Below are 144179 nucleotides of genomic sequence, written 5' to 3'. Positions count from 1 at the left end.
AAACCGACACCCTCCCCCCCACCCTCTTCCCCCACTCCCCCAACCACAGCGCCACCACCTTCTGTTTACCCACATTTCTAATCAATCCGTGGCGTCATCAGGGGGGACCATCCTGAAGACTAGCCTGTTAGGAATGACAGCTCTGTAGAAGGGGAGAGAGAAAGAGAGAGAGAGGGTAAATGGTGATCCCTCCCAGAGCTCCGTCTCCACACTCTGCCGCGCTCTTCTCTGAGGGTCACACCGGATTGCGTCCCCTCTTTCCCAGCAGCCTTTCCAAAAACGCTTTCCAACCCCACCCCTCCCACCTCCGACGACTCCAAGCGGAGAACCTCCGGCTCACATTTCTGGCTGCTCGCGCTCTCCCGCGAAGTCGACGCTTTTCAGAACAGCGACGGGTGATGGACGGCAGAGAGGAGGTGGTGATGGTGAGATCGGCGGAGGGAGTCACTGGGATCCCAGCTCGAGAGCCGCAGGGGAAGCCGGGCCACAGGAGCTGCCTGAGTCCCGGCGCTGCGCCCTACTCGCGGGAGAGGACCACGGAGCTTGCGCCGGAAGAGAGCGCACGGAGGAGCATGTGCGCCGACACCAGGTCGGTCACCGTATCTTCCTCCGGGGTACGGCATCACAAAGATGGCAGCAGTTCGGACAACGAGTCGGACTTCTACGAGGAAATTGATGTGAGCTGCACCCCTGAGAGCATGGACTACCCAACGTCTAAAGGTAGGGCGACATCTTTTTTATTTTTGGACTCTGTCTGTGTTTACATGCAAACCAAAACGCTGAATTTTGCATCCTGTAAATGTCATACAAAGAAATCCGTGCATAAGTTACCAGGGCATTGTTGAACACTGCTTTAATGAAATCCTGAATGTTTCACAATTTCGGCTTAGTGGAGCCGGAGGAAATCAAGTACCAACTGCTGTCGGTGCATGCAGCTGTTCTGTCAAGTGGCTGAAAACGCTGCGGTGACACCCACAGTGTAATCAGACATTCTCATCACTGACTTTGGCAGCGAATGTGCCCGTGCGTCTAATTGAACTGCATGAGGCAGAAAATAGAATTTTAAGTAGCCGCCAAAAAAAAAAACACACACACACGAAATAAATGTGTGAAGGAAAGAACATCTGAATCTTTTTATTGCTTTTTCTTTTTTTGTTTGTTTATGCAAGATGCAAAAACCGAGAATCGTAAGTGTGAAATAGGCCTGCAAAAATGTTACACATATTTATCTGAACGTGTAACGTCTTCTTTACATGTTCGTATTTATTCATTGTTTGCGTAAACCGTGAAAGAGGAGAATACTCCACTAAATAAAGACTTTAGATGCATGTCAGGAAGGCCCGTTAAGAGTGGAGGAGAAGTCCACTCAAATATGGCTGTGCTCATCCTTTGCAGTCAGTGAGCGTTTGTTCTTCCTCGCTGAACTTGATGCATCATTCTGCATGTTGATTCAGGTCGAAACGGAGAATCTCCGGGTCATTCTCCGGGCGAGACCGGCGCCGACCCGGGTAAGATAATCCCTGGTCAGGGTTCTCTGTCCTACGGAGCGGACCAGATCCGCCGGTACCGAACGGCGTTCACCCGGGAGCAAATCGCCCGACTGGAGAAGGAGTTCTATAGGGAAAACTACGTGTCCAGGCCGAGAAGATGCGAGCTCGCAGCTGCTCTAAATCTACCTGAAACCACAATTAAAGTAAGATTGTTATATTTGGTGGCAATATTGTTTTTGAGAAGGCATCCATGCTCCAGATGCACAAAAGAGACTTATTCTACGCTAGTACAATGTGAATTAGCAAAAATAAAAATAAAATAAAAAATTTTAAAAATCACTTTGTCATTTTATCATATTTCCTTTAAGAAACAGCTACTTTGCTTTGGTAGATGTGAAATCTGTTGAAAGAAAACACTAAATTAGAAGTTGGGCCTGTTAGCGTAAAAGCGGAAGTTCTGGAGGGTTTAGTTTTTGTTGTTGTTGGTCAGTGGGAGGTCCGTGGTTAATCTTTGACCCAATGCGACTCTGTTCCAGGTGTGGTTCCAGAACCGCAGAATGAAAGACAAACGCCAGCGCTTGGCCATGACGTGGCCTCACCCCGCCGACCCGGCCTTCTACACCTACATGATGAGCCACGCCGCTGCCACTGGGAACCTGCCCTATCCCTTCCCGTCTCACCTGCCGTTACCCTACTATTCTCCCCTGAGTGTCGGTGTCGGTGGCGCCCCGGCCCCTGGTGCCACACCTTTTTCGACTCCGCTGCGCTCTCTGGACAGCTTCCGGGTGTTGTCTCACCCTTACCAGAGGCCAGAGCTACTGTGCGCCTTTAGGCACCCTTCCGTGTACCCGTCAGGCCCGGCCCATGGCCTCGGCCCGGGTGGGAGTCCCTGTTCCTGCCTGGCCTGTCACACTAGTCAGTCCAACGGGATCGCTAGCAGGCCGTCCGGTTCGGACTTTACCTGCTCCCCAACGAGCAGGACAGACTCTTTTGTCACTTTTACGCCTTCGGTGCTCAGTAAATCTTCATCTGTTACACTAGACCAGAGAGAAGAGGTGCCTCTGACCAGATGAAACCAAAAACAAAAACCAACTCTCCCCGTTTGTGTAAGCATAAACCTCTGCATTATTGGACCAGGACTAAAACAGCATGAATAAGTCGGAGAGGAAAACAACATTTCCGACGTTCAATAAAGCGCTCAAAGAATCTGCCCTGACTGTAACTTAACGCTACTTCAGAACCAGGACATCAAGACAGGGATACCAGATCTGATGTTTTTAGAAGACTTATTTAAGGGGTGTCAAATCCAGTTGAATGGATGTCATTAATGTTTTTTCTCATTGTTATTGCTTGTCACCTCTTTAGGCATCTAAATCGATCTACGTGTATAATTAGTTACGCGAGAATGATGCTTTCCATTTCTCTTTTTTTTTAACAAGGGGATTTTTCTTTTTTTTTTTCGTAAGGCAGACTATAACCGTCTCATTAGAAGCCACTCTCCACATCGGGGTCCTAGAAGAGGCGGAGGCAGCGGCACGGGCCGAATGTGCACATGCAAGTAAAATTAGTAAGTGATGTATATGTACGAGCCGGCACATTTTGAGCGCTGAATTAATGGTAATACCAGCAGGAAGGGATCGTTGCTGACAAAAGGTATAACAAGGCGCCGAGGGAACGGATTAGACTTAGCCTGCACATCCCGCGCGACTTGATGCTGGAGATGGATTGGGAAGGGTGGTTAAGGGAAGGAAGGGCGGGGGGGTGGGGGTGGGGGTGGGGGCCAGAGGAGAATGGAGAGGGGACAATCAAAAGGAGGAGAAAATGGAAGGACATCTTTTTTTTTTGCGCTCCTCTTTTGGTGTTTTTTTTATATATATACAGATTATATATACGATTAAACGAAATTAAGTTGTACGCTTTGTCAACACTTTCATTAGCACCTCTTGAAGGAAATCGGACTGCCTGACCAAACTGGAGCATTTTTGTTGAAAAATTAAAGGTGGAAGGACGTCCTCTGATGCTTCAACGTGACTGGGAAGAAGTGAGAGTGAAAAGACTTGGAAAGTGACCCTGACTTTGGAAGTTCTTATTTGGATTAAATTTGGACACGATCTGTGTTCTAAAACAAAAAACGTTAGATTTAAGATTTATCATTAATTGTTTTTATAAACGCAATGACTGACCAACCATAAATAGCCATACAAATCCATAGATCTCTATCGTTTTGTTTTTTGTTTTTTTATTTTTTTTTTGGGGGTGGGTGGGGGGGTGGGTGTTTTGTTCTGTTTTGCTCTATGTTTGCATCCTTCGTTTATGTGTTATTATTATTATTATTATTATTTGCTATTTTTTCAAACTGCTTTGCCTACAATGTCTTATTTGCAATAAATTAAGTCAATGAAATTCATTTTTTGTCAGTTAAACACATTTGTCTCTTAAAATTATTGAAATTCTTGTGATGCGTTACAGTAACAAAACCTTTGTTGTTTTTCATTTCAGTATATATATATATATTTTTTCTTTAATTTCGTTCAGAACAAATTCCCCAGTTTCCTTCTTTTGAAAATAACACAAATTTTGCTCTCAAGTGGCCGCTGTCAAAACACCCCAGCGTAGGCCCCCCAATCCTCTCCAATATATCTCCTGACGGGAGAAAGAGATTGACCGTGACAGCTAAGTGGTCCCCGGGCTCCGTTAACGCCACTCATATTTTCTCTGCAACCACTTAATAGACACGGAATTAGTTGTCTGGATACTGGAGATAGAGAGAGCGAGAGAAAAAAAATGAAGAAGCATCGATCTCTCAAGAAGGAGCGCAAACAATTAGCGGCATCTTAATTGACTGCGTTAGAACATGGGCCGCGCAAATTAAACGAGTTTTCAGAGCGTAAATGGGATTGAGGGGGGAAGCATGCGGCTCACGGAGATGCAGATTTGCTTTGATAGGCATTTCATATCGCAGATAAGACGTCATTGGGACATGATGCCTCGTATTTTTAAAGGCTGGACTTTGAGGCTTCTTCTTGGAATGTTGAGTGACGGTATATAACTGCACACAAAAAAACAGGGGCAAAAAAAAATCTTTCACAATAAATAATAAGATTTATTCCCAGTTTCCAATGTTCACTCAGTCACAATCCTTAAACCTATGCTTTTAAGGGGTACGGTGTCCCAGATGTTTCTGCGGAGTAGAGGTAGATTTCTAAGTAAAATGATTGTAGCCCTTAAAAATAGAAACTTTTCAGGGGCATCGAAATGAAGAGGTGACTCTGAAATATAGATTTTTTTTCTTCATTGTTAACTTATTTTAATAGCGCAAGCAGCACAGTGATGTATTCATTTTTTTATATACAATTAATGATCAGAGCTTGTCAAAATGTAAGTTTAGATGATGTGTGACAAGGAAAAAGAAAAATAATCACCAAGTTATTTATTGGATTTACTCGTTTGTCCTGATAAGCAGGTCTAGACTACAGTTACTATTTATTTATTTATTTATTTATTAGTCAGCAGTTACAATGTGCACAAAATGGAACTACAGCCCAGACACAAGCCGCAGTCACGATTAATCGAACATTAAATTATGACATGGACTCTGAATACATTCTTCTTTTAAGTACGTTTGTCAATTGTATAAAATCATAATAAAACTATTTTGAATTTGAAAACGTTTTGGATTTATTTCAACTTGCAATTCATAAAACTTTGAAGTAACATTTAAGAGTCATTATAGACACACTGAAACTTATTTATTCGTTGGGAGAAGTCAAGCTCTCTCTGGGGCCCCCCATCTGGTCTGGATGCCTCTGAGTAGCACTTGAGTCTGCGTTGGGCCCGCCCTCCAATTAATTATTTGCTCTAAAATACAAAGATCAAAGATACCTGTTTAAAATATTTTACCGTAACAGTAACCATAAAGATCTGTTGGGTTTTTTTTGTTTGTTTTTTTTTTCAGATTTTTTAACCAACAAAAATGGGGGCAAGACTGTAACGTTTTGTAACATTTTGCAATATATTGTTAAAAGAAAATCAAACAAAAAAAACCCGATGACGGGTAACTTGATGTAACCTGACCACAGTGTGATGAGAGTTTAAACAGGTTTAATTAAAACTATTCATTTATGCGCACTTGTCTAAAGTTTCCTAAATGAACATCTGCACATCATGTTATTTGGTTACATTTCAAATATTTTTTTCCAAACACATTAAATGTGCCCATTTATAGGGCACATTTTGCCCTACTTCTGTCGTTCGTCTACAAACATTAAAAATAACGGTCTACGGACATTTGTTGCAGAACTGACTGCTATTCATACAACACATCAGGCTCTGTTAAATCTCACAGCAGTTACACTTACATAGAAATTAGCGCGAACTGACGATGTCTTAGATTGTTTTAATGGAACATTAATAAACATACAACATATTAACTGTTTTTTCTTTTTCTTCAAACCCTCTTAAATGTAAACTGCCATAAAAAATTTCACCAAATATTCTAAAAAAAAAACAGAAAGAAAGAAAGAAAGAAAGAAAAAGCCACCAGACTGTTTATTTTCTGTCGCTTCTTTAGATAAAAACGTTGTGTCCTAAATAGCCACAAGCCCCCCCTGCAGCACCGATTCCCCCCACCTACTCCTTTGCATCCACCTCCCCCTCCGCCCCCCTCCACAACACGCGTTTGATTGATGGCCTTATTAACTGGAGTTCTTGTAAGTGTGACCGAGCTGATTAAAATGCATATGTTCGGAATAATACAGCGTTTAAGCCTCCCGGGTCGGGCAGATTTATGTAAACTATCAGGCTCAGTGTCTGATGCAGAAACAAGGGTCAAGCAGGGAAATTGCTTTCTTGCTATTTTAGCGCGTAATAAAACAAAGATGAGCAGGATCAGACCGATCTCTCAGAGATCGCTATGTTTTCAACGCTTTTCTTTCCTTTTTTCTTCTTTTTAAAAAAAAAAGCTTTGTAAAGCAGAGCTTGCCAAAGTGACACATTAAAGTGAGGCAAATTACAGCCACATTTACCCAGCCGCACTAGTGGCTTTGGATGCGACTGTATCCTCAGCGGCAGCATCAGCACCGTCAGTTAATTGCGGGAAGATGACTGAGCTGGAAGATGCGATGGGCTCTCATAGATTGCGCGTAAAACAGCAATTACATCCGACTTATAAGATCCTATTAGCGAGAATCGGCGGAGGGTTCCCCCAGCTCTCACAACGAACACAAAGCGTTTTGATATGGGCGGTTCAGTGCAGCTGTCCACCGAGCAAGGGGAGGTGGGGGAATGAAGGGGGGAATGGTTAGCGGATCTGTGGCTGCTGCTGGTTAAATTGGATTACATCCTAATTTACAGAGCCTCGTCGCAGCGCACAAAAAAAGAGACTGGCGGAGGCGTGGACTGACCGATCGCACAGTAATGATGATGAATGGGAGATTAATGCGCACACAAGCAAGACAATTTAAGCCTTCATCTGTTTAAACGGCCTTCCAATATCATTTGGAAACGAAGGTCACGTTAAATCAATCGGGAGAGGGAGGAGTGGGAGACGCGAAAGTCTTTTTTTTTTTTGCGGATGGTGTCTTTATCAACATTACTTACGGCGCACAGGAGACAGCCGAGCGTGGAAATAAAATGGGCCCCGGCTGCTGCTGCTGCTGCTGCGGGCTTCTGTCAGACAAGACAACAGAGCAGGAAGGATTCGGGCCATCAAAGAAACGACTTAATTACATCGTCATCTTTGGGTGTTCGAATTAAGTAGAGTCGAAAGTGCTTCGAATTGGATCATTTGCCGAGTACGTTAAATAAACTCGGACAACAATATGTCCTCAAGACATATTTTCATGCCGTGTTCTGCTTCGTATTATCTTTCCAAGTTGCATGTTTCACCCAGCAAATAAACCTACAAAAACTGTCATTTGGATCCATACGTTTGGATACATTTTTTTAAAAAGAGATTTATGTAAAACAATCATCACCTTTAAGACACGTGAAAACAGATTAAAATGGTAGTGGTAGCATCATGCTGCGGGGATTCTTCGTTTTAGATTTTAAATAAAAAATATAAAATTATTACCATCTACGTTAAGCTTTTCGTTGTTTTACAAAATCACAACAGAAAAGCGCAGCATGTTTAAAATATGTTGCTAAATGTCAAGCTGTTGTATTCATGCACTTAAAACGTTTTGTTTGTCTTAAAATGATCGATTCCTTGTGTGTTCTTGTCTATAGCAAAGGCTAAAGAAAGACATATAAAGTCTCTTAAAGGTAACCACCAGCTACATAACGGACGTGACAAATATGTGGAAGCCGCTAAGAGATGGATGGATGGATGGATGGATGGATGGATGGATGGATGGATGGATGGATGGATGGATGGATGGATGGATGGATGGATGGATGGATGGATGGATGGATGGATGGATGGATGGATGGATGGATGGATGGATGGATGGATGGATGGATGGATGGATGGATGGACGGGGAAGTTCCCCTTCCAGCAGGACAATACGCAATTAGAGCAACAATAAAATATATGGCGTACATTAAAGCATCATCTGTCATGCGTGAAAGTGAAGACCTAAATCCCAAATCAGTCAAAAGGAGAACAACAAACCACTCAATATATTATTACATAAATTCAGAGCATTTTCAAATATATTGCTGTTTGATACAACAGAAAAATAAATTCCACTGTAAAGTAACTGACACAAGACATCAGCTTGGTTGAACATGAATATGATATACACCAGTCTCAAGGAAATGCAACACCTTTGACATTCATCTGCCTTCAGAGTGATTCAAGATAACTTGTTGTGCAGTAAAACTTTTGGAAGTTTGACATATTGTTGCTTTGCGCCACCATTCTGTCTACTTTAGCTCTTCCTTAGAAGATATAATCCACAGATTACAAATTAGGAACAGGTAGGTCCTAAGGACCAACATGGCGATTACTGAAAACAGTTCTGTACCCTGGTGAGATCTAAACACCACGGTATTGTGCTTAGACCATTTACCAAAAGTTAAACGCAGTATTGAACTTCATGCTGCATCTGGATTTCTTGACAGAAATGTAAAAATGGTCGGTTAATGCATTGATAAACCTATCCATGAACAAACTAGCTGTTTCAGCATTTGATGAGAACTTTTTGACATGCAATGATACATCTTTAAATTATATAAACATCTGTTCAAATTGATGTATTATGGCAGTATACAGATTAAAACTGTTTTGATTTGATTGAGAAATAATAACAGGTGTTTCAAGTTCCTTGAGATGGCATTTGCTGTGAATTGGCATGACACAAATATACTGAATTCTGTTTAAATTAATTCGCCTTTTCATCAGAAATGTTAATTTCCACTGGCTTCACCAGTAACTGAAAAGGCTTTAATTTCAACTATCAACAGATTAAAAACAGAAGTTAGATCTCTAGGAGGTTTTGCAGTTTCATTTTGTTGAAATGAAGCTGAAAAACCTTCGATAGTTGTCAGTGCGATGGGACATTTATCAAGTATTAGGCCTTTTCACTGACATGTTGATTTCCAAAGACATTGATCTCTTTATCCTAACTAGAAAAAAAACTTTAACAATTATTTTTAACACAAAGAAACCCAGGTTTGAATCTTCATTCATATATTTTTAGCCTTTCAGAGAAGGAGCTGCTGGTCACTACCCTGCTACAAAATCATAATGTCCAAACTAATGGTCAGGCTTTTGTCCTCAGGATTTTCTGAGAGGGAGCAAAACACAAAGCTGACTCAGCAACCGCAAGTTGTCCAACTCCTGAAACACAGAAAAGCAGCTGCCGAACATTAAATTATCATCGTGTTTGATTTTCATTTTCATTTTTCCATTTTCTGAGTAACATTTTTGTTCATCTTTTGTCTTGTCCATTTCCGTCTTGTCTACAGAATATGTTCCCCCGTTACTGTGAACAGAAGTTACTGTAATATCCAGCACACAAGACAAAACTGCAGAAGTACTGCATTCAAGGGGGAAAAAAAACAACAAACCTGAAAAATGGCAAAATTTGTATTTCCAGAACTTTTCACCATGCAAATTTTAGGGATTTTGAAAATAATGACAATTCCACATTTCGCATGGTTATGTCCCATGCTGATGAAACACAAAGACATGGTTTTGTGCCACAAAAAAAATCAGAGTATTGTTCTTTGTATGACAATCTAGAAACAAATTTCTTTATTCCATTTAAGATTTGTACAAGTATGTTGTCTGTTTCTCCTTTTATTGTCTTGGAGTTAGGTAGCAAAGTAATATAACCAGCTTTCATCAATGAGGTTGTAGTTTCAAGTTGTTCTCCTTTTCACAAGATTCTTATTCAGGTTAAAACAGTTGCACTCTGAATAATTTTGTTATCCAAATTTGCAGCTGCTACAACAAGTACAGCCTGTAGTTTGTTTACATGTCGTGTGCTTGGTCATGTGCAAAAAGCGCTGGCGAGGCTCTACCTCTCAATGGAGATTCGGATGTTTTGCATGAATTGGTCTTTTCCTGCCAAAGTTTCAATACCCTCCCCCATAAAGCCTACACAAAAAGCCTCTCAAACACAGTGTGGAATTGAAGATGAGGCCATATTCAACTGCTACTGCGATGCACAATTTTCATTTAAAGTCCAAGTAATGGCCACATAACGGCAAAGTGGGATTTTATTGCTGGTGTTGGTAGGAGCTCTGCCACCACAGTCTGCCTAAAATCTTACTCAGTGTTGTGATAATGACCAACTTGTTAAACGCCATTTGATTGTTCTGCTGCTTTCCCCATGAGATCTTTCTGTTATGTGGAGGCGCTCACAAAGCATGCACCGTATTGTGTGATACAGTTTAAAAATAATTTAATAAGCACTTCATTTTACGACAGTGTTATTATTTTAAAGCCAGTTTGGCTGCCAAAAGCTTAGCCGATCAGTCCAACTCTCCCCACACCTCACTTCGTTTTACTGCTCGCTCGCTGCTTTACTGCTCGGTAATGGCGGTGGTCGAAGGCGACAGGAAAAGTTAGTCCCCCTTTTTCCCACACAATCAAACAAACTCCAGTGCGAGGGATGGCACCGTTCCCACAGCCACACATGGGCTTGCGTCATTCACAACATTAGATTTTGTTCTTCACAATGAGAATGCGCCCCTCTATGGGAATGCTTGATATCCTCCGTAGAACAGTAATAAAGGTGATGACAATGTGATTTCCGCTGTGGCCACTGGTTCTACCTGTGCACAGCGGGTATGCAGCCGCTTGTGTGAGCCTTCCTGTGACAGAGTACCTCATTGCTGCAGTGATGTATCCTCATTATGCCCCCATCGCATTACCGTCACACCCAGACTGTTTCTGTTCTCTTGGGGTCCAAAGGGGCCTGGGCTTCCCTTCTATCCACTCCTAAAGCTTCCACAATCCCCCCTGCCCTCATTTTGACTCGATGCACCAGCATTCTCCAGCCTGGACCTGCAGATGCAGACATTTGTTAGGATTTCTAGTAAAAAAAAAAAAATAAAAAAAAGATAGTGAAAAATCTAACGTTTGATTTTATGTTTAATGGAAAGTACACAATTAAGAATGATCTGTTTTTAGCAAAATCACCATGACCACTGAAGAATGTTGATTTTGTGTCCGGTGAAGAATATTTGCAATTATCTAGTGATATTTTCTGATTAATTTGGCTGTCTGACTTGTTCCATAAATGTGAAAAAATACACATGATACACTGATAACCTGACACCATTGAACATAGAGAATTCCACAATTTCAACCGGAAAATATGGTGTCTATTTCGGCTATTAAGGCATCAAAAAACATAACAGTTTCCACAACATCTATTCCATGTCCTCTCATTTAGACCCACATAACACCAGCTGCTTTGCAATTACATCTGGATACATGGCAGCAAACAATTGGACAACAGCTTTAGTCTCATCTGGCTGAACCTGTTTAAAATCTGATGTCACTGGATCCACATTGAAGTTCCCTTTCGCTGTGAACAGGGGCTGAATAAATAAACAGAACTGAACTCAACTAAATTTCATTACATAATTATAGTCATGAAAAAAAAATCATCACTGCTTTAAATATTGAGTTCTTTCCAAACAATTATTAACATACTGATGTATTTTTCTTCTTCTCTGGGTGAAAACTGATTTTATTACAAGTAAAATAGAAGAACTCACCTTGTTTTACTCATCTACAAAATCAACAAAAAGTTATATTCTAAGTCAGGAAAAAGTTAAGACATCCTCATTATTTCTCTATTTCTATCCCTTGGCTACAATACCTTTAGTAAGATATTTCTTGTTGCCCTCCTCAAGTCTCAGGAAAGTTTGCCCCGCTCCTCTTTTTCAGGTGTGAGACATTTGGAAAATTTCTTCCATGTGCATCCAATTAGGTTCCGGTTTGAACTCTGTGTTGGTCCTGCACTCTCCGTATCTTAGTTCTCAGCCAGTTCTTGGTGGATTTCTTTTGTGGATCATTGAAACACTGAACATTTGAGATCAGTCACAGCCTTATTTTTCTGTTTTTATAGATGGTTTCACATTTTCAATGTTAACTTAGCATAAAATACAGAATAAAAATGTTCTAATCATGGTCAGATGATGTGATATGTATGTAATTTCAGCCATGTTACGTGGGAATAAATGTGGGTTGTGTTACAATGTACAATTTTTTCCCAAAATTATTTTTTTCATTAAATTTTACATGAAAATTTGCCTCAAAACTCTCTGTTTTTCCCTGCTGCTTTCTATGATTGTTAACAAAACAATCTGATTATGTTGAGGTTTTCTGGCCTCATTTATTGACAGAGTTATGCATATTAGTAGTAATTTGCAGAATTCTTGTTGTAAAGTACAATGATTCATTCATATTAACATTAACTGGGGCAACATACATTTGTTTTACCTGATGTATCTAATGCTACCATATCTCTGGATTTTTCTCTTTTTTTGTTCCTGTTACCCTTTTTTATAGCAGAAAGGTTTTCAATCATTTATTCAGAAAAACAAATACACTTAGTATAGTTTCAAAGTATCTAAAGTTAACCACGAGGCGTCCAGCCATTCAGTAAGTTTTCTAATCTTTGATGTAACTTTTCTGCAACAGTACGACTGTTTCATCAGTCTACATCTGAATGCCAGTATCAGCAAACACATCTGCAAAACGGTGACGATCTGAACTGAAAATCGATGGGACCTAAAAAGTTATTTGTGGCATTTCTGTTTCACTCTGTGTGTACTAAATGAGTTAATTATACAGATTTTAGCTCTGTACAGCTAAGGCGCTAGGATACCATGTTAAAGTTTGTCTGTGTGTTCAGGCAGACTTAGTTTGGGAGGTAATGTTATACCATGGGAAAGGGCGCAGTGGAGATAATGGTACCACATAGTCAAACCAACAGACGAAAAGCTAAGAGCCTGTGCTTAGTGCCTTAATGGGTGATTTCAAAGAACACTCACACTGTTTAGCAGGGAGTGAACCTCCCCCAAACCTATAAAACTCTGGTAACTGTCAGTACAGAGGTTGGGTCGGCTACATGTCTGCATTCAGCATGATGCATGTTTGTGAAATCCAGCTTGCCGGGGATCTGTCTTCAGCAATAAAGAATCGATTCGAGATAGTATGAGTTCAAACAATAAGGGAAAGGGCAGTCACTTATTGCTTCCTCCATAAATTCTGATCAAATGCTAACCAAATCAAATATCAGAACAATATGTCATTTTGACTGTTACAAGCTTGAATACCTCTAAAGTGTATGTAATTACAGTGCCTGCAAAAGTATTCACCCTGCTTTGTGAGACCTCCAAATTTTATGTGGCTTTCAGGTGAGCTAAGGAACAAGGCATAAAGAGGTTCATGGAATGAGTTTCCGTGCCTGAGCAGTTGTATTCATACCTTATAGCACTAAGAGCAGCACAAAGTATCAGATATGGTACGGTAAAGCACACAAAAGCTCTCTATAGCAATGGAGTTGGTTTTTTTGGCAAATATGAATCAGATGAATCAGATGAATCTTTCTGGAATGCCAATGAATGAGTTTGAGTTTGGCTGTTGCCATAAAAGTGTCAACGTGTCAAATGTGAGGTTTGGTGGAGAGGGGGTTGTGTTGTAGGATTGCTTTTCTGGAGTTGGGTTCAGTCCTTTAGTTCAAATGAAAGCAGGTTTTTGGACAGATATTTTTAATATCTTTTGGACAGATATCTTTTTGGACAGATAAAAAGATATCTGTCCAAAAGATATTTGATATTTATGAGACAAAGATATTTGTCTTTTTGGACAAATATCTTTGTCCAAAAAGATATTTTTGGACAACTCCAAGCTCCCAAATTTGTGGGGACGGTTTGCGAATGCCCCTTTGGACTCTGTGTCAGTGCACAAAGAAAGGCCCACAAAGACATGACGAGTGAGCTAATATGAGGTGGAAGACTTTGACTTGTCTACATATGATTCCAAAATCAAGCCAAGAAAACACAGTTGGGATGAACTGAAGTAGAGACTGTGAGTCAGGCCATCACCTCCCACCATCAGTCATCCACATCTGACCTCACAAAGGTGCTTCTGGAAGAATGGGCAAAAACGTCTCGCAAACAAAGTCCTAAACTTTGTGGAAAGTCTTTTACTGAAGACCACCCTCTTTGGAGCTACAAAGGATGGGCCAGCGTCCTATTAAAGATAATCATTGGCAATAAAATATGTTTACTTTACCCACAAATGCACATGTTTAATGTAGCCTGCTGTCAGACACTGTCTAACCAGAGTCTTGCTATCAGAGATGCTATCAAAGATGATATAATACCCATAGTTCAGGTTGAGTGTTAAGACAGACCGTTTCGAGTGATTAAGTGTTTTTAGTTTCTCTACTGCAACCCCAAAATGAAGAGAAAGGCCAGTGTGAAGAATATGTTGGCTCACATAAGTTCTTGAGATAAGTAAAATGTACTTCAAAGCTTTCCTGTTGGGATAGGGGGGAGTGGGGGACACAATTAACAAATGTGCATGAATGAATGGCAAACAGGATTAATAAGACAGACAAAGTGACGCTGACAGAGAGACCTGTGGCGTCTTCACATTGTGACTCACAGAGTAAGAACCCTGTTTAAAGGGACGATAACAAGGAGTTTTTCTTTTTCTTTTTTCTTTTTTTTTTTTAGTCGACTGAGTGGGAGGAAGGGTGGCAGAAAGAATCCTCATGACGAAGATTTGCGCTTCCAGTGTGCGTTGTAAGAAAACCAAAATGTAAAATATTTAAATCACAGGGAGTGAAAAAATAAAAAATAAATGTTTTCACAGAGAATGATGCAAAGGCTGAGGAAGGAAAGGTTGCAGAGATCAAGAAGAAGATGGACCTGAAGCGGGAGGATCGGGTTTATAGTGATGCTCTGTTTGTGACGGCTGTCTGCTGGATGAAAACAGAGCCTCTTTAACTCCTCACGGGTTAATGGAACTTTTATGAGTTTGTTCTGCAATCATGTAACCCCTGGCGTCTCCTTTCCTCTGTTTCTTTCTCTATGTCCATGCCTTTCATTCTGTCTTTTTTTTTTCTTTTTTTTTTCCACCCTCTATCTCGGGGCAGATCAGAGGTGAGCCGCTCATGTGTTTCTGTAAACACACTTCTTTTCTCCCTCAGCACCAACTTTATGAGAACAGAACCAGTTTGAGTGGAACGCTCTCGTTTGGATGACTCACTGCTTTGCCAGAGTTTACATTAGGCTTGTTTAGGCAATGGTTAGAGGATGGACAGCAGCTTAATGACTACTAGTTAGGAGGACGCGTAGTTGTCCAGGCATTAACTTCTGCGGTGCGGGAAATTATTGACCACTTTTTCTCCTTAGGGTGGCAATGAGAATTTAATTGTACATAAAAACTGAAACACATTTGCTTTACAACAGGAACCACATTAAAAACCTCAGGCACCAGCCTCTCTATGAGTCATTCCAAGACAAAAAAAAAAAAAAAAAAAATGGAAGAACACCCCTCCACCCAAGATGCATGCAGCTGACAGCACAAGGTGCATTGGACATGGAGGAGGGGGGGTATCTGTAGGTGCAGATAGAGTGGATTGATGGAGATTGGTCCAGAGAGGCGATGCGAACCCGATCGGGTGTCCCGTCATAAAGCACGGCTGAGGAATGGACGATTGGCTGGCCAGACGCAACTTTTAATGCTTGGCCATGACTCAGTGGTGACCGTCAGTAATGAGTTTTATTCGCTTCCATCATTTGAGTGTCGATTGTGATCATGGGACCATCTGAGAGGAGTGATTGACGAGTTACAGCCAGTGATGTGGGGCGGGAATGGGGAGCGAAGGAGGGGTGGAAGGAAGTATTACGACCCCTTGACTGGAATCAGCCTTGTGTTTAGTGGCTCAAGCAGAACTTCAAGGGTGAAAGAAAGTTATGGACAAACTTCATGTAAAATATTCACTCACCTTCAACCTTTTCGCAACCTTCAATGTATTTTCTTGGATTTTACGTGAAAGACCAAAGCAAAATGGAGTATAATTGCAAAAGCAAGAGGGGTTTCCAAATATTTATGGAGGAAATATATGGAAAGTGTGACATGTATTTGTTTAAAGTTTCTTTACTCTAGCATTGCCCAAATAAAATCCAGAGCAAACTTAAAGTCAGCAAGTTAATTGTGTCAACTGGTGGTCAATTTAAGATTGATAAAATAATACTATCATTGTACATGATATTACCCAGAACACAACATGGTGAGACATGGTAGTGGTGGCATTGTGCTGGGTGAATGTTTTGCTTCAGAAGAAACATGGGAGCTAGTTATAACTGAGAGGATAAATAGAGCTAAATAATGTTGTAATATTACCTGCTTAGAGGCAATAAGTTGAAGTTCAGCATCCATCAGGACAGCTAACCTAAACACAAAGTCTGAGGTAGAATGGAACAACTTAGAACTCCAATCGTCAAGTGATAGAGACCTGCAAACTTTAGTTATGTATCTGCTCAACACATGTACATTTTTAAAAATTACTGCGTTATTAGTGGGACTCTGTAGAACTTGACTGCAAGTCGAAGAATCAATTCATCCACTTGATTCAGGTCTGTTGTTCCAGAAAAACATGTAAAAGTTTCAGCCAACTTTTGAGGACCGGAGTTTGACTCCTTGATTAACAACGAAGCATATTTGTTTTACATAATGAAGCACTCAACACCAAAACCCTAATCTTATTGAGAATGGTGAATAAACTGAATTTATTTGGCATTTATAGAAAATTTATAGAAAAATGCTAAGTAAATGCTAAATAAAATACTAAAACCCCATTGCTCCGACTGCTCACACTTTCATACACCAACACACATATCACTAGGTAACTTAAAGTTAAGCCTTTCCCAGAGGCATGCTGATGTGTTGCAGGAGTAAGTTGGAATTACACCCAGAACTTTCAGTTTGCAAGGCAACTTCTCTACTACGCAATGAGCTCCAGTTCATAGGACTTTAAAACTGACTGTCTCCATCCAGCCTGAATGAGTGTGAGCCATGTGGGAAGAAGAGTGGACAATAAAATTCAGTTTCTAGACATACGAAGCTGGTAGAGAAACACTCCAAAAGACTATCAGCTATAATTCTACAAAGCTTGGCTCAGGGAGGCTCAAGGCACAAGTGCACATCATGCATTTTCAAGTTTATATGTAAAAAAAAAAAAAAAAAAAAAAAAGCCGTATCTACTTTTCTTTCTGATTGATTTTTTTTTTGCAAAGCAGTCTCTGCTTCAATTAACATAAATCTTACAAAATCTTTTTTTTTCGCAGTTTATTTTTTGCTTCATTATGACTTTCAGTCACAAGCTTAAAAAAAAAAGCGACAACAAATAGAAAATAATCATATATATATTATTTTCTCCAACCTTTTTAGGTGTAGCAGCTCTTCAGAGATACATGGCCAAAAACAGGCAATTTTAAGATGATAATCAATATTGATCCCATTTATGGAGTGAGTGTGAGCCACCACGAAAGGGAAAAGGGGGGTGAGGGATCAATGAGATTTAGAGCTTCGACAGATGGATGTCTCCTAGTGGTAGGTTCTGTTAGAAATGACAAGGTCAGAAGGATTGCACGGTTCAGGCTTCAAATCTCTCTAAGCATCTCTTTATTTTTCAATTTTTCAACACACTGCAACACCGTAATGACCATGCATAGGGGGAAAAAAAACATGCATTTCTGTGGGTGCAGGGCGGATGCAGAGATGACACATTTTTCAACCCATGTTGGTATTGATTTGGAGGCAATGCGGTAATCTACAGGGCAATTACATTACAGACATGACATACACACTACGTCTAGCTTTTATGAACCAGGGACATATATTGCAAATTCTGGAAGAGTTTCCCTCCTCCCTCCAAGTAAAATTGCAAAGGTACAGTGCCTTCTAGCAATATTTTTAGCTCTTGAGCTTTTTGCACCTCTTGTCAGAACTCTCTGTGTTGTATCGTGATTTCATGTGATAGATCAACACAAAGTAGCTGGTAATTGGGAAATGTAAGGAGATGTGTCATTAAATAAAAATCCCGTCCGTCCCTTCCCCCGATGCCCTAAGTCAACATTTGATCAAATCAGTTTCGTTGCAGTTTGCAGCAGCGAACCTTTCTATTTAGCTTTCCACATCTAGAGAGACCAAAATATCTGATTAGTCAACTGAAATGAGGTCTGGATTTCGACTGGGCCATTCACATTTGTCCGTTGAAGTGGGCAAACATGAAAGCTAACTGGTTGCACTAGATCTTTAGAAGGTAAAATGGGCTAAAATCAACTGCATGCCACACTTTTCAGATACCTTTTCAGGGTTCTTTTCAAAGTACGTTTTAGGTTAACCATTTGAAAACTAGGTCTCTACACAATTTTCTTTGGTGCACAGCAAAATGTAAAAAAGTTCAAGGAGTGTAAGCACTTCACCGAGGATTATACATGCTCTTTTGGAAAACGTAAGAATCACTGTCCCAACCGGTCACGCTTTCCTCTGACAGCAGAAGGACATTTACTCCCATAATAAAGGCTGTCCTCGCTGTATTTACCTGCTTAGCACAGTCCACTGCTCTGGGACCGCAGTGACCTGTCTGCCCGAGTGCGTTTGTGAATGTTGTTGAAGGGGAAGTAATGGTGACTTAGTACCTGGACACGTCAAGGATATGTAGATATGTTGATACAGCATCTGAATCGGCAGTGAATGCAAATTTGTTTGGCTCTCTCAGACCAGTGGAGGAAGGGATGCGCTCTGTGTGTGTATTTGTGTCCAGCATGAGAGACGGAGAAAGATGAGGATTCAGCTGTGTGGGTGAGTGTGTTGGATTAGAGGTGACAGCTAAGACTGAAGAATCCCATCATTCCATGTCCAGGGAACTCACTACCCAGGCACTGACACGGTCCTCTGGGGCAGAGTCATAGGAGGGTGGCCAGTTACGCTCTGTCAGGGGGTCTTATGGTCTGATGGATGTGCTACTGGGGGGCACAGAGACTAGCCTGAGTATTTCTTTCTCTCTCACCCTCTCTCTCGCGCTCAAGCTGATGTCCAAGAAGAGAGAGGTGTCCTAACTTTCAGAGCTGGGAGGATGCAGAACTCCTGCAACTGTCTTCTTGTCGTACTGATTTTTGCTTTGCAACAACTGCACACAGTCCAAACTCCGGAAATCGCGAGAGAGCCCGCAGACATGGGTTTGCAGAATCCTGACATTGAGCCAAAAAAATCCCAGAAGTTGCAACTTTTGTTAGGATGACATAATAACTATCCATCAAGTCGGCCAGCTATCCATTCCTCTCCCTCCTGACACTCGCAGCCAATCAGCCTCTGCTAAATTTGAGAGCTAATTTGTCACAGTCTGCAGTGTCCCTCCCATTTCTGACTCTCCCTGAAGTGACTGTCATTGTCATTGAGATTCTCTAAGGATGGTTTTATCATTCCTTCTTAGTACTGCGCTGGGACTTCAAAGACACATTCACACACACACCCATACACATACAGGCCACACTGAAAGAGCATTTAATTTTGCTCCTTTTTTTTCCTCTGTGTCCCTAACAGACATAGTCAATGTCTGTGTTTGTGTTTATGTGCGCTGCTTCCCTCCATTCTCCTCTAAACGAACCAATTATGGGTGTTTATGTAGCTTTAATGCGTGTAAGTGTCAGGAGAGAAACATTGCACCGCTCCCCACCTAATCAATGAAGCCTTGCGCACTACGCAGCCTGTCGTTTTTCTCCCGTCTCCTCCATCCTCTGTTGCATCACCCCCCTTCTTCAGTACCCCTCAATTTCTTTCTATTTTGCCTGATCCAGACTTTTCACTCTGCCTCCTTCTCTGTTCAATTAGCAGAAGATGAGAATGAAGTATCAGGCCAATTGGCCGTGAAGAAAGCTTTAAATGGAGCAAGACGAGGCCATCAAAAAGTTGGAGTGCATCAAGCAAGTGTTGTAAGTCACACAATCTGTATTTGAATTTTTATTTTTTATGTTTTTAGCGACTTCCAATGTTTTTGATTGACTTTTAAGACATTGATGTAGATTTCCTGTTGTTAAAGGTTTGCATTTGATTTACTCAACCATTGGGAAAACCCGGTAACATGTGTCACATGAATCAGTCCTGCATTGATTTGATCAAATCTTCAGGAACATTGCTCTTCGGAAAGATCCACTGACGGGATCTTCAGTTTTCCACATATCCATTCTTTACTTCTCTTCAAACCCATCTGGGTTGTTTGTAGCTGAAAGCCTTACTTGCATCTTACTAAAGCAGGTTTCCATTTGGTATGATAGAAAATACTTTTTTTCCCCTCTGTCTTGGTTTATTAGCATTTACCAAAATGTTTTTTTTACTATAAATAATAAATTATTAATGTGGGGGAGGGGGTTACATTTAATTAGTAGATGAATAATTTATTCTAAGCCTTTATCAGGCGGTTGTGATAAGAGAGAAAGGCACGTCTGAGTTACTCTCTGGTTCACTGCTGAAACTATCCACACACTATCAGACTAGAATACGTTCCATCAGTAATAAGGTATTGCTTAAACAAAAAGAAAAATATTATCATTAGTATTTTTTACAGCTTAAAACATTGTTGGGAATCTATAGCTAACTGTTCTTCTCAACACTATTTAAGAACCTCGAAAAGGCTCCTTTTAGTATCCCCTCCCCTTTTTACTCATTTCTAAAGCTGCAACTGGATCAGGTATTAGCAACTAGCTTTTCTGTCACATGGCGACAGAGACGAATGAGGCATGAGGATCTGGGCCTCCCCCGGGTGCTCAGGGCCCACCATGGAGGGTCCGATGGTAATGGTGGGGCCTGAGCCCCGTTACCGACACTGGTGATCATTTACTGAGCCCGGGCCTCTGTGGGAACCATGGTGATGGATTCTGATGAGGATGATGATTATTCTTCCAATAAGATGAATTAATGTAACGAGGAGCAACTGAGCATGTGCGGTATGATGAATGGAGCAGGCAGTGCTGCAGTTAGTCACTGGCGATGGTAGGTGTGTGGGGGGTAATGTGAGAAAGGGAACATGTTGTAGATGGAACCAGAAATAAGAACAAGAAAATAACAGAAGACAAAGAAAATGGATGGACGGACGGATGGATGGATTGTAAATGATGTAGTATTTTTGTTTTCTCATGTTGCTGAAAGGCTAGCTATAAGCTAATACAGTGCCTTAACAAACTCATCATACCACTTTACCCTTTTTACAATAGGTTAGAATGGAAAATTTCAAAGTATTTCATTAGAATTTTGCATGATAGAGTGACACAAATCTGGGAGTAAATTTCACAAATAGAAGGGAAAAGACACATGGCTTTTTATATTTTATACTTCTTTCTTTTTTTAATTTTTGTTACCACACTGCAACCACAGATTCCACTTTTAATTAAAATATAACAGGAAAGGAGTCACGTTTGTTTATTTCAACATATACTTTATCTCCTGTGTAGTGGCACATGAAATCTTTGAGGCAGTTTGCCTCAATCCAGACATTTTGTGGGATGCCTTTGTCACACTCCACAACCTTGAGGTCTCATGATTTGTTTATAGGCTCATATCCAGCCTTACCTGCCTGCGTCATCGGCCCAGCATGCATTGCTCAGGTGTGAGATCATCTCAGGTGATTGGGGACCTTTTTTTTCTCAGAATGGGTGTCAATTGTGAAGAAAGTTAGTGGAAGTTAAAATGTACTGTTGCTCCAGCAGCTTCAGCAGGTAGTCGAAATCTATGTTGTCCATTAGAGCAATGGGTTGGTCTTCCAGGTAATACCTTCATCAGTGGTTCTGTAATCCTCGTTGCCTTATCTCTGTCTCTCGGAAACTTATCTCCTCTCTTTCACGAGTCCTTTGAAGTGCGTTGCTTCACCTTAGGTAACTTTCTGAGTTAGAAAGGTAAACTCGTATCCTAATTATATTGGTGGCAGTGACTGCAACTCTTTCATGACTTGTTCGAGTTAACCGAACTGCTTCAATTTTCTATTTTTCACCAACACAAATTAACTTGTTCTACCGCAGCAATTTTTCTGCAAGTGTGTTAGCTGTAGCTGACATTGAACCGTGTCCAGCAGACAACGTAGATCAGAATATTGCAGTGTGCTGCTGACACTTTCGTTCTGAGAGATGGGCTGAAAGTCGTGTAAAATTCAATAGTTTTATTATTAACTCAAGTCATGAAAGCCTTTTTAATCTGTTTAGTTCAGTCAACTAAAAAGACAAGAGAAAACAATGGTCAAGAACTGACCCAGAAGACTTCACCCTTCTTCCTTTTTACCAGAGCTAAACAAACCCGTCACCATCAGGAAGACAGAATTCACCTAGAAAGCAACTCATACCAAACACATGCAGTCCGCACATTTTCAAAAGGCCAACAAGGCAAAGACAGCAACTCATCTACCATTTTACTTTATGCTCTGCTAACTTACCTCTAGTAGCAATGTGAGATTTGACACCTAAACATCCGTATGTAACAACAATCTCTCAAAAGACTAATCGGATCACACGAATCAGCTTAGTATCTCCCTTAAAGGAAAAAGGGAGAAAAGAACGACTGAAAAGACTATTTTAGAACAAGCGAACAGCTTGTATTCGGACTGGGGAACTACTCATGAGCTCCTCATCCACTCATTTAGCTATCAATGAGTGAAACTGAGCACATAAATGTCGGTGAAGGATGATTTGTCAAATTTCCTGCAGCACTTTTATGAACACATCCTCCTGTACCAGTAGGCTTTAATATTTCCACATTCTCAGTCCTCCTCTCCTCAGTGGCAGTTTAGAGCTTAAGTCTGCCTCAAGTTTGAGAGCCGCCCCTGTGATAAATAGCCGAGTGAGCAGCGTTCATAATTCCCCCATTATAACTCCCGGTGTATTCCTTCGTCTGTTTAACGACTCGCTCTTAAAGGAAGTAAGAGCGGGGAGGTCATGGGGCCAGGGAGGGAAGCGAGGCTCTTCTAAGCACCCCGTGATTCATATCAAGCGCACGTTAAGTGTTGTGCGGCTAAATTAGTGGCTGCAATCTAGCAGGTATTATAGCTCACGCAGCGATGTGTAACGAGCCGCTGTCTCACTGGGTTGTAATGTGGCCTTGATGTCTTTAGCATGAGCCCACCAATAATATTCAGCCCATTTAGCCCTTTTGCTCGTATCCACACCCACAGCGTCGGCACATCAACGCAACACCCACACGTCTTCTTCCTGTTTTGTAGACATCATTCCCCTGTCCTGAGTCACTGACTCCGCCAAGGTTCATTAGTGAAGATAATTTCATTTTAGACAGGAGAGTCAGCACCAAACCTGTCATGTCGACAGTGAGGCAACAACAGCTAAATGTGTCTGTAAAGTCCTTATTAGTATTTAACTGTGGGGTGAGGGGTAGTAGTTGTGTAGCAGAGTTACAATTGTTCTATGAAAAACGACTTGCATCCCTTGAACATTTCCACATTTTCACACTTCAAAATTCGTAGTAGAACGTCAGTGACATATGTATTTCTGCTATATGTTGCTCTGATGCCTCCAAATAAAATCCAGTGCAAACAGTTGCCGAAAGAAGACGTAGAAGTGTCGGTCTATTTGTGTTTAATTTAATCTTAGGATAGATACTGTTCTGTGAAGACCCCGGAGGTTAGTTAATAAATAGTATCATGAAGATCCAACAAAGAGAAAAGAGAGTGAGATTAGATAGCAATATCCTTTGGACATCTCATAAAGCAACTGTTCAGTCTGCCGCCTGAAAATGGAAAAAGTATGACCCAAATGGAAATCTAGTGGCAGCTCCAAAGCTCTGCAAGTGAGTGGGACTACAACTCTGGAGGAGGTGCAGAGATTCACAGCTCAGTTTGGGTTGTCTGCTGACAGGAAATCGGTTCATTCTGCACTCTACATATCTGACTTTCACAGAGGAGAAGCAGTGAAAGAAGTTGCAAGATGTAGAGAAGGGCACTCTGATCAGATGAGATAAATACTTTTTTTTTCCAGTTGCAAATTGCAAATTGTAATCTTCTGTTTACTATATCAGCAGGAGCCGACACCACTAACAATCAACCAATCAGTCAGATATAATGCGTAGCACACTTCAGCAACACAGCAGCTCAAAGTGCTTTACATCATGAAAATATTCTAAACACATTTTCTTGTCAACAGGTGTAAAAATCAATAATAGACATTACATTTAGTCAAGTGTCATTGTTGAAATCATTAAAATATCAAAAACATTGATCAGTGTTTAATGTATTATGGTTCAAAAGCAACTCTAAGCAGGTGGGTTCTTAGGCCTGATTTAAAAGAGCTCAGTGTTTCAGCTGCTTTGCACTTTCCCGGAAGTTTGTTCCAGATCTAACAGGAGCTAATGCATGACAAAAACAAATCGGAAGACAATTAATGGATGCTAAAGGTGACAATGGAGCATCTTTAAGTCTTCGTAGCACACCATTCTGAGACACTTAAGAAAAGGTTTTAATTCTGATGCTTACTGTAAGCATTTTGAGTTGGACCCAGGAGCTTTTTGCAGCACACACTCTCCCTTCCGGTAGCATTTCCAAGCAGCAGCAGCACCAAAAACAAACAGCTTTGGTCCTCCAAATTTTTATTTCCTCTTGTCATTTCTGCATTGCCTTTTATTTTAACTGAATGTTGCTCGTTGTTCAAAAATTACTGTTGGGGCTGGATGCAGCTGGGACTGTATGTAGCACATAGCATGTGTCATGTAACTAGGACACATTGCAGCGTAAGCGACACGGTGACGTCTACGTTATATTTTATTTGAATTAAAACAAACTGAACAACCCAAAGTCGATTAGCTAAATGTTGTTTGGACAAACTAGGTGTTGATACAAACAACCATACAAAGTAGCCTAACTTGGATTTTACAAGCCGAACCTAAGAGTATAATTTTTCTCAAAGTTGATGAACAAAATGAAATGTAAGATCAGAGTTAATGCAATGACTAAAGGTGACAATGGAGCGTCATTGAAGGCCGTCCCTAAAAATCCCGTTTCATTTTGTAAGCTCCGAAGGAACAATGTTATGATAAATCACGGCTCTGGCATCGAGAATTACTAAAAGCATCGAAGAACACATTAAACCTGAAAAAGAATGGGTCAAAGGCTCCATTGGCACACCTTGGCATCATCGGACACTTGGGTTTGCCGCTTCTAAATTTGGGCTAATTTAGTATGCAAATCATTTTTGGTTATCGATATCTCCAATAGATATTAGACACACTTTTGATCCAAAAATAGACGAACAAGTCATCCCCTAAAATGACACATGAGATTGGTGTTGTGTCCTAGTGTCGACAGAGTCACTGTGGTGCGTCTGGTGTCCCACCGCTGGCTGCCAGGCTAAGAGGGTGAGGCTCGGCTGGCTTGGGACTCGGTCTGTCTCTAGTATCCCATTCAGACGTCAGCAGAGACCGGCTTCACCACTTCTCCTTTACAGTCTGCTTTCATGTGTCCTTTAATGAGGAAACCGCCGGCTCAGCAGCTTGCTATAAAACACAGGCAAATTAAAAGACCCAAATATGAATCAACTACACAACCTAATTCAGCAGGCCCAGCCAGAGGCGTAACTCCACTTTAGGAAAACCAAAGTCTATTGTTTGTGAAGGCCAAGACGGCAAAAAAAAAAAAAAAAAGCCCAAAAAGTGACATCAGGTAAAAGCGATCAGACAGGAAGACCGAGTCTACATGAGTTTACATGAGTAATTCCCCTTCATTAGAGACAGCAAAACCATAATTTTCAAAGAACACAGCAGAGGCAAGTGCATAACTTCCCAAAGAACAATAACAGAGTGAGTCATGAGCCCACAACACGACTCCTGCCACCAACGGCTCGCCACAGTCTGCTAACGCTGCGACTGCCACTTTAGACAACAGCAGCTCCATAAAATGTCGAAGACGCACTCGGCATCAGAAAAAAGTGTGTAAAATAAAACAAAACCACATTTGTTTTTTCCCCTCTCATTTCATTGTAATGATGGAAATAAGGGCATCATTCTGAGATTAGTGCTGCCATTTCTCCTTGGCTGACATTAAGCTTTATGTGCATGCCTGCTGAAGAGTTTTGGAGTAAAAATGAATAACAGAAACCCACTGAGGAGACAGATGTCAGTGCCATCAGCTGCAACTTTTAAGGTGTGTGACGCTGGGGTAAAATGCATACACTGATATACACACATCAAGTAATGCATAACATTATGACCAAATAAGTTGTTGGTCCTCGTTATCCAGACAGAGCAGCTCTGACCTACCAGGTTCTGGACTCCACAAGGCCTTAGAAAGTGTGATGCTACATGTGGCATGAATATGTTAGCTGTAAGTTTTGTAAATCTGACAATGTACAAGATATGGCCTCCATGGATCAGACTGTTTTTTTTTTGGCCAGTATGGCCTACAGATGATTGGGTCTCAGACCTGGGTAGTTTGGGAGTCAAATCAAAACCAGAAAGTCAATGTTGTGCTTCTCAGACTATTCTTGAGTCATGAACGTTTTGTTCCAAGGTGCATTGCTAAAAGTAGCACTAGTAGTTGCTTTTCTGTCTGAATGGACCACACCAGCCAGCCTCTGTGAACTATGAGCACTTGTCAAGCCATCGCAAAGCGGCCCTTATCAAATTCACTCAAATCCTAAAAATGCCAGCTTTTTTTTTTTTTTTTGCTGCTTCTAACGCATCTACTTCGGGATATTCGAAATAGATGCTCGAATATTGCCAAACAGTCATATTCAACGATTTAGAATACGTGTTCTGATGAGATTTGTTTGCTGGGTATTAAAAATGGCTCAGATTTCAGAATGAAAACTGTTTCATTTTGTTTGGTATGACGTAATATTCTAATCATAGATGTATATTCTTTAGCTATAAACTTTAGGAATGTAGAAAATAAACACTTTAAATAAATGCTCGCAGTTGGTAATTTTTAACTACTGTTTGTTTTGGTCTTCGTTGTTCTCCTTTTTGTATTTATTAAAATGGTTCAAAAGTAAAATATCTGATTATCATTCATTCCCAAAATACAATATTTTGTATGTCAAAATAATTTCTAACCTCCAAAGTAAGTCTTATAACGATATGTGATATGCTTAATAGAAGTCACAAAAATACTTTAAATACCCCCAAAAAACATGCTACAATGAAATCAAATACACAAAATATCTTTATTTTTCTGCTGACAGATTCTTTTTCACAGATTAATGACAAACCGTAGAAACTAGAATGACATTTTTTCTAAAAAAAAAAAAGAAAAAAGTAACAGTCTATACTTCAATGCTGCACAACAATATGCAATAAAAATTATGTACAAATTCTCACAGCACAAAGAAACCATTCCTCACGGACATTTTACACAGTTGAATCGGACAAAATGGGATAGGCAGGGTGAAGATACACTGGGCTTAAGAAAGTGCTAGGCAGTGAAGCAATGTTTAACATTTTGACATCATTGGTCACAAAATAATACTGTGATGGCTCAACGGGCTGCTGTAGACAGCGAAATAAAGAATATTTAAGTATCAAAAGGGCCCTGAAATATTGCACTGCAACAAACACAAGATTTCTCACAACATAATTGAAAATGAACTAAAACAACTCTAAATGTAGTGTATTCATAATTCAAAACATATATATAGAAATATAGGTAGGTATTACATTAAATTTCCTTTCATAATATGAGGAAATGTGATTGAACGTCAGTAAACTTTGAGCCTCAAGTTTGGGCAACTTTGGTACAATATGGGTAATAACAGAGTCACAACCTCTGCAGTCGATTGTAATTTCTTCAACTGCATTTGAATTTGTAGCAGTATGGTTATTTTTTTTCTTTTTCTGTCCACATTATTGCAGGGTTGGGGTTAGGTCATTACAGGTAACAGACATTTAGCACAACTCTGACAAAAACATGGTGGAGCTTCACTGCTGATTCAGTTCCACTCTTTGGAAATGGAAATGGTACACAAGTTGCATAGTTGCATGTAAATCTGCAGCTACTATACACTCCGTTTTAGTAAAGCTCAACCAAGATTTTGTATTTTATTTTATTTTTTTTGGGTAGACATTTTTAAATAAGTCTTAGCATCTCTTCAGGTACAGAAGAGGGAGTTGACAACAAGCGGAGAGGTGTCAAGACACAGCATTTTGGCCTCTTTTTAGTCTCTCCTGAGAATACTGGGATAAGGGACACTCGGGTGTGTGGTTCTGAGGTCTGAGTAACAGTCCATCATAGCTGTGTTGTCAGCTATGCTCTGCCTCCGTTCACTGTGCTTCCTCCTCGCGCAGAAACTGGAAGACGGATGAAAAGTCCTTGTTGGCGTAGCCGCGAGAGCACATGACTCTGTAGATCTGGTGGGCAAGGGAACCCAGGGGGACGGGAGTCCTTGTGTTGGTGGCAGTGTTCTGGGCTAAGCCAAGATCCTGTACATTTGAAAAGTAAAAACACAGAGTCAGAAAGATTACTGATGATGGCTGTAAATGAGATACAATATTTACATAATTATAAGAAGTGCCACAGCAAAACAATATCAGATTTGCCATTATTTAATTACTAGCCATCCAGAAAGTCACCTCTGACAATTTAGGATGGATCATCACGAGTAAAAGATTTAGAAAATCTTTGTATCATTTGCATAGTAGTTAGGTGTAGTAAAGTATTAATGTAAGAAATGACCCAAGGGAAGTTTGTAGTGTCAATTAAAGTGGCACCAACAGGTTTTGAGGAACCCCCCAAACTACCTTTGGCTACTGAAGAATAAAATTCTTCCATTTCAACAGAAAAAGGACCAAAACATATGAAGTAGACCACTGAAGGAAAACATAAAATATTAAGGGAGTTTACTATGTAAAAAAGAAGAAAAAAGAAAAGAGATAAAATGTGGAATAGTGATGTAAACTGGAGACCTAGAGAGTAAAAGGCCTGCTGCCATGAACAATTACAAGCCTGTTCAGCAACACCTTAGTTCAAGCTAAACTCAACAAGTCCAGTTCAACAAAAATGTTAAACTTTTTCAAAGCTGCTCAAACTTTTAATTTCCAACTTTTTCTTTTTAAAAACAATAAATCAATTTGTTCTTAAAGGCTAAAAAAAAAGTCCAAAAAGACAGATGATACAGACCTAGAAATAATAATTCGATGCTGTAACAAACAATCGGCAAACAAAATCTCCCACAATAAAGACAGGAAATACCTTGGCCATCAGAGTAGTCCCAAAACCACCTTGGTAGTTGTTGGCTGAGGGGACACCCTCCATAACTCCAGGGACGGGGTTGTATGTGTCACTGGACCAGCAGCGACCCGATGACATGTTAAGGATCTTTGCAAGCAGCTTGGGGTCCAAACCCAGTCTAAAACAGGACGGACCAAACAGCAGTCATTATCCTCTTTATAGTTTAAATTCATTGACTCATAAATTCATTTAAAAAGGAATGGTTTGGAAAAAATTTATAATTTTTTTATGACATATGAGTATATTATCACATATTTATTTTAATCTTTTACCAACTTGGCATGAGTTAAAATAGAAAAGCTAAAACAGAAAATTGGAGTAGTGATTACTTAGAGAAGACGACCTTGAGCCAAAGGGATCATTTTCAAGGCTGTGAGAAGCAAAGCGAGTAAAAATTTGTCTTCTGGTGATTCCAGTGACCTCAGTTGAACCTTAAGCCAGGCACTGACCATTCCTCAGTGTTAATAGCTGAAGCCTTTGTAATGCTGGCTAATGCAGTATTGATGTCCACCAACAGAACTATCCCTCATCAACGCTTTTTTTTTCCAAGAAAGAGGAGGAGAAGTGGTAAAGCAGCACAGGGGAGTTGTAAACCTTGCCGTCATATCTCAAGGCAAACCGTTAGCTCCGCTGTCCAAAATGCTACAATAGACTTCTTGGATGCACGACGGCAAATCTCTGGGCTGTGATAATGAGCGGTAAAAAAGCTACCAAGAAAAAGAAGAGACCAAACCTAGGAAAAGAAAGCACAGAGAAATGAAGTGCCAACCATTACAGCAGCAAGGGTGTAACCGTAGCGCCCGTTTCGGGCATTCAGTGTGCCAGTGGAGTGCAGCTTTTGCAAATTACTGATTTAAAGGCCACTGTAAAGTTGGCCACATCAAGTCCTAGCTGTTTTAGTTTATTGTTACTTACAGGCCTGTAACTCCATTCTGCTCTCAATATGACGATTAAACCATCATAGGTCCTTAAAGCCAGCAGCCCTCCCTCCCTTTTTCCACCTGGCTTTCATTCTGCCATTACAACCACAATTTTATTATCTGTCTAGTAACTAATTAAGAAAAGGGATTGGAGTGAGTCTCTCTGTCTCTCTCTTCCCCCTTCATTGCTTATGTTTTCTCCCAGACACTCTAATTTTTATTTTTATTAACCACTACTTTTGGAAATGTGGCATCAGTGACTGTGATGTAAAAAGCAATCTCACTCAGCCTTTTTACTACATGCCTTAACCAATGCCTCGCCGTTTCTGCTTCTCCTCTGCTCTTCCTTCCCCCCTCTCCATCCCAGTTGACACCTTCCTGTCTATGGACTCTTGGGGACATATGTTTGACATCCAAGTCACCCCCCGCCCCCTGTGTTCAGCTTATACACTCACACACACACGCACACACACACACACACACACACGCACACGCACTAACACACACAGACGAGCAAACAGGCAGCCCCTCCCTGCGTTCTGGGTCAGCAGCTGAAAAGGTTACTGGCTGAGCTACAATAAAGCGGGTCCGAGCGCACGGATCGTTTGTTACGGCGACCAGAGAAGCTGACGGGGAGCTGTTGTCCTCTGTTAACGATAAATCAATGATGTTCCCTCTTGTTCCCTTCACACACATACACATACACACACACGCACACCCACACACACTCAGCTGTGGTTATTAGCCAACGCTGTAGTGTTGCTCTTCGCCTGTGGTAATTTGCGTGGAGAAGAGGACATGTCACGCTTTAACAAGATCGACATGGATAAACAGACACGAACGCGTTGCCTTGTAATGTTGCTGCAGATTAAAAAAAAAAGGGAGATGGAGCTACAGATGGAAATAAGAGGGGAGGGTGTTTATGGGTTTCTGAGCTGGGAGCGCTGGCAGGTGGAGTTCATTTGCAGCAGCGATATTAAGTGTCTGTTTCATCATGATTAGCTTCTCGTCCTCGTTTGGTGCCACACGAGAGGAAGCCCGGCCCGTTCCCCATTTATTATTTCATTAAAGCACTAACGAGCACAAACGCACAGACAAACGTTTACTATCCCACTTATAGAGACAATAAGCGTGTTTATTGCTGATGTTTAATCTTTATCGCAACATATGCTCACCATCTCTCAGTAGCTCATCGGAGAAGAGATGTGAGATGCATTTGCACTTGTGTTCTCTCAAACAGAGATGTTTATGAGCTTTGGTTTCTTTTAGGTACAAATGAGGCCTTTGCATCAAACACTTTGCGGATGTATATCTCTATACTAAAACGACACCGTCGCTCTATTAGACGATCATTTGTAGCTTCTTAAAGTATCGTGAAAAAGTATTCACATCCTGTCAAGATCAAACCGTGCAGGATGCATTGTTTATTTTAATGATATTTTATAAGATAGACCATCACAATGTAAGTAAAAATTGCAGTCTGGTAGGAAAATGAAACAAAATTAAAACGTGTTTTTGCTTTACTGTAAGTAAATCAAATATGAATGGAGTGACAAGGTAGATGTGATAAAGAATAGGAATAAAAGAAGAAATGGATGCAAATCAACATGGTTGCTGTGTTGGTTTGGGAATGTGTGTGTTCATAACTGTCATGCGCTGCCACTCCTTGGACTATGTGCACATTATGCTCTGCTGGAGACAGCCAGAGCTTCCATTTGAGTTTAACAAATTAACTCCAGGAAAAGAACAGTATGTGTGTGAGTGTGTTTCATGTGCATTTTTTAGCATGAGTAAGTAAGAAGACACACACAAATGCCTATTAGGAAACGGCTGCTCCATCAGGCCTGAGTTCAGCATGATAAAATGTTATTGCCATTGTCCTGTAAATTAGCTGTGAGCGCTCGTTCTGCCTCACATTGGACCGAATCTGTTGTGTGCCTGAACACACATGCGCCTACGAGAGCTTCTTAACTGCGTAAGAGGCAGGGCTGCAATGCAGCTTGGGAGATTTACATAGCGAGTTCTCTCTAAATGATGACAGACTTTGTCAAGCCCTCTAATAAAAGCCCCGGAGAAGGTGGAGTGAGAAGAGAGAGAAACAGAGGAATAGACGGCCACACAATGTTTGTATGCTTAAACTATCAAGACCGCATATGAGTCACTCTTTCATAGAAATGAAAATAATTCATTTTGTGATGGGATGGAGCAGAAAGAAATTCTTTTTTTTATTTACAGTCGCACTAATGACATACACTGAGACAACTTGTACTACTAGAAAATGTGTTTTGGATATAAATCAGAATCTGTGTGAGAGTGCATGTTTCCAAGACAGTGAGGCAATGTGTAAATCTGTGTTGTTCGCTTAACGCCTCCATATTTCAGAAGCCTCGAGAAGGGATTTATGTGAGGCTGCTCATGCCAATTTTCTTCCTCTGTCTCAGTGCAAATAAATCAGGCGCACTAACACAGCTGCACAGTGCAAAGAGCAATTCATTTACACTCACACGTGCAAAACTGGATGCACACACACACAAATCATTTAAAAATAAATGATTTGAGATCTGTCTGACTGTCTGTCTGTCTATGTATCCTCAGAGTCAAGTGGAGAAAAGGCTTTCATTTTGAAGACTTCATATCCCATCATCCTTCAGCACCATCAGGATGAGGCATGAGTACTAATGGGATTTCTAGGTGCTGTTCAGTGGCGGGGGTTTTGCAGGATTCAAGCAAACGCTCCATCAGCAGATGTAAATCAGACTGCGGCTCCACCCCCTCATCCGTCTTGCTCTAACAGAGGCAGGCTGCTTGGACTTGGGGAGTGGTTGACCCCTTTGCACTTCCATAAACCACACCAACACAGAGAACATTTCCAAACCTGTATCGAAGTACATTGTATTTACACTAAATGTACATGAAATGTTTATAAGGGTAATTACTTTTGATTATTTGCTCATAATCCAGGATTTAGCTGAGGAAGGCCATCTGCATTTACCAATTGGTTTTTCTACGTACCTACTAGGCATGCTAACGCCATGATCCAAACTGTGGTATTTTTACTGCAGGTTATTATATTGCGAAACACTCATAACGACCAAAGCCAAGTCCTCACAAATGTGCCCATCTGCTTTCATCTGCATAAGCCTTTCTCTGTAAAGTGAGAGCCAACACTAAATGTAGCAGGTTAGCATTACATTTGCTTCAAGTACCTGATGCCTAGGTTCATGGTCTCTGCAGTCCCAATCATCCCGATGGATAGCAGCATATTGTTGCAGAGCTTTGCTGCCTGCAGGATTGAGAAAGACAAAGAACTGCTGATGCTTGCACACGGCTTGCACAACTTAAAGCACAGAATCCCTGTTTATTGAAAACATAATGATAAATGTGAGAATATTTTAAAGTAAATTGTACATGCAGACTAATAGTTTAGTCAGTAAGAAACTATTTTTAAGCTGAGACACATTCACATGTGGATAATGAATAATTCCTTTATCCAAAAAATATCCATACTATCAACTTCCAATACAAATCATGTCTTCAACCCAGTTTATGAGCAGTTGTCTTTACCTGTCCTGTGCCAACTTGTCCACAGTAGATGACATTAGCGCCCATGCAGGTGAATAATTCCTCTGCAGCCTTGAATTCTTCTTCCAGTCCACCAACCATGAAGGTCAGTTTAGCCATGCTGGCAGCCCCAACACCTAATCAAAGACACCACACACTTAGTTCAGTGGAGTTAAACAATTTCAAAATAATGCAAACAGTGAGCATGATGATTCAAGATAATCAAGCCAAACACGCATCATGTAGATTATTTCACACAGAGTTTATATGCATCCACCAATCTAGAGCTAGGTATGTTTAAAAAAAACAAAAAAACAAAAAACTTACTAATGGAAGACCTAAATTAACCAGATAACTTATTTTGCATATCAACTTTTTGCATGCAAATTTATGCATTTATGTAGAATAAAATACAATGTTATTTTTTACAATATTATTGAGAACAGAAAATACCTAAATCTAATTTCACACGTTTCAGTTTTACACCACATAGAAACTTGGCTCGAAAAACTCAACACGACTTTTTGATTTTTGTGAATTAAGATCTGGGCAGGAAGCAAATTTAAATCCTCGGAGCAAAAAAATGAAATGGTAACGCTTTACTTAATGCAACCTTTGTACTTTCCTGGATGCGCATGTGACACTCGCAATGAGACAGACATGTTAAGTAGCGGCGCACCAGAGGGACTGAGCTATCTTTTAAAGGCGACTGTTGCCATCATCCATTGCACAGCCCCCGTGGGAACCCTCGCCTTTTGTCTCGTCACCCCTCCACTCTCACATTCACACACACACTATTCACGTACACACAAACAGCTGGGCCTGAGGGCACCCCTCGTTCCTGGGTGTATCGGTGACAGGCGTGAGGGGTAATTAACTTTACACTTTATCATGTTCAATTAGGCGTCCCTCCCCGTGCCTGATGGCTTAAGGAGCTTGCCATGCTGTACCGAGGCGATCCCACCCCACCTCCATCCCCCCGTTTCCCTGAATGGGGTCCTTAATACAGAAAAAAAAAAAAACCTTTTCACAAGTTTACTGTTGAAACTGTAGACTATAAGCAATGCTGTGGTGGTACAGTTTATCCCAAAAATAGTATTAAAACAAACACATGCAAACAGAAACCATACAAAAGCCTTGAGTAGAAAAACTAGTCCAGGTTCCATGAAAACTTTTCATATGGATTATAAAGAACTCTTTCCCTAATTTTGTCTTGCTAAATTTTGGATGAAACCATTTTTAAATTTTTTACTCCTTTCATGTGGTTTATAGGCACACTGCTCGGATAACAGATGTTTTAATCAATATTTACACTCTGTGCACAACTATTATGCTTATTAAACCTTATTTTTGTGGATTACTTCTATCAATCATTAAATACAGTGCTCATTGTTAATCTAAAAATGTCAATAAACCTCAAACCTCAAATGTTTAAGAACGTAAAAGTGAAGATTTGGTTTTCTCAGGATAATATATATGCATGCAGAACTATTGGGCTACTATTAATGTGTATAAATATTATGCAACCAATCATTAACAACTCAAAACATCCCCCCAAAAACATCCATCCATCCGTTATCTTACAAGCTTATCCCAAGAGGGATTGCGAGGGGTGCTGGTGCCCATCTCTAGCGGTCCCCCTAAAATAGTTTAACATTAAAAAAAAATAAAAATAAAAATTTAAAGAAGCGAGGAGTACTTGGATGCATGTGATGGACCATTGCCCTGCATAAAAATCATAAACCTTTAAAAGATCAAGATTTCTTACTGAAGAAAGTGGCTAAAAAAACAGTAGAAAATGTGAGAGTTGATTTTGAGCTCATCTCCAGTCTGAAAAGGTCCAGCCAGCTTATCTTTAATAATACCAGCCCATATCAGAACTTCACCTCCAACTTCCTGGTGTCTGACTTGGAGGCCAGACCTTCCCTCCTTACACAAATATGAATCAGCTGTTGTACTTAAAACAATTAAGCATTTAAGTTTTTTCAGCTCAAAGATATGTCTAAAAGTGATAATATGGTCAACATACTCGGAAAAATTTCTGATAACAGATTGTATAGAAAGGACTGCAGCATGTCTTCAAATTAGTATTTGAAGGCAGTTCTTAAAAAAAACAGGCCATTTGACTAGCAGAGTACAGCAACGGGTGGGGAGAGGGCAGTGCTCAACTACTCTGTGCTTTATGTCACTTTGGCTGACATCTCATTAAACTTCAAAACACAAAGAAAATGCATAATGGAAACCAGCAAAGTTTTCATTTTGAAACTTTGCTAAAACATTGGCATACCTTGGTATTGTTATCCTGTCTATCCCTATCTATAGCCATGACCAATTTCCATTTTATTTCTTTGATTAATGTTTTATAAAACCCGTTTGGTTTGTTTCACACAGAGCAAAAATGATGCGGAGAGAAGATTGAGTCCAAATCTCTCTTTAGGGTGTCATGAAGCTCTAATGAAAGGCGTCCAAGTACTGAAAACCTAATAATGTGTGTGTTAATAATTAAAAAGGAATTACTAGAACAAAACAATGGACTTTAGTGCAGAGGAAACAAAGGAGGGGATTTATTACACATATTTTCACTGCCATCAACAAAAAACATACACCCCTCCCCCAATCCACCTCTCTAATTAGTTGTGCTGTTGTCAAGTGTATGACGACACCACTGTTAGTATCTGCATACTTGTCAGTGACGAGGCGTCAGCAGGTCATTAGGGCCATATAATGAAACCTAAAGCCCATGCTGCAGCAGCTGCCTGTAGGCCAAAGCTAACATGTGCTTAGCATAAGATCATCACAGAACCCAATAATACAAACACACATGTAATAGATTTTTTCCCCCATCCTTTACTGTTGTATGATAATGTGTATTACATTTATAACCAGTCTACAAAGTTCAGTTGAATTTAATACTTGCCCTTTAAGTTAACTTAATTGGTTTCATCAGACCAAGTTTGTGGTCTTATAAAACCACAAAATAATTTTTTCATTCCATGAATTGGCCAGCATTTAGATCAAATCGCTATGATCAGCTTCCCTGTTGCTGCTGAAAAGTATAGCTTTTCCCACACCATGATGCAGCCACCACCGTAGCTGCATCGTGGCTTCACAGTGGGGATGGTATGTGCAGGGTGATTTGTTCACCAAGTGTCAGTTTTCTGCCACGCGTAGTGTTTTGCACGGAGCCAAAAATAGCTCAATTCAGGTCTTCCTGAACCAGATGGCCTTCTGTCACATTATGCTTCCTATGTCCCTAGCAAACTTTAAAAGCAAATTTGTTACCGCTCTTTTTACAAACACCAGATCTTTGGAGTGCAGAACATTGTTTTGAGAATTTTACTTCTACCTATGTTGTAAACTTTTCATTATTTTATATCCATTTCACAATTTTACACTCCTGCCATGTACACATGCATTTTACTGTATCCCAGTAAAATACATTGATGATTGCGATAGTAACGTGACGAAATGAGTTTGAGTATTTTTCCAAGGCACTGCACTTCTATTTTGTTTCCGAGTCATTATTCTGCAGGGTGAGCCTCACAAATGCAAATGCATATACAAAAACACACACCCACACAGAGCTGTGTGACAACTGTGCAGGTTCATTAGTGCAGATCACTGTTTGCAGACGACTAAAGAGGAGATTATTGATAACACAGCCAACGCGCCGATCAATATATCTCACTAAGGAGAGTAAAGCAGAGAGTAAGAGAGTAGGGAAGGAGAACGATCTTTCTCTTTCTACCTCCCAGCATCCCTCCCTCAAATTAACTAATCACCCATAATAAGCTCTTATGATCTGTAGTGGATTTCTATAAGGAGTGACACTGGGATGATGGAAGATCCTTGTAGGTGGAAGAATAAGACATCATTAGCATAGCGGTATGTGTGTGTATGTGTCGGCATTTTTAAGCGTATGAGAGCTTGCTCGTTGTGCACGGACTCAAGCGCATTAGAGACGTGAGATGTTCAGGCATTGTCTATGTGCCGTGTGTGCTTCCACTGTACATTCATGAGGGGGCTTCCCGTTCTTGGGCCTGTCCTGTCAGAGACGGATTAAAGAGGAATCCTAATGAGGCTTCCTGAGTGCCGGGTCTGCTGGCTCATCCATCCCAGCAGGAGTGACAGTCCTGGATCGTTAGCACTGCACAATTGCACAACGCCCCCTAGGGGGAGGAGATGAGGACTGGTGGTTTGTGTGTGTGAGTATGTGTGTGTGTGTGTGTCCATGTATAAGAGAGAGAGAGTGTTTGAGCAGAGGAGATGTGGAGAAACTGGAGAGAAGAATAAAATACTAAGAATTTTAGTATAGGTCTTTAAAATGGCTAATGACTTGAAGCATACCAACAAATTAGTCACCAGTGGCTTAATGACAAAACAGTAAACATTTTCAAATGAACATCATGTAGTCCAGATCTCAGTCGCATAGAAAAGTAGTGGCAAGAGTTAAGAAGGCGTGTATGAGCGACGTGGCTTAAAAATCTGACTCTGTTACACCAGTCCTGTCAGGAGGAATGGGCCAAAATTTCCACAAATTGTTGGAAGCTTGTAGAAGGATAGCAAAGTCTTCCTCAAATAATTCAGTTCAAAAGAAATGCTACAAAATGTAAACCTCTGATTTTAAAAATAAACAAATCTCTAATTAAGGAATTTAAAAAACTTTTATTTTTTTCAGTATTCCCAAGTGACCTAAAACAGAAAAGGTTTAGTCTGAGTTAATATCAATGAAAACCAATGGTATATTTCATACAATATATGTAAACATATGGCTAGCAAAATGGAATTATGCTACAATTAAGAAAGTTCAAGCAGAGACATATAAAATTAAATCTGGGGGGGGGAGGGTGAATAAATCTCTTGGGAAAGGAGCCACTCTTTATTTTGTCACTTTTTCCACTTAACCCTGTCGCAGTGGGAAAAATTTAGTTGACTATTTAATGGGGTTTGATCACTGAAAAAAAAGCCATCTAACTCCAATATTTTCAAACCACGAAAAAGATTGCTGCTCTACCAATAAAGACCCACTGTAAAATTTCCCTTAGGAGAATTAAGTGGAAAAAATGGAAGTGGCAATAAAAAGTTCTTGTGTGTCAAGGATTGTGTGTGGCCCATGCAAGATAGCTTGAAGCTCTGAAGTCCTTTATTAAGGGAAATCAAGTTAACACTCCCAAAGTTAAACTCTAACAGGGCAGATGTTTAACAGCAGGCTTCAATGACAGCATTATGAGATTCAAACTGGTTGTGTGAAAGCAACAGAACATCACAGAAACAACTCTGGTTTGGTCTGATTGTAATGAATGCCAGGTTCATTAGCACTTCTTTGATTATTCGCAAAGGAATCAACCGAAGCAATTCACGCCAGCTGCATGACCTTTTAAAATTCTGCTCTCTCTGAAGTGGTGCACGTACAAAGAAAGTATATGTGTGTGCATGTGCGACACGAACAGGTGCATTTTCCACAGTTGGTAGCCAATAAGACGTCATCTGGAGCTTCTGAGGCTGTGTCTCAGAGTTATGAGGAGCATGTAAAACCAGTAGCCACTTTTTATTGGTGGTAGGTTTAAATTAAAGTAGATTTGTTGGATACAAGGCGGCACAAACTACACTACACTGAGAAGGATGCCACATGATGCAGCGTTCAAGAACTCTCCTTCCTGGAGCACCTGGTAAAAACCATGATAAAATCTTTAAAAGTAATTAATCTATTATTGCAGTTGCATCTCACACTGAAAATCTGAGGACAAACTAAAAGTTTTTAATTTGATAACATTAAGTCAAGTTAAAAAAAAATTGTGATGTATCATGATTTTGGGGGGAACAATTCCCTGAGCGACACCTATTGGAACCCTAAATGATTCCCAAAAAGCAACTCGAGCAAGAGCTGTTATAGAGAAACTGTACTTTTAATGGTTGATCAGGACTTCCTGTTTATCAAAGGTATACGAGTACACTGTGACCCAGAGGTACAATTTCTTTAAAAAGGGAGAAACAAGAAAACATATCATTCAAGTAAGGGATATTTGTATTGATGTTTTGATAAAAAAAACAAACAAAAAAAAACAAATGTTCTCCTAAACTTGCACGAGTCTATAATTAAAACAACAGTTTAAAGGGAACAGTGATAAACAAGACGGGATGTAAACCCAAATTTGTGCAGCGACCATACATTGTAATGGTCCATGGAAGTCAAAAAAAATATAAAAATCTTTCTAAACCTTATTGTTGGTGACTCCAACATGCAAAATAATCCTTATTATTTCTCCAAGTCTCCATAACAAGCATAAGATCTGCCTACCAGTTGCTTAGATAGTATTCCAGTAAAAATTATTTTCTGCCCTAATACTACAAATTTGCGTAGTTAATACAGTTCTAACTGGACTTTAATTACAATTCAGTGCTTTTGTCAGATAACCTTAAGACAGTCATTCATCGTGAGCTAAAGAATAGTAATGTGGTGGAGGATTTGTAATCCTGTGAGTCCAATTCTCTTCCTAAAATTGGGGACTTTATTAGACTTTATGACATCAACTCAACCAAAACCAAAACCCAATAGAAATGCGTGAACTGAAGAAAAGAGTGAATTCTTTTCAGAAACACAGTTCTTGGTTGAATGAAAATCATTTCATTGGACCTGGAGTATAGATAATTTTGGCCTTAACCATATTTAAATATATAGTCCAGTTTATACTCTGCTGTTTCCTGCTACATTTTTTAAACTATATGCATATGCAAGAATGCCTGCTTGCTGAAACATTCTCATATTTACACAGAAAGGGGCCTTGGCATTTTTCTGTGATGTACTCTGTGCTTGAGCGAATGGAGCTTGAATGCTTGTTTGAGCTGGTGGGGGTAGGATGTTTGCCGACCAACACTACAGCCTCATGTGGTCCGCCATTATAATTACACCGAAGCGCAGATTTTTTTTTCTCAAACAATTTAAAATCCCAAATAGGCCCTGTAAAACACGCAGCGGATATCGAATAAATATGTGGATCGAGGTTGCGCTGTAACCAAAAATTACTTGTGCACACACAAGCAAAAAAAAAGAAAGAAAAAAAAAAATCAGCACTTTCAACTGTTTTTCTGCCAACTTTACTAATGCTTCTCTGTTGTGTTAAAAACAAGCTCTTTATCGACTGCACTTAACGAGCACTGAGCCATGAGAACCGACTTCAGCACACAAATACTCCATGAGAACCTTTGAGCAACTGGCCCACAGAGGAAAGTTTGGGTTTAGGGGCAGGGAGGAGGAGAGGATAAGTGGGATAGGAGGAAAAGGCTGAGGAGAAATTAGAGCTTTTTGGATTAAAGCTCTTGCTACAACCATGTTTGCAGTTCCCCATGTATTGACTACTGGGTCAGCTCTCATGATCATCATTATTATTATCATTATCATCTTCAGTAACTGCTCTATTCCATAGGGGGGTGGATGGTCAATGCCAAGTGACAGGTAGTGGAGAGAGCGGGAGAAAGCTGCAATCAATCCTTTCCCTGGCCCAATGAGACTCATCTAGGATAAAGCAAGTTAATAATGATCCCAATTAGGCTGTTAGCAGGAGAGGACACACACAAACACGCATACACTCTTACTTTTACACACGCGCACCATGATTGGTCCTCTTTTTTTGATGAGTGACATAAAGTCTGAGGTTAATGCTATACTTGACAGTCAGTGACTCTTTAACTCATATGCCAGCTGACTTCTGGTTTATACACGCACACATACACACAGCAGGTGACATAGGGGCAAAGTTATAGGGCCCCCCAGCTGCTGTGGGTCTAACTCCATCTGGAGCATAGGCAAGAACCCCCACATTACTGCCCAGTTATCATTCCCATCCCTGGTCACTTCACCGCCCTACACCCTCCTCTCTTCCACAATCCATTCACTCAGACCTCTCTGTCAGAACTTGTCAGTAGGGGGCTTGTTATGCTAATCTCGCCTTTGAACAACTGACACTCACACAAACTGGTTGGCCAGGACAGATCGCAACTGTACCACCCCCTGCCTGTCTAAAATGATTGCTTCAGGCTAATTATAATCCAAATAAACAGCCGGCATGCATCCAGGTTCAGCTTTGTAAACAATTAGATCATCACCATAGATTAGGAAGGTTTAAGAGCAGTTATGATTGTGGTAAGTATCAAAAAGATTCATACAGGGCTAAAGAAAAAGTGAAGTTCTTATAAAGTAAAAGACATATGTTGGATTCTGACTGGCATTACTGTAAAAGTCATAACTTTGAGTCCAAGTTGGAATAGATTTAATTATATTTCGCCGTTTTGTCTAGGTGAACAAAACAATGAAACTGAGTGATAAGGCAAGTGTATTAAAAAATAAAATAAAATAAAACACTCTTGAAGTCAAGTGCTACGGTTCCATCAAACGTCTTGGGAAAATTCCACATTTAGTATTTACTCAGGAAACATAAGGAACAAGATGTCCTCAAAACAGTCATGATATTATACAATAAAAGTAATTGTTAGTTACTTATATTTTTCTTATGAGCTTTGAAATGCGTCACAGTTTTCATAGAAGTATTAAAAGAGAGTAAAAGTTAATTATTGCCTTCGCAAATGGTGGGACAAATGACTGCTGATTTAATATAGCTTAGAGATCAAGGAAAAAGTTTCATCATTCAGTCTGATACACATTAAAGATTTATATTTACTGAAATTGATCAAACTGATATTGTCTAAATAAACGTTTTCATTCCGTGACCGACATCTTTTCAGACGACACTTCAAGTCTGTGGGATTGGAGACAGGAACAGTGCAAGGAGAATATTGGCAGCTTTGACTGACAAACCAACTGGTGCCAGTCTCAGCCTGAACAAGCTCTTACAGGCTTGAGGATGACGTTCAGACTGTCAGCAAATGACATATTGGAAAACCTGGGTTGTCTTGATGTGGTATGGATATGATTAGAGTGGTGTTTGGGCTCAACCTAAAGAGGGAGTTTGCTAAAGACTGGGAGACCTCACAAACAACCTTTTTGCTTTCATTTGATATCTTACTTTCCTAGCGCTGGGAAAAAACGCAATGAAAAGGGTTTTTAAGGCTTTTTTAAAGTCTTCGAGCGTTAGCGGTGCGGCAGCCCACCATGGGCACAGACACAAACACAGGCATTTTGGGTAATTACCGCTAACGACCCTGCCACTTGTTAGACAGACCGTTTTTTTTTTTTTTTCTTGCCAATGCTGTGCCAACACCCTGAGCTTGTGACATCAGAGCTCGTTTTGTTGTGGGCAGCTTTGCATGCGGACGTTTTTAATGAGACCAGACAGTAGCAGACGTGTGTCCGCACAAACATTAGCAAGCCAAAAACAAAGTTAATCTGAAGGTCCCAATCTGAGCGTGAATGGTACTGTTGCAGTGTTGCAGTATGATGTTTTTATGAAGATAACCTCACCGCAAGGATGGAAACTGTTTAATTCGCGTAAAGAATATTAAGCGTTGTGCACATATGTACACAACACTCAATACTGAATTATGGAGAAACTTTCTCAGGACCGAAATCTTTACGTCTAACCATAAATGCCCAATTGGAAATAAGCCTAGACTCTGACTGGACCGTTCTAACATATGGATACGCTTTGATTTCAACCACTCCATATAAGCTGTATTTATGCACAGGGTAGCTTGCCTCCAGAAAGGTGCAATCTCAAGTGTTGTGAAGGTTTTTTTTGGAATGTGCTCCATCCATCTTTCCAATATACTATAACCAGCATGCTTCACCAAATGGACGGGGATATTCACTTTTTTCCACATCTTTATGGCTTGTGGTAAACCTGCAAACAGGACATTTTTCTGAACCTTTTCCATAGAGGCCATATCTTTGGAGTGCAAGACAATATGTCATTGACAAATTCTCACTCCTAAGCTTTAGATCTGTGCAGCTCCTCCAGAGTTACCATGGTTTTTTTTTGTCTGCTTCGCTTAATAATTTCTGTTTATGTGAGTTTGCAAGGTTTCCAATTGTACAATGTCCTTTCAGCGTTTTAAATGATGGATTGCATGTTTAAAATGTTTAAAGCTTGTGATATTGTTTTATAACATATTCCATTGTTTTCATGATGTTCATGATGCAGAGCTGATTAAACTAAAAGCATTTGAGCAGAGCTACACGCTACACTTTGGAACAATTGGATTATCACACTTTTTATTTTACGCTGCAGTTACGTGCTGCATTGTGTTGGTCTACTAAATAAAATGAAGCTTGTGTTTGCATCGTAGATAAATAGATGGCTGTGCATGAGTCTGGGCCATGAGGATGCAGCTGGCTCTTGTGTATCTGAAGCCAAGTCGCTGGTCACTGTGGACAAATGGAAAACCAGCATCATGAGAAAAAGAAGAAAGTGAGTTTCTTTGATTACCCTCATTTTAAAAAAAAGGGGTTATGACTCTGCAATTTAGATCCCACAGTTGAGAGCCAAACCCCTAGTGACGCACAAAACCTACAAAACAGACTTCAGCATAAAATATGCCACCTCACAGAAGACAAAGAGGAATTTATTTCATATCAAAATAAATTCTATAATAAAAATTAAAAAAAACAGAGAAACCACAAGACTACAGGGTGTGACTTAGACAACTGAAGAGCATAGAAAAATAATCCTGTTTCATGTTTTTTTTCTCTTGGAGGACTAAACCAGCTGTGATTGGACAACACACTCCTGAAGGAGGATTCAATCAAACTTTAATAACAGTATGTTGATCCGTAAAGAATGCATAAAAAAATCTTCCAAAACTAACAGTATTTTAGCTTAGAAATTGTTGATTTTCCATTTTTTTCTATTAGTTTCCAAACTAAATGCCTACACGTGACTTGAAGAGGTATTCATACCTGTTTTGACGCTTCCTCTTTCACAGACAAGGCAGGTCAATTATTTACACCCAAGTGATTTGACTACATTGGATTTCAATTAGACATGTTAGATAAAAATGCCCTAAATAAAAATGTAATTTGGACTTTACAGACTTTTATTCACAAATAATTTTTTAGGTCCATCACATGTCAATAAAAATATTTTTGAGTTTTGTGGTTGCCACATTTGAAAATGGAAAGTAGTTGTAGAGACAGGAATACTTTAGCACAGTGCTGTAAGTAGACACGAGTCAAACTGATCTGATAGTGCCCTGTTTGGGTAGGGTGCCATCTCCTGGTTGTAGTAAAGCATGTAACAACATATTCCATCCAGAAATAAGAAGCACAATAAAGAGGGAGAGGGCATGTATGGAGAGAGATTCTTCTCTGGGAAATTTTCCAGTGTTCATCCACAGAAAGGTACTTTAATTACAGGTCTGAGTGATCTTATTAATGTCACACCATCATATCTCTCTAGAGAGGGCTGAATGAATAAACTCTTATCTGTAACAAAATATCCACACAGTAAATCCGTATCCACCTCTGGTATTTCTGCTTTCAACAAGACGTGTATATAGGAAAAATAAAAAACAAAAATCACATATCCCAAAAGCAAAACTTACCTCTGAACATTTTCTTGCCGCTACAGGCTAAACATGAGCATGCTAACAAAGAGCGTCTGCAGTGCTGGCTGCAGAAACCAGAGAAGGCAGGTAAATCATTGGTCATCTCAGGCTAGTAAAAGAGGTTTAGTTAGGAGACTCGGGAGGAGGAACCCTCACAGAGAGCTGCACACACAGACCGTGGACTGGCTGTAGTATGTAAACAGTGCATGTGTAATGGGGAGCATAACAGGCTTAAGGCTCTGATCTCTCTAACTGCAGTCGGTGTGTTCTCCAGACGCCACCTGGTAAACAGACCAAAAAGGGGCTAGGTCTGTGTTTATGCGAATAGAGACATGCACTGTGCACGAGTTAAAAAGTGAGGGATAGACAATGAGAATAAATCATCAGTGCTACTAGTTTTGAAAGAGTTCCAGGGAGCAGAAACCTGTGTGTGAAAAAGAGAAAGAGAATAGGAGAAGAGGGGTGGATGGACAGTTTAACTGCGATGTATCTCCTTCATGTCTTATCTCCCTCCTCTCGTCTCCTGCTCTCCATGTGAGAGCAGTTTCTTTCTACTTTATGACTCTTTATCTGACATGAAAGGCACTAACATGGGATAGCCGCCATTACGGCTCCATCAACATGAAAAAGCCCTGACACGGGATTCTCCACAGCGGCTGTGCCCATTAAGGACGACTGGCGATTCTGTGCTCTGTCAAGGAGCCATCACGAGTAGACAGCGCCAACATAATGAGGACTTAAAACCTTAACCTTGCCTTTAAGACCCCTGGTCAAAAGAAGCAATAAAATCCTCATGAGGGCACATTGGCTGGCCTGCTTCATAATTACAACCCATGTCCAAGCACTAAGCCAGAAGGTAATATAGTTTAGATATACAAAAAGAGTATAAGGGAGTTCAGATCCAAGGCAGAGGGGTCATATACTTAACTTTTCACACAACCTGCTAGTTATCAAAATAGCTGTCAATTTTTGTATATATCACACAAATCGCTGCCTTCATGTTTTTAAAGCTCAATGTCTGACCATCCTGATGAAACTCAAACAATTAAAAAATACATGAACTTTTAAAAAAGATCCCAATATCGCTTAATGGCGTCATTGATATTTAAGTCAACACTACAACAGTTATGCTGCTTTCTAAAATAAGGGAAGTCAAAATTTCAACCCAGAGACATTTCTGCAATACATTTAACAGGTGAGAATTATTATGTTTTAGAGCCTGAGTACATATAAATATTGAAAAAAAAAAAAACACAATCAGCCTTTTCATTGCTCTCCTGAATAACAAGAGCTTTTGGTTTCATGCTCCTCTAACATGGAAAGGCGCTACCATTTATGGATGATGTGTTGCTGCTTAATGGCCGTGCAGAAAAGGACTGAGAGAGCACTCTTACTTTCCTGACAGATTCCTGATGCAAACAAAATCTGGAGGAACTTAGTAAAAATTAAGAAGACTGATTTGTTCTCCGCTCCTAAAAAAAACCAGTGTGTCTTTTTGAAGCACGTTTTGGCCCTTGGATTATTCAACAAATATAATCTTTGCTTCAAGTGAAGGAACAACCTAAAATTGACAGATGGGAGAGTAAGCACATAGTCAGTACAACGCATAACTTGAGCAGTGAATCAGCAGCCACACCAGTAAAGCGACCAGGGATGTTGATTTTGGGGATACATGAAGTTCCTCAATTAAGAAAAGGCATCGATTTCCATTTGTTTTGACATTTTGTCTGACTTGTATGGGTCCAAAGCTTCTGACGACACATCCCAATCACATTTTTAAAGAGCATCAATAAATGCTCTGTGCAAAAGGTCCCTCTGCATGTTTATTAGCAATTACACAGTCTTTTCTTCTGTGTCTGAGCTAAGTGGATGATGGACTGTGTTAGAACATTTTAAATTCCTTTCCAAACCAAGTGTGTGAATCATAGGATTGGCTAAACAACATACTTTTTACCTTCACCAAGAAAAAAAAATGACTGTGTGAAAAAATCATATATTTTCATGATAACAATAACTAAGAGAATATTGCTTTTTATTATGAAAAAAGTGACAAATGAGATTGTTACTTTTCCGGTTTGAATATTTTTTTTCTTTTACACGAGGGCATCAATGCATAAATAAAAAGTAAATAAAAAATAATGAGTGCAATTGCTGAATCCTGTTTATGGGTTGATGTAACTGATGTACTGGTGAATGATTACTGCAATAAATATAAAAACAAATTTTTAAGGCCATTTAGCCCATCCCGACTGTGCCTGAAGTTTAAAAAGATGTTTAGGGCCAGCTGCCAGCAAACAGGTTTGATCGCTTCATTACTGTTGTGTCGTTAAACCCTCATGAGTCAAACAATTACTGCTTATGTATAAAAAAGCCAACGGTCATGTCATTTCATTCACTGTTAATATATTTTACACCGTAACTTTACAGGTCTCTAAAATAAAGTATTATGATGGAAGTATTATGTTTTTTTGGAGGAAAGGGGGTGCTGATGGCTGTCCTCATCAGAGTTACAATGCTGGTCATACCCGGAGGGAAAAAAAATTACAACCTTAATGTTGGCAAACTTTTTGTTTCTTCTTGAATTACAAATTTTCTCATAAGGAGTCACGCACCACTGCTGTGGATAACAGGCAGACTGTGTTCACCACAGAGAACTTTTAAATCCTTGGGTGGGGTAGTGGTCTAGGTCTCCACATGCGTGCACTCAGAGTTCGACTGAATCATCGTCGTATGAACTCACTTTCAAGATAAATATTTTTGCTCCAACATTCATCTTATAGGTGGGCGGTTGTGCTGTGCATTTATGCCCACATTTGCTGTGGTACACAAAGGTTGTTAAAATCATCACCATCATCGAAGCTATTTAAAGAAAAGTATGTACACAAAACATTTGGTGTTATTGTTTTTTGTTTCTATTTTTCCAACATATTTGCACCTCTGTTGGGTTTAAAACAAGCATCTGGAAGAAACATAAAGCTTCTTCACATGACGCAAAACAAAATGTAGTCATTTAATCTTCTGCCTACATTCAAAAGTCATCACTTGAAACTACTATACAAAGAAAAACAATTCGTAGAATTGACCTTCTTTAAGTCTTCCCCCTTTGAATGAAACAAAAGTCAAATTAATGACAATTTGCAAATTTTTTAGGCAATCAGAATAGAGGCTCCTGACCAGGGAGAATTGGGAGCATATATTTTAAGAGGGCATTTTCAAGATTTAAATTTGACAAAGAAAAAAAAAAAAAAGGATTTTTGTTTTTAGATGTGGATCACTGGTTCAGATATCCCTTCCAAAGTAGCTGTAATTTCACCAAAAGACAAGAGACTGAATACAAAAACCATACTTATTAATTTGTTGAAAAAAAAAACAAAAACCCATCCCTCTCCTTTCAACATTATAATTACATGCCAAAACACATTGAAATTTGATGATGTAACGTAACTTTTACGGATCACAACAATGTGTTTAATTAGGCACTATGAACAAACCCTTACCTCCTGACACTGGAGCATCCATGAAGACGGCGCCCATCTTCTCTGCCGCTACTGCCATTTCTCTAGCAACAGCAGGATCAATTGTTGAGGAGTCGACCAGCAGCGTTCCCTTCTTCACCTTCCTGAGAAAAGTTACATAGGTCACACTTATATTACAGGTACAGCTTTTTCTATTATATTTATTGTTATTATCATCATCGAGCAAGAATCTGCCTACTTCAAGATGCCGTTAGAGCCCGTGTAGACTTCTATGACATTTGGACTAGACGGCAGCATTGTGATGATGCGGTCTGCTTTCTCTGCCACGTATGCAGGAGAGTCCACCACCTAAATGTCAGATTCATCATCATCATCATCATCATGAGGGCAAAATGAATACGGTTTGAAGTAAATGAGTTGTGCTGGTTTTCAAAGAATATGTTGCTACACGGACATTTCATAGTTACTTACAACATCTTACCTGGGCACCCAAGTCCTGCAGCTCTTTGCAACATTCTGGGAAGACATCAGTAGCAATGACAGGATAACCGTTTTTTATTAAGTTCTTGGCCATGGGACTTCCCATATTTCCCAGACCAATAAAGCCCACTGGTGTCTTTGAGGCCATGGATCTTGTTGATCCTAATAAAAAAAGAAAAAAAATAACAATGAAGTTAAGTGGACATTGGAGATGACTAACATCTCCAATGTCCAGAGGGATTTCTCTGATTAGCAAATAATTACAGAATAAGTACCACACAAAAGCTGAGGGTTTTCCCTCCCAGCTACATATTTAACAAGAAATATGTTCATTTTGCAGCGAGTCTTTGTCCTTTCATTTTCATCAAGTCTTTAGCAGTTCTGCCCAGATTAGCTCACAATATAGTCCAGTGAGACAAAATCCAACAGACAAGACTGGAAACCGGAGGTGAATCAGCCAGACAACAAAAAGGATTAGACCTGGATAAAGATACCCAAACAATGAGCTTAAAGTAAATTCAGCCAGCTTTACAACATGCTAAGTAAATACTGTCACGCTATAGTTTCAAAGCATTTCCAAACTAACGTATGTCCATCAAAATTTGCCAAGAAACTTTGTTTTCAAGTTTTAAACTTTGAGTGTTGCTTCAGTAACAGACTATGGAAATTTACTAAGGTCATGTTGTAAACAAAAATAGCTTAATAGAGTCTCCAGTCTAGTCGGTATGTTGTTTAAGCACATTGTGGACACCAAAAATAACTCAAAGTATGCATCTCATCACACTTACATTTCTCCTAATATTTTTTGGTCTGATTTTTTTTTTTGTCTTGTCCGACTGATACAGTGGTATATGACACTGAGCTGTATGTGAAAATGTCTAAGTTGTCATAAAAACATGTTTGATAGCTTGCAAGGCATTCGTTATCTTTAAATCAACCCAATAAATATTCAAAAGAATGTTGTGAATCACACAATTGTCGAGGGCCAGTTAATTAGAGTCTATGAGGTCTTCCAAAATTAGTTGCCAAACAGCTAATATACGATCATAACATTACATTAGCTTAAAATCCTTTCCTTGAGATTCAGAAAAAAAATTTGCTCTGAGTAAAAGCAGTGGTTTCCAAAACCTGTTGCTGCCGACCAGAAGGTTGACCACACTTTTCCTTTCCATGCCAGAAAAACAAATTTGTACGTCTTGAAATATTTCCGGTTGTGAAAAACACATAAGTCATGGTGTGAAAAGTCCCACATCTCTCTTGTTTTGACAATACCATTTTTAAACTGCAGTTGGCAAGTGATGAGCAGCGTGACTGCAGCACCCTGCTGCAGACTCTACCCAAACACACAGACAAACCAATGGACCAGCTACTATTAGTTTGTTCCCCTCACAGTTTCACTCTGAACAGAAGAACAACCAAACAGGAACAATTTACTGTGCAGTATACATTTGAAACATGGTACTTAATTTCGTGGCTGTTTATTCTAAACTTTAGCTTAAGCATACATATGAAAATCAAATAATCAATTTTAGTTAAGAATATTTTTATTTATACTTTGTTTATTCATATTGTAAATACTGCAATACTTTTACTTTAGGAAATACCCCTCAATAAATTATTGCAGTTATAATTTCAGATTTGGTTTAAGATAAACATTCATTACTCTTAAAAAGTCGTCTTATGCAGCCTATTGGGATATTAGTACAATACTGAAATATTACAGACAGGGACTTTTGCTTTATATACAGTATTTGCACATTGCCAAAACTCCGAGAAAAGTATTCTTAGTTTTACAAATGTGACATCTTAAATGTAAAAGATTTTGGTCATTTTTGCTTTTTACAATATAAAAAACCAAATTGTTTTTATCTATGTGATTAGTGATGAGTACTCGATGCTATTATAGTTAGAGTTAGAATTTCAAGCACTGAAACGCTCAGCAAAGATTCTTGCACACAGCCAGTAAAACTTAAGCATTTGTGACATTTAAAACCTAATAACGCTCAGCCTTAGAGAGTTTTAAAACAACTTGCTATTTAGCAGGTATGGACCCTGTATCTCTGTGCGCACACCTGGTATGCAAATACATAATGTACTCAGGGACATTGTGTCCGGGCTGCAACATTAACACGGACTCCAACTCTTCATACTTTCTTCTAAGGGCTAAAGCTAGCTAACAAATTGAAGTAAGGGGCATTCCATTTGTATTTATCACTGAAGCATATTCCCATGAAGGGGAAATTACGTCACAACGCAAACGAATACGTTACCGAAGACATGCTTGTTCCACCTGAAGCATATTCTCCGGGACCCTCTAAACAACGCAGCCATGCTTCTCTCCCCCTCGACCTCGGTATTTGGTGACAGCTGTCAAGCCAGGAAAGCCACAGTAAACGGTTATGATTCAGTGTCTTTTGGACCAATAGCAGCGCCGGATCAGTTATCCGGACCAATGGGAGAAGAGCGAAGGCGGGACATCCTGTGATTTTACTTGGAAGTGCCCTTTAGTATATAATTTTGCTACTTTATCCAGAATTAATTACAATTTGGAAAAATCCCTGGTCATCCATATAGGATTATAGATGCATGCAAGAGTTTAGATGTGGTTTTACCTCGGAGCTGACGGCACGTAGTTGCAAAAACCATAATATTATGCAGTATTTTATTTTGAATGGATAGAAAAAGAAAGCTAATTTATATTTTATCATAAACAATAAAAGTTTGTAATGATAATAATATATTGGCGTTGTTTCTAGTCGGGGTGTTCTGGTTACCCCCACCGGTGTTATGCCCAGAAAAGCCCCCCTGCCCAAATTTGCATCCCCTGTCGCGGGAGCGCGCATCGCTCTAAGCTCTCGCATATTGACGAGGAAACGGATAAAAATATGACCGAAGAGGAAATTTTTAAGATATTTGTAACATTATCACGTTTCCTAACCATGTAATCCCTAATACGGTGGGTTTTATTTTGCAAATTATTTGAAATAAATACGGTTTTTACACTTTTATTGACACATATGAGTCGAACTTTTTTTCAGTCCGTGTCTGTTGTAAACGTTCTCCGCAAATGGTTTGAAATTCTCTGCTTTGTCTTTTGATATCATAATAGCTCAAAAGCATTACAACAGAGACCCATTATGTAGAACATTTTATATCATGCTTCACTTCTAGTCTGTTAATGTAGGAGGAAATGCAACTTAATTTATGAGCCTGAAAATATTGGCATCCGTCTTGTTGATATGAAACTTATAGCATTAGCTCAGAGAACAAGTGTAATTACGTAGAAGAGATTAAATCATTTCAACTCTTTATTTCCCCCAATTAGCACAGGGATGCATGTTTTGGCAATATAGATTTTGAGCCTGCCACAATATGCATCCCTTCTTTATTCCCCACAAATATTATCCTATCGATATAAAACATGTACCAGCAGTTCTTGGAACTACTCAGATTATGTAGAAAAAAATATTTCACTATTAACTCTTGAATTCTTTAAATTAGCACAGGGATGCATTTTTGGACAATATGGATTTCCAGCCTGCCAAAATATGCACCCCTCTCTATTCCCTTCAAATATTATCCAATTGATTTAAAACTTATAACAGCATTTCTTGGAGCTACTCTCATTATGTAGAAATAGTTATTTTACTTTTAACTCTTTATTTCTCAAAGTTAGCACAGGGATGCATTTTTGGGCAATATGGATCCCAGTGCTAATTTGAAGAATTGAAGAGTTAAGAGTGAAATAACTTTTTCTACATAATGAGAGTAGCTCCAAGAACTGCTCTTATAAGTTTCAAATCAATTGGATAATATTTGAGGGGAATAGAGAGGGGTGCATATTTTGGCAGGCTGGAAATTTGCCCAAAAACGCACCCCTGTGCTAATTTGAAGAATTAAAGAGTTAAGAATGAAATAACTATTTCTACATAATGAGAGTAGCTCCAAGAAATGCTGGTATAAGTTTTAAATCAATAGGATAATATTTGAAGGGAATAGAGAGGGGTGCATATTTTGGCAGGCTGGAAATTTGCCCAAAAACGCACCCCTGTGCTAATTTGAAGAATTAAAGAGTTAAGAATGAAATAACTATTTCTACATAATGAGAGTAGCTCCAAGAAATGCTGGTATAAGTTTTAAATCAATAGGATAATATTTGAAGGGAATAGAGAGGGGTGCATATTTTGGCAGGCTGGAAATTTGCCCAAAAACGCACCCCTGTGCTAATTTGAAGAATTAAAGAGTTAAGAATGAAATAACTATTTCTACATAATGAGAGTAGCTCCAAGAAATGCTGGTATAAGTTTTAAATCAATAGGATAATATTTGAAGGGAATAGAGAGGGGTGCATATTTTGGCAGGCTGGAGATATTGCCCAAAAATGCATCCCTGTGCTAACTTTGAGAAATAAAGAGTTAAGAATGAAATAACTATTTCTACATAATGAGAGTAGCTCCAAGAAATGCTGGTATAAGTTTTAAATCAATAGGATAATATTTGAAGGGAATAGAGAGGGGTGCATATTTTGGCAGGCTGGAAATTTGCCCAAAAACGCACCCCTGTGCTAATTTGAAGAATTAAAGAGTTAAGAATGAAATAACTATTTCTACATAATGAGAGTAGCTCCAAGAAATGCTGGTATAAGTTTTAAATCAATAGGATAATATTTGAAGGGAATAGAGAGGGGTGCATATTTTGGCAGGCTGGAGATATTGCCCAAAAATGCATCCCTGTGCTAACTTTGAGAAATAAAGAGTTAAGAATGAAATAACTATTTCTACATAATGAGAGTAGCTCCAAGAAATGCTGGTATAAGTTTTAAATCAATAGGATAATATTTGAGGGGAATAGATATGGGATGCATATTTTGGCAGGCTGGAAATCCATATTGTCCAAAAATGCATCCCTGTGCTAATTTAAAGAATTCAAGAGTTAATAGTGAAATATTTTTTTCTACATAATCTGAGTAGTTCCAAGAACTGCTGGTACATGTTTTATATCGATAGGATAATATTTGTGGGGAATAAAGAAGGGATGCATATTGTGGCAGGCTCAAAATCTATATTGCCAAAACATGCATCCCTGTGCTAATTGGGGGAAATAAAGAGTTGAAATGATTTAATCTCTTCTACGTAATTACACTTGTTCTCTGAGCTAATGCTATAAGTTTCATATCAACAAGACGGATGCCAATATTTTCAGGCTCATAAATTAAGTTGCATTTCCTCCTACATTAACAGACTAGAAGTGAAGCATGATATAAAATGTTCTACATAATGGGTCTCTGTTGTAATGCTTTTGAGCTATTATGATATCAAAAGACAAAGCAGAGAATTTCAAACCATTTGCGGAGAACGTTTACAACAGACACGGACTGAAAAAAAGTTCGACTCATATGTGTCAATAAAAGTGTAAAAACCGTATTTATTTCAAATAATTTGCGAAATAAAACCCACCGTATTAGGGATTACATGGTTAGGAAACGTGATAATGTTACAAATATCTTAAAAATTTCCTCTTCGGTCATATTTTTATCCGTTTCCTCGTCAATATGCGAGAGCTTAGAGCGATGCGCGCTCCCGCGACAGGGGATGCAAATTTGGGCAGGGGGGCTTTTCTGGGCATAACACCGGCCCTCGCAGCATCACTGGTGCAGCAGCTCAGCATCATCATCTCTCCCTCTCTCAGGAAGAGACGCATCAGCGTCAGAGCTGAGAGTGGGGAAAATAAACACAGATATACGACGAAGAAAGTCTCTGTTTCTTTACAAGTATAAGCCATTTAATAGAGGTAAGGTTTATTTTCATGCTAAACTGGCTCGTGTGTGTTTGTGTGTCATGTGTCATGGAGCTCGCCGCCCTAAGAGGATGATGCTTAGCTAGCTAGTAGTGACTTGACACAACATGGCCCGTCCACAAGCTAATGTTAGCCACCTTTAATGAGATAAGCCTTAGGTTGCTTTACCTACAGTTCACTCGGCCGAAGTGTATTTTAGCTGCTCGATCGTGGATCTAACGTCGCTTCTGTCTGTAATGTTACAGCTTTGAAATGTGCATTTCTGCATAATATTTACCCTGTTAATTCCTTGGGTGGAGTCATTATAAAATTTAATTTTTTGATAGAATGTTTTGCCTTTTTGTGGTTCCAGAGTGAAATTACAGAATGGCAGGGGTGTCAAAAAGCTGCATACATTCACAAGTGTTTGTTTCTTTACCATCAGCCTAAGCTCCCCTTTACAATTTTCCTACATAGTTTGGAAAAGTATTGGAGTTTTCAGGTCTGAAAAAGTATGGAATGAATAAAATTTACATAGCTTTTTTTTTTTACATTGCCAGATTTATTCCCCATCTTATTGTCTAAGACCAACATTCATCCATCCTAGTGCTTACAAAGTGCATGGAAGTACATGCTGTTGTGTGTTTATGCCACTTTACAAAAGGAAAAATGGTCATTTGAATAAAATATATTTCAACTGATCCTAGTTATCAAACACTTCATTCAAGTTCCCTATTCGGGAATAGAGAAATGGAAACAACGTCTTTCATATTATAATCACCATATTTATTATTATTTTCCAGCCTTTTACCACCTGGTAAAGGAGCAGAACTTTGTGTCACCATGAAGTCATTTTTGACTTGACTGAACTCCCTCAGAGCCACAGAGGAGAAATTACTCAACAGTTTTCACATGCAAGGTAATACATATGATTATTACAACTTTAATTGGAAAAACTAAGGCATTGTTTCTCCCAGTGTAATATAATCCTGGTGGGCCACCAGGCTTTACTTGGCCCCCCAGCAGGCTAAGTGTTTTATCTTAAATATATACATATTTTGTTTTTACAAATAACAGAGACAGTAAAGACGGTTTAATAGACATGGGTGTGAGGGCTGTCCCTGCACCTCTCCTTTGGCTTCATATGCTATTATTTCCAAATTATGATCCTGACTTGTGCACCTCAGAATTTTTGTTGAACACTTTTTAACACAAAAACATAGTGGGCCGCTAGTGGACTGGCATAGTGTCTCTACCACTGGGCTACGCAGGTTTTCTGGGGGAAAACCTGTATTGTTATTGTTAATACTCAATGTTTGGTTATCACTAGCTTGGTAAAAAAGAGCCATTTGTTCTATGCTTCACTTCATACAGAAGGTCTGGACCCTTGGCTATTAAAAAACGATTGCTTTGCTGCTAGCAGAGTTTCCTTCTGGCAATTGTTTTATTGCCGAAGAGTAAGATCCCTTTTATTAACTTACCTTTTAGAAGCAGAATATATGGTTACAAGATGGTGGATGAGTCAATACCTTATAGAACCTTTAATTGGCGGCGCATATGGGTCCATAGTGAAACATTCCAGGACTTTGAATAAAACATGACTGAGCTAAATGGAGAATCTATCAGGGATACAATTACACTATTTGTTTAGTCAACTGTACGCCCGCGAGATTCTGCAATGTAGCACGGCGAGTGGGTTCACCAGCAGTAACAAACGTTTAACTTACCCTGCTCCATCTTAGCATTTTAAGCAGCAACCTAATTCCAGCCTTGTATGCTGCAGTGAGTTTCTGAATGTTGCTTTCTCTGCAGCTCCTCCACTAAAGGCCAGTGTACACTGGGAGACAATAGGCTTATTTAAAGTGCCCAGTTTTCACCGGAACAACGGACGTGCAAAATTTACGTCTCAGCATATTAACTTGTGCATACATGATTTTGCATTTCATTTGAAAAGTCATTTTGTCAGATATATAACGTCCCAAGTATTTACTCGCAGCCCAAACGGCAGGAACAGTACCACACAGAGTAAAGTCAGGAAATACTAAATTGTGGTCCTCCATACATCTATAAATAAATGTCATCCCCTATAAGCATATTGAGAACAGACCCCCAGTAACGTCTTCTGATGATCTTCCACACTACATCCTGATTAAATACATTGACGTTCATAGCTATAGTGTGACAACGATTCAAAGGAAGACTTCTGCAAACTGATATATGTGTGAAGGGGAAAGAATACAATTTCCTACTGTTTTTCTTCTGTTTTTCTCACTTCCAGGCAAATGAAGTGACCAGCAGGGCAGGATGTCATCATTCCAGGTGGTGGACTCATCGCCTGGCTGCAGCGTCAGCATCATGGAAACATCCAACTTCGCTCATGTCATCTTCCAGAACGTGGGGAAAAGTTTCCTGCCACAGGCCCCCCTGGAGTGCCGTTACACTCTGACCCCTTACATTACTCCCCACCCCAAGGACTGGGTGGGCATTTTCAAGGTATTCGGTTAATGCAATTTACTTTTGCTCTCAATATCTTTATTTTGAAATCGCAGCCATTTACGCAGGTTTCTGGTGGTACAAACAAGTGTTAGGGCCGCATTAATTGCCCGTAGTTTTGCACTTAGCACATTAACACGTGCATCCGCCCCGACAGTAATGATTCGTCACTACAAGCCTGAAAGCCTACCGCAAGCTTTGGTGTGGTTGTTCTGCAGGCAGAACAAGGAAGAGTATACACGGTGGGCTGCTTGCACACATTTGGCCCTCTTTACGAACCACTCTGATTCTTATTAAGACCCCTTCCCTTTCCATCATTTCACATGTGCCCCCCGATCCGCCTTCCGTTGACTTTCCATCAGCCCATTTCCCTTCTCTGCTTGGACTCTTTTATCAGGGCCATCAAATCTCACACGTAATTAACAGGAAATGGGAGCCGGGAAACTTAATGTCTCGTAAAGACAAAAGACAAACGTTTTATCGTAGTTTTTAAGCACTAACTTCAAATCCACCAGTTCAATTAAAAAGGAATAAAGATGCTGAGTTTATTTGGAAAAAAAAACAAAAAAACTTGAGGATTGGAAAATGTAATTATGGTAATCCATGCTAAAGAAACCCGTTTGATGGTCAGAGCTCCATGTCAGGGAACAAGCAGACCGTGGATTTTTAATCCTCTTTGACGTATATGCCTGTCTTTTTTGCGTTCATTAGGACCTTATTTTATAGTTGCAAAGTCTTGCCACCGTCTTTATACCCATTAAACTAAAACAATATTTACTGTACTTTATTGGGAATAAGTGTGCTAGAATAGCAAAAAGTTGTGCATAGATGTTATATAGAAGGAAAAGGAAAAGATAGTCCTTAGCTCCTCATGTAAGCACTTTGTAAAACCAGACATTTCTACAGACTTCACACATAACTACTAATAGTTGTGCACGTTAGTAGTTATGTGCACAACCATTAGTAGTTGTGCTACTAGCTTTGCAAAACAGCTTAAGCTCATCTGTATAGAGCAGCTTATAAATCATGACACAGATTCTTTAATTTATTTAGGTCTGGACTTTGACTGTGTCAATTCCAGTTAGTTTATTTTTTGTTTTGTTTTGTTTTTTTGTCATTCATTGTACAAATTAAATCCGATCGCAATCAAATTTTTGTTTTCAAACAAAAATTTAAGACCCTAAAGCAACCCGCATAAGTAGAAGAAAGCAGACGTCACACAGAAGCGCACTCTTTAAGAAAGTAAAAATGGCCTCTGCCGCCGATTTATCAACTTTAAAGTTGTTCAGCAATGGGAGCCGACGGTATTGTCACATGATCATAACAAGACGGACACCACAAAAAGGTCTGATCACACGTGCCTATCATGTGAATGCACCTTATGTTTTGTTTTGCTTTCAAATTCTTCGAACTGATCCGTGGGACTCTGCCAACTGACCTGACTCAGCTTGTTAGCTTAGTTAAATATCCATACCTCAGTAAGTTTGTAGTTGTTTCCTGCTTTTTTCACTTTTGAGTAAAACTCTTTTGAGATGCTCAATGTTTGGGAGATTGTTTTATAACCGAGTGTATGTCTGTGTTTGCTCTTTGTGACGCTGTGTGTTCACTACTGTTCTCTCAACACGACACCAAGGCCTTTGCAGAACAGCTGAATTTGTATTAAGATTGTCACTTTAATTATTACACGTCATCAGACCGCAGTCGGTTTCACAGGATTGTGTGGAAATAAATACACGCCGCGCCTTTTTAGATTTGTATGTAAAAAGAATGTACAAACCATCCATCATTTTGCTTCCCCTTTACAGGTAATCGCTACTTTGTGTTGGTCTCACAAAAATGTTAAAAAGTTCAAGTAGTACAAAAGAGAAGACGCTGTAAATAAAGCGCCATTCCAAAAAAAAAAAAAAAATCTTATGATCTTTCACAAATGATGCACATTTTAAGCGATGCCAGCAAGTTTTAGTTCGAGTTACGACGCTGGGGAATTTTTTAAAACAAAACTGATTACAGTTGACTTTCACACTCCAAAGCTGTTAATACTAGTCTTTAGCATGAAGGTTTATGTCTTCCCAGAGGCAAAAACTTTTCGCAGGTCTGACTCAGGGACAGAATATTTTCTTCCTCTTTCCCATCCCATCTTTTTGCGCTACCTGTGAGAGAGCCAGCCTGAGCAGCAGAGCTGAGATCTGCTGTGAGCGTGACTCAGAGCAGGCAGGAACGGTGGGTTTAAGTTGAGTACAGACGCCTCCCAGTGGCTAAAAGTGGTCATGCAAGCACACTGATGCAGGGATTCTGATGCAACAAACACGTTCCTGGACGGTGTTGCCCTCCAGCAGTATTCACGTGCTGTGTGTACATGGTAAACATGGACAGTGTACATCTTAAACACGCGTCTATAACACAGCGTTTGTTTTCCGTGTGTGTTTTTCGTTTTTTAGGGAGGGGGAAGAATACATTTTAGAACTCCCGCTCACATTTCCAAGTTTTTTACTCGCCCACTCTTACACCACTCCGACAAACAAAAAGGAAACCCCAGTAGGTTTTCAGTTGCGACATGTTTCGCCGGGTCGGCAGGGAGAAACCCGTTGCGCGAGCGTATAATTAACGTGTCATCGCGCTGTCCCCTCTCACTTGGCCTTGAGTGATTGATAGCTGCCTTGCCTGTGATTATTTTATAACATCACTCCTCTCCTGGAATGCTACTCCACGTCTAAGCAAACGTCAGTCAACCTCACCTCTGCAATTAGCAAAATTATTGATGCCTTTTTTTTTTCTTCTCTCTCTCTCTTCTGTCTTGTGCAAACACACACATGACCGCACAAGCAAAGGCTGGCGCGAGGCCACCGAAGCGCCGAGCTCATGGCTGAGACACCGGTGGAGGTGGAAAAGAATGTTCTTGGCGCAGGGCTTCACGCTGACTGCTACTGGCACTTTTCAGCCGAGATGCGATGTGTGTTATGTGATGATGGAGGGTGGTGGGGAGACGCAGCGATTATGTTTAAGGAAACAATGCGTTTAAAACTGACACTTTTGACAAATGCTTCCTGTAGTTCGGTTGATTTACAGTTTGAAAGTCTAGAAACTTTTATGGGATTGGTGTAAGTAACTCAACATTTCAATAAAACTGTTTTCCATTGTATTAATTATTAAAGTAATTGTTTATTAGCTAGCTGGGATATTAACAGCAGGATATTTAGATTTTTCTTTCTTTTCTTTTTTTTTATTGAACCGTGCAACGAATTTGTTCACCCTATTTCCTTCATAGTGAACTAGACAATGTGACTGAATTGTAAGATGTAATTCTTATTCCATATATTAATTTTAATATAAATTTATATATAACTATTTTATTTTTTAACATTTTTTATACGACCACGTGATTGAGTTGTGTCACACATTTAACTTGAACGTTTGGTGGTACATGACTGACTTAAGAAAACGAGAAATTATTTCCGGGGGTAAAAACAACAACTCCCTTTTCCTTTTTTTCTTTTTATTCGTCACTGACTAAACTTATAAAGTCAAACTGACCAATCGAAGCAACGTATGGAGGCACAGTTACCCCATCCACCTGTCCGTCCATCTTTCAGTCCAGGTGTCTGTCTGTCCGTCCGTCCGTCCGTCCGTCCGTCCGTCCTTCCATCCATCCGTCCATCCATCCATCCATCCATCCATCCATCCATCCATCCATCCATCCATCCATCCATCCATCCATCCATCCATCCATCCATCCATCCATCCTCTCCTACGACTTTGACAATTTACAACCACGAGCTTCTTGTATTTCATTAGGATTTTATGTGATTGACCAAAATAATCCGGTGCATATCTCTATTGTGGTTCTGAAAATGTTCGAAAGTTAAAAATAAACAAGCGATCTTCAAAAGTGTTGGCATGCACATACATGTATGCAGCATTATTGAATCAATGCTTTGCTCAACCACCTTTGGCAACAATTACACATACAATTATTCTGCATGTGCAACACAAAATAATTGTATGTTAGCAGGTAGGGTCCCTCCCTACCTGCAAGCGTTAACTCAGTCTCGATCAGATAGCACCACTGGATGTTATTTTTTATTTCTTGCCACAAATTCTTAATTAGATTTAGACCTGGACTTTGACTGGGCCATTGTAACACATAGGTATGCTATGATTTAAATATGGGAGCTTTCTGATTGATCAACCATCCTTAATAAGCCTGACCTGCCAACTGATTTATTTGTTTGAAAAGTCGCTAAGTCAGCAACAGAGGGGCGACTGTTGTTAACTGTGCACATGCAGACTCTCACGGCAGAGCATAAGTGGCCAGTGGTTGATTTTCAGGCCTTCGCGGAAACAGCTGGATCGGTTTCTTATGTAAAAATCGGCAGATCAGCAATCTATTGAAGTTAAGAAAATCAGGGCCGATCGATTGGTGCACTCCTCCTTGGCGTTTGCCCGGGATTTCTTTACGTTTATTTGAAATAAAGGGACCTGAATACATGAAGCCACGCTTTTAAAGTTGTCATTGGTAGAAGAAAAGAACTTGTAGAGCTGAGTCCTCCAGACAGAAAGTAAAAAGTAATACATGTATCCAAAAAAAATCAGTATTTGGACTGTATGAATCTTCAAATTTAAAATCTTTTTTCATGCACGCTGCTTCCCCAGGTGGGTTGGAGCACAGCCAGAGATTATTACACCTTCCTTTGGTCTCCCATGCCTGAGAACTACGAGCCGGGAAGTACTGTGCACAGGACTGTTGTGTTTCAAGGTACGCACTCAACAGATCCACACACACATTATTACGGAAACCACTATACAGAGCCTGGGTATTCCAAAGTAACTCCTCCATTTTACGGTGCATATAAAAACCAGCACTCTTATTTAATAAGGGAGAACGACCGCAAACGACGGCCTGGGACCCGTGCACCTCTCCTACCACACACACACACACTCACACTGAGGGTCTGCGGACTGGTTTTTTTACTGGACCTGGAATGGTCAGATATTACCCAGTGAAAATATGAGTTCACACTGCGGTGCGTTGGGAGTCAGTAAAAGCGGCCGGCTACTGGATCGACTCCACTCGACGCCGCTCCGTTTCTGAGAGGAGAGCGTAAAGCACCGGTTGAATCTCAGAGTAAATACAGGCTGTTTGATGTGTCAGCATGCGAAGGACTTGTTGTAAATATAGACAGAAACACTTGTTTGTATTAATATCAAAACAGGTTGGAAATAAAACACAATTTTAATACTGCAACTCCTATTTCTCTCTCCCTCGCAGGTTACTATGTCCCCAAGTCGGACGGGGAGTTTTACCAGTTCTGTTACGTCACTCACGCGGGGGACATCAGAGGTGCCAGCACGCCCTTCCAGTTCAGGTCCGCCACGCCCACCGAGGAGCTGCTGACTGTCACAGAGGAGGACAGCAACTCAGACATACTGGTTGTTACCACCAAGACCGGCCTAGAGGTAGACCACACACGACCGTTGCTTATATTTGGTCTTTCTGCTCTTGACCTCCAAGCAGTCAACTCTGACATCATCAGCTGCCTTTTTTTTAGGCAGCGGCAGACACATGGCAGTATATCTTTGTCCCATTTCAGCTCCTCGGCCCTCGGAACTGAATCGGTCCAACTTTCCTGCTGCATTCGTACAATCGGGTTCTCTTCGTGTGGCAGAATGGCACCACTGTGTTTCAAATGGCCCATTTTGAGGCTTTTTCCCCCATTTTATTTGCTACAAAATAAAATATGATTGGAGCAGCTGCTTTTTTTTTTGTTTCCGTATTTAACATATGAGCAACATGTAGCTATCTGCACAAAATTACATTAAAGGGATAGTTTACTTTCTCTTTTCTCATTTTATTTTATTTTATTTTTTTACATTTTTTTGCTAGTTTTAAAACTTGCCAAACATAATAAACTGGACGATTCCACATCCATAATCTTTGTTTTAAAGAACAAACACTTAATCTTATTTTTGGCATATAAGGATATGTGTGACTGTATGTATGTGTACTGCCTCAGGACTACATAGTTGTCATGGGTACTAGAAGTCAAACTTGGAACGTGTGTGTGTTTCTATTGCTATAGATTCCACAATAGAAAATAAGTCGATTAATCTTCTGTCTGAAGCGCTCCACGCCAAATGAGTGCAAGGACGTTTGTAATGCTGATATACAGGATGCTGAAGACCCTCCAGCTTGTGTTTACCCAGCAAGTGGTGGAATCTGGCAGGCCCTATAATGATGTAATAGAGTTTTATGTCAAGCAATTTGCGTATTTATTCTTTCTCACTGTGTGCATTTTGAATTGCCACACTGGGAGACGTTATTCAGCGCTTTCATTCAGTATGAAAAATGAATTGAAGCAAACACTTTTATTGTTTTATGTTAACACCAGGAAAGATGCTTTTCAGTTTTGGGCTAAATATGTCAAGGTTTGTCTTTCAGCTTAAAATGAATAAATGTCAAGTTTGTTTCTTTCTGCTGTTGCACCGTACTTTTACACCCCATAAAGGTTGCTGCTGAATGCTTTAGAGAGTTTCTTTGCCATGACACTCACAGAACCTATTAAAGAAAACAAGAAAAGATACATTAAAACTCCAGATCTCCAGATACTGGCGCCACATTATGGTTGTTTTGTCTCCTTGTGTCTGACAGCGTGTGGAGGAGGCACAGCAGGAGCGCAGGGAGCTGCTGAAGGCCATGCGCCTCCTGCAGGAGGAGAAACAACAGCTGCAGGAGGAGCAGAAGCAACTGGTCAAGGAGAGGGAGCAGGAGAGGGAGACGTGTTGCCTTCTGCGGACACACAACCAGGTCAGACAGACGAGGCGGAGTGGTCTGACGTGTTGCCGAGCGAGCGAAAGCACACCGTTTGTGCGCATCTGCGCGCGCAACCACTCGTTTAAATTATAAGCCGTTTGGATGATGTCGAGACTGAAAGTGGGACAGTTTCAGTGTGTTTGTGTGTGCCGTGGATCTCAGAAGTGCACACACCCCTGTTAAAAGTCCAGCTTTTTATGGAGTAAAAAATTTAGATCACAGTAAATAATTTCAGAAGGTGTCCAGTTTAATATGACATTTATCATGTAGAATGAATAACAGACAAAGCTGTTAGGGGGTAACATAAAAAAAAAAGAAGAAAAACCCCGACGACCTGGTCACGCAAGTTCCCACGCACTTAAACTAGAACTTTGTTGAAGTACCCTTCCATCCAGTTTCAGTATTGAGTTTTCTCAATTTGACAGTATTTGCTGACTGTGTCTCGCTGATGTTCTTCAAACCTCACCGGATTTGCCAAGGCGTCTCGTGGCCACAGCCCCCCTCTCTGGTGACCGCGGGGATTTTCTGGTCAAATTTAGTTAATGTTTGATTATGCCACCACATTGTCTAGCTGTGGGCACGGTAAGTCTGGTTTCATCAGACCATAACATTGTCCTACACGGGAAAATTCTAGTCACAAATTAGGCCTGGGTGTTTTCTTTGGAAGAAAATGATTCAGTTCTGCAACTCCTTTGCTTTAAGCACGATAGAGGTGACGTTCTCACAACGAGAGGTTGACAGAACTTCCTAGAGCTGACTGGGGATTTTTTTTCCCCCCTCCTTATTTTTGGAAAAGATCCAGTTTTTGTTTTGTTGCCCTGATGCAATATTTTCTTCTGTTAATGATGATTGTCTTCAAGGCACCATTAAAGCTGTGGAGTTCTGCTTTTGCTTTTTTTTTTTGTCCCAGATTGACACTTTGATGTGACCCTTTTTTGCTGAATGCTCAAACTGAACAATTGCAAATAGTTAGTTATTGGTACAAAGTGTTAGTGTTAGTGTAAGCATTTGTATGGCTATTGCAGCTTCTTCAATAGGGTTGCACCAATTACAATTTTCTGGCCGATCACCCCTACGTTTTAATTCAACAGATTTGTTCTGTTTTTTTTTTTTTTCAGTTGAATTGTGCAAAAGTGTTATGCCAAACCAAATTTGGAAAATGGTTTAAGAAACAAAAAATTTGGAAAAAGGTTTGGTGGCTGTTAAAAAGCCACCAAACCTTGGCTTTTAACAGGGATTTGTATACGGACAGCCAGACGCCGCTAGCACTTCCCGCTAGGAGCCGCGTCCTTGTCAACGATCATTGACCTGAAAACTTCAAAGTCCCGCACATTTATGAATAATTTGCGCCCACGTTTGACAGACACACTTCAAACTGCTGCTATGTGAGCGTGTGTGCGTGCGCACGCGTGTGTGTGTGTTTGCGTGCCTTCCCCTCCACCCCCCTCGTCTCCCACTCCTTCCTTTAACGACCTGACTCAGTGGTCCAGAACGGAATTGGGACACAGTTTTTTCCCGGGCATCTGGCGTCAGCGACGATGCCATCTCGACCGCAGAGTGAACAAACATGACGTCAAACGCACGCGCGCACCAAGGCGTCGCGCTCGCATTCAGGTCGCACGCCAGCGGGGCCCCTCGGGTTTGCCTTCACACACGCACAAAACACACACACACACAAACACGCTCATTATGCCACCCGCTTGCAAAAACCCTTTTAGTCTGTGTGTGCAGAATGACAGGAGGGTAGTCCACAAAACCGCCTTTATGAAAAAACAGCCCTGCCCAACCTCAGGGACAAACACAGCTCAGTCACGCGATTCGGTGGCCACCGCTCTCCTACTATTTTTCCTCGCCTCTTTCTTTCTCTTCCAGGGCTACTTTTGTAGGGGATAGATCACCAAGAGACTGAATCACATTTCGAAATAGGAAATCTGTAACCTGGACGTTTGTCAATCCTTTTCAATCTTCCCAGGATGAGTCACATGTAGGGGTTTTTTATTATTTGCTGCATTGCTCAGTTGGTGAGAACTGGCTTGGCACCGGTTCCAGTTTTTAGGAGAGCAGAAAGAGGTGAAACACTGAAATCTGCCAAGAGCTCTGAAAGTTTGAATCTGGTCTCATATCGCCCCCTGGTGGACCCCTTGGGCTTAGGTCCACTGTAGTTGAGATCAGGCTGCTTTGAGTTAGCCTGCTGCTCTTATTTTATGAAGGACAAAATTGCCATAAATTTAAATGGTAATACACACCCATACACACGCGCACACACACACACACACACATTGTTAATACCGTGCCGCTTCTCATTCAACAGCCGTGTCCATCTGTGGATATATGACTTGTTGGAGGGCGCGTCAGCTCGTGGCTCTCCCGATGAAAATATCCCTTTGAGTTTAACATGAAAACATAAGTACATATTTTGTGGCTGCTAATTTTACGACTACACTTTTTATAAGGTCTTTATGCACTGCTAAAGTGCTTCCCAAATGCCAGCCGTAAAAAAAATCATACAGCGATCCATGTAGAGCCAAGCCCAGAGGGAGACGGGGCCTTAGTGTGCACCGATGGGTGCATTTGGACTCTTATCTATGTGGGATTGATTGTTGCCGTCTGGGTTTGACAGTCTAAATGTCCTTTTAATGTGCAGCTGTAGCTGCGTGCATGCATGTGTGTATATTTGGGAAGAGAAAGTGGGTGCGTTTCTTTTTTTTTTTTCTCCTGAAAGAAAGGCGTGTGCAGAAGCTATGCTGTCCTGTCACTTCTAATATTAGCCGTCGATGATTTAAAGTCATTCGGTAGCAATGTGCAGCAAGTTTAAACAGGATGTTCTTCAGGCGGCACACACCATGTGGAAAAAACAGACTTCATGTTTTCTTTTGTTACCTAGAGCTTTTTATTTATTTATTTATTTATTTATACAGCTGTGTCTTCCTTACAGTGTCTTATATTTATATTTCTTTCAGAGTTTCAGATGTTTTCATTGGGACTTTATGTGACAGACTAACGCAAAGAAGCACATCATTCTTTTTAGAAGAAGGGGGACCACATACACACCACACTTTCCAGATTTTATTTGTGAAAATTTTTTGAAAACTTGTGTCATTTTCCTTCTATTTTTGAATTATTTACAACTAAGGCAATATATGTTGTGATATACACGTGAGCAATATGAATAGATACATCTACATCTGACAGAATATTGAGTACTGAACTCCGATCCAGAACCGCGCAGCATTCTGGGAGAGGTAGGCAGAGGGAAGGCTTTAGCTCACTGTGAGCTAAGTATCAACTAACTTACTCGCTGTTTGGTTACTTAGCAACAACCTGTTGAGTAATTGCGCAGCAGCAGTTTCAAGTTTTGCCGCAGTACCTCATAAATGCTGAAAAATAAAGAACAACAGTGTGGAGGAAAAACTGAATAAAACAGGAAAGGTCATGCCAGCAGTTTGGTAATATTGTTTCAGATATTTAAAACAGAAAAACTACATAATTATCAATATTGACCTCTCCACTTGGGAAGCTTCCTTCACAGTATAAATATGGCCTCTATATATATAATAATATCAAATATTTTAAAAAGTCAAATTTCCTTTGACTTTTTAAAGTAATGCTTCAATGTTTCTGTCAAAGTAAATTTAATTAAAAAATTTTTCAAATCACATTCGTTCTTAAAATAAATAAAATAAAAAAATGCATGAGATTTGATTTGGGTTTGTTAAGTTTCACTTGTTTTTTTTTGGGGGGGGGGGTTTCTGACGGAGACCCCACAGATAAATTTGCACTCATTCAACCAAAAAGACACAGCTCTTTAGACCTCTATAACTTCTATAATTAGAATTTTTATCAGAACTGTTTGCTTGTTAAATTCACTCTGATTTAGATGGCAAACAAAACACTGCCAAATCACCGAAGGTAAATTGTGCTTTACAAAGTCTGTATTTTGTTTTTGAATTGTTCAGTCCAGACTTGGCAGTACACCGCGTTATGGATTTTTAAAATAGGGCACATCTAAGGGCAGGAAAAATTGTGAAATAGCCCTTTAACACACAGCCAAATTTAAAAGCTAACTTAATCAATGTTTAGACCTCTGAACAAATCTGGGGTGTTGATTCAGAAAAATTAGGTTTGGGCCTAAGCCTGGGTATAATGTTGAAAACCAGTAAGAACAAAATAATTTATTAATTAGTTAATATTTAATTAGCATGGAAAATTTCACCATGTCAAGTTGAAGCCGTTGTATCAGCTGCTCTGATTGGCCCCCTCTTTGACCCCCAGGAGCTGCTGCGCTCGTCGCAGGGACTCTCCGACGAGAGGGAAGAAGTACGAAGGAGGCTGACGGAGGCCAAAGACCGAGTCCGGCAGCTGGAGGAGGACCTGCTGGGAGTCACCCAGAGGGGCCTTCAGAAGGAGACTGAGCTGGACTGGTGAGGCGAGAATCCTTATATGGAACCAGCTAGCTTCGAGACGAACGCACCGTGCAGATATGAATGGTGAAAGAACCAATTCTATCAAAAATGATTCCAGTACAGTCCGTGGAAGAACTACAGCAGCTCGACTATGTTGTGTTGCAAACGTGGCTTATGTATGCTAGGCCTGGATAATAAATCGAAAATTATCGACTCATGTCGAAAATGCCGACTGTTTAATATCTTTTTTTTTAAGACGTCGCGGTACGTGTATCGCCTGTAAGTCATGTGACTGCACCCCATCCAATCAATATCAAGAAGCGAAAAACAGACGTTAAGGTTGAGAAAATGTGGAAAATTTAAAATGTCGAAGCCGCAGATCGAGATGAGACTGTATGGGAGCTGCCTGAAAATGCAACGTGAGTTTTTATTTTGAAAAGTAAGCGCGTGGGGAGCGAGCGTCGCTTAACCCTTTCGCATCATGAGCGCGAGCTGCGCGACGATCAGAAAGAGTGCGGAAAACGACGTGGTCGCCTGGAGGGTTGGGAGGGTTGTCCGAAACCACACATTAAAAAAAACCTAGTAAACCGCGCACAGAGTAAAAAAAAAAAAAAATTGTGGAGACTCCCGTCTCTGTAGACCGCGGGAGGGTTAAGTTCATGAAATAAGCGCCATGACACAAGAGGTCTCGAGGTTGCAGCTCATTTCCCCTAAAAAAATAGTTGCGTCATCAATTGTTTGGTAATATATTGGGTTCAATTAGGACTTTGGAAGTGAAGTTATTTTATACTTCTAACTAAACTTGTTCAGTTGTGCTTATTTGTTCAATAACTCTTAACTAAAAGTACATGTTTTCTTCATTTATTTGCAGACGCTGTAGTTTTAAAACCATTAAATGGCAATAAAAATAATTGCGAAAAACCACAATTACCCCAATTACTGTGAAGTATTTATGCTGACCTATCACATTCTTTACTTCTGGAGGGGGAGTAGATGGTTTGGGGGGTGTTGGTGTTATTGTCCATTTGACGTTATCCAGTTGAACTGCTCAATATATCATGATATTGATTCTAGACCGTATCGTCCAGCCTTAGTAAGTTCTGTACAACGATATTAAGACTACAGAGACTTTTTTTAATCTAATGCAGTCTGCGAGACCGTCTGAAGAAGCTGACAGCAGAGCGAGACACCCTTGAAAGCCAGCTGAAGAACGAGAAGGATGAGAGAGATCTTTATAAGGTGAAAAAACAAAACAAAACACTGTACATTTCACATCATAAAGCTGTGGAGGCGTTTGTTTCCATCTACTGTCTGAACTTTTTTCCTCTTCTGCTTCGGGACCCGCGTTAGGCTCACCTGCGCAGCACCGAGCTGGAGAACACCAAGCTGAGCGCCGAGCTGCAGATGCTGAAGGCGGTAGAGCTGAACAGGGAGGTGACCATCGCTCAGTTCCAAGAGGAGCTGGAGAGGCTGAGGGCCTGCGTCGCCCAGCGAGACAGTCTGGAGAGGGAGCTGCTGGAGCACAGACACGACAAGGTCTCGCACCGCAGGACCGTGAAAGCAGGGCTAAAATGTGACACAAGCTGCCATTTCGGCTTAGGACCGTCAACATTAACGCATGCGATTAATCTGAAAATTTTAACATGTTGATATTGCAAAACGCAGATTAATCAAACTATTATTTTGACCTTAAAGCCTCTGTCCCGCGGAGGGTCACCGAGTTCACAGCAGCTCGCTGTGGACTTGACACGAAGGGGGCAACAAACGACAGCGAAAGATGAACGTTTTCTGCGACAGCAACAGAGGTTGCACATTTGTCAGCTTTCTTGTGTTGCATACAGCTGCATGTATGAGCTTGAAATTTCTCATGCACAAATTACGCCGGTCGCTCAGCTGGGTGAGGACGATTGTCACCTCATCACACAAATTCCATAGGAAATCAATGGAGAGGGACATTTCTAAAATTAATATTCAAAGCAAAATGATGTCCTATAAACCTTCCTGAGTATAAAACCTAGAAAACTGACTATCATTAGATTATGATAACGTTCATCCAGTTACTATTTTTCTTAAGGGCTACATGGGCAGTTGCCCAGGGTGCCATCACAAAGGGTGGGAAACCCAAGAATTAGAGAATAAAATATATCTCATCTCTCAATGGTTCCCCAAACAAGTTTGTTACTACTTGTGTGTGTGTGTGCGTGTGTAGTGGAGTAAGTTTTCATTAGTTGCTGTTGAGTACTTCTGCAACAACAACAAAAAAAGATAATTGCTCGTTGGAATGTGGCAGGAGGAGGGGCTTGCCCACTACCCCATTCTTGCAAGAATCACAACTGCATGCATATTTATATTTCAAGCTCACAAAGTTAGGCATAGTAATTAATCGTGATTAGAGTGTAATTAATCTGATTAACATTAATATCTCTTTTACGCGTTTAGGCAGAGCTCGGCCGCCTACGCGAGCAGCTCCGTCAGGCCGAGGAGCAGCTGCAGGCGTCCCGACAGCAGGCAGCCCTGCTCGCCTCCGAGCTGCGGGACTCGGCCGGCGCCCGCGACCACACCATGACCGAGCTGTACCGCGCCCGCATCGAGGCCGACAAGCTCCGGGCCAGTCTGGCCGACGCTCAGGCCGAGTGCCAGCGCATGGAGAGCCAGCTGGACCGGATGAGGAGCACCGCTCGCAAGGAGGTGGTCGGTGACCCCCCCCCGGCTCTCGGGATTGCTACTTTCACGATCAATCAGGATCAAATGCGTGAAGCGCACATCACCGAGCTTGTCTTTTTTTTTTGCATCCCAGGGCGTTGGAACGAGCGGCGACGGCGCGGCAGTGGTGTCTGAGGCAGAGGCGGAGCTTCAGAGGGAGGTGGAGGAGCTGAAGCTGCGCCTCCACATGGCTGCCGAGCACTACAAGGAGAAGTACCGGGAGTGTCAGCGCCTCCGCAGGCAGGTGGCCAAGCTCAGTACTGCGGAGTCACAAGGTGTTATTATGGTGTGTTTAAAAGCCATTTAAAAAATAACACACACACACACACACACACACATAGAGAGAACAGCCAGCCAACCTGCTTCCCCTTAAATCTTAAATCAACAATTCATTTTGTTTCATTGCAGGAGTTAAAGAAAAACGTGTCCACAGAGACGACTCAGGAGCCGCTGGTTTCCAGTCCGGAGTCTCCGACTGAGGGTGCGACTGCTACACACACCAAAACACACGCACGCACACACAGAAGCTTACAGGGCCTTGTAAAAGCATTCAAACCCCTTAAACATTTTCACATTGTGTCACATTACAACCAGAAAGCTCAGCGTATTTTATTGGAAATCCAGATGAAAGAGCAACCCAAAGTAATGTGTAATTATGAGGTGGATAAATTTTTTTACATGGCTTTCAGAATGTTTCACAGATAAAAACACACACACTTGTATTCAGACCCATTTTACTCTGATACATTTAAATAAAAGCTTCTAGTTACCTGTAGAAGTCATAGAGTGAATTATTTTAGCTCTTTGGATGCAGACTCACCTGACAGTGGGCAGCTGAGGTGGGAGAATTTGTCAATACAATTTGAATTCTATGAAAAAGTACAGCTGTCATCCTCACTTTGAAGCATGGTGGTGGCAGCGCCATCCTATGTTAATGTTTTTTTTTTCTTTTTCTAATTTTGTCGCAACGAATGCTTAGAAGTTATTTTCATCTTATAGTTATAGTTAACTAACAACAGAATGTGCTGAGATTCATGATTCTTAGTTGGACTGATGGGAAACACTTCTGTCTACCTTATTTACTCAGCAGTGTCTCCTTATATATTAAACCAGTTATTTTTAATGCAGGAAATCCTACTTGTGCAATTCTACAAGAAGCAGCAGACATGACAATTACCCCTGAAGTAAAAAACGAACAATCCACATTTGCGGAGGCCCACAGTGGCACAGAGGCAGAGGAAAAACAGGTGGAGACGTCGCTGATGGAGGCCACGGCAGCGGCTGGAAGAGACAACACGGAAAATGGTGAGGAGGAGGAGAAGAAGAAAGAGAACCTGCCCGAGGAGAGCTTGAAGATGGCGAGCTGGGTGGAGGTGAGCGACGAGAGGTCACGGGCCGAGGAGCAGAGCGAGGCGGACACGAGGGCCGGCGCGGAGGGCCAGGAGCCGCTGGACGTGGAGGGGAGGAGCACGGCGGAGAAGGAGCAGACGCGCTCGGTGGAGGAGGAGCTGGCCGTGATGGAGGAGAAGTGGAGGGAGCAGTGCGTGATCAACGACACGCTAAAGCAGCGGTTGGCCGACGAGGAGGGACGATTCAGAGTGAGACGGGAACACACAGCATCGCTCTTATTTTCTTTCCGTTTGTCTCAAATAGTTCACGTTATTAATGCAGCAACAAATCCAAACAGATATTTGAAAACAAACTGGTACAAACTGTTGCATATGTGGTAACCGGCAATCTAATTCATTCCAAACTGTTCCAATGTCAATGTCAATGTCAATAATCAAACAATCCAGAGTGAATTGGTAAACTAACTAAGTCGAGTTGTTGACTTTGTGTTACATCATAATTGCTCCACAGGAAAACAAGAAAGTCCCAAATAACCAGACCAGGAATCTGAAAACTTTACCATTGTAGAAGCCACAGTTCCCTTGAGTTCAGCTAATTAAAAATTATTTGGAGCTGAAAATGTTACAAGACCTTTTAAAAGAAGTGGTAACTTACATTTTATTAATGAAGTCTACTTTAGGAAAATTTTGAATATCCCCATTTTTGTTTTTAGATTTTACAATAAAAAAAAGACATAAAACCTTTGCAGAAAAGAAGATGGATATGTTTCTCTCTGTGGGACATTGAAACGTATTGAAAACGGGGGGGAAAGTAATTAAGTAAATTGATGACAAAAAAAATAGATCTAAAACAATATGACTGGTATTTTTATTGCCATGCCATAAATAAATCTATTACATGAATTTAAATTTATAATTAAAACAGTTGATTCTATATAATTTAACCCAGCATTATTAAGTTATTAAAAAAATTATTAACTTGAAAAGTAAAGTGTAAATAAGAAAAAGGGTCCAAGTTGGATTTGTTTTAAATTAGTTGTTGGGCTTACTAATCGTTATACAGCTGGAAATTTTGTTAGAGCAATTATTTCATAAACTTCTTTTTTATTCTTCTCAACTGAATAATTAATTGAATTCAATGATTTTTCAACATCTTTTCTTTGAGATTATACTGCTGCAGTGAAAGATGAATTTATTTTGAGGTCTTCCAACACATTTCAGCGTTTCTAACTACAAACCGGATTCCAAAAAAGTTGGGACACTAAACAAATTGTGAATAAAAACTGAATACAATGATGTGGAGGTGCCAACGTCTAATATTTTATTCACAATAGAACACAAATAACAGGTCAAAAGTTTAAACTGAGAGAATGTATCATTTTAAGGGAAAAATATGTTGTTTCAAAATTTCATGACGTCAACAAACCCCAAAAAAGTTGGGACAAGGCCATTTTTACCACTGTGTGGCATCTCCCCTTCTTTCAACACTCAACAGACGACTGGGGACAAAGGAGACCAGTTTCTCAAGTTTAGAAATGGGAATGCTCTCCTATTTATGTCTAATACAGGCCTCTAACTGTTCAATCGTCTTGGGCCTTCTTTGTCGCACCTTCCTCTTTATGATGCGCCAAATGTTCTCTATAGGTGAAAGATCTGGACTGCAGACTGACCATTTCAGTACCCGGATCCTTCTCCTACGTAGCCATGATGTTGTGATTGCTGCAGAATATGGTCTGGCATTATCTTGTTGAAGGAGCATAAGGCGCGCTGAAGTGTCCGGGAAAACATAATCGGTGCGCCGATTCAAAACATCTACAATAATGATAGTAACATTAATAATAAAATAATTGTCAGTGCAAAGTAGCCTACAAATTTTTTGGTGGGGGGCGGTGAGGGACCTGGATAAAGGCTAGGGGGGTGCTGGCCCGAAAAAGGTTGAGAAACACTGTTCTAGAACCTGAACATAGTTCTCTGCATTAATGGAGCCTTTCCAGACATGCAAGCTGCCCAGGCCACAAGCACCCATGCAACCCCATATCATCAGTGATGCACCTACTGAACGGAGCGTTGATAACAACTTGGGTTATCCTTGTCCTCTCTGGTCCGGATGACATAGCTTCCCAGTGTTCCATAAAGAACTTCAAATCGTGACTCATCTGACCACAGAACAGTTGTCCATTTTGCCTCACTCCATTTTAAATGACTCGTGGCCCAGTGCAAACGGCTGAGCTGGTGGAGCTTAGAAATGGCTTCCTCTTTGCACTGTAGAGTTTCAGCTGGCAGCGGCGGATGGCACGGTGGATTGTGTTCACTGACGATGCTTTCTGGAAGTATTCCTGAGCCCAAGCTGTTATTTCCTTGACAGCGGCATTCCTGTTTGAGGTGCAGTGACGTTTAAGGGCCCGGAGATCACGAGCATCCAGTAGAGTTTTACGGCCTTGACCCTTACACACAGCGATTGTTCCAGATACACGGAATCTTTTGATGATGTTATGCATGATTGATGATGATAACTTAAAAGTTTTTCCTATTTTACGCTGGTTAACACCATTCTGGTATTGCTGCACTATCTTTCTGCGCAACAATGGTGGAATTGGTGATCCTCTTACCAACTTGGCTTCAGAGAGACACTGACACTCTAAGAAGCTCTTTTTATACCCAATCATGTTGTCAATTGACCTAATTAGTGTTAATTGATCTACCAGCTGTTTGTTATATGTTCAATTTCCTTTTTCCAGCCACTTATTGCTACTTGTCCCAACTTTTTTGGGCTTTGTAGACACTGAAATTTTGAATCAACATATTTTTCCTTTAAAATGTTACATTTACTCAGATTAAACTTTTGATCTGCCATCTATGTTCTATTACGAATAAAATATTGACATTTGCCATCTCCACATCATTGCATTCAGTTTTTATTCACAATTTGTTTACTATCTCAACTTTTTAGAAATCCGGTTTGTAATACGAACAAGGTGGCTTTCCTTCATCTTTGTTTCATGTTTTTATACGTCTAAATGATTTTGAAAATATAAATGTCTCATCCTTTTTGCACTGGTTTGCGCGCCGCGCTTGCAGATTATCGAACGGTGGGCTCTCTTCTCTTTCGTCTGACTGGCACTTACTCTTGGTGAGTAAGTGTGTGTTTATCCAGGCGGTAAATACAGCTCTCCCTTCACTTTGATATAGTTCCTTTGCAGAGGTGATCGTCCTGGGCCCAGGGTTGTTCTTAATGGCCCCCGGAGTCTGGAAAGAGAGAGAGAGAGCAGAAGAGACGGTCCGCCGCAGAACGCTGTGCTTTACGGCTGTTTACATGAGTAAGCCAGAGGATGGAGACAAGGGGGAGTGGAATACACAGAGAGACGAAGAGACACGCGTGTGGGGGTGATACGCCGTAAATTCAAGAAAGGAGGGCAGAACGAGAAAGGACAAAAGGAGATGAAAGAGAATTTAAAAGGAGGAGCCAAAGAAGCAGACAGAATTTAAGGGTGATGAAATCAGGACGGACAGATAGACACAAGGCAGAAAGAAGAGCCATGAGAGCAGCAGCGGGTGGGGAGGGGGGTCGGCGGATGATCTGAGACCTTTGAAATGGGGTGAAATAAGAGGAGAGCAAGCAGCAGGCGATGTAAACTATCCCACAGGGTCGGTTCTGTTAGAAAGTGAGGGATTTACGACGATCTCCCTGACCCGCTTCCATCGTCCCCGGAGCGCAGATCTGCTTTCTTTGGCCGTACTTGTGGGTTTTTACAGTAGGGCCCCAATGCACTTGACAACGCTCCAGGGTAAACACGAGGCGAATGTTGTGCGCTCTTACTCACCTGCGCGCTGGCACGCGGATGTTCTCGCTCAGCGGTTGACACAAACTGAATGCGTGACAAGATGATCTTATCTGGCAGAAAGCGTTCCTGCTAGGAATTTTATTCAGCATTCAGAACATTCAAAGAATGCCTTATTAGACATCACTGGATGGTGTCGTGTTTGTGGTGACCTTGACGTGATTTTTACCGTGTCTGTCTGTCTGTGTGTGTGCTGTTGCTAGGTGCAGATGGCGGAGCGAGCCATCGAGGTGTCCGAGCTGAAACAGAACCTCGCCCAGGCTCTCAAAGACAAGGAGCAGCTGCAAGAGGTAAAACGGCACCAGGACGACCCAGTGTGTTGGTCCTGTTTAGTTCTGAGCTGCCATCGGTTCTTCTGGTTTTCAACTTTTGCATTTTGTCACACAGTAACAAACGGCAAACTGCAATAGATAATATCAAGAGTTTATGTCGCACATAAACTCAAAGTAAACTCAAACTCACTCAAATCAGACAATCAATCAGCTTGTAGTAGGATCAGTTTTCAAGTCTGGCAACTGATTTTTAATGTGATTTAGATTTGGACTTTCACTAGGCCATTTTAAAACATGATCACACTTTAACCTAAACCGTTCCATCTCAGCTCTGGCTGCATGTTGAGGGGTTTTGTCTGCTTATTCGTCATTTGCCCCCCTTCACACTTTGCAGTTTTATTTTTTTGTGTTTTTCAGGTACAAAATTGAGCTTTCTTTATGTTTTAGCAACTTTGACGATGAACAGTTAAAAATAGAGGTGTAAGGGCTGGGTGCAAAATCGATTTCATATACCAATTGAACCAAATGAGAAAACATACAAAAATTTAATTTCAAGAGGGAATCTGAAACTAAATTATAGATTTTACCACGGTGGTGTCGAACCAATACTCATACCGACTTGGTATTAACAATATTTTGGATCAATCGGCGCCTGTACTTTAAAGTAATTGTCTAGAATTGGCTCAGTTTTCTGGCTTCATCTGGGTTTGTATTTTGTCATATTTTGTAAGTGTCAACAGGCCTAAAGCGGATAGTTTTCAGGTAATTATAGACAATTTCAAAACTTTACACATTAGATTTATGACTATCTTCTGAATTCATGGCAATACTAAGCAATAAAAATGGCTTGCATAAATAATGTTGGTACAGACTAGCGAAGAGATATATTGACCTGTTGCTAGGTGACCCGTTGCTCAAGTCTTTAGCCGTCTTTAACATTTTTTTTTTCCTATCTCTCCCATGCCCATAGCATGATGCTGCTGCTCTCACAGTTCCGCTAGTTCTCTAGTAAAATGATCCCTTTCAATCACGCGACCATTTTTGTGCTTCGTCTGACTTTTTCCTCTTTCGATCCCCTCCAGCTCCTCGCCGTCAAACCTCGCCACCCATCCACTAATTTATACAGCTACTCCTGCCTCTTTCGCCCGCCGGTACAGTGCCATTAGACAGTGCAAATGCCACGTTACGTGTCTGTTTCACCTTCCCAACCCTGGTTTAAATGTTAAACTTGATAGCAGCGCACTAATGAAGTCATCAGGAGAGGAGGTCAGGGAGGATTTTTTAAAAAGCCAAGGATGGGAGGAGGCGCTGGATGGCAGCGAGAGCCAGAGCAGAGAAAGGAGCCAGACTGTGACACCCATTACAGTAATGAGTAGGGTACTAATGCTCCTGCTTCAGATATGATCACAAAGGGCAAAAGCAGTGTTTAGGGAAAGTGAACTATAAATTCAAACTGTATCTGTTTCTTCTATTTTTTTTTTCTTTTAACCAAAAGCTGAAAATGGGCTTTGATCAGGCTTTTGCTTATTTGATGTTTTATGCATAAACCTTGTAAAAAAAAAAAAAGAGACAAAATGTAATGTGGACAACTAAGAGAAAACCGACAAGAAAGTAAAGTAAGTGGAATAAATTTTCTTTAGTGTTGAAAATTTAAAACGCATAAAAAATGAACTTTTCTACATGCTGCCAGATTACAACTAGACTGTTTTTTTTATTGGGATTTATGTGACAGACCAACATGAAGCAGTGGAGAACTGTGAAATGAAGGGAAAGTGATGCGCGGATCTTAATCCTGTTTTGAATAATAAATATTTAAAAAGGGTTACTTTGATACAGCCTAACACAGTTACACTCACAAACACGCATGCTGTCTTGCATACAAGAGAAAATTTTATTGGACAATAAACTGTCCCAGTATTTATTGCGATAAACGATAATGTTGTTGCCTGGAGACCTTTTTCAAGAAATGTAGTCATAATGCGATAATGATGCAAGACCAATGAACTTTAATTTTATAAAGAACAACTTAAATGTCTGAAATAAAAACAACAACCAAAACACAAATGAAATAAAAATCACTTATAAACCATTAATAAAATGGATTATGGTGTCTCAGAGAGCCAGGGATGTCCAAAGTGTGGTCCGAGGGCATTTGTGACCCCCACCTGCAATTCAAGAAAGCTACTTCTGTAACAGAAACTGCGAGTCACTTCTGTAACAGAAACTGCGAGGCACAAAGTGATTCTCTTTAACAGTCGTGCGTTCTTTTCATTTTAATTTCATAGTAAGTAGGGCTATAAATGTCCATCAACATTTTGCACAAAAATATGACTGAGGCACATTAATTAATTTATTAAACTTTGATAATAGAATGTTTTTTGCTTTTTTTTTTTTAAAGAAAGTTCAAATTTTTTCTTGCTGGGAATAGACTAAAAGATTTCAACCAGATTGGGGGAAAAAAAATATCGAAAAAATATCGTACGTTAGGAAACTGTCCACTGTTATTAAAGCAAAAAAAATTTCACTTTGTTTCTTCAATATGAGCAGATAAAAAAAATCTCAACAAAATTATTTTGCGTTTTAAGGTGGAAAGATAGTTTGCTGTAAAACAAAATTGCCCTTCATAAATAATCATCAGAATGAAAATTTAGCTGATTTTAATTTATCATGCAATTAATTTATTAATTGACTAATTAATTAATTGCTTATTGCAACAAGCTTAGTGTTACACTGATATGCAGATAGGTATACAACTTGGTGCTAAATACTTTTCCCAGGGGAAACTCGGCGTGTAGCAGGAGGGAGTTGGAATCTAACCCACAAGTTTCAGATTGCAAGCTGCGGTTATTCTTCTTCCCGTTGAGCCACGGTTTCCCTCACTGCCTGGATGATCTCTCCTGCCCAGGAACTCCAGCTTTACAAATCCAGACAGAGAGAGCTGGAGGCCGGCATCCAGGGGGCCGAGGCCAAGCAGCCCATGGTGCTCCGCTACCCGCTCCCCTACCCACAGGACCCCTCCCCACCACCGCTCGTCCCACAGAGGCCTGCAGAGCTGCAGTACGGCAATCCTTACTCCACCGACACATCTAAAGGCAAGACAGAGGGAAACGTCTGCACCTCCTCCGCCAACCACGTTGCTGCCTGTACTATAACGCCTCCATTTTCTCCCACAACGTAGACCAGGCGGACGTCGTCTTGTCCCCTGAGCACCTTTCCCGTCCTCCACCCGAAGCGCCGCTGTGCACAGCTCCCTGCGCACCTCCGGCGTCTCCGCCCAGCCCTGGTCCGGGAGCTCCAGGCTGGGACCAGGAGGTGGTCTGCATCCAGCCGTCCCGCAGCACCACTCCCCCGGAGAACATGGAGACTCCAGCAGAGGAGGCCCAAAAAGTAAGAGCTTTCCAACTTGGAGTTTGTATCTCTAGCGCAGTATATTTTTCATGACAACAAGCTTAAAGCACATCATTTCTCACCGCGTTAATTTCAGCTACATGAATGTTTAATGTCCAGGCTTTGCCCTCCTGTCGTAATTCCGCTGCCCGTCTCTGTTTCTGGGGGGCTTCTCCATCGCTCACCGAAGGGAAAATACAGCCCGCTCTTAAAAAGCACAGCACTAAGTTCATTTGCATTAAGCCGTAATTAATGTCGCTCCCAAAGAGCTTAGGAGAAAGATTAATGAAGAGAGGCTGGACCTCGCTTTTAATTGCGCCACCATTTCTTTTTGTGTGTGTACGTGTGTGTTGAAGGTGTGTGACAGAGCTCAGAAGCCGTGTGACCATCAGTCCAGCAGACGCAGTGAAGTGAGGAGTAGCTTCTGCTTTGACTCAAGGTAACAAAAACACGGTAAAGGAAGAAAAGAGGAATACTGATGATGATAATAATAATAAATGTACTCTGGTAAAAGTATCACACTAGCATTTTTACTTGAGTAAAAGTAATTTGCATTTAACAATACTTCAAATACTGAAATCAAAAGTACTTGTTGAATGTATTTCATAAGCCAATGTTCGAGAATATTAAGTGTGCCTACTGTATGTATGTTTCCTTTAATACATCTATAATGTTGGGCCATTTCAATGAACAATCACGTAGATAATGCCTGCTTTTATTTTCTTTACCCTCTGTGACACAGAGTTTACACTTGGACTTGTGATTATGTGTGTCAGAATTTCTAGGATTTTATTTTGCCACTATGCAAAATAAAAAAGAGGAATGATTATACCTTTGAAAGTTCTTATTTCACCACAAAGCAAAACCAATGTCTTGTTTTAACTGCAGTAAACACATTCAAGTAAATCATATTTAAATTTTCTGACACCGTTTTCAAAACTGGGACACGAGAGTCACTTTTTGAACCTGTTGACTCAAATACGCAATTGGTTTCTTTCATACTAACAAACAAATAAGAAATAAATTGCGATGTGACGTGAACGTAACATGTAGCGTGGTAAAAATTACCCATGATTAAATCTACTAAAAGAGGCAGTATTATGTGTTTTCCAGGCACACAGCATCATTTTATACCATAACCAAGTAATTATTAAAATTTTTACTAGCTAATTTAATGCCTTGAAACTCTGCATTTACAAAGTCATCACAACATCGCTCCTCATAAACCCTTTCACGGGTTTTTTACCAGCGTTGTACTGAGAAGTAGATCGTATAACGAGCTCAGCAGATGCTCAGTTTCACTAGGTGTTTGCTAATTGCTGCTGGCTAGTCTGAAGGGGCTTAGTGGGGGGAGCCATGGAGAGAGGGGCTGCTTTGTAAGGCATAAACTAGAAACTGCTGCTCACAGGCGGAAAAAAATGAGGAAATGCACCTTCGGCACCTCCAACCATTTTGCACAGCTGAGCGGTTGCCATGGGAGATTAAAGGATTTCTCAAACATGCATGAAAGAATCAAAGCAACACTCCTGATGAGGGAATAACTGAGAATATTTTGATTAAAAGGCGATACCTTTTTAGTTTTCTATTCTCACTTTTTGAGATGACGCCCTTTCTTTTTTTTTTTTTTTCCTCCCTCCGTCTGCAGTACGGACGTCCACAAGCGCTGCCCGCTGTGCGAGGTGATCTTCCCGCCACACTTTGAGCAGCGCAGCTTCGAGCAGCACGTGGAGAGCCACTGGAAGGTGTGCCCTGTCTGCTCCGAGCAGTTCCCCCTCAACTGTCAGCAGCAGCTCTTCGAGAGGCACGTCCTCACGCACTTCGACGGCAACGTCCTCAACTTCGAGCAGATCGAGTGAGGGGGCGAAGCGGCGAATTCCAACACACCGCGTAGGTACGCGTACGTCGTCAAGGTATTGCTTTATTTTGTTAATTACGCGATATTTAGCACTTTTTTAAATCTTTTTTTTTGTGCGATCTAATTGGTTTGCAAGAAGGTAATTGTGAGCGGGTAACGGACTGGAAGGTGTGGATGTGCAGAAACATTCGTTCAAAAGGAACATCGAGTGAGGCAGAATTTGGCAGAAGTGTCATGGCTTTTTATTTTTATTTGCCCCAATGAGGCATGTTTTAAAGAGCATGTTTATGTTCTGAATCACAAAATTCCCTCCTGTTAACTGAGGTAGTTGTTAAAAAAGTCAAAAGCTGTGGTTTTGGGGGGGAAAAGAAAATCTAAAAAAAAAACACAACAACTTAGATTTAACTCCAGAGCTAAATCTAAGAAAGTTAATACACCCTCCACATGTTTCCCTGTCCTTGTAAAAACGTTTAATAAGCCTAAGAATCTGGTAAAACGTATCAAAGCAAAAATAAAGGTTGAATTTTTCTAGTTTACGAGAAACTATTTTTCTGCCAAAACAATTAGATTTTTTTTTTTTTTTTTTTTTGCGGAAGCATAACGCTAACAGTGTCATGTTTGCCGTACTGGTAGCCAAAACCATCATCTTTTAGTTGAATTTAAAGCTCGACAAAAGTGTAAATGCTGAGTGAGACACTTGAATGTGTAAAGATTCTCTTTTTTTTTCCTGTTGTCTGTATGAGTGTTTTGCAAAGATGTCAGATTGTCGGAACAAAAAAAAGAAAAAAAAAAACAGCACTACGTTCTCCTGGACTGCACTAAATAAGGCTTTATTCCGAATGTACTGTATATAGAAGACTGGTGGCGATTTACCGTCGTCAAGCTGTCGCCCTTCTTCATCTTCCTCAATGAAACGACGGGATCGGGGACGTTTCACTTCCTGTTGTGCACTTTCTCGCAGGTCAATCACAAAGCGGCGGTGGTGGATGTTTCCGGCCAATAGACACTTTAATTGAGTTTTTTTTTTTTTTTTTTCTGAAGCTTAGAACTGTGAAGAGGTCGCGGCTTTGTGTGCAGGTCTGTTTGCCCACGTCATCTAAATGTGTGTTTTGAGCTTCGTGTCTCTTAATTTCTTGTTACGGCAGTGTTAACAGTGATGCATCCAAGGCTTCACAAACTATAATGCCTTGCAAAAAAAAAAAAAAGTACTCACTCACCTTAAACTTTTCCACGTTTTGCACAAACTTTAATGTATTTTTTTTGGAGGGGGGGGATTTTATGTGATTAATAAAACGTAGCACATAATTGTGAAGTGGAAAGAAAATGGTATTTTCCTTCCTTCAGTGAACACTGGACTGAATGGAAACGAATGTAAAAACCAAGCCAGGAATTTACGGATGCACCGATATGAAAATATGGGTCGATGTCGATATCCAATATTTATGCTGGTGTAATGCATCACACGACTGAACAAATACAACATGGTCAAACTCCTGATGAAACACAAACCGTAAATCTGAATAAACATCAGCTGCTAATATCGGCCCAGTTTATCTTACCGGACCGATACTTTTAACAAAAAATGACTAGCGTCAGCCGACATAGTTGTTGATGCGTATCTAGTAGTATCACAATCCTGTGTTTTCCTAATAGGTATAAAAATTCCTCAGCATGATGCTGACACAACCATGTTTTACCATGGGGGGACGGTGTGTTCTGGGGGAATCTCAGTTTTTCATGCAGGTTGAAACATTGAAGTTTTGTCTCTTCTGACTGGATCATTTTTTGAATTTAATTTAGAGGTAGCAAAGTAAATGGGGCTGTACATAAATGCCGCAATTCTGCTCTGCTTTGCGTTGGTCGATCACCTAAAATCCCCAAAAGTGACAAAAAATAAATACACCTAGTTTACCGTTGCGATGTGAACAGGTTCAAGGAGTGCAGCCCCCTTTTTGTGTATGTCTCATGTCCCAACGCTAATCTCATGTGAGAATGTCTGGAAATTAGTGTAAGTGTGCACCGAAAAGATCTTTAAGAATAAATTATGCTTGTCTAAATGAATGTGACTGTTGCTTTTTTTTTTTCTTTATTCGGGGAAGCAAAAAGCAAATGAGTCTGAGCTGTGGGGGGGTTTTCACTTTATTTTGCTGTTTTTTTTTCAGTCATTTACATTGAAGCAGCTTGTTTTTTTCATATATTTATATATATATATATATATATATAGAAAGACAGTTTGACATCACCTACAACTTATTCTTCCTCAGAACCTGTTTAAACCTCCCATACAAAATGGAAACATTGGTCTCCACGTTACATACGAAAATATAATTTAAAAGCACTTGACGACAGACACGTGTTACATTACATTCACTGTACATGGTATACTGAACCCCTCCCGAGTTCCCTCGTCCTCTTCTGCATACCCCCGCCGCTCTACTTCCTCCAGTCTGTCGTCGCAGACTTTTGCTTGGTCGTCCAACAGCGCACCAAGTGACAGTATATCAGTTAGTATAGGCGGGTGGCGTGACCCGGAGCTGGACCAAAAGAAACTTGCAAACAGGAGGATTTGGAGTGCGTGTCGTAGGAATCCATGAAGAAGAAGAAGAGGAGAAGCGGCTCAAACTCTGAGCCTTGACTGGAATATAAAGTCTGTATGAGAGGAATGATCGAGCCTGCATTGCTCGACCCTGGTAATTGAGAGTAAAACACGAGAGCGTGACACTCCGGTCCCTTGAGTCGATCCGGCAAAAAAAAACGTGAAACACCCGAGCACTGATAAACACACACGTACAGGAACACTTCCCTATGCTGATGAAGACACTGCTTGGAAGAAACACACACATACAGACAGACTGGAATGCTGCTCTCTACAACACACACAGACAAGTTGTAAATGATAATCTCTTAAATACAAATGTAACCTCTTTTTTTTTTTTTCTGAAAGCATGCATGAAGACATTCATCCATGCACACTTTGGAGGCGCGATCAAGAGAAATTGTTGCCACACTTCTTTTGGCGACCTCCACCGTAAAACCGCTATCATAACCCCCCCCCCACCCACCTCCCGTTTCTCCCTCCCGTCAGGCACATGGTATGGTCAATGTTTGGCAGTGGAGAGCTGTTGGCAACGATCATGGAAACAAAAACAAAAAAACAAAAGCTCTTGGCAACTGGAATACATTATATGATGCTCGGCCTGCTTTCTGAAGCCGAGCGAGTGGAGCGGCAGCTCTGGCACTATGAGCGAGGGAAATGCTGAATGGCTCGACGTGGCGGTCAAAACGTTTCAAACATCAGCCGTGGGCCGTGGTCTCTCTTCCTGATCGATGTTACAAAGTAATGTCTTAGAATGTGTAAAATAAAGGAATAAAAAAAAGAGAGAACATCAGCAAAATACAGCACACAGAAATCAAGTGCCTCTGATAGCGAAACGGAAAAAGCCTTTAGAGAAATTCAGCTTTTATTGCAGCAACAGCGTAATTTTATTTTTTTAGCAAAATCCACCCTTTAATCTGAGTCAGTTCATTTAGTGAAGGAGGGGGGGACACAAAAACACGTTGGGAGAAGACTAACAAAATCCATAATTATTGGCACTCCTATACAATAAATAATGTAGCATTTTCGTAATTCACGCTTCGCTGTTTTATGCTTACTAGTGTTGAACTTTTATTTAGTTATCCTTGATTTCCTGGGGGTGAGGGGGGGGAAAAAGTAATGACACTATTAGCTACTCTTCAAAATGGGAACGACAAGAGAACATGCAATTTCATGTGAAAATCTCAAAAAGTCAGGAAATGGCTAGAAGACAGCAGCTTTTCTCCTGAACTCACCTAGACCAATAATCAAGTCAACTAATGCATCTGGAACTGGACTCAAACTACGGGTGCACCAATAAATGTTCCCCAATTTCCTTAATTTAGGACGATCGGCCAATACTTAACATGAGAAACTGATCTTATCTACCCCTGAAAAGGTCTGAAAATCAGCCGCTGTCCCACCAGGTTACTTCTGCACATGTGCAGTTAATACTTGCCCCGCTGTTACTAACTTGGCAACTTTGTTGCTACATTTAGCAACTTTTCAGTCAAAAAAAAAAAATGGCAGTGGCCCATAATCCCAGTCAGCTGGCCAGGCTTTTTAAAGATCGGTCATCGGCCAGAAAACTGCAATCAGTGCAATCCTGATTCAATCTGCAATGCAGCCGTCCGGGGCTCTTTGCCACTTCTCTCTCTGCCCATTTACTGTCTATTCTACTGCAAATAAAGGGCAACTAGAGTCAGAAAAAAAACTTAAAAGGGGTTATCAAGTATCCCTAACAACCACTAGGAGACGTCTACATGCCGACTGGTTTGTTTGGGACTCATCTAGTGGGTCAGATGAGACCAAGATCGAGCTCCTCAACACCAGAAAATCTCTGTGGGTCTGGCCTGAAACAGTCACTATGGTAACCTTGTTGAGCACATGACATCATAAATAAATAAAAATCTAAAACTAGGTTATCAATGGGATAATAACCTGAAAAAGTGAAACATTATTGAAGGAGGAAGGGCAGCATAGCATACAGCATTGGCGCTAATAAGTGCAGCAAGGGTGATTTTGTAAACAAATATTTCTCAATATGAGATTTATTTACCCCGCACCCCCCCACTAAATAACTACTTGGATTAAAAGTTCAGAAATGTCTGCATTTGGTTAAGAGATTATGCTGCTGCAAAAGAAGGCTTGGTCACTTGAAGGCTTTCTACCCATCCTTACCAGGGCCGTCAGTGAATAAGAATGTGCTGTAAGTATGAACACTTTAAAAAAAAAATTAAAAAAAAACACTACCTCTAAAACACTGGCAAAAAATATATATAAAATAAAGCTTCAAAATAAAGTAACTATGAATATGCTCATGAATACTTTTATACTTTTTTTTATGTACACATACATATTTGTCTGTTGTTTATATATCAATATATCTGTTCTAACATAACTTAACTCTTGCTCTTAAACTCCCAGAAGTAGCTGTGAAGGCACAGACCAAAGCTCGGCGGGGACTCTGCAGCGAGCGGACAGGGCGCGTTCGAAACAGCCCAGCTCGCGTTCCTCCCGCTCGTCTCTGAGCGGGAGGAAAAACCAAAAAATTAAATTTAAAAATTTAAATAAAAGGGCAGGAGTCGCTCGCGCTTCCTTTTCCACTACTTTTCAGCTTTTCTTTCTTTCGTTTGTTTTTTTTGTTTTTTCTTGCTTGTTTTTACAGTTAGCACCTTATGCAAGTACAACAGTTGAGGAAAAAAATAAAAATAAAAAATGATAGCATATACGAATGTGCAAATGTACATCAATAAAAAAATACTACAGATACATAGTTTGTTTTTTTTTCCCAAAAAAAATACAAGTGATAATACGTGAATAGGGCAAAAGAAGAACGCAAAGATGGAAATAAAAAAAAAAAAAATTCAAAATAAAAACAACTTAAAGCATGCACTTGATCCTTTAGTGTTTGGGATGGATGAGGAGAGTCAGGACAGGGCTAATGTTTCGGGGGTAGCTGACTGGTAGCGCAGGACTCTAGCCTTGAATCTTGCGGAGGATCTCCGTGGAGACGGGTGGGTGGAAGTTGATGGTGTGGTGCCTCAGGCCCTGCGACGTCTTGTAGCTCTTGCCGCAGCGACACTTAAAGGGCTTCCTCACACGGATCTGCGTGCGGTGGCCGTTCTTGGCGTGGTATTTGATGCCGTTCACATTCTGGTCGAGGACGAGGCAGGAAGGGCACACAGAAAGATTTGACCGGTTAGCTTCGTTACAAATGAAACAAGTTTGCTTCTCTAAGCCAATCGTGTTAATACAAGGCTAAATATAGACTGAAATACTAAAATATGTGGCTTCATTAATACCAATAATGGCTAGATCATTTTAAATCACACACCAAAACTCTGAAGTTGAAATAGAAATGGAAAAGGGTTTCCTGAAATTTACATGAATGAAAATGGCAGAAGAGTGCCATGAATTTGTATTTCCTCAGAGTTTAGGGTTTTGGACCGAGTCTGAGCCGAAGACGATGGGAAATTATTTGCTTCTGTTGCACGTTTAATACAACAGAAAGAAAACCAAACGGAAATGTGTGATATTGTCATCCTCTGAAAATAATAACAAAAAGAGTAATTTTTGCCAAAAGTGATTTTTATTTTTATTTTTGTCTAAAGCACCTTTTAGAAAAAAAGGGCTGGCGATACACTTTTTTTCCACTTAGGCCATTATTTTAGGAAGGTGACAACATAAAGTTGCAATAATCTACTTATTATAGTTTAAATAGAGGAGTGGACACCTCGCACTGTTGAGGAAATAAAGAAAGTAAGGTGTTGAGGTTCATTAGACGGTAACAAGTGCAGCGCACAATAAATGCGCACGCAGCCTCGCCTCACTCTGCTCTGCTCCCATCAATCACACATCGTCACAGATGATTTGTACTTGACTCACCATGCGGTTACAACAAGTGACAAAACGGAACTGGAAGATGTTTACTGCTGTTGTTCAGTGCTTACTCAAATGGTGGTCTGGAAACAACAATAAAATCTTAATTAAAATAATATGCCCTGTTGGCTCGGGCTCGGACATAACGCAGATGGGATCGGCTTGGGTTTTTTTCTAGACCCGATCTGCTGTCTCTTCCTCCTTAACTCAATAACCCCTAAGTGAGTTTGAGTGAAGAAAATGTCTGATTGCCCCCCCGCCTTGCTGTATTTACCTTTCACTTCACAATAACACACTTTGCTGTGTAGATGCATTACATTAATATCCTTATAAAATAAAAAAAAAATGTGTTGCTATTACAAACTCTTTTGACTCATACCCAGCATGTCTCCTCTCAGAGATCCAAATGGAAGGAGAATTCCCACCGACTTGTCCTCAAATAACAGAGCAAATAAATTTAACTGCCTGACAACTAATTTCCTCCCAGTGTTGCTTTATCACCATGGAAATGTTCCCAAAATCAGCCAAAAAATATTTAATTAGAAGGAGAAAACATGTTAAACTCATTTCTTCTAGCTTAGTGGCAGTGAGGTAACGCCGATTAGCTCTAGAGGGCCATTTCAGTACCCAGATAAGGATTTTTCCCACATTGCCTCCACCCCCCCTCTTAATGGGGCACAAAAGAGTAATATCCAACACTGTCTATTAATTTAGACGCCGGGACAGCAGGCTGAATGAGGGCTCTTGTTACGAGCTGAGATAAATATCAACCAAAGCAAATGCACCATCATATATTTATCGCTGATTCCAATCAGGACAGCCTGGATTTATGCTGGGTTCTTTCCAAGCGATCTGTCCCGACATGTGATACCCAAACAAAAGCAGCAGTGTAGATGCAATCGCGGCAGAGAACTCATGTCCTATGGCGGGGGCCCAACTTGTGAATCTAACCTCACCTTGTATCTCTTTTTACACCCGGGGACGGGGCAGGCGAACGGCTTCTCCTCTCCCCCGTTCATGCACATGGAGCTCAGAATGGACTCGGAGCTGATAGCGCTTTCTGTGGTCCACGACTCGTCGCTGTCCGACTCCTCGTAGTCTACCTCCTCTTCGTCATACTCGCTGCCTGGAGCCACCGGGGAACAAGAAAAACATTTGTCATCACACAGCTGGAACACGATGCGTTGGTTTCGCTGAAGTTCTCACATTTAGTCATGTTGCAAGCACAAGCCTGAGTAGAGGGGTGTGGGGGGGGGTTAATGTTGGAGGAGAGAATCTGTACTGAGCCCCTTTTACCCTGTCAAGCACAAATGAAATCCAGCGTAAGCTGCTTTCCAACGCGTCAAATGTTATTGTCTGATGGGAAACTAACATAATTCAAACTCCATGGCACTGGTGGTAGCGTCATGATTTGGGAGATTTTTAATTACCGTTTCAGCATTTAGGGCATTTTTCCTAATTTTTCCTTCATGAAGGTGAATTTCCAACCCAAAAAGACAAAAGTAATTTTTGAAAGAAAGCCGTAAAGCTGGCCACAAACCATGGAAGGGAGGTACTCTGGTCAAATAAAGCCAAAACTTTCCCCATGGTGACTAATTGTGGGTGATAGCATCACGCTGTGGGTATGCAACGAGGAAGTTGGTTGAAGCTGGTGGAAAGGCAAATGGAGCAGAACACAGGAAGCTGCAAGAAAATGGTTTAAGCCAAAGCATATTTCTGTGTCAGAATGGCCTAGTCGAAGTCAAGTTAAGAACCTATGGCAAGACGCGAAAAGTCATTATTACAAACAATTCATTCTGAGAGAGACGGAGAAATATTTAGCATAAATTTTAGTCTCGTCACTTGGTTGTTGCACGTAACACAGTTGTACAAAGTATTCATTCAGGGAGAGTGGATTAAAAAGCCTGCCACACTATTCATATTTTAATTTGTTCAAGATTTTGTTTTTTGTAGAATTTTTTGTTTTTCCTTCATCCTTCATCCATTGTACATTCACGCTCAGCTTTGTGTTGGCCCATCGCAAAAAGTCCTAATAAAATCAACAGCCCCCATTTTCTTATTTTTGGGAAATCTCCGATCGGCCGACACTTTCATCAAAAAGCGAGCTCATCTTCCTCTGCAAAGGTCTGTAAATCACCCCAGTTGCTACCAGTCAGCTAAGTCACCCCACTGTTGCCAACTTAGCAACTTTTGTCACTGTACTTAGCGACGTTTCAGACAAAAAGAAAAAGTCGCTATCGGCCAAAATCAGACTCGGTAGGTGAGGATCTGTGATCTGACAGAACCTTGTCAAAAAACAGAATCAGATTTATTGTCAAGGGGGGAAATTTTAGAAAAGTGCGAGGGGAATAAATACTGTAGCAAGACAGAAAGTGGTTTTCAAAAATTTTAGTACAACAAAAGAAATAAAAAATCAAGAATTTGCATTTGCTTTGTTTTTTTACACGCATTTAAGGCATCCTAAATGCGTGTGTTTCTTTCTTAGCAATACTCTGCGTTCAGATGTTACTTTTGCTCACAACTAGGAAAAACAAATGTGGTGTCTGGGTGTGAGTGCCTGTGAGGTAAAATGCAGAGAATGGCACAGAAAAAGGGATCATTAAGTGGGAGGGATCCCCTACTGCTCAGCTTGGAAAAAAACGCTTTACTCGGTGCACAGCATTCCATTTGCACGCACGCACTCACTCACTCACACACACACACACTCACACACACACACACACGCAGATGCATCTGAATACCTGAACCATCCAGGCACACAAACATACAGACCCAGAGAACCTCCCCCCACCACCACCACCATGGAACAGGAAATGCTGCACCTCAGCATGAGGAAGTGGATGGCACCTTGGCACATGTTGAAAGAGGGTGTGGGTTCGTGCGTGTCGGTGTGTAATCGCAGACCTAACACTGCGCTTGGACCCGCTCGGCCTGGAATTAGACATCTGCTCCTGGGCTGTGCAACACTCAGCCCCGATGCGAACGCAGAGCAGGCCAGCTGCTGTGTAATTAGCAAAGTGTTGACTGCTTCGCTCGCTGCAGGAGCCACTAAAGCCGGCTCACAAACAACACGCACACCTCTGCAGCAGATAGCGGTTGGCTTTTCCTCTTTCCACCCTGACCGCAGACTTCTCCTGCTCCAGAGTTTCAATCTGGCTGCTTTTAATGACGGCAAATCATTTCTTTAAGCTGCAATGATTAAAGGTCATCACGCATTGCAAAAGCTCTGCTTTCTGACTAATGCGGCGTCGTTGGTTGAGCCGCATTCCTCTGGCGTTACGAGCTCCCTATAGCGTAACCAGAAGTCTGAGTGTGAATTGCCCAAAGGACGATTTTGCGTGCCTCAGTCCGTCGTCATCGCGAGCAACCGGTTCCGTCCTTCCGCTCCGTGCCATGCCGTACCTGTAGGCGTGCTGCTGCGGAACGAGGAGGACGGGGTGATGGGGGGCGTGACGGGAGGGGTCAGGTTGCCGCTGGTGTGGCGTGGCGGCGTGGCCGTGCTGTTCCGGGACATGCCGCCTGTGATCGACAGGGACAGCTTGGGCGTGGCCTTCTTCTTCATGGTCTCCTGCTCGCGGCGTGCTGCGTCCGTCATGAACCTGAGGACACACAAAGGTTCATGAAACCACTGGGTTTTTTTTCTTATTCTTGAAAATCTGCAAACTCGCAACCTCCACATTGTGAAACGTTTATGCATTCCCACAAATACAGATCTGTTCAGAAAATCTGAGTTTTATTGAAAAGTAGATTTATCAACAAGTGATAATGATTTTCTGCTAACAGTTAATGAAAACATGACATTAGAGCAGACCAAAAAATAAACTTTTTAAAAACAAAAACCTGGGCTTCATGAAAAGTATGTTTAATACCTGCTTAAAGGTTGTCATTTTCAAAGGGTACTTTTAATCTGACACGGGACTCAATGGGACGTACATTCTAATTTACCTAACACGACTGTATGTGCATAGCGACAACTTTTTTATATTTTCATCTGGTACAGTCACACAATTCCATGTATTTCTTTGGACTTTATGCTACAGATCAACATAAAGTAGAGCATTGTTGTGAAGTGGAACGAAAGAAGCTCCCTCGTGACTTTATAATTCAAGGGGAAAAAAATTATTCAAACTATGTAACACGCATTTATGAACTACACTATGTAGGTTTAAAGTCCCAACAAAATGCCACGACGGGTGTGGCTGACCAATGTACATAAATGCTTTTATAATAGGCATATCTAAAGACATAGCATAACAAACAGCTACATGACCTTGTTTTTCATTCAAAATGGCCTCATCGGTTTCACGTTGAGTAAGATCACTGCCAGGTTAATGCACTATCCATGTACATGTGTTTTGAGACAGAAATACCCTGAGTCCACGTAAATCAATGATGAATTATCGTATGAGCATATAGTTAAGTTGTAAAACCATTGCTATCTGTTCCCGATCATTTCTTATAGACACTAAAGATATGTTTACTCCCAGCTGGGGGCAGTGGATTTTAAGTTAAAGTATTATGCAAGTTTCCGATGGATGCGTTTATAGGTTTTCTGAAAGGTTTAGAACTTTCAGCTTTTAATTTAGTCCCTTTTTGAGTTGGTGGAAGAAAAAAAAGAGCATTTAAAACAAGCGTCGTTTTAAATAAGACTACGAGAACCACACTGACATCCATAGCAGTTCCTACAGAAACCTCTTTGCTATTTATGTCTTACTTTTTAAGTTGATCAGAGTATTCATATGCTTTTAATTTGAACTGTAATCATGCACTCTGGTCAGATGACAACATTTCAGGAGATTTTCAGCAACAACAAGCTCCAGGTGGATGTAGGATAAACCAAATCATAATATGTAAAAGCACCTCATGCTTTATGAGGTGAAGTTCAAAGTTTTATTTCAAATGTTCCACAATTGTGCCAGATAACTTAAAATGGGTCATCGTTAGGCCTTTCAGCAGAACAATAATACAAACCGCATATTTTTCTCAAGGCACAAAAATTTTAATCACTGAACGCAAATTAAACGTCGGATTTTTCTAAACTTTTGGTGAGTGCTGTAAAATGCCACAATTTATGAAAGATATGTTTTACTTTAATTGCATTTACGTTTCTTATTATTTGTTTCTCACATAAAATTTCTTTGAATACGAGTCAATAATGTAAAAGAATCACACTCATGAGCGCAAACGAAGCCACGCGTACCTACGCGGTGGTCTCGCGCGCTGTCGAGTTGTGGCGTACGTCACTTGGAAGCGGATTCGCCCCTACCGGTATTTACATGATCCCTCTATGCGGGTTAATTTTCGGAGAACACCGCACCAACGTGCGGGTCAAATATAACGGCCCACTCTGCTTGCACGGCTCAAGGCTAACTTTTAGAGGCGCACGTAGGCTAGCCTTTACTAACCTGCACGTGGCAGCAGACGTAACTCTCCGCCAGGTACATAATGGCGTAGGTCCCAGTATACAAAATAGGCCAAGTGCTTCATGCCCTAACACGCAGCAAATATCCAGTCAATCACCGAATAAAACACTTTTGACATGGTTTGGCTGTCGGAAGGGAAATATTCCTCTTAACTGTACAAGACTGAGTTTCGTAAGAAAATACAAGATAGTTAGAGAAAGAGTGTTGATAAAGATAAAAAGATGAAAAATAAATATAGAAATTAAGAGAGGTGTAAATACAGTACATATAAGATGAATACAGAAATTTTTCACGTTTTTTCCCCCCCCCATAGGAATCCTATGTCCAATAAGTAGAAAAACCTGTTCGGGTACTTCTTCAATAACTGTTGTATATATTTTTTGTGTTAATTGATACTTTGAACAACCAATTTAGTGATTTGTATAGTTGAAAGAACTAGTGGACCGATTGCAATTTTCTGACCCATCACTGATTTTTAAAAAAGCCTGACTTGCTGATTCTCATTTTGGCCTTATCAATAACTTTTATGCAAAGTATAGCAAATAAAAAGTTACTAGGTTTGCAACTGTGGGGCGACTATTATTAACCGCGCACGTGCAGATGGCAGAGGTGGGCGGGTTTGTTAGTCTGTTGTCTTCCCTGCCCCCAGCAACCCTTTGGTGGGAACACGTACATGACGTCCAAATACGAATAACAAATTCCTCCATATTCCAGCTGTTTGTACGCTTTGATTTACTTTTTTTTCTTTCCATCTGCTACAACAGCAACAGCTTGGAGGCCTTTATCTCATCTCCCTTTCTGCTTTTACCTTGAGACAACCACATATTTTGCCATAAAACAAAACTGAGCCACTGAATGAGCTGTCCTGACACCACAGACAATAAATACGGATGACATTTACGATCTCACCGCTGGAGCAATTATGACTGAAAACAAACCTCCCTCGTCCGCGCTCCTTTGTCTTATCACAATCTACTCAGAGTTGCATCTTGTAGTAATTTGATGGGGAATTAAGTGTGATGTGACAGTTTGGTTCACCACACACACACACACAAAAAACAAACAAAAAAAAACAATTAAGAAAAACAAAAAAAACACACAAACACAAGCAGCCTGAAATGCTGCCTCTGGCAGCTTGGGGAGCCAAGAGTGATTATCTCGTGCGGTTTTGTGCACTCGTTTTGTGGATGAGTCAGTGCTATGGGAAGACATAACTCATCCGAGATCTCCCAAGTCACATGAGTGCACGCATGAGTGCCGATTTCTCACAGTGGAGCGATGCTGCCCTCTTTAGATGCGCGCTTGAGTAATTGACTGTGCGTACCTGTTGATGTAGCTTAGGGCCAGGTAGGTGGGCTGCTGTTGCTCCTGCTTCTCCAGAACCCGCGGATCTGTGTCTGCGGCAGAAAAAGGACAGATTGGATTAATCGCCTCTGCTCCCGGAGGAACACTGTGTCATCAATTAATTCTCCCTCCCAGGCACGCTCTGTAGATCACTGGAGGTTTCCCACAAAGGCTTCACTGTATTAATGTACAACTATGATACATTAATGTCATGTACTTTCATTAGACAGTGAATCAATACTCTTTATTTAAAAGCAATGTCTTCCCCCCTCTCCCTCTCAAGAGATACACTGGCTGCCAAAATATGACAAAGAGGAAAGTCGGAGCGACTGCTAGGAGTCATTGATGAATGTGTGGTGTATTAGTCAACAAACGTGCTCCGGCTTTTTTTTTTTTTTACCCTCTCCTCCTCCCCAACGGACTTGCTAAGTCAGTAACACAACAGTAGGCAACTTCCTGTGCCTGAGGCTGGCACTGTTAACTTCAAAGTCCAGCCTCCTGATCCTTGGAAAACAGGAGCGTGTGTGCAGGACCTCACTGCTGGTGGCTTGCAACTGTGAACTGCCAGTGCCATCAAGTGTTCAGCGGGGGAACGTTCAAAACCGGAGCCAAGTTTAAAACAATTAGGTGAGTTTAACTATTTACAGCCAACAAGGCATTTGCAAAAGTGTACATGTGTTGCCATGTTACACCCTCTAGTTAATGTTTTAACTATGATTTTATGCGGTAGGCCAACATAAAGAAATGCACACTTGAAAATTGAAAGAAAGCTACACATGGTTATCAAGATTTTTTTTAGATAAAAATCAAATTCAAAAATAAGTGGCAAATATATATATGCACCGGGAAAAAAAAGTCCATTGACAATATTATCGAACAAACAACACCTGCACAGCAAAGCATGGAGACGGGACTACCATGCTGTGGGGAGAAGGAAGTTGGTAAGAGATGGTTATATAAAGAGAGCAGTGCAGAGACTCTAAGCACAACTAGAGGAACAATGCAGTAATGTAGATCAAGCATACGGCTATGTTAAAATGGTCCAGTCAAAGTTCAGAATCACATAAAAGGGATCGTTTGTAGCTATCAGAGAGAGTGAAAGCCATTTTGTAATGTGAAACCGCAAAAAATATCTGTCTCAACATGTGTGTAGCTTGACTTAGACAGGCTGAATACAAATGAACACCACACTTTTCAGATTTAGTTGGGATATATATATATATACATACATACATACATTAAAAATTCAATTTGGTTTATTTATATAGTGCCAATTCACAGCAAAAGTCCAAACCACTTTTCACTTTCTTTCCAGGTCACAATTATGCACTACTTTGTTTCACCGCCAATCACATAAAATTCCACTAAAGTACAGTGATTTTCATGTCGTAACATAAACTGGAAAAAAAAAAAAAACCTAAACGAGTATCAACACTTTTGTGCAGCACTTTAGGAGTGTTTTCTAGCTGCATATCTAATGGCTTGCAGATGTATCGCAATCTAAATCTGAGAACGCCTGGACGCTCCTTCCAACTAATCCCACCGCTCTGTGTGCTGGCCTTCACACCCATTTGGTTTTCAGGCTTTCACACCTCATAATTAAAAAAATGCAGACTTCCCACAATGCAGGAGAACACCAAAGAGGACCAGCAAACAACAGAGCTAAGAAAGACGCACACCCTTCTGCTGTTTCCGCTGCACAACAACAACAAACCGCAACTCCCCAAAAAGGAGCAAAGCCAGGGGAGACGAAAGGAGCAGCTTATGGATTTGCGAACACAAAGACGTTTGTACACTCTTAAAAAAGGGAGGTGGTCCACAGAGGTGGTCTCTCGAAAGTATTTTATGGCCGAGCTTTAGCCATCTTAGCCGCTGCTCAACACCAGAGTAATCTGCACACTCGTGAGCAGGCAACAACCAGACGTATAGTGCCAAACATGAGACGTTGTCACCAAGAGAAGCTCACCAGACTTCTCTGTGAAATTATGCAAACTTACTTGGGACATAGTATATCACATAGAGAAAAGCAAACCGTGATTAGTTCTGTGATTTGATTTGCTATTTTGTTTTAAAATTTTATTAAAACATACTCTCCAAAAGGCTTTTATGTGCACATGCCTCTGATGACATCGTGTGATCCCAGTTCCTTGAGAATGACGATATGAATCTGTATGGGTTTTTTTCCCCTCCCCTCTGAATTTTCATGTTTTTTAATCAAATGTATTCAAATCAATCAGATTTTTTTCCTAACCAGCATTCTCGATAAAGTCAAAAAGGAAAATTGAAAATACATAAAGAAAAATAAGTAAAATAGTAAAAATGGGGAACAGAATGTCAAACTACAAAACTATATATATATTAAAAAAAAACATTACCAATAAAATTAATTTATAAGATTTCATAACAGTTGTAAAAAAGAAAAAAAGAAAAGAACATCTTAAAAGCATTACAATCACTGTAAAAAAAAGAGAAAACGGAGTCAAAAATTTTTTTTTCTAAAAATTAAAGAAAGGACATCTTAAGTTTAATTAAAGTTTGGGCAGAGGGTTTTTGAAGAGAGTTTACTTGTATTTTGTGTAACAAAAACACAAAATGCAGCAGAGTTACCAACGATAGCTTATCTGCTCCATAAATATACCTCTTGTGATGTCACTCACCCAAATATGTGCAGAGCAAAAATTGCCAGTTTTTGTTTTTCATCAGTGTGGTTTACAAAAAAAAATGTCTGAAATTCTACTGTAAATTCATTCATCATTACCAAGCTACATTTATACTTCTGGTGGACATTTGCGAGGGGAAAAAAAATATATTTAACACAAAATTGCCACTGAATGATATCTTTTGAAGTCTAAACTATAATTTAAGATAAACCATGCCCTTTACAGATAATGACTAAAAGGCTTCCTGGTGCCTCCGGATGTTTCCATGAAAACTTTTTCAGATAAATGTTTTTGCTTCTAATCTAATTACTAAATAAATCTGTCTAACATGATTAACCAAACCGTTTCGTCAGAGATTCAGTTTTCAAAGTACCAGGAGCAATAAAGTACTGGGGGGGGGGGATTACTGGACAAAACAGTGGGCAAGAAAGAAGATTTTAATCATTTCGGATGCCCAAGGTACTGAGGGTCCTGGATGAAGCGTTTATGCATGTGTGTGGAGAAAGAGGGGATGGTGGTAAAGGAGTGAACCAGGTGCAGCAGCAGTAAATGTTCACCAAATTTATGACTTCCACTCACCTAACAAGACAGGAAGTAAAAAAAACCCAAAAAACTCCTGATCCTGACGCTGGACGATCAAGAGTTTTTAAATTTGAAAAATCCCTTCAGTTTCCCAACTCTTAAAACATCACTTTCAGCTTGTCTGTGCTTTTATATCACATATATAATGCATGTATCAGAATCTAAATGTAGCTTTAAATCCCAGCCACAGATGCCCCCCCACCTCCCCCAACACCAGGATCCAACTAGTTAGTATCAGTGGAACACTGCTGCCCCCTGGTGATCACCACCATTAGTGCGTGATAATTGTGTCACGGTCTGTGCACATGGGCCTTTACCTTCGCATGTGTTCAAACCAGGCCAAGAATGCACTGCTTGTTGTGTAGCCCGCTAATTAAGCCCCAGAGAGCCTTTTAACGTGTTTCCAGAGCAGCAGGCAACCGGACGGAGGGAGAAGAGAGAAGGAGCTGGAGAACAGGAGGGGAACTGAAGGGAGGAGGGGGAGCTGGAGTTGTACTTCTCTGTAATTACACTTCCTAGAGGTTTTTCAGGGGCTCTATGGCCCTGCGACTTCCGAAAGGCTAATGTGTGGGACTGGTGTGCGCATGGGGACCTGTGTGTGAATGTGTGTGTGTGTGTTGGGTGGAAAAAAAAGGAGGTCTGCAGATTCCAGTTGGAGATGCCAGTCCAGTAATTGCCCTGCTGCTCCACCCTTACAGGTCATTCAGGAAGTATGGTGAGCAGCGCACAGTCTCACATGTACGCCTTCCTGTGTCACACCTCCACAAGGTGGGATGGGAAACGACCTGGCAACCGAGCCTGGGACTAAATGGTTAAATTTGTTTTCAGGAGGCGCCACCTACAGGGAATCTTACTAAAAAAAAAAAAAAAAAAAAAAGTCAAACTGGAAGCGTTCTAATATTTAGATGTCTTCAAACATTTCGATCGTGGACTGCTTAGATTTTTATCATCTGTACAGAATGCTACAGTTGAATAAAAACAAAGGGCAAAAAATGATATTTAGAAGGTGGAAAGTATCCCATCATTTTAATTTCTGCTTGATATTTTCAAAACCTCTGAAATGTTTTTAATTAACGAGAAACATAAAAGCAAACCTTCCACATTCTGATCTTTTTTTTTTTTTTTTTTTATCTTTCGAGGAATTTAACAGTAGTGACATTTTAGATTTAAATAATTCCAATAGGGAACAAGACTAAATAAGGAACCGTGTTCAGCTTGCCACCATAAACAGAGTTCCCAGCAAAGAGGAGCGCTTGAGCTTAATTAAAAACAAGACTTTTCTGAAGCCAAAGGGAAAGTAAATATATTACCATTAAATTGGGAAATCTACAAAATGACCATTTGTCTAGAACTGTGTGTTAGTTTGAGGAGACCAGCAGAACAACAGCAAAGTCAAAATCCACACACAGAAAGCTGTAGGCTGCCAGACAAGGCCAAGTTTACATTCCAATATGGCGGCTGCACATATACTGTATTTTCCGCACTATAAGGCACACCTAAAAACCTTCAATTTCCTCAAAAGCCGACAGTGCGCCATATAATCCGGTGCGCCTTATATATGGACCAATATTGAGCCAAAACAGGTCTCGCAACTATGGTAAGCAGCCGCCGACTTCATTTTTGCCTGTAAAAGAAGAAGTATGCAGTGCATGCTGGGATAGTTGTCAGAACGCTGGTTTGTTAATAAAGTTTGACTTACCTATCTACCTACCGACCGTCTATGATCAGGTCGTTTGCAGGTCATTTAGCACCACGTTCACCACGAACATGCTGACTACACTAATGGTGTAGAGAAGGGTGACCATGGGGCGGCGGGGGCGGGGGAAGAAAGACAGGGACTGCAGTGACAGCGTGTCGGTTGGCCTGTGTTACCCAGAAAGCAGTTGGGCACAGTATCGCAACACCAACACCGTGAGTGAAACAATGACTGGGGCAGCCTACTATATAAAGTACTGGGGGACCACTTCTTTATTATTACACATCCACATTTGTAGAGTACGGAACAAATCGCATCCCGTATAGGTTCAATACGGGACGGGTGGCAACCCTAACTGTAGCGTCTATTCTATGTGCCTTATAATGCGGTGCGCCTTATATATGAAAAAAGTATTAAAATAGGCCATTCATTATCTGTCTGATGCTGCCACCTCCATACCCCCATAGTTCTAGCGAAAGTTCAGCCATTTTTATTTATTTATTTCTTAATTTTGAATATCTACCCATGTACACCTGTCTGAAATTCAAAATATTCTCATTTTATGCTTAAAATCCGATCTTTGCGCAAGACTGCCCCAATAAAGGTGGCGTATTCGGGGTTTGCCTGCACCAAAGCCCCAATTTATTCAAGATTTCCAGCGTCTTCCGAGTGTCACTCCTTTAATCCCAGTTTCCTCCTCCTATCTTCAGCTGGATCCAGAGGCAGGTACGTACTTGTGCAGGTGAGAACACGACACGCTGCAGTCGTGCACAGGGGCACGGCAACCCCTGACATCATCGCATTCCTCAGGCCTTACCTAGATGCAGCGCGTGAAGCGTTAAACAACAGCTAAAAACCGCACACTGTAAACACAGATCACCTCAGCCACTTCCTCCAGCATCCAGCTGTAATCTAAAAAAGCAGGAAGGGTAACCGGGGGGTGGGGGGGAGTGAGGTGTATATCATTGGACGGCTGCTATCTTCTCTGGCGGGATGAGGTCAGTGCTGAATTAACCCTTTTTTTGTCACAAAAAGGTGCGCAATGGGTTCATTTGGGCTGTTTGCTGCTGGCTAGCGATAAGAAGAACAGAAAGAGTTCAAAACTGAGATTATTCAAAACCAGAGGCAGAAGTAAGGCATTTCCAAACTTTTACATCCTCAAAGTTAAGAGTTCGGTCAATTTTATAATTTTTTTTTTTTTAGAAAACTATTAAAGGATAAAGGCAAAACTTTGCCATGAATGGATTTTCCTTACTCAGAGAAAATAAAAAAAATCCCCCAACTTTACAGAAGCTCCACATCTAATGCCCTGACACTAGAGGGCAGCAGAGACAAAACATTTTTGAGCAGTGATTTCTAAACCCTGACTTAAGTCCCATTTGACTACTTCACACATTTTAAAGCGAGCTTAGTGCCAAACCCTAAACTAACTGATTTACAGCTTCTGCATGCCTGTTCGTAATCCCCGTAAGCACCGGCGGCTTCCAATCGCTGCAATCCGTTACGCGCCCGCCTTTAAACGGCTTCACTGACATCTCAAATGAGAACGTCAGGAGAATCAAATCGGCTTATGTCATGGTGAATTCTGATCATACACACACACACCACTGAACCGCTTCAGAACCCAAAAAAAAGGGCATAGTCAGATGTCACCGAACTCCTCCTCTCTCACACTCTTGCCTCAATCGTCCCCTTATTTGTCAGATTGCGCCGACACATCAGCAATGTTGATTAAATTGCAAACGTTCATGACACTGTCGATGACCGGCTGTGGGGATAAAGTGAAGAGAGACGCAAATTTCATTAATCTAAGAGATCTGGCTAGTAAATCGTTGCTCTGCTCAGATGACGGTCAGAGTCAAAGGTCAGACTGAGAGAGATGGGACAGTGTGGGCTAATAAAACGGCACATCTATGCAGATTTGCGTAGATCAATTTGCGTAATCAAATTATGTTTAATTTGATTATTGGTGAGTTGGAGGAATGCTGTGCTCTTTACTTCTAGACACCGTCGCCGACAGTCTATCCCATTTTTACACTTTTGACCAGTCCATACCCCTTCATCACCATCGGGTGTCGTCGGCACCGCTGGCGGCTCTGCAGAGCTCTTTGTCAGTGAGACAGCAGGTGTGCTATAACTCAGCCAACAAGCTGCCCCCAACCCCGATAGAGTCGAGACTGCCAGTTGCCATGGAGACTGGCTCAATGAAGCATCCATTTTACCCCCTCACCTCCTACAAATGGCCTCGTGAAGATGGACGCATGCCACAAACAACAATTACAGACCCGGTTCGCTTTTCTATGCACTCTGCACTGTTTTAGCTATTTATACCTCAATTAATGGTTCCATAGTGCAACTTTTTTTGGGGTGGTTTTATGTTTAATCTGCTATGCAGGGTGATTATGTGCTATATCTATAATTTAGAAGAGGTTAATTAATTATTATCAAGCACTGCAGGTTACTTATTGCCATTTTCTCTGGTATATAATTGAAAGAAAAGGCTGTATCTATGTATTAAAAACAAGGAATTTATTGAACCTCTTCTAACAGTTGCGACACATACATATGTGGCTTTGTTACCATCAGCAAGTTTTTGGCTGCTTTATCTTCTAGATATTAAAAGTAGGGGTGCACCGATAGCAATTTTCTGGCCCATCAATCTTGAACACGCCTGACCTGCTGATTCAGATTTTGGCCGAGATCGATTTTTGTATAACTGAAAATGTGACAGCGTCACCGAGTTTGCAATGGTGGGGTGACTATTGTTAACCATGCAGGTCCACACGTGAACTGGTGGGTGGGTCTGTCGGTGAGCCCTCTCTCAAAGCAGAGCAAAAGGGGACAGTGGCTGATTTTCAGACCTCTGTGGACCCAGATAAGATCAGTTTCACATGCAAGTATCGGCCAATTATCGATCGAAGTAAGGAAATAGGAGTTGATCAAACAGTCGACCGATTTATTGGTCACCATGAATTTAAAGTGTCAATAACTTCTTACATATATCTCATTAATAATAATAAAAATAACAAATTACACTGCAAGATTTTCTGAGCGGAATAATTCATTAAACATTTTAGTAAATATTCCAACATGAAATGCATTCAAAATTCATAAAAGAAAACTAGAATACTGTGAAGTTTGCCAAATTTCAAAGTTGTTCTTTTGCTGTCCACCATATATTGCTTAAAACTTATACAATAGATCAACTAGATTTCAAGATCTGATCAGTTAACTTGCAGCCAATTACTTTTAACTGTAATGTGCATGCGTTTATGTACAATGGAGATTATTTCACGAGACATTAAAGTATCAATTTATGATCTACTTAATTATTCACTTATTTAATTATGTGGAAATGAAAAGGACATCGGTGCATAGTGAAAAGCTGACTGAGGTTTACGTGCTGTGCAGGCTGGCCAATCACATTATGGAGGATAAAGTGGGAGCCATCATCTTTGCATAAGATAAACGATCAGAAAATCTTCAGTGATCATCATTGGTGTAATAAATTGTAAAATAACAACAGCAGGCCACACAGCTTTGTTCAATAGTGAAGCTAAGAGCCTCTCCATAATCAAATACCAAGAGAACTGTGGGGGCAGTTTTGTGTCTGGGACTGCATTCTTTGGACTCAAAATGTCCAAAGAATGAGGTCAGCTTGCTACCTGAATATACCGAATGATCAGATTTCTTCTCCACTAATTCCTTGGCCATATTCCAAGATGACAATGGCAGGATTCATCAGGCTAAAACTGTGCCGAAGTTGTTTAAGGAGTGTGAGACATCATTTTCAGTGATGGATTGGCCAGACCCTATTAAGAATCTTAAAGCTGTGCTTGAAAAATGTTGCGTAGCTGTCCAACTGATGTCCTCTAGAAGATGTTGGTGAAAAATTAATGCCACTCTGGATGAAAATAAATCTTGTGACAATGCAGAAACTTATAGAAATAATGAAGTTTTAATCAAAGCTTTAGGCAATCTACCAAAGTATTGGAGAGTATAAATTTTTTTGGGAGGTAGTGCATATTGTATATGTGTATGAGAGAAAAGCAAACAAGCTAAAAAAATAAATAAATAATGGAAAAATAATATTAGTGGTTATATTATTTTATGTATAGTCAATTTGAAATCGTATATTTCAGAATTTATTTATGAAATTATTTCATAAATAGGCAGATTAAATATATGTATATTTATTTTAAAAATATAGCTAAATAAATATATTTATTCATTTAAAATCGCTATTATTTATACATGTATTTTTGATATATTAATATTTTAGTACCTTATGTATTTGTTTATGGCACTTTTGGCATTCCATAGAATTTGGGCTTAACGTCAAATAAACATTTGGAATTAGAGCAACAAGTTGAAGCTTGTGCTTAATCATATAACAAGTTGTATTCCATAAGTTATTTGTACTGTAGTGATAGATAGCCTTTGTAAATGACTGTAATTTAGATAAGACGTAGCATAAAAGGCGACGCTTCAACGACAAATATCGGGTAAAATGGGTGATAGACTCTTCCGCAACTCAGTTGAGAGCACCGCTAGATGAGCTGCGGCTTCTCTGCATCAGGCCTGCAAATGTAAACAGACTGCTGCTGAGCGGTGTGTTAGCCGAAAAACCGCTGTCTGACTGGCCAGGATGCTAGGTATGCCTATAAAAGCTCCGGCCGAGTAACCGCTGTCTCTGCAACCCCCATATCATGACCAAATGTGCAAGTAAATAACACAAGCAAGCACTTTGTTACATAAAAATAAAAGTCCAAGTTGCCGAAGAACGAGCAGCTCTGCGAGCCTCGACGACGAGCGGAGCAGCAGGAATAGCGGAATGCAAAGCCGAGCCTATCTGCATTAAGCTAACTGGCTAGGACGCTAACTAGCAAATCAGTGCTAGCTGGATGGCTCCGCCGCCCCCCTCCGGCCCCAACTCACCGATGTGATTGTCCTCGATGTGGACGATGAGCTCGGCCAGAGACTCAAACTGCAGACCGCAGCCCCCGAACCTGCAGGAATTAGAGAAGAAAGAAGCGGCCGCGATGCCCGTCATGCTTTACGGTCGCTGGCGCATTCACCGGGTGGAAAGAGGGGGGTAGGTCCGGGAGCCGGGATGGTGAACGAGGAGGCACAGGCTTCAGGGGTCCGGGGGTTGGGAGCGGAGCGGGGCAGAGCGCGGAGCAGACACCGGGGCGGCCAGATAGGACAGCGGCGGACGCAGCTGGGAGGCTGGCGGTGACGGTGGGGGTGGAGGGAGGACAGGGTGGCTGGTGGCAGGCTACGTCACGGTGGTGCCTACCTGTTGGAGTCAGAGACAGCGTGGAATCACCGATGGAACCAAAAGACACTGCAGTCGGATGAGCAGATGTTCATGCTTTACTGATATACTGAGTACACATCAAACAGGAAATGAGAAAATCAAGGAGAAATCATCTCGACTATCATTTTTTCTGTTTTACCCCTGTCTGCGATGCTAGATTTTCATAACTAATTTGCTAAACAGATAGCAAAACGTGAGAATCACCTCAAAAATGCTAAGTTTTTATCAAATGCTATGTGTTATCTATTTCATAAAGTAACTAGTTTACTAAAAATACAGTCATGTAACTTATGCACTGGACTTATAAAGTTTTTTTAAACAAATAAAACAAAAGTCTTGATTAAACACTTAGCAAGTTAGTTCCATAATACCAGGATGAATATGCCAGACATTTTTCTTGTTATAAAAATGGTGGCAAAGAGTGTGCAAAGAAAAATGATCGACATAATCTCGGATATTATTTCTGAATGTTATGTATGCTCTTATGTAGTTTAACAGATAGATGCCAGTTGACATAAGGCTGTGACTTCACTGCCTGGTGAGTCATAACAGAGGTAGATTGACTTCAACCCCCTTCTCCACATTTGTCCTTTCATGAAAGACATGGAGACAGCAAAAATACAACTCAATCCCTTATGGTCAACGGGCGAGAGGTGGGATACACCCTGGACAGGTTGCCAAATAATAACCCGGTATGAAAATTCTCCAAAAATGAAGTTTAGACATTGTTTTTTTTTTAACCTTCTTGACCTGACCTTCCTTGTCTCCTTCTAACAGTGGCAAGTTTCTCAGCGTTTCTGCTTTATTTATTGCTTGCAAAGTAGGCAAGTAGATGTTTGGTTGTTGCCATTTCCAGACCTATGAAGATCAACACACATCTGGCTTTCTTGTCTGGCATGTTCTCATGTCTTTGCTATTTAGGAACACTTAAGACGAATGGGCTTCTGTTTCACATTAAACATCTACGCCAGGGCAATTGTAGCATATTCTCCCACCGATGGAAATTTGATAATTGGTGATCTTCTACAATACAACATGAGTTTAGCACAGGGGGATTGGACATCTTTTGGATGAGGGATACCAATAATGTTTTCTTTGGAGGATGCTATGTGTGTGGCTCTCCCAGAGAAAGGAGAATGTCATTCTAATCAACAACTAAGCTAGCCAGACTCAGCTGGCTTCTGTTGGGTTTGTTAATCGAGCGTTAAAACAGACCGTCATAAAACAGCGGAGATGACTTCAGCAAATAACCTTCAGACCCGGGAACACTCTTTTTCTTTTCTGCCTTTCTTCTCTGCCATCCATTTACACAATCATATGAGACACGAATGTACAAACACATTTTCAAAGTTGTACCAAATTGCAGTACAAGCAAGCGCACCCACAAAACAACATGACATCACCAGAGAACGCAGTCTTTCACACATGTACAGTAGAGAAATCCAGTGACTTCATCAGCTTCATCACAGATGTGCTCCCTTACACACACCAGGCACAAACACACTCATTACACACACACGCGGGGCATGGGCTCCGTGAGTGTGACGCAGTTGCAGAGATCCATTGCGCAAATCAGAAGTGGTCGCATGTGTTGCTAATGTAATCGAGAGAAGGGAGAGACACGCAGGGTGGGTTCATGGTGCATGACATCATCTGATCTGAGGTCAGTAGGTGGCGTGGACAGAAAAGAGAATTCTGCCAATATTAGCGAGGTTGTGTTGTTTGAAACAAATGCACATCTATTGATAATCCAACTGTCCAACTCTGAAGTTGCTCAAAATACACTTCTATGACAAGCATCCCCACACACACAGACACACACATTTTTTGTGTTTTTGCTTTTTTTTTTTTCGCCAAACGAGCGAGTTTCAAGTCACCCGATAAATCTTTATATCAAATGAAAACAACCTCAGTACAAACAGGACTTAATTTATTAATGAAAATATTCTAAGCAAACCAATCTGGCCCTTTGCTAAAAAGTTATTGTTCCCAAAACCCAATCAGTGGTTTTGTGCCACCCTTGGCAGCAACAAAATGCATTTGTGAAATTTGCCAATTAATCTTTTACATCAATGTAAAGACAGTTTTTTTTCCATTCTTCTTTGTAGATACGCTTTATTTCAGCCCCACTAGAGAGGTTTTGAGCATGACTGGTATGAATTATGGAGTTCCATTTGTACCAAAAATTTTATATGCTTACACGTATATCATATTATTTTTGGTACAAAAATATGATATAAAATATGATAATACAGACACAAAACTAACTTTTACATACACACACACACACACACACACACACACACATATATATATATATATATATATATTGTGGTGGTGGATAAAGAACAGAGGAAAGCCGTTGTGGTGGATGTAGCAATACCAAGTGATTACAACATCAGGAAAAAGGAGCATGAGAAATTGGAGAAATACCAGGGCCTCAGGGAGGAACTGGAAAAGACCTGGAAGGTGAAGACCACAGTGGTGCCTGTGGTCATCGGGGCCCTCGGGGCAGTCACCCCCAAACTGGAGCAGTGGCTCAAACAGATCCCAGGAACAACATCAGACATCTCAGTCCAGAAATGTGCAGTTCTAGGCACAGCCAAGATACTGCGCAGAACCCTCAAGCTCCCAGGCCTCTGGTAGAGGACCCGAGCTCAGAGGATGAAACAGACCACCCGCGGAGGGTGAGAAGGGAATTTATATATATATATATATATATATATATATATATATATATATATATATATATATATATATACATACACTGTATATGCTTATTTATTGTTTATTTAAAAAACTAAAAGCAAATTTCCTTTTGTAGTTGTGTTTTACAGTTCCATAAACTTTGACCCAAATTATGAGAGTAGTGACATGAAGTTTTGCTTCTGATTTTTTTTTCTCCCTCCTTTTTATATTACATATTTTAGGAAGTAAAACTAGTATTTTATTTGTAGTCCTAGTGTTCACTGTGTGCTATTGTATTGTTTTAAACATTTATTTTAAATCAGTGTTATTCATAAACCCTATACGGTGTTGTGCAGTATTTTTTGAGCTGAACCGAGTTGTTTTTTCACCAACTGGAAACGAATAAAATGTTTCCAGTTGCATACAGACAAAGCTCACTTGAGCTCCACCTTAAACTATTGACGTAGTAGAGCTAAAAAGTGCAGAGGATGAATCTTCTTTTAGAATTGTTTGCTATTTAGAGTTAGACTTGCTGGTATGCTCTGCAGTACAGTTAATCTGACGTCAGTCAGTTTGTTTGACCTTTGGCCTTAAGAATTGTATTTGTACAATTATTCTGACCTCAAGCTTTGATGATTCAGCTCTCTGAAGCTCTCAGGCTGGCTGTTAAAAGCCCTGGCAGGGTGAAGATGCCAGACGGTAAGTGGCCTGTATGCAGTCCTGAGTTATGGAGGTATAGCTGTTATCCCAGCAGCTTTCTCTGCTGCGAGGGGGCAGCAGACTTCCCGGCTGCCGTCAGAGACTTTTGCAGCGTGACTGCGCACCCTTCACGCGCGCGCACGCTCGTGCTGTGAAATGTTTCCCCTTATCTGCGCCGAAAACAAAACTCCGAGGTTCGCCGTCCACATGAGGGAAGAGCCCAAAACACAGAATGACATCATCACAACTTCCTGTTTCTTCAAGTTTCCATGGTACCGGGGGTGGTGGTGGCGGTGGGGGGGGATCTGCATGCTTTAAATGATTGGCGGATGGTGAGTCAGTTAGGGCCGGTCCATTTTTCTTTTCCTTTTTTTTTTTCTTTTCAGCACAACCACAACAAAACCATACCCCAGTGCTCAGCCCCGTCCTGGCTGGAGTGCCGGAAAGCCTGACCAAACATGGCACTGGTGTTATTCAGTGATGTGACTCATTACAAAGACCATAAACTCCTTTTACTTATTGATGCTGTAATATGCTGGTAGGATGTTAAAACAAATTTTGAAACAATGGTTACTTATTAGTAGTTAGATAGCCTGACTGAAATCTGTGAATCAATGGAAACACTGTGTTGAAGGGAAACTTCTTCAAGTGAACCATCATTTATCACAAAGCATTTATGACTACATTATTTTATGTTTTATGGACAATTGTTGATCACATGCATATTCAGCAGTTTGTAGTCCTTTTTGGCTATTTCATCCAGGTATATAAGAAATAGCAAGTCAGCAGAAGTACGTGGAATGTGGAGGGACTCACGGTTCTCTCATTATCTGTTTTTCTACACTTTGCAGGACTATTAGTTATTAATTTAATAAATCCCTGCAGTAATAATATAGCAGCTTAAACATATCAGAATCATTACATAAAATAAAACTTTAAAGTTATTTGACTTCTTCAGATGGAAAAATAAAACTGAAAATGCAAATGTTTAAGATTCTGTTTCCATCCTTAGAGTAAGCCTTCCAAAGGCACATTGAAATCTTATAATATCAAATAATAACATCAAACACAGGAACAACCATCCACTAATTGTAAGAGAAGGCAGTTCTTCTGTACATACTGGAGAAACACTAACACAATATGTCAGTAAGCAGAGTCTGATATATATAGTGAAGTTAGATGTAGTGAAAGTAAATACAAGTGATAGTGTCAGTGAGTTTTGGGGGTTTTTTTCTTCAGAGGATTGTTTATAGAGAATCAAGGCCATCTAAACAAGAAATGCAACATGCAATGGTCGGTTAGGTTTACACCCTGTGATGTATGTCAGTGCTTCATGATAAACAACATGTAACATCTGCAAAGAGCTAAACAGGACCATTCAGATAATGTTAACATGGTCAGTGTGATATAGAGATGTGACCTCAATAAGTCCTTTCTCTATTTTAAATGAAATAGAATAAACCCTATAATTTGCATTCATTCTAATTATGTTCAATGTGTAATTTAAAATACTTTTTGTCATTCATAAAAATATCAATGCATCCATAACTAGACGTACTGTGAACTTGCAAATTGTTCTTGAAAATAGCATAGAGTTAGTTTTTTTTTTTGCCTTTTATAAGAGTAATTACTGTCAAATTCAACCTGCAGGTGATCAAACAGCAGGACATTGTCAATGTATGATATTAGAAGCATCATGATCATTTTTACCCTAAGTATTAGGCATAATACAGAGCCTTGAGGGACACCTTTTGTGACATTCAGATAACAAGAATAGAATAGAATAGAATAGAATAGAATAGAATAGAATAGAATAGAATAGAATAGAATAGAATAGAATAATTATTTATTGTCCCAAGTGAAGAAATCACAGCAGTAAGTTAAAGTAAGTGGGGGAATATAGCATTGCATATTTACACAAAATAAAAGTAAGAAACAGTATAAGGAAATAAATACTGTACAGTCATTACAAATAGCAAGCTATCTAATCACTTCCTCGCACCCGTAGATAAGCTGCTGCTTCAACATAGAACATGGCTGATGCCACCCCACATTTATTTACCGTATAATATATTATATATTATACAGTATATATATTTATACTTTATATAAATAAATATATATTTATTTATTTATATTCAATCATGCATTATTTATGTTTGTCATAAAAAAGACTGCATTGTAATAATAATAATGACAATCATAATGATAATCATAAATAATGGTTTTAAAATATTTCTTTAAACATTAACCAGATAGTTTTGTGGGTCAACTCTCAAGTTGTAATAACTATGGACTAGACATAAAAATAAAAAAAAAAGTGCCCTCCCGGTCTGTCCCACTTCTGTCTGCCGGTGGAGCCATGTACACCAGCACGCTCCCGTTCCGTTCCGTTCCGTTCCGTCCCCCTACCGGCCCGCGTCCTGTCCCCGCCCCCTTTCTCCTCCTCAAGCCTTCGCTCCGTACGGGACCGCAATGATTTAGAAGTTCAGGAATCCCACGTGACGTCACCGGGAGGGTGATGTAATGCTTCTGTAAATAGAACGTATTGTCATCGCGCTCCAGTCCAACGTGGTTCCTCTCTGGAGCGCCGCTCGTCCCTCTCTCCACTTGTAGGTAAGCCTGCGTCTACTTTTCATTCACAAAAACTTTTGGAAACCGCGCAACAAGCGGCAGCAGGCGCCGGTCGCGGCTTTCTCGTGAGCTCTTCGCGGCTTCGGACGGCTTCCTATATCATCTTAAGTTTATCCGTCCATTTATTAAAACCAGCTGGAGAAGTTACCGGCGGCGGGACTTTTTGTAGGGTTAGGTGTCCTGGTGAAGTCTCATCAGCAAGCGGGACGGGGTTGAGCGCTCCGCGTCTATTTAGGGGGGTGTGACAGCACTCTTCATACAGCTGTGCCGGCCGGCCGGGCTTGTTTTTCTGAACAGGTTGTTTTTAGTGAGCTGTGGGACAGAACCGGGTCATGGTCCTGTTCGGACACTGGATTTACCGGCCGGAACCAACTGCTTGAATTTGATCCGAATGAACTGCGAACCTCAGGCTCGGTTCAATTCCATCTTCTATCAAATATGGAAACTTTAAAAGACAGTAAGTTGGTTCATCCTGAACGCATCTGAACAGTGTATTTAAAATGTTTAAATCCTCAAAATTACCAAAAGTTATGTGTTTTGTTCCATGATTATTTATTATTCTTAAACGGTTGATTTATCTGTCTTAAATGTTTGATAAAAAACGATTGCCAGTATATCCAGAACCCAAATTAATCCCTCTTAAAGTCGCAACATATTGGCCGTTGTTGTATGTAGGATTTATGCGTGTATGACATCATTCTGCAGTGACGTAATCACTCTGACAGAAGGATTTTGCTGAAAATGTGCTGAGTCTGCTATAATTTCAATGATCTGAACTTAAAGTAGAGAATTTTTATGCTTCATGTCCCTGAAGGTGTGCAGCTAATCGTATTCCTTCAGCTGATCGTGCAAGCTGCCCATTTTCTATCTGTTATCGGGACCTTGTGAACTTGTTTGCTGTATTTTGTAACTCGTGTGTAGTCACACACATCCACGCACGCGCACACACCTATGAAGTCACCTCTGCTTGCCTTAGGTTGGAAAATGGGGGCTGAGGCAGGTTCAAACCTGTCAGGAGTGTAGGCCCTGAAGTGTGGCCTTCCCTCTCCCTTCCTTCTTCTATCTGCCTCTTTTTCCACCCGTAGTCACTGCCCCTTGCCCTTTCCTTTCCCCTCTCCATCACCCTTGCGTTGCTCTCCCACCCGCCCTCCCCCTCCTTCCTCACTCTTTCCACTACTTACGGAGGCATATTCTGTTGCTTTCGTGTTTTCAAGAGCTCTCACTCTTTCCCCTTAGCATCAACAGTCAACTCGTCTGGTTACACCTGATGCCGGAGACTTAAGTTTTTCTTCCTCTGCTGTCAGACGGAAACAAAAGGACTAGCAAAAAAACTTATAGCGCCCTCCGACAGAGGCGATCTTCTCTGCCCCGCATTTGTGTTGATGCTTTCATCCTGTGAGGGCTTGATGCAGGCCCCCGGTCTGCCTTCTACGTGCTTTCAGCGCTCTTATTGTGAGCTGGGCGCCCGGTGATAGCATAATTGCAGGCACTACACTCAGCAACATCACTGCACAGTAACCATGAAAAGTCTTACGGCTAAGAACTTCAATATCCGGCGTGCGGTGCTTACAGCACGGTGTAAATCCCTTTTGAGTTCTTTGAAGGTTTTTCCTCCTTTTGTTACGGTAGAAATCCAAATTTCAGTCTTTTATTTCCACTTTTTTTTTTTTTTTTTACACTGTAAAACATTTGGGGTGCATATGTACGACCTCCTTTTGCTCACAATTGGAACCTCGTTTACATTTCCAACAACTCTGAGCTGCTTCGCCGTGGCAGCGTACCCACAGTATGGTGCTGCCACTGCCATAGTTCATAATGGGGAGGATGTTTTCAGGGTGATCTAGAGTGGAAGTTTTTCTCCACATCAGAGTGTTTTCCATAAAAAAACAAAACGTTTTAATTGGTTGCAAAAGTTCTATTTTGCGGCATCGGAGTCAAATAAAAAAAAAAGTATGATTTTTCTTCTACTTACCAATAATGCACTAGTTTGTGTAATCTTTTTTTTTTAATCATAGAATAATAGTATCAAGCTTCCCCACAGTGTGATGCTGCCACCACCATGCTTCACTGGGTGTTTTTAGGGTAATATGCAGCTTTCCTCCTCATATTATTTTTTTCTTCTACTTGAAAATTATTCAACACTTTTTAAAATTTTCTCCTAAATTCCTAATCAGGCAGATTGACATATTCCCATAGCATGACGCTGCCACCTTTACGTGTCACTTTTAAAGAAAAAACTTTTGTTAAAAAAAAAAAAAAAACAGACCCATCATCTGCTGAAATACGTAACACGTACGTTCCACACTCATGTAAATAATGTTTTACCTCTCATGTGTTTTTTTTCATCTTCAAATGATTCTTTCTGCAGTGTAACTATCTGACCTGTGAGGCACGAGGAATGCTCCCCTTCTCGGTGGCAAGGCTCCACATTGACACATTGTTCTTGATTCTTCTGTCTGTGCAGGCTTGTGGATGACATGAATGACAAACAGGACAGGCCTTATGTGTGCGGCGCCCCCGGCTGCTCTCAGGTCAGTAGGACACGGCGTGACTTGCATTCTAGTAAAAGACCAGTTTGGTAATTTATTTCTTTATGTTCTTATGGAAATTAATCACCCTTCTACGTCACCTAATAATAAAAACAGCTTCTAAAAATAGCACCCGGAGATGTGACATCATCCTTTTCTCATCAAAGGAGTCAGATTTTCTTAAACACTGATAAGATTAGGAGTATTGTGACCATTTGCGATAAGAGAAATAAGCCGATGTGCTTCAGCAATTTATGCCTCGACTCTTTCGCTTCCTCTTTCCGGTGGGACCTGCAGCGCTTCCAGCTAGAGGAGCACCTGCTCATTCACAGACACAAGCATGAGATGACCCTCAAGTTCCCCCCGATAAAGACGGACATAAGTTTTTCAGGTGAGGTCAGATCGTCCACCTCCCTGAGGTGACCACATCTTGCATGTGTCGTTCTGTTCTCTCCTCCCGGTTCAGCATTGGGAGGAGAAACACTTGTCATCAAAAGCTGTTATAAAAACCAGCTTTTATGTCTGTTTTTTTTGTTGTTTTTTTTACCAGTTGCACATTTATGATATGGTTTGCTTTTATAAACTGAGAGCTGGATGAAAAAAAAAAAAAGAAAAAAGATGGCGATATGTTACACAATATATGATCTGATAACCCCGGAGCAGGTTTCCTTCCCTCAGGTAGTCCGCGCTGCGAAACAGAGGGGCTCATGTTGCAGCATGCACAGTTAAAGTGCGCCGGGTTAGGCACAACATGGCTCGATTCAGAAACAAAAACAGGAGGACGATTGATGTCTGAATTTATATATTTTTTTGTCTCTTTTATGTTTAAAGTAAAAAGCATTTGGTGCACAGGTTAGATTTTTGTGTAATCAGTCTAAACATTTTAAAATTCAAGATAAAGCCCCCTGATAGATAACACTCCTTTGTTGGTGTTTTTTTGGCTGTTCAGGAGCTTTTGGACCAATTTCCTTTGATCGGGAACGCTAGTTTTGGTCAGTTGGGCATTCGAACAGGCCAACGATCACAAACACACATTAATGATTTGGAATGGCAATCCCAAATCCCTGATCTCAGCTCGATGGAAAGTTTCCAGACTATTCTTAAACTATTATTTTAAATGAGCTCTATTCTCTCGAAAAGAAAGGTTAAATTTAAAAACATAATTACACCAGGAGATTGTTATTGGCCAGACTACGTGTGTGGTCTGTCTGGCCCTTTATGATTTAATTTCTAAGGGAAGTTCATATATATATATATATATATATATATATGAATTTCAAATGTATACAAGGTATACTGCCCTTGATCCTGTATGCAGAATTTAGAACTTTGTATGAATTATAGACAGCATTCGCAACAATAAAAAATTTTTTTTAAACTCATTGAAATTGTTTTGCATTAATTTTCTATTCTGAAAACATAAATAAATAAATAATAGCACAATAATAACATGTAATTTTATGGAACAACAGGCCTCGCAGTTACAGAACATTCTGTTTTACACTGAAGGCGAATGAGAAACTACTGTTTTCTTTGATCCGCGTGCGTTTTTGCACGCAGCATTCTAACGAACGAACACGATGAACCAATTAGCAGATATAATGGTTGAAGTAAGCCCAGCAGTAAGCAAAATGCTACATCCACCTTGAGGTATTAAAACATTTTCCTTCATCTAGTGAAAAATTGAGACTGTCTCAATGAACCCTAAGCACATTTTTAAGTAATCTTAAACGTGACTAATGATCTTTAGGACAGTTGTATTAAAAAGTAGTATTTTAGATCCAATGTTTTAGATTTAAAAAGTCATGTAGGTAACACATTTACATAAAAACCTGTAAAATCTAAATCACTTTCGAGTCGTTTTTATTGGATCATGACCTCTTTGTTTTCCATTTCTATCTCCTATTTCCTCATGTAGTCACCCTGTGGTTTTTATTGTCTTGTGATAGTCTAAACAGGGTCATTGTTGTCGTTATAAAACGATAATAAAATAATAAAAACGCGCGTATTCAGTGCAGCGGATCTTTTTGTATGTCGTGCGACAAATTCATAGTTGTGTCAGTGCCAGATCCCTAAAAGAAACCGGCAAAATATTGAGTAACTTTGTGATTACTAATTGAATGATCCAGTGAGCCATTATTATCAAAGCTATGTAGTCAAAATGCTGTCACACGGTGAGATGTGTTAACATAGGATCAGCTGTCTCTCTGGATGTAAACATTAGAGTGGGATCTAACCTCCACAGATTCACCCACACCCCTCTGGGACCGTCGCCTCCCCCCCCCGGGATCCCGTGTCCTGCAGTCTGTCTCGCCTCCTGCAGGAAATCTGGTGTCAAAACAATGAGCCCGGCTGACCCCTGACCCCTGCATGTTTAGACGGCTCAGAGAGACAGACCGATGTTATCAGGGAGTCAGGCTGGGAGCTCGACTTGTCTCTCTCCTCCTTGCATTACAGCCTGGATGACGGTTGGTTTTAGAAGGCGTATCGGCTCGAACGGCGGAAGCCGCCGCGAGAAGCTGGGCAGCGAGGGATGAATTTATGTTAAAAAAATTGAAATCCGTCTCTCTCTCTCTTTTTTTTTCTTCTTTTTAACATGTGATTGCGTGTGATGTTTTCAGACCAGACTCCGACCCCAACGCGATTTCTGCAGAACTGTGAAGAGGTTGGTCTGTTCAAGGAGATCGAGGAGGAGTTTCTCCAAGCCCAGGAAGAGGAGAATAACAAACAGGTACATAAACAAAGGATTTGCTTCTTCTTGCTCTTTGAAAACAAAAGTCCCATCGACATGCGAGACACAGTGCAGACCTGTGCGAGTTTGCTTGTGGAGTCTGTGATGGTGTGTGCCTGGAGCGGCGTTTGTTTGTTTGCGAGGGGTGACCAAGGGAGTCAGAACCAATTAGTCGACTGCAGATATCCGACCTGCTGCGGGAAAGACAAACCAGGCGATCACATTCTCCCCTCTAAATTAAACAGCCAGCCCTCAAACGCAAAGGCACACACCTTGGCGCTGGCTCCGAGTTCTGAAAAGATCCGAGCCAGTTTGTTGCTTCTGCTTCGTCCTCTGCAGACGCTGTCTCATAATGGGCCGACTTGTATGAATCAGCAGCATCTAAAGCCCCAGCTGCAGCTTCAGCACCCTCCCCAGCCGCCGCTGCATCATCCCCAGGGCCATGGCCCAATGATGGCGCCGAGCTGCAGCCTGGCCGCCCAGCAAGCACTGTCCTGCTCCTCCGGCGCCTCACAATCTGGATCGGTGATCACCCAGGCTCCCTCCACCTTAACACATTCAGGGTGAGTATAGCTTTACTTTGCTTTATATATAGACACACAGACACTTGTATTCCAAATGACATATCAGTATCATATTTATTTGCAGCGTCTCGCAAAGGTTTTCATGAACGTTTTCACATTATGTCAACCTTGCAACCACAAACTTGAATTTATGCCGTTGGGGCTAAATGTAGTAAATCAGCGCAACTTTAGAAAGGGCTTACAGGGCAGTAGCCCAGGGTGCTGAGCTTTGAGGACCTCCAACCCCTCAAAATTTAGCTTTTTGGTGTTGTGTATGTTTTACAAACTTTCCACTTCACATTAAACACATGGGCTCATTTTGAATGTGGTGTTTAGATTTTTATTAATTTAAACAGCTGTCAAATATTTGAAAATTATGAAGTGATAGCACATGTAAGGCATAAATGTAAAGTAAAAGAAAATGATACATGGTTTCGTAAAATATTTACAAATAAAAATCTGACTAGCATTCAGTACCCACTTACTCCAATCCCCCTAAATAAAATAAAGTCCAGCCATTTTGTCTCAAAGGTCACCTTATTAGTAAATATAATCCCCCAGTGTTAATTGAACTCAATATTAACTACAAATATTAAAATCTTGTCTTTATTAAAAATAAATATTAAGAAGGCCATTGTTGAAAGAAATTCCTGATAAGTCCTATTTAAAGTTTGGCTCTAGCCAAACAGCTGACATGTGAATGACGGTGCTCGGGTGAGACCACAACTAAACTTTCTGGCTTACATGCAAAACATGTATAGTGGAAAACTAACTTTGTACCCCAATACTCTAATCCCTTTAATGAAAAAATTGTTGTGCCAGTGTCATGTTATGGAAAGGAAATGAATAAAAGTGAACAGAAAGACTAGAGACAAATACAAAAACCCAGTAAAATCAGTTTGTGGTTAGAATGTGGCAAAATTTGGAAAAACTTATGATGTATATGCATACTTTGCAAGGCATTGTACTTCACTGTCTGCATAGCACAGTGCACAACATGCACACTTTTTTTTTCTTGTGTTCCTTGTTTTTGACATGTTATAACTCATTCTGTCGGGCCAGCTGCTGGCATTTTCCTCTGCATAATTCATTACCTCATTAATGAAGTGAGAGCAAGGAAGAAAAAGATCAAACATTTCATTCCAAGGGAACAAAGTGCAGACGGAGAACCGCTGCAGCATAACGCCCACTCAGTCCTGTTGACTCTACCCGCCCCAGTGCCCGACTAACCGCCTCTATTGTGTCTGTAAAAACTCAGAATCAGACTGGAGTCTCTCAGCGCCCGGGCAGCTTCCTTGGCTCCCTGGTTATCACCCAGTTCAGCTGACAGATTAGAGGAGGTTCCTGTCTTTCATCCGACCAGCTCCCAACAGCTGCTCCCACTCTGCCAGACAGTTTGGCTCTAGATTTGTTAACTCAGGAGAAACTCAATCTTTGGGATTTCTGAGAACACAGGCACGCACTATGCTATAGACGCAAAGGTAGATTTATAAGAACAACGAAACGGAGAGGAAAAAAACATATCGGTACTACCCGAAGAAAATCATGTCCACATGTCCAGCCTTAGCCAAGTCATGATAAATTAGTTAAACTTTAAAGCTACATGTTTTGAAATATTTTATCAGAATACAACCACAAATGCAGTTACTTCACTTTTCCTTGAAACACTGTGGGGACAGCATAAATCTGTGGATTACGCTATTTGGATTTCACGAAGTTTTTCCGCTTTATTTAACAGTATATTTTTTTATTTACTTCAGTTGGTAAATTTGCGATATGTTATCAATCAGTCTGTACTTCTGCAACAGATTTCTAAATATGATGTGTACTGCATAATATGAGACAATTCAGTACCACATGACGCACAATAATTCCACATAGTAAAGTTACCATTAGAAGATGCAATACAAAACAATACTCCACTATATTATATACTCTGCTCTAAAATTTCATGTGATAAAAATATGAAACAATCATGAGATATAAAGTCATGCCGTGATATATCATATGACACAATGCCATACAATACAATATGACATGATTTGATTCGAGTACACAGTGCCCCCGCCCGCTTATTTGTGGCTCAGTATTTGCAGATGCACCTTATCGTGTACGTTTTTTCAGTGGAACGTAACTTCAAATTGAAAATCATCTTTGTGCAGATTCTTCTAAAAAAAAAAAAGAAGCAGCTTGGGAAGTTGAGATACCTTGGCGCGATGCTACTTGACATTTTCTTGACGCTGATTGGCTGTTACCCAAAGAGTGGAGATAAGGACGACTGTTGTGAGCTCGTGCGGTAGTGCTAAGATAGTTTCCGTTGTGCAATTAATGAATGTCAAAGGTGTTTTTGATGTTTGAATTGTCAAAACAGGCTCTTGCAAGCATTTTTAGAGGGAGTGTCAACTATTTGCGGATTTTAGCTAATCAGAGGGGGTTGTGATCCCTAACGGCCACAAATACCAGAGACCCTCTGTGTATGAAGGTACATTTTGCTGTCTCTTTGCTGTTTTAGGCTTATTGCTGTCCAAATAGCTGACACAAAGCAAAAGCAAATGAATAAACTTTTAAAGCAAACCTGTCCCCACCAGTACAGAGGATTGCATCATTTGGATTTATGAGATATATTTTTCCATCACAAAAAACACAGAGGTTAAATGAAAAGTGCTTTAAGCGTTCATGCAGATCAGCAGTCTTACCTTATAATCTCAATAGTCTTGTAGGTCCTGAAAATGGTACTATCTCTAGAAAATAAAGCAGTTGTCTCTGAACTTAAAAATGTGCCTCCCATTCTAAAAGATGCTATTTAGGCTAAGCAGTTAGAATCCCAAGAGTTTTGAAAAAATACAGACATTTTTTTTTCTTTGCATTCTACAATTATTTTTTGAAAACCTAAAATTATGTACTTGTTATTATAATTCCATTTTCCTAAAAGAGAAGCAAACTAACATCGTACTCGCAGGGAGACACAGGACATTGTTTGTCTTTCATCCCAAGTGCCCATTTGACATTTAGGTCTTCCTATCTCCTGACCTACATATCTGACTGGATCACGCGAGGAACATAAACAAAACATCTGCTACATCTCTGCTGATGATTAGCTGAGTCAGTAGAATGAGCTGCAAACATCTGTCGTGGCTCAGGCAGGCCGTGACAGGACAATACGGAGAGAGAGAGAGCTGACAGTCAGTCACGATGCAGTAAATCAGTGCCACTCAATCCAGACATTGCGTTAGTCAGTGAAACCAATAAAGTGTTACCGAATGTTGCCTGTACTATAATTCCGACTGTTTCCAGTGATGTTTACGACCCGTTACCATGGCAACCGGGTTTCTGAGCGTCTGACGACAGGCGGCGTAAAGCTGTTTTGGGTTCGCCTGCACTTGGCTGTATGTTAAAGGAGACGTAAATTCCCCCGAATCAATAATGACATCCTTGCCGATGACATCAGAGCAGCCGCGGAGACCCACGCTATCCGACTGGCCCTCAGCCAGAACGGTTAGGTCAGCAGCACATGACACCCAACGTTCTGCATCCCTGCTGTGATCCCCGAGCCTCCATGCTCTCTTTCAATCTGTCACTTCTTTCAATATAGCCTACTGTGTTGTCTTTAGTGTGTTTCTCCTTGCTTTCCCATTTTGAGTTCTTATTATTCAATTTGTTGCTTCACAATCCCACATCGCATCTATAGACCCGTATGTTGAAGGATGTTTTTCTCTTGGCTGCTTGAAAGTTATTTTCATATGTTATTCATTTGTCTTTATTAGTAACAGAATGGCATAGTCTAGGTCTGCCTTGTGTTATTTCTATTTTTTTCAAAAGGTTTTCTGGGGATAAATTTTTTTTTTATAAAAATGATCTAAAACAAAGTTTTTGTTTACGTTTTTCCCTAAGAAGAACAGAATATAATATTTTGTCCTACAAAAAAAAAAAAAAGGCCAGTTGGCACCTATCAGAATTAAAGAAAACGAAACTTAACAGATTTTTTTACACCAATATTGAATCAACATATTCTTTCTTTTAATGTCTGTCATGGTGGTGGTGTTGAAGTTCCTAAGTTTCAAGTAACAAAATAAAAAACAAACAGAAAGCTTCCTGAAGTTAAAATTCAGACTTGAAAAGTTAGGGGCAACAACTGATCAAACACAGAAATAGGGATATGCTTTGAAAATAACCTTTTAAAACCATTTATGAAAATGTTATAGATTTATTTGAAACATGAGAGGTTTCGAAAAAGGGCTAGTTCATGTTTTTTTTTATTACACTGCTTGCTCAGTGTACATTTACTATTTGTTTTTTTGTTTTGTTTTTTTCTTTCCAAATATGATATTTGTGCAGCACAAGGAATGTTTTTTTAAGTGCTTAGAAATAAAGACGAACTTTCCAAAAATATGGAAAAAATGTTCAAGATCAAGCTCTACCATCAGCTCTACCATCTCCACTCTTGTTGCTTATCAACGTCTGGCTATTAAAGACGGGATCTCTACTTTAATCATCTTTTATCCTATAGAATAACCAACACCGTCATAAAAGTCCTATCCTGCCGTGAACATTTGTTCAAGTTTTACTCCCATGTGGACACGACAATAAATGTTTCAACTTGTGCCTCTTTCTGAACTGGGGTCGATGAAACGCTAGCTGAGCAGAGCTTCCTGGGCTGACCTGTTTTTCTTTCTTTGTGACTGACCACAGGCCGGCTCCGGGGGCGCTGTCCTGCCTCCTTCAAATGCGGAACAGACACAGACAACCTCTGCCAGCCTCATTACCTGGCACCCTGCCAGACCCCGCCATGCAAGGGGCATCTGCTCAGCACATGACCGTAAGTGTCGGAGGCTTTGTTGCCGTGTTCACATTCACACAGTTTCGCCTGTGCATGATCGATTGTTTAAAAGTGATGGGGCGTCTATTTGTACAAGCGGGACGTGCTCGCAGAATTATAAATATTTGGTGTCGTTTTTGAAATTTTTGACGTTCGGATCTATTTGTCGAAAGCGTCGGATATTAAACGGATGTGACAAAGACGGGAGGCCTTTCTGTTTTTTAATAATGAGGTGATGTTGTGTTGTTTTCTTAGAGCTACAAAAATATTTGTGTCAATATTTTGTCTTCATCAGATAGAAAAGCAGATGTCTTGCGCAATGGGCATACCAGCTCCTGTTCAAAACCCATCCTGTTGTTCTCCTCAGGTACCACTAAATGTTTTTGACTACTACAAAATCATCATTGTTTATAAAAAAATAAGATATCAGCTAATCCATCTTTATGCACTCTAGTAGAATTAGATTGTAAACTTAACATACAATATTTTAAGGCATACATTCTCACTTGGTTTAATGTACAATACAAAAATTACATCACGCAATGTGATACGATACTGGCAATACAATACAATATAATGCAACATATATAGCAGTGAGATCCGATAATGTAATCCAATATGATATGTTGAATCAGAATTAGCATAATTAGCTATGCTTGTGCACGCAAACAAGAAACTTGACTTTGGTTTCACTTTGCTCTCAACGTACAGACATTTAAGTACAAATACGTAAAAATTATGTAACAAGACGCAATATGATATGAAGTTTTGTTTTCCGTGACTGACCACAGACCATTTTGACGCACTTTTGTGGGCAGTGCTGTAAATCTCGCCGTACCACAAGTCACAGTTTATGGCGCATTCCTCCAAGGGTGAAACTCAGATCTTGAAATTACATTCGGTTTTTAGAGGACAGAAAACAAATCGAGTTTGATCACTGCTGTAAACATGTGCCTGCAGTTCATGAAGACTGGCTACATCTGGCTGCTTTCATAAGATACAAACTGCCATTTGACATGAGTCACTATCCCACTATCCTTTCTGGGAAATTTGAATTTCCCAGAAAGCTGGCACGCTGAACTCATCCAACCTTGATTCCTCAACATTTGGGAATTTCTTTAATAATTCCCAAATTATGTCTGGAATAAGATGTCAAAAGTCTCACTGAGCTTTGGTAGTGGGTTCTCAGAAAACTAGGTCGACTCTGAGTTTCATACAGTGAAGCCAGTTATCTTAACTTGTCAGTATAGATGAGACCTAGCAAGATTTACCTAGCAGTAGCAACAAACAAGCATTATCTTTTTTGATCACAGTCAAAAGTTAGCTATAGGTCACTTATATACCAAACATTTGAGCTAATTTCCTTAATTACAGATATCTGTATGATAAAGGGAACAAAAAGACAATGAACAACCATGTCTCTAGGTATCACATGTCTGTTACTTAACATCCAGAAGCTGCTGGATATATTTTTGTAGCTCAATAGTCATCCAGCAGCTCCCATCATTCCATAGTCACCTGATGTGATAGTTGTCGTGAAAAGTGTTGTCACTGCAGCTCGCCCCAGCACTGGTGGAAAGTTCAGGAAAAAGTCAAGGAATCTCACCTTTCACAGTCACATCTGGCTTTTAATGTCTTTACGCAAACCAGAATACCCAGAAGGTTGAGAATCCTTAAAATACCTGTTAAAAGTGGGGTAAAAAATGAATTATCTGGAGACCCAAGAGCTGTATTCAAAACCAAACTTCTCTGAATCTACAATGTGTTGGAACCCATAGCTTTGGCTGTGAACATGCGCGGTGATTCGGATGTCAAAAGCTGGGCAATACTCCCGCAGCGGCTTGAAGGCAAAGATGAGAAGAAGCAAAGGCTACAAGTCCTTTATGGTGAATTTATTGAGTAGTCAATGCATGAAGATCCATTCTTTTGGCCATAAAGTAAAACCATCCTGCAAGCGGCGACAAAGAGTGGCGAATTATCCTGGAAGACGGTGACTCATTTATATATTTCTCCATGCTTTCGCTCTTTGCTTTGGGAAAGTTACATTAAGTACATGCAGCTGGAATCTATTTACTAATTAGACCTACCTACTAATTAGGTGACTTCTAAAGGCTCTTTGGTTCCTTTAACTTTACAGTGATCCGCTACTTAATGTTGCCTTATCACATAAATCCGTGATGGTGCATATTGAAGCTTGTGGTAGTAACATGAAAAAAATGAGGAAAAGTTAAAGCAGTATCAACATTTTTGCAAGGCTTAGTACTGTTTCGCCCGGGCCAGCCCGTATGATCTTAAACTCTTAACTGCTCCTCGTTCGTCTCAGCACACCCGTAACAAAGTCAGTTGTCTTTTCCGGATCTTCAGCACAGCACATTGAGCTACAATCAAGTGTTATCAGGCGCTATTCATTCCCAGGTGTGAAACGGGACACTGCCTCTTTAAAACCACAGGAGGTGCATTAACATGCCTCTGTTGTACAGTAACAGTGCACTCAGCTGAAGTGGAAAAACAAACATTTGACAAGTGGATCAGTGTTTCATGTAAAGTTTTATGTCTTAATTCACCAATCCCTCTAGACAGAAATATCAAAGTGGTGTGTCATCTAGGCCAAGAAGACCCATGATGTAATCAGCAGCCCCAGCGTCATGGTGTTTGTATGTAGTAAACAGAGCTGAAATACTCATGCCCCGTCCTGCTACGTGTGTGTGTGTGTGTGTGTGTGTGTTTGTTTGACTGGCGGCCTGGCTGGCTGGTAAAGTTGGCACGGACACTTCGGTGACCTCATCCTTGGCAGCGACTAAATGTACCCTTTTTTTGTAGCTGAATGGTGAAGAGAGACAGACACAGAGAAAGAGAGAGCGAGAAAGAGAGAGAGAGGGAGAAAGACTGCCTCTTCTCTTAAAGAAATATTGTGTAACAGCAAGCAGATAGTAATATTGGGAGTTGGGAGGGAGGTGATGTCATGCTCCAAACATGACCTCTCCCTATCTCGCTGAGTGTGGGAGAAAGGTGAGATGAGGTTTAATTTAGCTCGTACAGTCGCTTTAGTCAGATGATACACGGGAATAATAAAGTGTGAAGGGATCAAGCTGCAGATGGCACCATTTGGATGAGAACACATTATCCCTCCTATCGACGCTTGTCAACACCGTTGGAGATCGATAGAAGAGACTCCAATTATGGACAAGATCTAATGGTTGTTTTTGTAAAGACCGTTAGTCTATTTTAAGACACTTCAAAAAGATATTAAAAAAATACCTGTGTGCCCTTTGGGTTCAGTGTGTACCTCTGATCACCAATGCGTTCACACTAAATTAAGAGTGTCCTGCAGATTTAACGATGATCTACAGACTTAAGGCAAATTTGAAATATCTCATTTTTGTGTAGGCAATCAACGTTTGCAAAAATGTCAAAATAAATAAATCATTTATTCATGATTTTTTGTGTGTGTGTGGCACATGACAGCAGGTCACTTCAAAGTAAATAAGAAGTATAAGAAAGGCCAGTTTAAAAAAATAAATAATTTGCACAAGACAAAACAACTGTGTCATCCGTATAACTATGGGATTTACAATTGTATAATTAAGATGCAATGTTAATAATAAAAATTGTGAGATGAATTGGTCCAAGGACAAAACCATAGGGAACACCCTTGGGAACATACTTTAACCAAGAAGGTTTTTTAAATTTTTCTTTCCCAGCAATATTAATTTTCTTTAGCTATTTTTAGGTGAGACATAGTTACATGAACTAATCATTAACTCACAATATATATTATTTATTAATTATTTATTTATAATTTTTTGGGGGGGTAAATAAAACTCATAAAAAAGGTCTGGTCAACAAAAGATCAAAATTGTGGCTGAAATTTTCTAATGAAAACAAACATATTCACATTCAGCTTGTTTCAAGTTCAACTAAGTATATTTGCACATATACACAACTGATATGAAATGCTAACCAAATGAACTAATGATACCCTTACTTAGCCTTACCTTTACCCTTATCGTGCTATACTATGCTGACACTCTGTCTGCACCAGTGAAGATTCGCTCGCCTCACCAACATGTCCTGTTTGGCGTGTCTGAGAGCACCTTGGCATTTTTTTTTTCACAAGCCTGACGGCTTATTCTTTGATTAATTCTCTTCCTGTGCTCAGAGACCCAAACAGACGATGGGGCATCATTACTCTCATCAACACCCGGGAATGCTCGCCATCAACAATCCTGTGACATCCATGGGTCACATGATGGAGATGATGTCACAGCGCCACCACGCCCCTCCACTACAGCAACACCACCATCCTCATCATCCCCACCTCCCTCATCACCATCATCATCACCAACCCAATCAACAGCCACAGCTTGCAGCTCCGCCCCACACCTACCAGCAGCGATGCCACGCTCCACCTCCACAGCACCTACGAAGCACTCAGAGCCTCCAGCTTCACCCGTCAGGGAACGCAGCACACTCTCATTCTTACCAGTCACCGCCATCACGCCTGCATCAGAACTCCCCACCTTCACCCCCAATATCCGCCCCACCACAGGTGCAATGCATTAACACAAAGTACACAGTCTGTGTTGGTGTTGTATTTGTGCTTTCAAGCAAAGTGATGCTACTTTTCGATGTTTTTTGCTTTTCTTTTCTTTTTCTTCAGTTATCACCAGTTGCGCAACAGATGCAACTGTCCCACTCTCAGCATGCAGCACAGGCAAGCTGTAGCGGCAGCAGCAGCAGCGGGGGCAGTGGCGGAGGGGGTGGAGGAGGAGGCGGCAGCCGTCGAAGAAGATCCGCCGAGCAGGACCCCGACGAGCGCAGGCAAAAGTTTCTGGAGCGCAATCGGGCAGCAGCAACCCGCTGCCGACAAAAGAGGAAACTGTGGGTGTCGTCACTGGAGAAGAAGGCAGAAGAGCTTACGCACACAAACCTACAGCTGCAGGTGGGCAACGCTTCCTTTTGCGAGGCTCTAAGACTGAAAGAATGCAGACTTGAAGAATAAACTTCAAAGTATTTAATTGGGATTTAATGTGATAGGTAATATCCGGGTAAGCGTATTTCTGCAAAGCATCACACTTATCAGATCTATCTGCATCCCCAGAACGAGGTGACGTCACTGAGGTCAGAGGTTGGCCAGTTGAAGCAGATCCTGCTCACCCACAAGGACTGTCCCGTCACTGCACGGCAGAGGGAGGCGCAGGGGTACCCCAGTGAGTAAAACCCCTTACCCTGCACCTCTGTCTAGACAGCCCAGCAGCTTTCCCAGATCGTCATCAATGACCGCTGAGGTTATTGTTCAGGCATATTGTTCCTTCATAGTGCTAACAGTGAATGCCACATGGCTGCATGTTGTTTTACTATAATAAAGCACTCTTCTGTTCATTCAGAGACCTTAAACTGTGTCCCGCAGCACTTTGGAATAAAATCAGCTTCTAACCCCACGTTCTCCAAATATTAGCGATGCACTTTTTGTTCCTCAGGAGAGCCGATCAAACACTTAAGACGATCCGTCATCTACATTTACATTTCAAAGAACCGTACATGTTGCACTCCAGGCAGGCTAAAGTGTATGTCCAACATAAACTTTATCTGACTGTCATGACGAAAGATTTACAAGCAGCTGTTATACAATGATAGCCTGTGTTATATTCATATATTTCTATTATTGTCTTTTTACCTGTATGTACAGTATTCAGTTGTTAAAAGAATAAAAAAGAGATGTTTTCATATGACCTGAGCTGTAGTTGGTTTTTATTTGTCTGTTAAAACATAGAAAGCTCAAAAAGCTCAATCCGGCAGCGGACAACCCGAACGTTATTGGTGACTTTGACAGATGTCTCTGTGTCCAGCTGCAGGGGTGAGTCCAGAAGGGAGTCCCACCCCTGCAGACCCTGAGACTCAGCCACACGCCATCCAGCACAACAGCGTTTCCACCTCCTCGACAGCCGGATGTGACAACGAGCACGGCCCCCTCTCTGGACTCTAACCCCCGCCCCCGCTACAGATAATAGCGCTGAACTCGACGAGTGGATTCATAAATCCATACAGACTCAAAGCTGTTTTACCGGCATCATCAGCAGCCCTTTTGTTTTAATGTCAGGTGCTAAAGCAAGCCTTGTTTGCAAAACTCTGGTGTCAACTTTGACTCTTGTGTTGATGAGGAAAATATCTGGGGCTGTTTACATGAATCCAACCTGCACTTCTAACTCACGGGTGATCCAAACACAGACAATCTCTGCATGTTTTGCACTAACTATTCATATGTTTATGTACACAGGTTGGAGAAAGAAAATGTTTTACAAAAAAAAAGAAAATAAAGTAAAATAGAGTCTACCTGGGTTCAATTTAATCTAAAAAAAAAATTATAGGACTTATTTTTGTAAAAGTACATAGACTCCAAACACACCATTTCCAAAAACATGGCGGTGGCAGCATCATCTCGTGTGGATGTTTTTCTTCAGCAGGAACAAGAAAACTGGACAGAGACAATGGAAATGTAGAGGGAGCTAAACAAGCCAACGCTGAATGAAAACCTGCTTACGACTTACCCGTTGAGAGACTTAAAGCCATAACTGCAGAAAAAGGACAGCTAAATGCAATCTCTGCCCTTCCTTTGTACATTTCTACAATGATTTGTGTTGTTCTGACTCAGAAAATGCAATGAAAGTGTACTGAAATGTGAAAATTTCAAGGAGTATGAGTACATCTTGCATGGCCCTGTATATTTTTTATATGTAACTAATTTTGCAGCTGCTGGTTGCACACATTTATGCCTTTTGTTTTGAAGCAAAAAAAATCATTTCAATGAATAATACAACTGTATTTGTTTATTAATAAGTAAACCACTTCTTTACAAAATGTTATTTTAAACATTGCAAATGTGTTCTTGTAAATAAAGTCAATCAAAGCAGAAATCTGTGTTCCAGAGCCATAGAAATGGAAAGAAAGATTGTAAACTGGCTTTCTTTTTTTTTTTTACATAATGGAACTGCACTTCATGTCCAAATCCCACTCAGATGATTTACGTTTCAACCTAACATTTTGTACTGTAAATATATGGACTGTGGCTGTACATCTAATGCTATAATAATAATAATTATATATATATATATATATATATATATATATATATATATATATATATATATATATATATATATATATATATATATATATATATATATATATATAATTCTGTTATCTTCACGTGGTTTTATGTCATTTTTCCTTCATAAAAATAGATGGGACGTTTGGTTGTTTGGGGGAAGAATTTGCATGAGGAACTGTTGCGGTCCACTCTGCCCCCTAGCGTCCGTTTGGGTGTAACGGTTTTGTGACCACATCAACCGAAAGAAACTGAAGCGCTTTGGGGTTTTTTTCCCAGCATGCACTCATAAATATTTCTTAACATATTGTTGCACAAACATTTTAAAGTGGTGTTTTCCCTTTTGTTCAAATGGCACGTCATTTATATTCAAGTATGTACATGTAAGTGTTCAAATCTTTATTTCAAACAAACAAATCTTTCATGTAAACATTGAAAATGAGTAAAGATGAACTTGAATGATCGACTCTTTGACCTTCTCGTGGTCTTAAAATACTTCTTTGTCTACAGATTGTTGCCTGTTGGGACTAAATGCTGGAGGCACTCCACCCGGTTGACTCAAACAAAGACACTAACCATTGCCAGAGTTCTCCAACATTAACACTGTTAGAGCCTCACACACAATTCAGGTTTTCCTTTAAACCTTTAGATTTATTGTTCCGCCTTCTGAAATACAAACGGTAGTCTACGTTTAAGCTCTGAGTGACAGACGTTTAAAATATTAATAGTTTTCAGCAGTATCATCAACATGAATGGACTTTGAAGCCTAAAGGTTACAGTATAACATTACATGAAAAATAATAATAAAAAAAGAGAGACTGCAGAGTCCAGATATCAAATCTGTCCTCTTCCAACGTGTGTTTCACCTGTCCCGTGTGAGTACGGAAATTTACACTTCTTTTTTGCTTTGCCAAATAAATCGATACATATAGACACAAAGTATATCATACATAATTAAATTGTCCACAAATGCTTCCATTACAATTTAGGCACATTGTTGGAGACATTTGCTCCCAGCAACTAGGTTATGCTCAATCTGGAGGTGTACGCACTTGTCCACACAGGAAACCCAGTGTGCATACTGATCTCCTTGTGCTTTTTTGTGTTTTGTTTTCTGCGTAGTATTAAACGACATTGTTATTTTTACAAAACGTATAAAACATAATACAAATAGCAAATCTGCCAACCAGCAGCCCTCATCACATACTGTACAAATTTTAGACAATACCATGTCTGTGAACTGGGTATTAGCACCATCGCTGAAATCAGTGGTACAACATCCAATATGTGCACACATCCACTCATAAAAAAAATCACATATGTTGAGACATTCTCAGGTGCAAGGAAATGAAAGAGGAAAAGGCCTCATTACGGAAAAAGGAAGTCTGAGAAAATGGACTTCCTCTGGAGTCTGAAATGATCATTATGAGCTCAGCTGTGCTACAGCTGAAGGAAATTGTTCTCTGTAAATAGAGTCAACCAAAGACAAATGTTCATGGCCTGGTTTTGCAAGGTGTATACAGTGAAAAACAGTTTGTTTGATTTTTTTTTCAAAGAATTAAACTTAGTCAACGTCAAATATTTCTTTCTATACCGTGCATTTCCATGTCTTTTTGTGTTAGTCAGAGAATCTCTGCATATTGCCGTCTCTGCGAACACCACAGCTGTCTAAAAAGCGATCACAAGGGAACTCAATGAGGTCTCCTTCCTCCAGGGGAGCAAGCCGAGCTGACCGACTGCTCTGGAAGCTGGTGAAGTCCGTGGAGACGGAGGTCGCTGCCACAGTGGGACGGAACGGTCTCCTGGTGGAGTACATGTGGCGCACGTGGACGGCTGACTTCCTCTTTTGCAGCCTCCTTCTGAGGCTCCGCCCAAGCCAGATGCCACTGATGACCAGTAGCAGCAAAGCATTTCCCACCAGTGTCACCACTGTCACCAGCTGGAGGTCAGACGTTAGAGAAGTACTGCCCTGACGGCTGGCCGCCTCGGGGAGGGTGACCAGTCCTGCACAGTGGTCACGGGGTGCCACGTGGCACACAAATCCGCCAACTACTCCTTCCACGCAGACCACATAGGTCACCCCCGAGGTGAGTTCGCGGAGGGTCACAGAGCGAGAATCTCGTCCGGCGTAGACGTAACGAGGGAAACGGTCCGGGTTGCCGAACCGGTCAAACAGAATCCGGTAGTGGACTTCGTGTAGGCCCAGTCTTGGTCCAGGGGAGTAGCGATGATGATCTCTGCTTGTCCAGTAAACGGTGACAGTGCTGGATGTCACCTGATCAACTGAAACATTGGTGATGAAATGTCGGTTGAACACACAAGGATCTGAGATAACGGGAGGTGCCTCGTCTCGATCTGACCTCAGGAGATCAAACTTTTCTCCTGGCTGGACAGGCTCTCTGGTGCTGAGCCATGTGTTTGTTGGATGGCTTGGTTTGGACGTGACTAATGGACCAATCTTAGGGATAACATTTGACCTGTGGCTTCCTTTGGTACGTCTACCAGCTGCCTCTGTAGCAGGTCGTGACTCTTTCTTTGTTTTCTTTCCTTTCAGGATAGAAGGTTCTGCTGCCTCCAGACCACCTTGGTCTCCTTGGATTTCTACCTCTTCTTGGCCACCTCTTTTCCTTTTCTCCCCTTCTCTCCTTGTCACTGTCCCTCCTCTGTTAAGCTGTCTTAAACCTTCTCTTTCTCCTAATTCGGTTTTATTTCTGTCAACTCGCTCCTTCCAATTCTCCTCACCTTTCCCCTCTCGATCTAACTTTGTTCCGTCTTTCCCATCTAGTTTCTTACGTAGGCCTCCTCCCCGACTGTCCTCAGGCCCAGATCCACTCTGACAGGAATGGTCCCAGTTCCCAAGGGGATGCAGTTGGGAGCTGTTCACATAGTCCAGATATTTCCCCCTCAGAGTTTCCGGGTAATGGCATTGCACAAACACAGTCAAAAGCTTTTGCTGAGAATGAGCAGCAGTCATCCATCTTTTCAAATCCTCAAGATGACAGTCGCAGGTCCAGTTGTTGCCGTGAAGATCAATGTTCTGAAGAACACCGTTGAAGGCAAAGATCTCACCTGACAGACTGGTGAGAAAGTTGTTCTTCAACCTCAGCACCCTTAGGTGTTTAAGTCTGGAAAAGGCGGAGGGGTCCACGCTAACAAGCCGGTTGTGACTGAAGTCCAGCACCTCAACCCTCTCCAAAGGGTCGAGCCATCCAGCGTTAATTTCCTCGAGCTCATTGCCATCAATCAGAAACTCCCTGAGGCTTGACAGTCCCCTCACTGCGTCTCTGTCCACGCGAGAAATCTTGTTGTTACTGAGGGAAAGTTTGGACAGCTTCTTCAGGTTTTGGAAGACGTGGTTTCCGATGTGCCCGACTTCATTTTCGGACAGCAGAAAAACGGTCAGAGATCTGAGGTGGGAGAAACTCAAAACATTAGAGAGGGCCGACAGCTTGTTGTGGGCCAGGTTCAGAAAGCGCAGGTTGGTCAGTTTCAAGAAAGCGTTTCTGTGGATGTGATGCAGTTTGTTGTGCTCCAGATGTAGATACTGAAGGTTGGCCAAACTTGTGAAAACAGAATCCTGCAGAACCTCTAACGAGTTACCATCCAGGCGCAGTTTAACAAGATTATCCAAGTTCAAGAAGTTCTCCGGCAGGATTTTCTTAATGGCGTTGTCATTCCCATAGAAAGTAGACAGTTTATGCAAAGACTGCAAACTCCCAGCAGGTAAAGCTGTTAAAAGATTATGCCCCAAGTAAAGCTCCTCTAGCCTGGACAGTTTCTCGAATGCTTTTGGGTGAATGGCTGCTATTTGATTGTACTGCAAATTCAGCCTAACGAGCTTACAGTACCGTGCGAAATCTGAAGCGGAGATGTTCGTGATGAAGTTGCCCCCAAGGCTCAAGATCAGCGCATCATCTGACACCCGCGCGGCAGCTTTGGGCACAGCGCGCAAGCCGCGGTTGGCGCACACGAGGTGCAGCGCATGCACGCAATCGCAGCGCTCGGGACAAAAATCCAACACCGGGGAGGAAGATGAAAACCCGCCGAGCGACAGCAGGAAAAGGCATATTCCCACCAAGGAGGAGCCGCTGGTATCCATCTCCACATTCGTTGTTCAGGTGTAGGCGCCCCGCTCCTCTGTCATGCCGCGGAGCGACCCCTCCATGACTCACGCCGTGATCCGAAAAGCGGCGCACACCTCAGGAGCATTTGCGCCACACGCGTCAAAAAAAGCAATTCCATTAGTCCAACGTGCTCTGGTGCTGCTCACCTCCCGAATGCATCCTCCATCCCCCCAAGTGGTCATCTGCTGCGAATTACAGAGCACGCGCGCACACACACACACACGCATGTGTTCTTCAGCGCACGCACACGCTGAAGAAGTCCCTCCCCTGCAACTCTGCGACCCTACCGGAGCCAGATGTGCACGCCTCGTCTCTTTACGCACAAGATTCAGCACCCCGCGCGCGTCCCGTGAAAGAGCGGAAGACCCTCTGACCGACTTTTGAGCGCGCGCGCCCCCACACCCACTGAGGGGTGATCCAAAGCGGACGCTGGAAGATTTGCTTCACATGGAACCCCAGGAGAACCCCCCTGAATGTATTTATTTATTTATTTATGTTTTATTCACCAAACTGATCCCTGTTTGTTTTTTTTTAAACACTTAGTAAAGCAATCCTAGCATCAGTTGGCCGTGAGGTGCGTCTTTCTGTCCCCCAGCAGAAAGCCTTCAATAAGTCCACTCATTTAGTCTGCATGCGCGCTGTGCAGTAACTATCATCTCAAAGTCTGTAATGTGATTTACATTCTTTCATTAAAGCGTCTGTTTTGGGGGGTGTTGGGGGGGGGGAGGGGGCGGAATAGGGAGCACAGATGGTTCGCATTTGTTTTGAAGAATTAAGAAGGGCGTACTGCTAGACTGCTGGAAAGACTTACCGAATGTGAATTAGAGAGACGCAGGGAGCCTAAATACAGTCTGAGGGGGGTGGATGAATGTTTAGTCCACAATTTTACAGACAGAGAGGAATGACTCAACCTGTGCATTAGTTTTCGGAACCAGGTGTTTAGCTCGCAATGACAAGATATCTGGACTTTTATGATAAACATGGGAGTCAGTGGCTTGGAGAAATGATGGCTCCTCCAGCTCTTGACGTTTTGTCACATCCTAACCCATAAACGTCAATGCAGCATATCTAGACTTTACACTAACTCAAAACAGTGCAAGGAATCAGATAGTTACCAAGACAATTGTGATTTTCAATGAAGACGGAAAGATTAAAAATAAGAATAATAAAAAAAGATGTAAAATCCAGTATATATTTTTGTTTCAGGGCTCAAAGGATCGAAAAAGGTTTGATGCATTTTCTTGTAAAGTTAACAGCAGTAGCTTCACAAGAGTCTGAGTTGGCCCCACCAAAGTAGTTTAAATTTAGATTGGAGGGGGAAAAAAAGAAACTACTGTATATTAATTTGCAATAATTCGTTGCAATAGCAAGTCTATGTTTCCATCTAATGTGTTGATTGTTATTATTATTATTATTATCATTTGCTTATTTTGTCTCAGCGGTTCTTATTACTAACACACTGTTGTTTCAACTGCAGGTTTGCTGTTGAGTTTCCCAGGTTTCATGTTCATGTCTGGGACCCTGAGAATAAAAAGCATCTGAAAGCTGTATCAAACTAAACAAAACAAAAAAAATGTTCAAGCACATGCAACACATTTCCAGATCCTGCTTCCACCGCCATCCAGATACGAGTGATGCAATGGTTTCCAGAGCCGATGTGTTTGGTTGACTGTTACTGATTTTTTACTTTTTTTTGTTTTTTTGTTGTTGCATTCCCAGCACATGTTGAAAACATTCAGTGGCCAGCAGTATTCCCATGCATAGCTTCTGCTACACATCACCAGACATTATAGACTTGTGAGTGTCTGTGAGAAACAGATAGAAATACAAACCCAAGGGGAAGCCCATCCTTCCCTCCCCCCTCTTTTTTTTCCTGGAGGTCATTTCCTGTTTGGCCATATCCATGTTATACTGATCTGGGTGTCTTCTACTCTTTCTCTCTCTCTCTCACTCTCTCTGTGTGTGTTTGGCTGAGTGTCTGTCAGGTCCATTTTGGTCTTGCTTCCTTAAGGGACAGCACACGCACATTGAGAACACAGTTGGACCCAGATTCTGCAGGTCCGGTGTTCATTTGTTTTTTACGGAAGCTGCCTGAATTGTCCCCCCAGGATTCAGAGAAACAAACAAAAGTTTCATCTTCGTCCCGCTTCTTAATTCAAGATAAGAAGTAACTCCCGCATCTATAGAGGAACAAAAGGAGCACGATGCATTATTGAAGGAGTTCCACTGATAAAGTAACCGGAGGTAAAGTGGTAGAGCAGCGTTAGACTGATCCAGACAGCAGATTGGCTGTCTGGGCTGACCCAGATTCACAAACACACTGAAAAACATTGAGAGGAGTATGGTGAACAACTCTCAAAATTGTGTTTGGCTAATACGCAGCACGTAGCAAAAGTATTCATACCCTTTGAATCACAAACATTAACGTATTTGTTGCAATTTTATGCCATAGACCAGCACAAAGTAAAGGTGTAAGAGCACACGTAAATCTGGAAGGAGTGTGGCACAGCTGGAAACTCGAGAAGAAACGTTTTAACCTACACGCAAAACTCTAAACGTGGTAGAAAACTCATGTGTTTCTGCTATAACCTTGCACGAATGTACATACCCAACAGTTATTAAGTTGTAATTTATATTGCTGGATCCAACTTTTCTGTGTCAGTGCTGGGTTTCACCCCGGGGGGGTTCAGGTGCTGAAACATTGTAATATTAATAGGAGCTAAAGGGATTTTCAAGCAATCTCTAAGCTCCCAGAGTTAGAAAGATCAGTTGACTCAGACCTATTGAAGAAGCAGATGGTTGGGGCAGGAAGAGGAAGTTTAAGTTTCAGTCACACAAGCTCATATTTTTCCTTCACATTAAACTTTGCCAAACTTGTATCCAAGGGAATATTACTCTTACAAGGGGGGGGATGTTGCTTTACTGGTTATTATTGGAGACAGTATGGTGTGTTTTTTTAGAGCTTGGTGATGCATTACAACAACAAAAAATAAATAAATCAAAACACAGAACTGAGTTAGTTTTTGGTCATTTATCTACATGTTTGTTTTCAGTTCAGCGACAGCTGATACCCAATGGGACAAACAGTATCTATCAAAAATAGTCATACCCAGTGATCTTTTTCAAATTATGTCGCGTTTTTGCAGCCCGAAAGTTTAATGTATTTCATTGAAATTCTATGTGACAAATCCACACAAAACAGTGTATAATACAAAGAATAAATGTGGTATAGGGGTATAAATACTTCTTGCAAAGCAAAGTGTTGCAAACCGATGAGTATGGGTGAGATGACAGTAAGAAAGATGTTGTAACAAGTTGGGACATGCGCACAGGAGTTTTGTGCCAATAAAAAAAAAGCTATGTATTATATTTCTCTATTTCTGGTGCTTCAATCTTGCAATCAAAGAAGACAAAACTTGGTCATTTAGTTAACGCCATGCAGGAGGTTATGATTGGTGTGGATTGTTGTAACCTAACCAACAGAGAACGATAGAGGATGGCTGCTTTCTGCAACCACAAATTAAAATCATGTCAACATTCTGTCACTGTTGCTTCAGCAATACAAATGAGCCGACGCCTCGTGAGGCTTTTAGACCACTGACACTTCAACTTCCTCTTTGATTTTCAAGCACACAAAATGGCTTCTTTGCTCTGGTGCCTGAGTATTATAAATAGAACCGTCTGATAAGGTGTTACAGGTCAGTGATAGTGCTTAAGTTTGGATGCTTTGACTCTAGTTGAGGATAATTTAGTCGGTTTAAGAGAATTTTACATCTAAAACATTTTTACCTTTGCATAGGATATTGTTTTGTAAAACATAAATTAGTAGATGAAGAGGAGCGCGATGGCTACAAGAAGGTATCTAAATTTTTATTGTTTTTTTGAGGTATTACTGAGCACTCAGCAGCCAAAATAAATGTTTGGCACTGAGAATAAAAACGACGATAAAGTCCGAGAAGCTGTGACAAAAATTACACTTGTTTGGAGTTTGCATTACAAGACATGTGATTTTGTACAAGGACCGAAAATCCTTTTGAGAATAAGTGCTACAGTTCCACGTTTAGCTTTAACTCTCGGATGTCAGATTCTGCTGAGGCGGTGCACAGCAGAGGTTTCCAGATAGACGCCGAAACAGATGGCATTTTCTTTCATCTGGAGAAAGCACATGTGGAAGATTCCAGGCAGATTCATCGTCTGCTACCATAATGATTCATTGGACGCTTTAAAATCCACACAAACCACCACGAGAGCCTGCTGTTCTTGGTTTCATCTCACTGCGAAACAACACATCTCCAGCTCAATGTTCGAAAAGCAGCACGGCTTCATAATCTCACGAAATAGAAGCCTGTGAAGCTTCAAGCAGCTACGAAAAGTGGATGTGATGCTGACAGCGCAATGGCGGTTCTTTTTAAAATTTCATATAAAACCAAAATAAAAATTAATTTACATAATCTTCTTCTTTACGCCTGCTGAAAATTAGGTCACCTCCTTTTGACTTTGCTATTATTAGCCCTTCAGCTATAAACCGGAATTTATTCTCTGGAGGGCTAAAACCTTAGTAGGTCACTCCACACATTATATTCATTTTCAGTATAAATGTAAACAGAGAATTACCACACATGCACTAATAATGGTGAGTAGCACAACCAAGATGATGATTTGTATTGTATTTTACACATGTACAGTAGTAGAAAAGCAAATAACGGATGGAGAAAATATTGCACAGCATTTATTACTGATCTTTAAATTCTTCTTTGATCTTCGTCAGGTCAAACTCTTATACCCGGCTTCTTGGGTTTTGAAGTTTTTAATTTATTGTACATTTTGTTTCACAGTCAAAAACATACATGCACCGCCGCTAACGTCTGGGTAAATGTCTTGCAAAACATTTTGCAACCTTTGTGGTGCTTCTATTATTACACTGGTTAGAAATTTGACCACAGACAAGAGGAAGTTGTGGAGCTTATTTAAATCGGTTGGTTTTCTGAGACATGGTTACAGCTTTTCTCTGTGTGCTTAAGGTTAAGATCCGGGTAATTTCAGAAGCTTATCTGCTTTCTCCATTTGAATAACACTGTGCGCCTGATGTTGGCTTTGCGACTGTTGTCCTTTTGGAGCCTCCAGCTGTTTCCATGTTTTGACTATGAAGCCATTAGGTTGATCCACAGGTGAATCATATGGATGCGGTCCTATATCCTCATTATTGTGCTCCACTGAAAGACTGAATAACACCAATGGCAGATAAACAGATCCTCAGCATGATGCCGCCACCACCACCATGCTTGACAACTGGGACGATGTTCTTTGGCTTTAAATTCTCACCTTATCTCCAGAAAGGTATACTTGTTGCCAATGTGGCCAAATAGCCCAATCTAGACTTACCATAAACTCTCTCTCAGATTACTTCGGCTTCTTTATGTGAGCAGCTACACATTTTTGTCAACCTGTGAAAAGCTGTTTTTGTTCAGCAACTGATGATCCCATTTTGGGGTTAAATGGTTGGAACTTTGACAGCGTTAAGCAAAAAAAATAAAAATAAAATAAATAAATGAACAATATGATGAGTTACCATTTAAATTATATTTGGAGGCATCAAAGTATGGTGCATTACCCAAAGTGAGTGGCATAGTGAAAATATCGCAGCACCTCTAGATTCTTCAAGTTCATCTGCCCCCCCTCCCCCTGTGACCTCTGACAAGCAGAAAACAGTTGAAACAAAGTTACTACTGCCTTACCTGTTACAATGCCAGAAAAGAGATGAGAGTGCATTTTTGCATGCATATATTTGTACATTTATCAATATAACATAAGCCATTCTAGGCTAAAACATACATGCAAGGATTGAAGCAACAAAAGGAGCAGAGAAGAGGTTCAAAAAGAGAGGACGTGAAGTTTACATGAGCAACAGCTGCTGCAGTCATTAAGTGCTTCTGCCTTAGCTGGGCTGAAGCTAAGGCTTCCAAAGCTGAGATGGAGTATTACTGTGTGTGCAAGTGTTTGTTGTTGGACAGATATGTGTGTTTATGGATGGTGAAAGAGATTTTCCTCAGAGAAGATAACACAACCATCAGGCTGTATCACGCGCATGCCAAAATGTTGGATAAATGATGGACTGAGAGTGAGAGGAACACCTGGGCCCCATGCCTGCAGCCATCTACATTCCCTGCTCAGCTATCCCCCCCAAACCCCCAGCTGGTTCCCATCACAGACAGGAGGAAAAGAGGCCAGCACAGACAGAAAAGGACAAAATGACAATGATGTCGCCCTTATCAAAACAACGAAAGGTCAGTGCTGGATAAAGAAAAATAGAGGATTTTTTTTTTTTAAAGATGCTGAATGCACTGCGCCATGCAACATGGGAATTGGGATTTCTATTTAGGAAAATCTCCAGTGTCTGCTGCCTGACCTCCTGGGGTCGCGTTTGGTTACAGAGGCCAACGTGTTGAACGACCAGATGAGGGGAGGGCAAACCTTTACAGCTTCGGTCAGAGCAGAGAATGGAGGGAACGGAGCAGGGAGGAGGGGAGGTAGCCCACATCTGGAATAAATTACAGAGCATGCAAAGGCCTCGTTGAAAGGAGAGAGCGGAGGGGGAGATAAAGGAAAAAGTAGTGTAGTATAGTGGATCATGTGTGCGTGCGTGCATGTGTGTGTGGATTGAAAGGCAAGATGCTTTGAACTCAGAGCCCTGATAGAACGTGTATGAATAGCCATAATCAGTCTCAATCACTTAATGACACTGGCATGGCAGATTGCACTGACATGTTAAGCCCGCTGAGCCGCTCACAAGATAACCCTCAGGATCCTAAACACTCAGAGCAGCGCGAGATATGCATACACACACAGCGGGATAAAAGAGATCCCAAAAGCGCCCATATGGACATGATCTCGAGGATTAGCATCGCTCGGCCTAAGTCGGTGTGGTACAAGCAACAAACAAGAGCGCAGAAAAAATGTGGCCTTTATGACTCATTAAAGCACAGTCATCAGTGGGTAATTTAGGTTGAGACATCTGAGCAGCAGCTGTCTGAGTCTGATGGTGTGCTGTGTCGCCCTCTGCAGACACATGAAGGAATCATCCTTCCAGTTCTGCCACTTGAAGATTTCTCTTTTCTCTTTACAGGTAAGGCTAGTGTCATGCGTCAGGCAGTTTACCGTTGATCTCCAGATTGTTGCTTGCGTCAAAAGTAGTTGTGTTTTACTTTGCACATTAGTTTGCGAGGAAAAACTGGATAATCAGGAGACGTGGCTCACTAAGGACTACCAGCATTATCTGCACCAGCTTGTCCTTTGCGCTGTCAACGTTTTGGACTGTGGGATGGTTTAGTTGGGACAGTATCAATGCTGCATGACACTAAGGCAATCAACATGTGGTTCTGGTGAGGTGTTAAGGAAGCTCGGGTTATGCCTTTGAGTCTGGTGTTTAATATATGCCTCTGGACAATACTCCATTAATTCCCTACAGGGTTCAGGTCACGCAATGTTTCTGGCCCAGGAAGAGCAGTAATTCCATAAACCTTTAAAGCAGGTGCTAATATTTTTGGCAGTGTAGGTAGGTATCACATCCTGCTGGAAAATTGAATCAGCATCCCAGGGAAGCATGTCGGCAGAAGGAAAAAGGAAGTGGTCTAAAATTTCCTGGTAAACTGACTTGCTAAGTTTGTAACTGACTGGACGTAGCGTCTCCTCAATTGGGCTCATACATCAATTTACTCTTCAGTCAGACTGTGACACCTGGGTTTTCCAATGAATTAAATCGTTCACTTTAATATGAAAAAGTACTTTGAACCATGAACAACATCCTAGTAGTTTTCTCTTTTGTGTAGGTAAGATGTTGCTGCTTCAGTTGGGGCTTAATGACTAGAATGTGACAGTAGTCGCCCATGTCTTTGATGCTTGTTCTCATGATGGCTTAAATTTTGTGAATTTCACCCAAATAGATTGTTCTTCATCATTCTGACCATCAACTATGGTTGTGGTAAAAAAAAACAACAGATCCTAGATTTGACAAGGGTCTAATGTCAACTGTCATCAAAAGGAGCTCATTCTCAAACCACTACTGAAAAATCAAGTAAGGAGTTGAGGGGCCTCCTTCTCAGGCGGATGGGGGACCCCAGAGTAGACACAGACGGTTGAGGGCAAGGTATATTAAACCTCCAGGCTTGGGAATATCTTGGGATGCCCAAGAATGAGGTGAAGAATGCCGCTAGTGAGAGTCCTACCAGGGGTTCTCTAGATAAGCAGAAGATTATGGGCACATGAAAAGAGAAAAACAGCTACGTTGTTCCCAGTAGATTGCTATTGTGGCGTGAGACTACGTCTTTTGAGCATCAAATGCTCATGAAACACATCTGGCTTTTTCACATCTGTGATGTGAAACGGGTATGGACAGTGATGGACCATTTCCAAGAAACAAAATCTCAACTATCAGGCACCATCACAGACATTTCATTAGATTAACTCCTTTCTTTTAATGAGCACTATTTGTGGAAAAAATAAATCAAAAATGCAACACAATTGCAGGAACAAAGACCATTTTATAAATCATTGGGGATGACATATGTCATTGAACCACTTCCAGTCCAGAACCTTGGGGGTCCAACACTAAGAACGTTTTGTTTCTAAGTGGTTGGGTTTCCCACAAGTCCTCCCTGCTTTGCAACCTCCAGCCTGAGTAGGAGTCCCCGAGTGTGCAATAACCAAAGAGAACCTGCAGATGTCACTGTAACACCCAATCTGCAGCAGGCATGTGTATGTTTCCATGGGTTCGTAAGTGACAGAGAGGGTCTGTGATATAAATAACCACAGGTTTCGTTTTAAAGCTTTATTTATGTATGCTTGCTCTGCTTAACTGAGACCTTGTCCAGCTGTCGAAATCTTTGAAAATTTTGAAAAGCATTAGCTGCATTCTGAGTGTCTTTGTTGCAAGTCAGGTCAGGGCGTGTTCCCTTGTGGCTATGTAAGTGCACACTCCTTAAATGAGTGCACAGGAATCCACCTTGTTTAACAATGGAAATACCTGAAACATAAACCCAGAGAACAATCTCTTTTTATACCCCTTCCACTCCAAACACCACCCCAAATGCGGGCGGCTGCCACACTGTCTGTCAGGTCTTGACACAAGAGGCCTACATTCCTTTCACAAGTCAAACGCTGTTAGGATTTTGTTGGGCTTTGAACGTCCCGACACACCCAGCTGTCTTCTCCGAAAGAGTGAACCTCCTCCCCATCCCCCCACCGTCTACTTTTTCCACGTTTTTACTTCATTCGGTTGCCATAGAAATAAGCCCTGGACAGGAAGTCAGCCTCGTGCCCATGCAAAGGAGGGAATTTGTTTTGTTGGGTAAACAAATCCAAAGCATGAAGGTGGTGCACGGAGCCACAAGGACAGCAGAGGAGCAGAGCTTTCAGAAAGAGAGGAAGAGAGACAGAAAAAAACAAAACATGCCGGATTAGGTAGAGACAGATAAACAATTAATCATTTTTTCCTCAACCAATCACAACACGTCTCTCTATTAGTCATTACTTAGGCATAAACTCAGAAGTCATGCGCAAAGCCAACTTTTGCAATAGAAGCTCTCAGGAAAACCACCAGTCATCGAATGTTAGGCAATGAAAGGAAGCAGATTAATAATGCATCTTCATAAAAAGCGGTTTGGAACTATTGACTAAGCTACAGTAACTATGTTTACAACACAATAATCTTTGTACACTCCAATATTGGTGGAGATAAACATGTTATTTTTCCCACCAAGTCCGTAATAATTCTTTGCCATGAGGCAGAATTTCAGGAATGCAAAGCATCAAGATGACACAGTCATCTTTCAATCAAGAACGCTCACAGAATAAACTGAAACTTGTGTTGGGACACTTTATTCTCTTTTCGCTGCCAACTAAAACTCATGGCAAGTTGGTTTGTTAGACATGATGTTGTGAAGCGTTTAATGTCCAGATGGCTTTTTTTCCCCTATCAACTATGAATATTTTTTGTCTCATATCATCTTATTTGACTTTTTCCCAGAAATGATTTCACATTTCTTATTCCTCTGATCTGAAATAAACACTGAAGAAGACTGAAATTAGGATTTAGGAATTAGCATCCAAGTATGCTGTATCGAGATTTAGTTTAATAGACTAACGCTAAGCAGAGAGTAATTCATGCAGTCATTTTTTTTCAGTAGATCAAAATGTTACTTTCTAATCTAAATCCAAACTGTCGGCAAACTAATTTGCTGAGTGGGGCAATAAATGGAGCCAAATAAAGGGCTAAAAAGGAGCAAAATCTGTTTGTGTTCAAGACTTGTCTTATAGCAAGATAATTTCTAAAAATATAACTTGATTGAAACAAAAAGACATGTTTTGAGATAAAAAGAACAACTTCCTGAAAAAGATGATACATCCAGATTTTCTGAGTTATTCACTTTTTAATACACATTTGGAAAACTCCAATTCGTCTTTTCTGGATACATTCTTGAAATATTCGTCTCACTAGTTTGAAATAAACACTGAATATTCATACCAACAGTATTCAGATTCTGATTAGTACGAATATTTTTTGACAAGAATAAATCATGTGATTCATTTTTTACAAAGTAATAGGAGGAAGTTGTATTAAATGTCTGCCTTTTTCATTTTTACCTTGTTTGATTTTCAGTGCCTCTCATTCTGGCTTCTACGTCACAATGGGGTATATGCCACGAGAGGTGGTGACATATTTCCGTTTGAATTTATGCCACATAGATTGGTTCCGGGTCCTGCTTGCTCCTATTGTTTTTACCCAAAGCTGCAAGATCTGTACCATGAAAAAGTC

At 40.8% G+C, this 144179-nt stretch overlaps 6 protein-coding genes and 1 long non-coding RNA gene across 12 annotated transcripts in view; 4 read left to right on the top strand and 3 right to left on the bottom strand.

Moving 5' to 3' along the window:
* Nucleotides 1–2768, top strand: part of LOC103472187 (homeobox protein XHOX-3) — a 2875-nt gene extending 107 nt beyond the window's left edge. Inside the window, exons 1-3 of the mRNA XM_008421635.3 lie at nucleotides 1–720; nucleotides 1455–1693; nucleotides 2027–2768. The exon at nucleotides 1–720 is cut by the window's left edge and continues 107 nt beyond it. Coding sequence (XP_008419857.2) covers nucleotides 180–720; nucleotides 1455–1693; nucleotides 2027–2563 — 1317 coding nt within the window. The 5' untranslated portion in view covers nucleotides 1–179 and the 3' untranslated portion in view covers nucleotides 2564–2768. The remainder of the gene's footprint in view (nucleotides 721–1454; nucleotides 1694–2026) is intronic.
* A 24335-nt stretch (nucleotides 2769–27103) lies between these two features.
* hibadha (3-hydroxyisobutyrate dehydrogenase a) lies at nucleotides 27104–51518 on the bottom strand. Its single transcript, XM_008421634.3, has 8 exons — nucleotides 51386–51518; nucleotides 49117–49277; nucleotides 48874–48983; nucleotides 48657–48778; nucleotides 33667–33800; nucleotides 33309–33385; nucleotides 29144–29300; nucleotides 27104–28374 (listed from the first exon to the last, which is right to left on the bottom strand). The coding sequence occupies exons 1-8, from the start codon at nucleotides 51444–51446 to the stop codon at nucleotides 28216–28218; spliced, it is 981 nt and encodes a 326-aa protein (XP_008419856.1). The 5' UTR covers nucleotides 51447–51518; the 3' UTR covers nucleotides 27104–28215.
* A 3240-nt stretch (nucleotides 51519–54758) lies between these two features.
* On the top strand, nucleotides 54759–82393 carry tax1bp1a (Tax1 (human T-cell leukemia virus type I) binding protein 1a). Of its 2 annotated transcripts, none has more exons than XM_017307575.2 (18): nucleotides 54759–54905; nucleotides 55694–55809; nucleotides 57169–57383; nucleotides 62034–62136; nucleotides 62650–62837; nucleotides 64030–64185; nucleotides 68464–68612; nucleotides 69743–69833; nucleotides 69945–70130; nucleotides 71034–71282; nucleotides 71392–71583; nucleotides 71706–71778; nucleotides 72426–72895; nucleotides 76689–76775; nucleotides 79663–79849; nucleotides 79936–80144; nucleotides 80501–80583; nucleotides 81790–82393. In XM_017307575.2, the coding sequence occupies exons 3-18, from the start codon at nucleotides 57195–57197 to the stop codon at nucleotides 81998–82000; spliced, it is 2823 nt and encodes a 940-aa protein (XP_017163064.2). In that variant the 5' UTR covers nucleotides 54759–54905; nucleotides 55694–55809; nucleotides 57169–57194; the 3' UTR covers nucleotides 82001–82393. The 2 variants fall into 2 exon arrangements, with proteins under 2 accessions (XP_017163064.2, XP_008419853.2); XM_008421631.3 differs by having other exon boundaries at nucleotides 54760–54905; nucleotides 71034–71285.
* Nucleotides 82394–87457: 5064 nt separating this feature from the next.
* On the bottom strand, nucleotides 87458–120110 carry LOC103472509 (juxtaposed with another zinc finger protein 1). The gene is made up of 6 exons (XM_017307587.2): nucleotides 120021–120110; nucleotides 105100–105460; nucleotides 95204–95276; nucleotides 91859–92055; nucleotides 89413–89582; nucleotides 87458–87730 (listed from the first exon to the last, which is right to left on the bottom strand). The coding sequence occupies exons 2-6, from the start codon at nucleotides 105212–105214 to the stop codon at nucleotides 87554–87556; spliced, it is 732 nt and encodes a 243-aa protein (XP_017163076.1). The 5' UTR covers nucleotides 105215–105460; nucleotides 120021–120110; the 3' UTR covers nucleotides 87458–87553.
* LOC103472184 (cyclic AMP-responsive element-binding protein 5) lies at nucleotides 111291–129054 on the top strand. Of its 5 annotated transcripts, none has more exons than XM_008421629.3 (11): nucleotides 111291–111480; nucleotides 113967–114033; nucleotides 114328–114421; nucleotides 116652–116761; nucleotides 117101–117324; nucleotides 122014–122140; nucleotides 122436–122507; nucleotides 126300–126689; nucleotides 126801–127082; nucleotides 127242–127350; nucleotides 127990–129054. In XM_008421629.3, exons 2-11 carry the CDS (start codon nucleotides 113980–113982, stop codon nucleotides 128124–128126), a joined length of 1599 nt encoding a protein of 532 aa, XP_008419851.1. In that variant the 5' UTR covers nucleotides 111291–111480; nucleotides 113967–113979; the 3' UTR covers nucleotides 128127–129054. The 5 variants fall into 5 exon arrangements, with proteins under 5 accessions (XP_008419851.1, XP_008419848.1, XP_008419850.1 ...); XM_008421626.3 differs by having other exon boundaries at nucleotides 111292–111484; XM_008421628.3 differs by lacking the exon at nucleotides 111291–111480 and adding an exon at nucleotides 111491–111959.
* A 575-nt stretch (nucleotides 129055–129629) lies between these two features.
* Nucleotides 129630–133826, bottom strand: tril (TLR4 interactor with leucine-rich repeats). Its single transcript, XM_008421625.3, has one exon. It carries the CDS (start codon nucleotides 133342–133344, stop codon nucleotides 130864–130866), a length of 2481 nt encoding a protein of 826 aa, XP_008419847.1. The 5' UTR covers nucleotides 133345–133826; the 3' UTR covers nucleotides 129630–130863.
* A 10067-nt stretch (nucleotides 133827–143893) lies between these two features.
* Nucleotides 143894–144179, top strand: part of LOC145553857 (uncharacterized) — a 2365-nt gene continuing 2079 nt past the window's right edge. Inside the window, exon 1 of the long non-coding RNA XR_014089898.1 lies at nucleotides 143894–144179. This exon is cut by the window's right edge and continues 348 nt beyond it. This is a non-coding gene — a long non-coding RNA (uncharacterized LOC145553857).

The sequence above is a fragment of the Poecilia reticulata genome, chromosome 11 (genome assembly GCF_904066995.2).
Source record: "Poecilia reticulata chromosome 11, P_reticulata-male-v2, whole genome shotgun sequence".
NCBI lineage: Eukaryota > Metazoa > Chordata > Actinopteri > Cyprinodontiformes > Poeciliidae > Poecilia > Poecilia reticulata.
The sequence above is the reverse complement of the archived record's forward strand: the minus strand, read 5'-3'. Positions and strand labels throughout refer to the sequence as shown.

What these genes read in the sequence shown, in the direction of transcription:
- hibadha (XM_008421634.3), bottom strand. Translation starts at nt 51,446, where the DNA reads ATGGCTGCGTTGTTTAGAGGGTCCCGGAGAATATGCTTCAGGTGGAAC. An exon ending in GTGGAACAAGCATGTCTTCG is followed by an intron (nt 49,278 to 51,385) that starts GTAACGTATTCG and finishes TTTTTTTATTAG; the next exon opens with GATCAACAAGATCCATGGCC. An exon ending in TGCAGGACTTGGGTGCCCAG is followed by an intron (nt 48,984 to 49,116) that starts GTAAGATGTTGT and finishes TCTGACATTTAG; the next exon opens with GTGGTGGACTCTCCTGCATA.
- tax1bp1a (XM_008421631.3), top strand. Translation starts at nt 57,195, where the DNA reads ATGTCATCATTCCAGGTGGTGGACTCATCGCCTGGCTGCAGCGTCAGC. An exon ending in TCCGGAGTCTCCGACTGAGG is followed by an intron (nt 71,779 to 72,425) that starts GTGCGACTGCTA and finishes TTTTTAATGCAG; the next exon opens with GAAATCCTACTTGTGCAATT. An exon ending in CAGCAGAGGAGGCCCAAAAA is followed by an intron (nt 80,145 to 80,500) that starts GTAAGAGCTTTC and finishes TGTGTGTTGAAG; the next exon opens with GTGTGTGACAGAGCTCAGAA.
- LOC103472509 (XM_017307587.2), bottom strand. Translation starts at nt 105,214, where the DNA reads ATGACGGGCATCGCGGCCGCTTCTTTCTTCTCTAATTCCTGCAGGTTC. An exon ending in CATCGAGGACAATCACATCG is followed by an intron (nt 95,277 to 105,099) that starts GTGAGTTGGGGC and finishes TTTCTGCCGCAG; the next exon opens with ACACAGATCCGCGGGTTCTG. An exon ending in CCGCAGCAGCACGCCTACAG is followed by an intron (nt 89,583 to 91,858) that starts GTACGGCATGGC and finishes CGGTGGCTCCAG; the next exon opens with GCAGCGAGTATGACGAAGAG.
- LOC103472184 (XM_008421629.3), top strand. Translation starts at nt 113,980, where the DNA reads ATGAATGACAAACAGGACAGGCCTTATGTGTGCGGCGCCCCCGGCTGC. An exon ending in AAGAGGAGAATAACAAACAG is followed by an intron (nt 116,762 to 117,100) that starts GTACATAAACAA and finishes CGTCCTCTGCAG; the next exon opens with ACGCTGTCTCATAATGGGCC. An exon ending in CATCTGCTCAGCACATGACC is followed by an intron (nt 122,141 to 122,435) that starts GTAAGTGTCGGA and finishes TGTCTTCATCAG; the next exon opens with ATAGAAAAGCAGATGTCTTG.
- tril (XM_008421625.3), bottom strand. Translation starts at nt 133,344, where the DNA reads ATGGATACCAGCGGCTCCTCCTTGGTGGGAATATGCCTTTTCCTGCTG.